This window comes from Schistocerca americana, chromosome 1 (genome assembly GCF_021461395.2).
Source record: "Schistocerca americana isolate TAMUIC-IGC-003095 chromosome 1, iqSchAmer2.1, whole genome shotgun sequence".
In the NCBI taxonomy this organism is placed as follows: domain Eukaryota; kingdom Metazoa; phylum Arthropoda; class Insecta; order Orthoptera; family Acrididae; genus Schistocerca; species Schistocerca americana.
The window spans coordinates 946,561,004-946,682,675 of record NC_060119.1 but is presented as its reverse complement, the minus strand read 5'-3'; the positions used below and the strand labels follow the sequence as shown (position 1 = coordinate 946,682,675).

Sequence of the window (121,672 nt, the reverse complement as noted above, 5' to 3'; positions counted from 1 at the left end):
GAACCTCTCACGACCTATCCATCCATCTTAATTTGCCCTGCACTGAGGTCTACCTGGAGATGCTGGTGGCTGATGAAATCTGCACCCAATATGAGTTCCACTACATCCACTAGCACAAACTTCCATTGGCATTTTTTACTAAACTGGAGATAAACTTCTATCTCACTCTCTCTTTATGATGAATTGTCGATTGCCTTGAGGTGGGCAAGATTAGTTGGCGTTGCTCTCTTTTCCTGAGGGGCTGGCAATGTGCTAACATCAGATCAGGTATCAAGAAGAAAGCAATGGCCCATCATACGATCCCTCACGTACAACCTAGGTGGCTACATTAGCAAATTGGATTGGTTACTCACCTGCCTAGGGCGACAGTGTCCACAAATCTCATTGTCGTGCTTTTGTTTTCTCCTGTGACCCACTGTGCCTATTGCTAGCTGCTGACTTCATTTGTGTAGGTAGATGGGGATTACAGTTTTAGACCACAAAAATTTATTGCTGGCTGGCTGCCACAGAGGCTAAGACTGAGTCATACACATAAGGTGGCCAATGAAGTCGATTGCCCCACAGAATTCGAAGTACGACAATATACACAATCTGTCAACATCATGGAACGCAGTAGTGTCTGGAGAAAGTGTTGTAATTTCCTCGAGAGGCTACAAGACTGCAACTGCTCATGGTCTGGTGGTAAACATCACACAATGTACCCACGAAGTCATAAGATGGAATCTACTCCCCCCCCCCCCCCCCGCGCTTTTTTTTTTTTAATCGGACTTTAGTTGTCTGCAAAAGTAGATAGTCTGATGGAGCTCAAAATGATTCCCTTCGTTTTTTAACCTACATGTAATGTCAGAAATATCAACAACAATTCCACCACACAGGTCGCAGCTGTTATAACATCCACGATATATACATATTTTTTATTATGAGTGGAATATCAACGTGTGGATAATATTCATTCAATTATGTAATTATTGCTTAAAAAGATGATAATTACGTAAAACAGAGACAATATTTGCCTCGCATTCTTTGTTGATCTATGTCATTCTTTCTTTTGTTTTGTACCCTTTTGTCGTCTTCTTCTGATGTACATCGCTGACGCAAGACGCGAATCGATTTGAGGTCTGTTAAATGAAAAACATTTAATGTAAAATTATTGTACTTTTATGTTCATTTGCTGGTAAAAACAAATAGAGCCAAATGCGTTAAAACTATTTATGATTAATTATTGAAAATTCACTTCCTTCTTTAATTATAATTTTGTATTAATTGTTTTATCACAGCTGCAAGAAGCGCAGCCATTGTTAGTTGCGATTATATAGCAACTTCGTCTGTACTTCTAGTTGAAAATAGCATGGGTTTGTGTTAAACTAATTTTCAAAACAATTTAATAATTTTTTTATTGGTGGCATCAATTTAAATGATTTAAATGATTTATTGGGAAAAGGAAAATCTTAATTAAAAAAGAAATCCTCTGTCTTTTGTTGGCCGCCATCTTAACTTTTATTACAGAGGCAAATTTAAATTACTTGAAACTGCAAACTTTCAATATTCCAATGTGTAAGAAATAAATGTGCACCAGTGGTACTGAACTCTGTTTATAAAAGAAAAAATTAATCGAACCAGACTGCATTTTCTAAGAACAGTGCTGATGGTATTTATTGTTGAACAAGATTTCATTGCTGATGTATGTGGCCAAAATTAAACTACGCACGAATCACGGAGAAAAATATTTCTGGTAGCATACGTCAGTGTTGTGTGCGGGTGGTATTCTGTGGTTCCTATTCATGATCAATTTGCTAAGAATAATTAAATCCATCGAAGACAAAAAAATTATAAAGCTCTGTAGTGATATGAACACAGCTTACGGTCAACATTATTACACTACGTCAGGTGGAATTCTTGTACAATTTGAACAAAATAATTATCCGGGAGAAGTTGTAGTTTGAATAATGAATTATACATGCGTATAATATTGTCAGTGTCATTTAAGATCAATGAAAAAAAAAAAAAAAAAAAAGAAAAAAAAAAAAAAAAAAAAAAACCAGAGTGAATTCAAACCGCAGAATACCATAGAGTATCATATCATCCATATTCATTGCACTTGTCAATGTTGATGATACACAAAAACCGCCACACTGGCGCCCGATCAGGGACCACCAATGCACATTTGTTCATTTAAATAAAATAATAACATAAAAATTTTGTAATTTATTACAGGTATAAATTGCCACAACAACTTATTAATTATTTGTATGTATTGTTTTTTCACGAACATTGACACCTGTCCACCGAGTTGCTGTTACTACTAATACTAGAGCTGGTGCGACAGACGAATCAAATAAAGCGCTACTGACCACTTCAGAGGAGTACAAAGGTAGGAACACGGATCCATCTTTGCTATATTAATTTTGTAGTTGCACATAGGCAACATTCGTTGCATTCAACTTAGATTCAACACCAGCAGCCATAAGTAGAACAGATCCAATAAACCGAGTGCGAGAAAGTTACTACTAAATCTTAAAAATTTGAAAATGATTCTCTACACAGATCTAAAGAGTTTTCAGTGTTTATATATATATATATATATTGTTATAATAGAGGGAAACATTCCACGTAGGAAAAATATATCTAAAAACAAAGATGTAGTGACTTACCAAATGAAAGTGCTGGCAGGTCGACAGACACACAAACATACACGCAAAATTCAAGCTTTCGCAACAAACTGTTGCCTCATCAGGAAAGAGGGAAGGAGAGGGAAAGACGAAAGGATGTGGGTTTTAAGGGAGAGGGTAAGGAGTCATTCCAATCCCAGGAGCGGAAAGACTTACCTTAGGGGGGAAAAAGGACGGGTATACACTCGCACACACACACACACATATCCATCCACACATATACAGACACAAGCAGACATATTTAAAGACAAAGAGTTTGGGCAGAGATGTCAGTCGAGGCAGAGGCAAAGATGTTGTTGAATGACAGGTGAGGTATGAGTGGCGGCAACTTGAAATTCCCGCTTTTTATTTTTATATATATATATATATATATATATATATATATATATATATATATATATAAAGCGGAGATTGAGGCCTGGTGGATAACGGGAATTTCAAGTTGCCGCCACTCATACCTCACCTGTCATTCAACAACATCTTTGCCTCTGCCTCGACTGACATCTCTGCCCAAACTCATATATATATATATCCGACAGGTAGTGAGACTGAAGAGCTGCCGAAGCAAACTGGCACTCCACCAGTCAATCAGTTAGAAAATAGAGACACTATTTGTACCGACCCAGGGGCACAAGTGCACAACGCAGAAGCTATGCCGTTACAGGATATGTTAACAGCATTATTCGAAAAATTTACTACCCAGCAGAGGGAATAAAGGGCTAGAGAGAGAGAGACAGGAACAAGAAATTAAAGACCAAGAAGGGGAAAGGAAATTAGTTGAAAATATCAACAACATATATCTTAAAAGAGATGAGGAAATTGTCCGCCAGATTAATCAAACTTTAAACAAACGGGATAGTGAATAGATTCAAAGCTCTAGCCACAGCTGTCAAAACATTGCAGGAAGATATTCCTTCCGAAATTCATAGGCAAGTCAAAACCGAGATAGTCAGAGCGAAGTATCCTGAAAACCATAACCCACAAAATCTGTCAGTATGCAGCAATAACAACACTGACGCTGACAGGCAAACGTACACAGAACATTCTACACCGAATCTTCTTGTACCGCAAAGAAAACCAGACTTTAGTAATCAAATGATTTTGCTGCAGCAATGCGTGACAACAAGAAACAATCATGATAACGAAGCAGAGTGTACTTGTAAAAAGGTAAATGCGACACCTGCAAATGATAGCAGTTCAATGCAACTAACAACTCTGATACATGAAGAGAGTCTCATCAAGAATCGGCAGTTTCAGATCTTCAATGAAGAAAGCAAAAGAAACGTACACCCTGTTGTATTTATCTGTAATTTCAAAAGTGTTCTCCCAAAATCATGGTCAGAAGAACAAAAGATACAATTTGTAGTATCACATATCTCTGGTGATGCGTCATTATGGGCATTAAATGCCACAGAAACTTGTAAAACCTTTCAAGACTTTGAAAAGGCGTTTTTAGATCAATTTTGGTCGGTGTCTATTCAAGAGCGACTTCGTAAAATAGTATACAATGCCGAAGTCTATAATCCAAAATCAGGTTCATTAAGGAAATATTTTGAAAAATATGTTAACATGACCAGATACTGGGATGAGCCTGTTTTTGTTACGAGTAGTAAAAGCCAGACTACCAATCCACATTAGAGAGAAACTGTTCAATGTTACAGACACCGACTTAAAAGAATTTCTGTCTGTAATCGATTCCTTGGATCTTGTACTGGACGACGCCAGAAAAACTTCTGATGTCACCACCAATACAAACAATCCGAACGGAAAGAATTCATGGAATTCAAACAAGGTAAATAGGGGTGAAGCTAGTCCTAAACAAAATAAAAATAAATCTTATGGAAACAGCAATTACAACAATAACAGTAATAGAAACCAATACAACCAAGACTGTGGTTACAATGATAATAATAATAAGGATTACAGGAAATTTGAAAAATACCGACAGCTGAATGGCAATCCAAGGCAGCATCACAATCAGAATTCAAATTTTCATAGTGACATTAATAACCAAAAAAAGATGGAATGACCACAGACCAAACAGTCCGTACAAAGATAAGCCAAAGAATACGCGCAGAGATAACGAATATTGGCGGCAACCAGGACCAAGCCATTGACAACCGTCGCAAGGTTCTTTTAATACAGGCCAGACGGTAAACTATGTCCAAGCTATTCCGATGCCAAACAGCCAATATCCACCGTGGTGGGATACAAGCAGGCCACCTCCAACTACAACAGAAAATTCACAAAATGTGAAAACAACAGAGGTACCTTCTGATACCAAACAAAATTCATAGAAGCCGACAAACTAATTGCGGTCCCTGTAGGCCTTCACCAGGCGACCGAGGGCAACAAGGAAGGCAATAGGTCGAAGAAGCACAATATAAACATGATTCGATATCAGGATGGAAATAAATTAGAAGATGAGCTATATCAAGAACCTGTCATTTCTGATAAGGTAGAAAAGGAAATAATTCAAGGAAGTGTCAACGGGAGTATAAATGGGACACCAACTACAATTCTGCTCGATACAGGTGCAAATGTATCGTTTTGCAACTAGGAAAATTACCGATCTTACCCGTCGCAAATTGCAAGGTTATTGGAGCATTGGGAAATAAGGCACAAACCATAATATTCCAGACACAGGCGGAAGTTACCTTAGGAAATGATCGCTTGACATGCACGTTCCTATTGATAGATAACTTATCTGTACCAGTGGTACTTGGACTTGAGTTCCTTCGGGAAAAGGAAGGTATAATTAATCTTGCCCAAGGGACATGTGATCTTAATCACCAACAGCGACCGATAACTTTGATGTTGAATCGTGAGTTCGGTGCAAACCTTCCATTAATGCAAAAGGTACACCTTTCTGTCAGTAAACAGAAGATGTTAATGTTGAACCAAGAGCACCCGCAGATACGTAGTCAAAACCGAAATAACGATGTACCCAGTGATGCGAATGACATCGTGGCAATAATACAAGAAAAAATAAAGGAGACAACTTGCATTAATACTTCTGAGGCTAAGCAATTGACTGAATTATTGTCTGAATATCACGAAGTATTCGTTGAACTACCTGGTATCATAAAAGATTATCAATATAAAATGAATGTATTCCCGCACAAGACCCATTGTAGAGCAGCTCACTCGGTTCCCTGGACTAGGGGCTATATTGCCATAAAGACATGAAAAAATATTTGCAATAAAATGTTTGTAATTAGAAAGGACTAATAAGAGGTGCTAATGTACCGAACATTAATAAATGTGATGTTTAGTTTTAGTAATGCAATGATATTATATGTTTGTTAGTTTGTAAATTTACACGTCAAGTGTCACAATATAATATTCTTGAATTATTTGTGCAAGGAGTGAAGAATCTCCATGATAAACACATTTTAATAAAAGAATTCAGCATCTTCATAAATGTGCGCTTAAATATTATTGTATTAGATGTAATGAATTTTATTATTTTTTTTGTAGTGTACATATCAATGAAATGCATAAAATAATTTAAATGAGATTGAGTCATATAGTCCCGTACATGCAACGATTGTTGGTCATGTGTGAGCTGTGTGATCATGTCAGCCACCTCTCGAATAGTAACTGACTGTGTACTAATTAGTGTACACATTTCAGTATGAATTTATATAAAATGACTTATCAGGGACATTCTGGCTAAAAGAAGTCAAACATGGATCTCTGTCCCAAGAAACGATAAAATATGTGTATTTCCCATGAACATGGAAATGTACTGTTATCTCGATTGTTCGAGAATGATCTAATGATTAAAAAAGAAATCCTCTATCTTTTGATGGCCGCCATCTTAACTTTTATTACAGCGGCAAATTTAAATTGCTTGGAACTGCAAACTTTTAATATTCCGATGTGTAAGAAATAAATGTGCACCCGTGGTACTGAACTCCATTTATAAAAGAAAAAATTAATCGGATCAGACTGCATTTTCTAAGAACAGTGCTGATGGTATTTATTGTTGAACAAGATTTCATTGCTGATGTATGTGGCCAAAATTAAACTACTCATAAATCACGGAGAAAAATATTTCTGGTAGCATATGTCAGTGTTGTGTGCGGGTGGTATTCTGCGGTTCCTTTTCATGATCAATTTGCTAAGAATAATTAAATCCATCGAAGACAAAAAAAATTATAAATCTCTGATGTAAAATCTGGAATTCTTGTGCAATTTGAACAAAATAATTATCCGGGAGAAGTTGTAGTTTGAATAATGCATTATACATGTGTATAATATTGTCAGTGTCATTTACAAAATCAAATCAATGCAACTGCTTTTTAAAAAAAAAAAAAAGAGTGAATTCAAACCGCAGAATACCATAGAGCATCGTATCATCCATATTCACTGCACTTGTCGATGTTGATGATACACAAAAACCACCACACTGTGTCAAAACCATCAGACATCGTACGACCAGGTGAACTGGACTCTGTGATTGTGTTTATCAACTGTCATTTTCTAATTTGAAGTTCTTTTATCTTGCAGTTACATATTGGATTTTGCAATCTCGAAACTTATGATTGTTGTTCAAGAGTTGTAAAATAGATCACAAGTGGAAAATAGTCAAACATTTGCAACTCTTACTCTGTGAGTGGGCAAAACATGTCACGACTAATTTTCCGCATTCAGGAAGTCTCGATAACTGACATGTGTGATGAACTACAACCATTTAATTGTAGTAGGCCATCTGCATTCAATAGTCAACATTTGTTAGCTGAGTGTAGGAGCACAAAAGGCTCCAATTGAAAACAAGAAAAATCGAAGGGATGACTATTACTGCATTTTAGCTTGAACAGCTATGAAATCTTTATGTTAAGTTCTTAAAAGGAAATTGATAGCTGAGCCATAAGAAAAAGACATCTCCTCAAGCAACTATTCTCACCAGAAGACAGTGCTTTAAGGGTTGCACATTCAAAGATCAATTGAGGACACCTGACATCTTATCATAAGACTGCACCTCCACAGGATTGTAGTCAGTGGCTCCCCACCTTGTTTGTACCATTCTACATTAGAAAATGATTTAAATCAGCTCAGAGTTTTCATGCGACCACTATCACGATCATTAAATCACTATGTGAAAGAAACTAAGTAAGTATTTCTCACTATTATCACCAATATTTAGAGAAAGCGTGAACAGTAAAAGCCAAACTAAAGTAAGCAAAATGTTATGACTTTACATCCAGAGCATTTGAAAATACAATAAGTAAAAAGGGAAAATATCATTATTTTTCATGACAAGTCTGTAGCATTCATTCTCAGTTGGGCAGACCAGTGGCTGCAGTATGGTGCCTGGTGATTTATGTGATGAATCTGTCTGAATGTGATGGCAAGACCTGGTGATGGCTCTGTAGCTGTCTCCAACTAATAGATGCTCCACTGTCATCAATGGAAGATACACAGCTGAACCCACTGTGACCCAGCAGTATGTGGCAGGCAGCAGCTATGGGGCGGTGGTTTGGCTGCTCCAGTGTAACGTAGCCCTCTGCAACCCAGGTAGGTTCAGATATGTAGCTTCTGGAGGATGTTGCCCCTTCAGATTGAAAGGTGTGATGTCTCACTTCTGACATCAGATGTGGACATGCAGAAGGAGCATGGTTAGAATAGCCCAGGTGTAGGTCTCTTGAGAGAATGTTCCAAGAGCAAAGTCAACAGAAAAATAGCATTTTTCACATTAGAAGACATCAAAGAAGATCCAGTCATTGAAGAAAACATAGAAGACATCACTGAAGAAAATGAGAGAGAAGACACTGCATTTACTGCTTATTAATTAAACAAAGAGAAGATTTCAGAAGAAACTAACAACAAAAAAATAAATGATCATGGTTGTTAATAGTGCATGTACAGGACATATGAGGTGCGATCAAGAAGTCACTGGAATCTTTTAGTTTCTCAAGCTTTATACATCCAATTTTCAAAACTTTTCTTTTATCATGTTGGTACACATCTTCCTGATCAGTTGAATATTTAGTTTATTGTTGACAGTCAAGAAGTTTATATTCGCTTTCTAGTTCTGGATGAATTTTTACTACCCAGAATAATGGATCAAACAATCTGCATCAAAATTTGCTTGAAAATGGAATCAAGTGCAGCCCTGCATTCAAAATGTTGACTCAGGCTTTTTTCGAATCTACTATGAGTAAGACAAGACTTTACGAGTGATATATGCAATTCAGAGAGGATCAAGAAGGCAAAGATAATGATCACCATGGATGCCCTACCACATCAGTTACTGACAATAATGTGGGAGAAGTATGGAAAATGGTTCTGAAAAACACCTGAATTACCATCAGAGAGGTTACTGATGACATTGGCATATCCTTTGGCTCATGTCAAGCAATTTTTTTTTATGTTCTGGGTATGAAACATGTAGCAGCAAAGATTGTTCCAAAACTGTTGAATTTTGACAATAATGACATCTCTCAGGAACACTGAATGAAGTCTACAATGATGCAAACTTGTAAAAGAAGGTTATGACAGGTGGCTAAAAATTAGTATATTGGTATATGGGTATGATATCAAAACCAAGGCCCAACTGTCCCAATGGAAACTGCATGAAGCAACAGGTGGTGGGGGGGGGGGGGGATGATAATAATAATTATTATTATTTGACAAGCTCAATCACACATGAAGGTCCTTCTCACTGTTTCCTTCGATTGCAATGGGACAGTGCACCACGAGTTCCTGCCTTATCGTCATATGGCCAATAAGGAACACTACCTGCAAGTTACGCACTATTTGCATGAAGCAGTGTGAAGAAAATGAGCAGGATTATGGCAAAACCACGTGCATCACGATAATGCTCCCACTCACACATGGTTTTCTGGCAAAAAACAAAACCATTATGTTGCCTCAGCCACCGTATTCACTGGACATGGCCCCCTGCATTTCTTTCCGGTCCTGATGTTGAAGAGAACTATGAAAGAATGTTTTGCCACCATTTATGAAATAAATAAGGACATGGAACACCAAAATGAAAAGTGAGTTCCACAAGTGCATCCAAAACTGGCACTGGCACAAGTGTGTTATACCGTGGGTGATTGCTTTGAAGGTCTGATCACACCTCGTACGTGTAATGAGGTGGACAACTTAATAAATATGAAGGACTATAATTCTGTTGTCAAGGTTACCAAACAAGGTGGATCAATGAAAACAGTAGCCACAGGAAACTTTGTAGGTGACAACTATACTCTCAAGGACGTAATGTATGTCACACCTACATCCATACTCTGCAAAAATTCCATTCATTAATGGTATATGGGAAGAATGACTGTTTAAATGTCTCTGCACTTGTCGTGTTATTTAGTCTGATCTTGGGCGCTTGATCTCTTTGAGAGCAATATGAACAGGAGGGGGGATATTCCTTGAGGCATCATTCAAAGCCATTTCCTGAAACTTTTGAAGTAGACTTTCTCAGTATAGTTTACGTCTGTCCTCATGAGTCTGCCAGTTTTAACACTTTCCTGCAGGTCAAAAAAAAACCTGTGACCATTAGTGCTGCCCTTCTCTATTTAAATTCAATATCCCCTGCTGGTCTTATTTGGTATGGGTCCCACACACTTTAGCAATATTCTGGAATGTGTCACATGAGTGATATGTAAGCAATCTCCTTTGTAGATTCATTGCATTCTACCAGTAAGTTGAAGTCTGGTACCTGCTTCACCCACTACTGAACCTATGTGATCGTTCCATTTCATATCCTTACAAAGTGTTACCCCCATGTATTTGTATGAGTTTAATGAATCAAGTTGTGACTCACTAACATAATAATCTTAGGATCTACGTTTTTTTAACAGTTTGTGCACAGTTATACATTTCTGAACATTTGAAGCATGTTGCCAGTCTGCACCACTTTGAAATGTTATGAAGCTCTGACAATATATGTGCAATTTCTTTCAGACTGTACTCGATTACAGATAATTGCACCATCTGCAAAGACGCTGAGGTTACTTTTAATATTATCCACAAGGTTGCAACACGTAGACTGCTGCATGCTTAGTGACAAGTGTTTCACCGCAAGGGAAGGCAAAGCCAGGCCATGTACACACTGTTGGCTGTGAGACTACTGTGGCTGCTGGCAGCCACATGGCATCAGGTGTGTGGTTGTGCTTTGGCTGCAGACAGCTACATGGCAGTCAACCTGTTTATATATAATGTGAATAGCAAGGGACTCATCACACTTCCATGGCGTACACCTGAAGTTACCTCTACATCTGCTGATCACTCTTTATCCAAGATAACTTCTTGTGTCCTACCTACCGATCTTCAATCCAGTCACAAATTTCACTTAATATCCCATATGATCATACAATTGATAGTACGTGTAGGCGTAGTACTGAGTCAAATGCTTTTTGGAAATCTACATTACTGCTTTGATCCAGGACCTTCAGTATGTCATGTGAGAAAAGTGCAAGTTGAGTTTCATATCATCGATGTTTTTGAAATACTTGCTAGTTGGCATTGAGGAGTTCATTCTGTTTGAGATATCTCATTATGTTTGAGCTGAAAATATATTATAAGATTCTATAACAAATCGGTGTCAAAGATATTGGATTTCAGTTTTGTGGATCCCTTCTGCTACCCATCTTGTATATGGTTTTTAGGGCAAGTGTTCTACAATAGACCACAGAATGAGGGGCTAAATCAGATGCACACTGGGTGAAGAATCCACTAGGGGTTCCAATCAATTTTAATGATTTCAGCTGTTTCTCAACAGCACTGACACTAGTATCTATTTCACTCATCTTTTCAGTGATCCAATACTTAAATTGGGGCAGTATTCCTGGGTTTTCTGTAAAAAATAACATTTGAAAATGGGTTTAAGCATTTTTGTTTTTGTTTTGCTACCCACAATTTCAGCTCCTGTCTCATTCACAAGTGACTGGATGCTAAGTTTGGTGCCACTAGTACTCTTTACATACAACCAGAATTTCTTTGGGTTTTGTGAAAGATCATTCAACAACATTCTGCCATGGTTATCATGAGGGCTTCACATATTGCTTTTGACAGACGAAAGCATTGCTCTCAGCAACGCTCTGTCTATAAACTTTGCTATGTTTTATACCTATTACGCAGAAGCCTCAGTGCCTTTATAGTGACTATATACCATGGTGGATCCCTCCCATCATTAACTGTTCTACTGGGTACATATAATGCCCAGTATATAGTCAACTGTTCTTTTAAATTTGAGCCATAGTTTCTTATAAGTGCTCCTGTTCTGAGCTAGAAGTTTCAAGTTTTTCACTGAGTTATGACACTACTCCTTCTTTGTCTTTACTGAACAGGTAGAATTTTCTATTAGTTTTGGTTGCCCTTTGTAATTTGGTATTCATTGTTGCTATATGCCAGTTTCGTTGAAGACATCCTCAAAGAGTTCAGGTCTATTTGCTGCCAACAGATCTAATTTATTTCCAGCATGCGTGGAGTTTTCAGTGAAGGCATTTAGTAGAGTTTCACAAGCTGTCTTGTCATGCTCACCACTACCAAAACTGTAATCATCCCAAGTGATTGTTACATGGCTGAAGTCTCCTCCAATGATGACAGTATGATTGGGAAATCCAACATTTTCTCTGAAGTTTTTGATTACATCAGGAGGTGACTCTGCTGGTCAGTAGAAAGATCAAATTATATATTCATGCCCATGCTTTATACAAAATATTGCCCCAACAATCTTTGTGGATTTGGAATTCTTGTCTACTGCAACAAATTTACCACCTCCATTTCCCATTATCCTATCCTTTCTATACATCCCTAAATTTCCCCCAAAAGTATCACTACTGTCAGCTTATGGTTTTGACCAGCTTTCTGTACCTATTATTATGTGAGCTTCACTGCCTTTTAGGAGCACTTCAAATGCTGGCACCTTGTTGCAAATTCTTCAGCTGTTAACTACTATGATTTTAATGTTCTCACCTCTGTGTGTACAGGTGTGTGTGTGTGTGTGTGTGTGTATTTTGATTGGATTGGGGGGGGGGGGGGGGGGGGTGTCTGGGTGTGTTTATTTTGATCTTGAACTGATACACCTGGGTTTCATATAGCTACTTTTATCTGACAGGGGAGGGGGGGGGGGTTGGAAGGGGGGGGGGGTTGGGCCAGAGATCACCTATTCAAAAGAAAAACCTCATGTGCACCACTCACACAGTCAGCTACCCGGGTACCAGCCTCTGGTGTACAGTGCACACCTGAACCATTTAGGGAGACCCTACAGTTACCGACCCTTTGGCGCAATCCTAAGAAGTCACAGTCTAGCCAGTCACAGAACTCTCTAAGCCTTTGGTTCACGCTTTCCACTCTACTCAGAATCATGGGGCTACAAGTTGTTCTGGGGACAATGCTGCAAATTTTGTACTTCATTCAAAATCTTTGAGCAAGGCTGGTATTCTCAGCCTTCTCTGTCAGTTGCTGGAATAAACCTAGTATGACCTCTGGGCCCACCATTGGTTGCATCCTGTTCCCTCAGTGTGTGCCAGAACGGCCTCTTCGATGTGTGGAATGAGGCCCACTCATACATAGTGAGTGCACCAGGTGTTTCTTCCCATCCCTTGCTGACATTTCTCTAAGGGGACATTATTTGCCACAGTTTGAACTGCCAATTGTAAAGAGACATCATCCTCTAGCATTACATCTCCTCAACAGTTGTAGCCGATACTAATATTGTTTTTCGACTTTTGGACAGATCTAAGCTGCTTTTCTGAAAAATTTCATATAATTTTACACACAGTACAGAGGACGTTGTTATCAGGAGAAAGAAAACTGGCGTTCTATGGATCTGAGCATGGAATGTCAGATTCCTTAATCGGGCAGGTAGGTCAGAAAATTTAAAAAGGGAAATGGATAGGTTAAAGTTAGATATAGTGGGAATTAGTGAAGTTCGGTGGCAGGAGGAACAAGACTTTTGGTCAGGTGAATAAAGGGTTATAAATACAAAATCAAATAGGAGTAATGCAGGAGTAGGTTTAATAATGAATAAAAAAGTAGGAGTGCAGGTAAGCTACTACAAACAGCAAAGTGAACGCATTATTGTGGCCAACATTGACACGAAGCCCACACCTACTACAATAGTACAAGTTTATATGCCAACTAGCTCTGCAGATGATGACGAAATTGATGAAATGTATGATGAGATAAAAGAAATTATACACATAGTGAAGGGAGGCAAAAATGTAATAGTCATGGGTTACTGGAATTCGATAGTAGGAAAAGGAAGAGAAGGAAACATAGTAGGTGAATATGGATTGGGGCTAAGAAATGAAAGAGGAAGCCGCCTGGTAGAATTTTGCACAGAGCATAATTTAATCATAGCTAACACTTGGTTTAAGAATCATGAAAGAAGGTTGTATGCATGGACGAACCCTGGAGATACTAAAAGATATCAGATAGATTATATAATGGTAAGACAGAGATTTAGGAACCAGGTTTTAAATTGTGAGACATTTCCAGGGGCAGATGTGGACTCTGACCACAATCTATTGGTTATGAACTGTAGATTGAAACTGAAGAAACTGCAAAAAGGTGGGAATTTAAGGAGATGGGACCTGGATAAACTGAAAAACCAGAGGTTGTACAGAGTTTCAGGGAGAGCATAAGGGAACAATTGACAGGAATGGGGGAAAGAAATACAGTAGAAGAAGAATGGGTAACTTTGAGGGATGAAATAGTGAAGGCAGCAGAGGATCAAATAGGTAAAAAGACGAGGGCTAGTAGAAACCCTTGGGTAACAGAAGAAATATTGAATTCAATTGATGAAAGGAGAAAATACAAAAACGCAGTAAATGAAGCAGGCAAAAAGGAATACAAATGTCTCAAAAATGAGATCGACAGGAAGTGCAAAATAGCTAAGCAGGAATGGCTAGAGGACAAATGTAAGGATGTAGAGGCTTATCTCACTAGGGGTAAGATAGATACTGCCTACAGGAAAATTAGAGAGACCTTTGGAGAAAAGAGAACCACTTGCATGAATATCAAGAGCTTTGATGGAAACCCAGTTCTGAGCAAAGAACGGAAACCAGAAAGGTGGAAGGAGTATATAGAGGGTTTATACAAGGGCGATGTACTTGAGGACAACATTAAAGAAATGGAAGAGGATGTGGATGAAGATGAAATGGGAGATGCGATACTGCATGAAGAGTTTGACAGAGCACTTAAAGACCTGAGTCGAAACGAGGCCCCTGGAGTAGACAACATTCCATTAGAACTACTGACAGCCTTGGGAGAGCTAGTCCTGACAAAACTCTACCATCTGGTGAGCAAGATGGATGAGACAGGCGAAATACCCTCAGACTTCAAGAAGAATATAATAATTCCAATCCCAAAGAAAGCAGGTGTTGACAGATGTGAAAATTACTGAACTATCAGTTTAATAAGTCACAGCTGCAAAATACTAACGAGAATTCTTTACAGACGAATGGAAAAACTGATCGAAGCTGACCTCGGGGAAGATCAGTTTGGATTCCGTAGAAATATTGGAGCACATGAGGCAATACTGACCCTACGACTTATCTTAGAAGAAAGATTAAGGAAAGGCAAACCTACGTTTCTAGCATTTGTAGACTTGGAGAAAGCTTTTGACAATGTTGATTGGAATACTCTCTTTCAAATTCTGAAAGTGGCAGGGGTAAAATACAGGGAACGAAAGGCTATTTACAATTTGTACAGAAAGCAGATGGCAGTTATACGAGTCGAGGGGTATGAAAGGGAAGCAGTGGTTGGGAAGGGAGTGAGACAGGGTTGTAGCCTCTCCCCGATGTTATTCAATCTGTATATTGAGTAAGCAATAAAGGAAACAAAAGAAAAGTTCGGAGTGGGTATTAAAATCCATGGAGAAGAAATAAAAACTTTAAGGTTCGCCGATGGACTTGGAAGAGCAGTTGAACGGAATGGACAGTGTCTTGAAAGGAGGATATAAGATGAACATCAACAAAAGCAAAATGAAGATAATGGATTGTAGTCAAATTAAGTCGGGTGATGCTGAGGGAATTAGATTAGGAAATGAGACACTTAAAGCAGTAAATGAGTTTTGCTATTTGGGGAGCAAAATAACTGATGATGGTCGAAGTAGAGAGGATATAAAATGTAGACTGGCAAAGGCAAGGAAAGCGTTTCTGAAGAAGAGAAATTTGTTAACATCGAGTATTGATTTAAGTGTCAGGAAGTCGTTTCTGAAAGTATATGTATGGAGTGTAGCCATGTATGGAAGTGAAATGTGGACGATAAATAGTTTAGACAAGAACAGAACAGAAGCTTTTGAAATGTGGTGCTACAGAAAAATGCTGAAGATTAGATGGATAGATCACATAACTAATGAGGAGGTATTGAATAGAATTGGGGAGAAGAGGAGCTTGTGGCACAACTTGACAAGAAGAAGGGGTCAGTTGGTAGGCGATATTCTGAGACATCGAGGGATCACCAATTTAGCGTGGAGAGTAAAAATGATAGAGGGAGACCAAGAGATGAATACACTAAGCAGATTCAGAAGGATGTAGGCTGCAGTAGGTACTGGGAGATGAAGAAGCTTGCACAGGATAGAGTAGCATGGAGAGCTGCATCAAACCTGTCTCAGGACTGACGACCACAACAACAACAACAAGTTATATTTCAAGCTAAAATTTATGAAAAGGAATTACTTTATTTTTGTTATAACAATCAATATGTACTAGCTCTGAATGTACAGTTAAAATGGTTGTTGTTGGGGTGGTTTTTTAACATTTGAAAATACAAATTATTTGGCACACTTAAAATTTATATAATTAATTACGCAATCTAGTACTGTTTATTACGTTTATTTCTGGATTCATTTATGAAATAATAATTGAACTAATAGAAATTCATTTGTTAAAAAAGTTGCAAACCCTTTGGAATATTGTTATTACCACAGAGTGAGGAGTTTTAAGTGCGCCTCTGATGTGATTAAGTGTATTTTTTGTATTGTAAGTGAACAATGTAATCTCGGCTTTGTTAAAATGAAAATTCAAAATAAGTGCGATGTAGTAAAATGTGTGGAAATATATTTATGTAAAAACAAAAATTCTGCCCGACATTCTTCAAAATTATTTAGATCAATTGAACCACGAGAACCTAAAATGTGAGAATTTCAGCAGAGGTTGAAAATACCGCTTCAGTTGTAAATTACTTTATTTTCATACGACCGTTTCGGACTGTTATAAGCCCATCCTCAGGTGTCGTAGCTGTGCTGTGGTTCCTGAGTGTCGCGTGTACCAGGCGCGGTGTGCTGCCTATGAGCGCAGAACAGTGTGTCTGTGCTGCGCTCAAAGGCAGCACAGCATTACTACTTCATATCTAAAGATTCATCTGTTCAGTAGAAGGATTTGTCATTCAGAAATTCTTTGAATTTGTTTTTCAATGCTGGTACGCTATCTGTCGGACTTTTAATGCTATTTGGTAAATGACCGAAGACTTTTGTGGCAGCATAATTCACCCCTTTCTGTGATAAAGTCAGATTTAACCCAGAATAATTACTATCATCCTTCCTTCTAGTGTTGGAGCTGTGCACTTTCCTATTATTTTTGAACTGGGATGGGTTATATAATAAATTTCGTAAGTGAATATATGTATGAATACATTTATCTAGGAATATACAACAATCCCCTATTTATCAGTCACACAGGGATCATGAGGATAAGATTACAATTATTACTGCTTGCACAGAGGCATTCTATCAACCATTCTTCCTGCACTCCACACACAAATGGAGCAGGGAGAAACCCTAATAACTTGTACAATGGGATGTACCCTCAACCATGGACCTCACGGTGGTTTACAGAGTGCAGATGTATTGTGAAGCTACTGTGAATGTCCTTAGTTCCTTAAATAAATGTCTGCCAGTTGATATTGGGTAGGCTCCAGCTATTATTCTGATTACATGCTTATGTGCAAAAGAATACTTTTTCTCTTAATGATAAATTATCCCAAAATATGATGTCCTGCAGACAATCAAATGACGAGATCAGAATAGTCAGACAAAGTAAAGACATAGATACAAAATTCAACTACGTTGCCGACAGTACAGAGAAGGCTTGTTTGGGAAAAAGTATTGCAGTGCAGAAGCATAATTGGTTGAAATACTTACCAAAACTCTACAAAGGTCAAAGTTTGAGAAATTGGCATATGATGTTATGAAACAATTACCATCACTACTACTTAGATACATATTAGGTGATAACTGTTTACTGTGAGATTAACTAAAAATGTAAAACTTATGACATACACTTACAGAAAACAAACATTGTATTTTACAGATGATGTGGAAAAAGCTGAAGAGTTGTTACAAAACAATGTTTGCTCTATGGTTTTTTAAAGTCTGGATCTAGAATAACAAGCAGAATGTGAGTTATCTGAGAGAGTGAAAAAATACGTATGTGGTCTGTATCGCATGAAGTTGGGAATAAAATAATTTATGTAGTTCAATCAGTGTATATCTCATAGTACTTGAAGTGAAGTGAACTCAGAAAAGGATAAACACACAACCACACGCTGTTCATCATCGTAGGCCACACAGAGTACACAGCTGCAGTGCACTGCTGGAGAGTGTAAGGCAACTACAGATTGAACTGAACGAAATTCTAAAGTTAATGACTGATGGGATTTGAGACAACAGCTGATCTACCCGATTTATAAAATTGCTGCCAAGGATCTGTACTTTGGTGTGTTATGATCGCTCATCGACTTTTGTGGACTTTGTACATTCTACACAATATTCTTAATCATCAGATGTACTACTAAAGTATTAAGTTGCCAGTTGTTTGGTATGAATATAAATTACCAGTAAATAAATATAAACCTTACAGTGTCAAACACATTTTCTATGTTGAAGATTCACAAGAAGACACTAGCTTTTTCCTTATTCTTATTAATAAGAGAAGTCACACCCTGCAGGCCACTGATCTGATGAGCTTCAGCTTACTAGTTGGGGGCCACTCACAAGTAGCCCATATGAAAGGGTTTATGTCACTATGTTTCTGTTTTCAAAGAAAATTATGGTTTAATACAATATTACAGTTCCTTTGTTATTCCCAATATGATGCTAAGTTCCTTTTGACTTACATGCATGTCCAAAGGAACTTTGCACCGTATTTGGAATAACACAGTCACTGCAATATCGTATTTATTCACCAACACCGGCCAAGTGACTTTCAAGTAAAACGTCTTGCCTGTACAAGAATATACATAATGGATGTACTAGTACAGGACATCAACACATGGTTGATGACGTATGGACCTTTTGGTCTGGCCATGAAGTGTGTATCAATAGCCAAATGGTAAGGCGACCGCTTGCGATAAGTGGGAAATCTGAGTTCAAGTATTGCTCTGGCACAAATTTTCATTGTTGTCATTCCATTCTGCAGCTGAGTGTTGTCCATATCCACAATTGCAAATACATTTAATGTATTTCATGATGGCTGTAATCGCAACAGTGCATGCATGTGTAAAGGAATTTTGCATCGTATCTGAAATAACACATACACTGCAATATTGTATTTATCTGTCAACACCAGGCAAGCGACTTTCAAGTAAAATGCAAAATACATTTAATGTACGATGGTTTAAGGTCAAAAAGCAAAGTGGACAAGGTATAGTTATTGAAAGACTCAGAAATAAGGAAATTTCATTTATACGTAGCATGCAATTTAAAAGTTTCCAAGAAATTGAAGAATCACTGATTTGGATCCTTTGCTGATATTTTAAATGAGGAAAGTACAATGTGCACAAACAATCAAATACATGACCTCGAAATACGTATGCACATCCACCATCAATTTTTTTTTTTTTTTTATTGTGCGCAATTTTTTTTAACTAACAATATATAACTTCAATTCTTTTATCAAGAAGTAAACAAATTGAATAACAGGCGAATAGAACCTATAAACACAGATCAAAAATCACTATTCTTTGATTTCTTAGTAATTATTAGTTACAGGCCCGAAAGACTAAGAAACTTCCCTTATTTTTAAGTACTGTATAGATTCCAAAGATCCTTCATAACCTTTGACCTCCTCCGCCACAACCAATCTCCTGAAGCCCATTGAAATCAGTGGGTCACAATGTCTAGCCTCTTTGCCCATTGAAATCAGAGTGTCACTATTTTTTCCAAAACCATTCAGCTCCAGATCTGCATTCTTGTCCTGATGAATCATTCAGTGCCAACTAACTCCTTATCCTGTGCCAATGGCATTCTCTCTGTTGTTCTTTTCATTAATTTACAAGTCCAGATGTTTTGATCACTCATTCTTGGCTTCATCCATAGAGGAATGATTATCTGGCAATCTGTTGGTATGATCCTGTTCTACAGATTTTGGGCATAAGAGCAAAAAAACTTTCAAGTTCCTGTACCTTCCACTATTATTTATCAATTATGCATTTAGCAATTTTGTATCATAATAACTCATTACTCTATTTATACTGAATTCACATAATTCAATCTGAATTTTGGATTAAATGTATACAGTAACTTAATTTTGTGTGTGTACTGAAAAAAGTTATATGGGACAATCTATTTTTGGGCATCATCTTTTAAAATTTTTATCAATAGTCCAACTTCAAAATGGGTTATGTTAATACACACTTAACATTACAAATTTGATCATCTGTATTAAAAGAATGCTGAGGTGGTTAGTATTGGTTTTTATTTTGGGAATTGGTTAGTATACCAAATGACATTTTGTCCTACATTCCCCCTGTGATTTACCTAGTGCAGACACTACTGAGACATTTCCATTTCAGGAAATCTATTCTGATGCAAATACAGCCATTACAAGATTATACAGCCATCACTGTACTAACTCCGTTCATCAAGCTCTAGTATTGTAATAATTATATTCACAAGCCTAAAATTATTGAACAAAAAATTAAGTCAAACATGTTATATACTTAGAATGCTTAAAAGCTCATGTAATATTAAAACAGTGTTATGTGTTTATTTCTCATTCATGCACAGTTTATTAAGATACGGCGTACAGTTTTGGGGGAACATCAGTCTAACAAAACACTCATTTAGACTACAAAAGAAGGCAGTCAGAATAATAAAAGGTATAGGATATAGAGACTCTTGTAGGCAAGCTTTCAAAGAATTAAAAATCATGACACTACCATCTTTATACATATATGAAAGCATATGTTTCTTAAAAGAACACGAGGAATTTTCTACATTAAACAGAGAATTTCACAACTACGAAACAAGGAATAGGAATGATTTCCACAGAGAAATTCATAAAACAGCTATGTATCACAAAAGTGTACTATACCAACCCAAAATCCTCTACAGTGCTCTCCCCAAAGAACTAAAAATAATACCAAAACTGTACATATTTAAAAGAGAATTAAAAAACATGTTATTAAGCAATAGTTTTTACAGTATTGAAGAGTTTGTGAATCGTTGACAATAAAAGCGCAGTTAATATTTCCCTGACATACTAAATATGTGTAATTGCTCACATTTAAATACTTGCTGTTTCTATGAAAGTGTGAAACTGTTAATGTAAGAATGTAAATAATCTTTGATGTGAGAATCAGTAACTTTTTTTTTTTTTTTGTACGTTGTTATCCTACTTGTGTATTTTTATGTTAATGTTCTAAAAGTTCTATTAAAATTGTAATGTCTAAGTGACATGTAAATTCAATTACAAATTTTCATGTATATGTATTTTAAATTGTAATGTTATTGACAAGTCCTATATCATTTCGATGATGTACTACAAGGACGCTAATAAATTGAATTGAATTGAATTATCAGCAACAATATGTAATTCCATGGGGGGGGGGGGGGGGGGGGGGAAGTGGATGGCACTCTCTTTCACCCAGTGTGACATACATGGCTCACATGTCAGCTATAATGAGATACCACAGAGCATTTGGCATTTTGGCATTTTCATTGCTTCTGCTAAATGTGAAAAATCTATGATTAATGAAGTAAGAAGAGAGAAACCCCAACTGTATAGATGAGACTCTAAACAGTGGACTGGCCCATAAACAAGCTGGATATTGTAGTTTTGTTTGTTGTTGTTTGTTTTGAGATCCTTTAAGTTGGTTGGTTGACAGAATTTGGGTTATGATGTCCAACATAACAAAGTACACAACTTTCAACTTCGCTTTATTTATAAAACTGGTAAATGCAACTATGCACAATTAATACTGATCTGTACAAGCATATCCTCAGTTGTGAATCAAAGCGCTGATCTAATCTGCTTCTCAATGTCTGCCTGTTATCATAAGGTCCTTATCGATCTGTTTATCTTTACTAGCACCTTAAAGGTACCATTATTTTAGTACATTTGCTGAGAGGGCAGTTCTTTTTTTTGTTTCAGAATATCAATTCCCAATGCTTTTTGATTGTTTAATCTTCACATGTGACTTATAGCATACAAATTTATGAGAAAATTTTCCACAGACATCCTAAGGGTTAAACAATGGAACTCGTAATTTCACTAGAAGGTGTGTGTACAGTTAACATTACACTTAAAAAAAGGCTTTCTACTGGATATCAAATTTTCATTATTTTATGTAAACTTACTTTTGAAGAAATTTTCAGAATATCGGTTTGACATCATTTCCTTATATCCTGACTATTTATTTTGGAAACAACAGTTTGGCATAATGCCTGTAACCAAAGCAAGATTCTATGAGAACAATAGCATTACAAATTGTACTGTTAATTAAAGCAGAAATTAAAACTTTTTTAAGCTGATTGTGTCAAACAATCACTTTCCCAAATTTTGTATAAAAAATGTGTGTTTACAATAATATGACTTATATAAAACATGGCAACACTTTCTTAAGGACCAAACTGAGTAATCAAATTCTTACTGAGTTGTAAATGTTAAATGCAAATACATTTACTAAGTCATGTTAATAATGTTATATGAACTTATTGTCATTTACACATAGCTGGACAAATATACCCACAAGTCTCAGTTTTTGGCTCAGTCTCAATTTTTCTGAGTTCCAGTCAGTATTACACAGCATGTCTCAGTCTTGGCCACATGCAATATGTTTTGTAAAGATTGATGTAATTATGAAAAGTAATAACACAAAGTGAAAAATTGATCAAAAACATGTTTACAGTTTGTTAATTAAAATGGGTATCTGACATCCAACATGTATTAAGAACCACGATTAATTTAAATAGCAACATAGCAAGATTTTTAACAATCAGCCCTACCATGAAAAAGGGGACAAGGCTAAGCATAGTTCCTGCTAGAAATTCTATCAAGATGCTTCATGAACCAGTTAGAAGACAAAGATTTGTTTTTATTGTCAATAGATCATACTATTTTGTATCAAAATGTTACAAAATGGTGTTAGGAGCTAGGATTGACGACAATGCAGTTTCAGTACTAAATATTTTGTTTTGTATCTCAGATTGCAATCATCTGCAAATTTGGGATGTTTTGCAAGGACAAACAAAATCATACTGGCAAGCCAACAGTCATACTGCATGCCGGAAGGATAAGAGGAAAGAAAGGCCAAATGGAACACAGTGAGTGATTTCAGATTGGATTGGAACCTCAACAACTTACAAAGCAAAAACACAAGTACTGTTTTTCATTGTGATTTTTGATCAGTGACTGTAGTACTTTGTCTGTGAAGTCACTTTTTTTTTACAGTTCTAAACTGAAGGAAGCACCTAAAAGCTAATTAAACAGGAGCTGATGTCAGGCAAAGAGATGGGGGAGGCTTCGAGTTATGAACAAAGTTTTCATCCAAAAGGGGGAAATGTTACGCTTGAACAGTTATGGAGTGGGGGGAAATCGAAGTGCAAGTTGACTCTAATGCCAAACACACAATAAATTCAATATTTTTAACAGTGAATCAAAATATGAATTAAGTAACAAAACTAAAGTCTCAATAAGTGAGCGAGGCAGTCAGATAGCTGAAATAAACAGAACTGAAGAGTAAAAAAGCAAGCTAAGTAGCCAAAGTGCAGAAAGCACTCCAAAATTGATGAAAAACTTTCGTAAGTGATGAATGAGTGAGAAACTGAACTTTTCAATTGTAAAAACCAAGGTTGAAACTGTCAAATTGAATTAAACAGTAGATTAGGACAAAAACAATTTAATGCTTTGTGGAATTTCACTTAGAAGATGTACAAAACAATGTAATTAATAACACATATGTTAAAGTTGTTGATGCAGGTAGACAATAAGGCAATTAATTTATGGGTGTCAGTTACAGTGATGCAGCAAACCACAGGAAACCTGTCACACAAAAACAATCTGTATATAAAAATCTGTTTTAATTACATAAAAATGAGTCTGTTGGGAAAGTATAGCCTAATTTTTGTCATGAAATGAAACTTAACATTTAAGAGAATTACTTAAATGAAAAATACCCTCAGACTTCAAGAAGATTATAATAATACCAACTCCAAAGAAAGCAGGTGCTCATAGGTGTGAAGATTACCAAACTATCGGTTTAATAAGTCACGGTTGCAAAATACTAGCACGAATTCTTTATAGACGAATGGAAAACTGGTAGACACTGACCTCAGGGAAGATCTTTTTTGGATCTGGAGAATGTAGGAACACGCAAGGCAGTACCTATCCTATGGCTTCTCATAGAAGATAGGTTTAGGAAAGGCAAAGTTTATAGCATTTGTAGACTAAGAGAAAGCTTTTGACAATGTTGACTGGAATACTCTCTTTCAAATTCTAAAGGTGGCAGGGGGTCAAACACAGTGAGCAAAAGGCTATTTATAATTTGTACAGAAATCAGATGGCAGTTATAAAAGTCGAGGGGGCAAGAAAGGGAAGCAAAGGTTGAGAAGGGAGTGAGACAGGATTGTAGCCTATTTCCAATATTATTCAATCTATATATTGAGCAAGCAGCAAAGGAAAGAAAAGAAAAATTTGGACTAGGAAATTAAATGCATGGGGAAGAAATAAAAACTTTGAGGTTCACCGACGACATCGTAATTCTGTCAGAGATAGCAAAAGACTTGGAAGAGCAGTTGAACGGAATGGACAGTGTCTTGAAAGCAGGATATAAGATGAACATCAGCAATAGTAAAACGATGATAATGGAATGTGGTCAAATTAAATCAAGTGATGCTGAGGGAATTAGATTAGGAAATGAGACACTTAAAGCAGTATATGTGCTTCACTACTTGGAGAGCAAAATAACTGATGATAGTCGAAGTAGAGAGGATATCAAATGCAGACTGGCAACGGCAAGGAAAGCGTTTCTGAAGAAGAGAAATTTGTTAACATACAGTACGGATTTAATTGTCAGGAAGTCGTTACTGAAAGTATTTGTATGGAGTGCAGCCATGTATGGACATGAAACATGGACGATAAACAGTTTGGATGAGAGGAGAATAGAAGCTTTCGAAATGTGGTGCTACAGAAGGATGCTGAAGATTAAATGAGTTGATCACGTAACTAATGAGGAGGTACTAAACAGAATAGGGGAGAAGAGGAATTTGCGGCACAACTCAACTATAAGAAGGGATCTGTTCATAGGAAACATTGAGGCATCAGGGGACCACCAATTTAGTGCTGGAGAGAAGTGTGGGTGGTAAAAATCATTGAGGGAGACCAAAAGATGAATACAGTAAGCAGATTCAGAAGGATGTAGGGCATGGTAGTTACTCGGAGATGAAGAGGCTTGCACGGATAGAGTAGCATAGAGAGCTGCTTGAAACTAGTCTTTGGACCGAAGACCACTACCACCACCACGTAAATGAATTCTGTGGCCAATTAAGAAATAATTGGAAACAACTTTGCAGTACTGTTGAGAATAACATAGTTTTTTGCAAAATATTTGTTTCCAATGGGAAAATACGTGGCATTGACTTGTCAACATCATTCGCTGTCCACCAGCTTTATCCTGAAACACTTTTGTACTAAGACTGTAAATGTTGCAAATTTATCTGTAGTTATCAATATTGGTGAATAGTTTCAGTTTTCACGTGTTGTCACATTAAGAAGACAAGAAACAGCTATTTGTAGAATTAGAGGTTTGTTTATTAGTGTTAGAAGAACTAGCAGTGTCAGTTTGAAAGTGAATTTGAAGAGGAGTAGAAGTGAAATGTTGAAGTAGAATAGTATACAGATATGAAAATACCACACACAAAGTACCACCGATTGTTCTACCAAAGAAAATTAAAAGCCAACTGAAATGAAGTTTTGGTGTTGTGTGTACTTACTGCCTGGCCTCCCAACACTCCAACAAGACTGAACTATCATTGATCCTGTGCTGCGATTTATAGCCAAGTTCGACTCCCGATGCCCACTACTCCCGTTGACGCTCTTTCGTTTTTCAGAGCCTATACTGATATTCCCTGAAATCCATTGCTTTGCAGTTAAAAAATCAAGAACTCCTGAAAAGGAGGTTGAAAATGAGACGGAGGAAGATAAGCAAAGAACCACTTGTTCACCTTATCCAGGTCAAATGCTCAGAAAGATTAGTAGAGTCTTCATATATGTGGCAGCCACTGTATCTTACCCCCATCAACAAAGTTAAAAAATAATCTTTGTAATGCTTGAGGTGATCCAGGTCTCCACATGCTGGGTGTCTACTGCATTCATGTGACTGCAGGTAGTCTTAAGAGGGGGAGAACAATTGAAGATAGAGGCAAGGAACAACAGTGACACATGCCAAACAACCACACAAATCAGCGGTCACCGAGTACCACCTTGAATTAATCATGAAATGAAATATGGCGATTCCAGTATTGTGGTGCAAATAAAAATTTCTAACACAGTAAATTAAAGAGTCTATTGAAATAAATGTGTCAAATGTAGTAAACAAGGACAAAGGTTTCAATTTAAACAAGGTTTGGAGTCAGGTACTCAATTTATTAAAGTCTTACCAACCCATCACATCCACCAGAGCTGGGAAATGCTACAAGACAGTATATCAGAATGTTCATCACAAGCCAAACTAAACTATAAACAGTGGTGCTCTGGTTGGAATGCTAAAAAAAAAATAAATGTCGTGTGACTAGGGCCTCCCGTCGGGTAGGCCGTTCGCCGGGTGCAAGTCTTTCGATTTGACGCCACTTTGGCGACTTGCGCATCAATGGGGATGAAATGATGATCATAAGGACAACACAACACCCAGTCCCCGAGCGGAGGAAATCTTTGACTCAGCCGGGAATCGAACCTGGGCCCTTAGAATTGACATTGTCGCACCGACCACTCAGATACTGGGGGCAGACATGACAGCAAAACTTTCAGCAATTGAAGATGTAGATTCAGTCACCAAATATTGTGGAATAAACGGAAACAACACCTCTGCCATATAAGCAGAAGTGCACCATTAATCAGACATGGCAAGAAAATCAAAGATGATTTTGCGAATAGTTTCCAGGAACAAGTGGAGGGCAAGATCTTCTCTGGAAGAAGTTGTGCACTAGTTATGGCAAGATTCAATGTGCGCTTCGGGCTGGCTGTGGTAAGGTGGCTCGTGAACAAATGCTCCCACTAAAGAAAGTACAGCAAAGGACTTTCTTCATAGTTTTAGCACAATTAAACCTGAATTTGGGGGCTCAATATTAGGCCTTATGAGGGGGTCAGACTTTTATTAAACAGATAGGCAGCAATGCTGATAGCATGAAGACGTGTGTCTGGAAGTAGTGTGTATTTAGGATTTGCCTGAGTGTAGGGGGACTGCTGTAAGATAAAAAGACAGAGTCAAGAAGCTACTGGCATTAGGATGAGGGTTAATGGTGGAAATGGGCTCTTTGGCAGCCAATGGTACAGTGTCTGCAATACAGCTTGGGCTGCAACTGTGAAGGCAGCTAAATGGGGGAGTGGGCAGCCGCAGAGGTGGGCATTCCATTGGAAGCGACTCTTGTGCTGTAGCGGTAAAGCAGATCTCTCTCATTACCCTCTTCCACTAAATTTATGACATTATACACAATATCCTGTGCCTGACCGTGAAGGTGGCTGGTGGATTCTCACAGGTGTCCCCCGTTGCAGTGACTGTAGCTGCTATGGCCTCGCTGGGTTATACCGCGGCATCTGGAACCACACACTGCGGGCCTCTGCTGTGATCGTGGCTGGAGGAGCATGGCAGTGATGGCAATGGGACAGGTCAGTGCCCTGTCTCATCGACCTATGCCAACCTTTTTATTGGCTATCTAGAAGGGACCATCCTGGTCTCCCAAAACGCCAAACTCCTAGTCTGGTTTAGGTTCATTGATGGTATCTTCATGATCTGGACTTGGGCCAAGACACAACCTCAACAGCTTCTCTCGTAACTGCTTCAAGTGGTCCTCCTCAACCCAGCGTGCCACCTTCATGGAAGTTGTGTAGAGGATCGAATGATTCGAGTGATTAAGTTTGTTAAACGTAGGAGTTTTACAGTAATGAAGTTAGTTAAAATGTGAAGGAATGTTGGGAGTCAGAAATTGTGCGTGTTACATACTGTTGTGCAACTCAGTGGTAGGGTAGTGTGATTTAAGTGGGTCGGCGCAGTCCCGAGTAAAGCATCATGTAGGAAAACACTGTGTGACAGTGTTGATAGGGAGTTTTGGGGGATGTGGTATGTTCAAAAGGTCAACTAGGAGGGTCTCTGTGTCCTATGAGGGGTTAAGGAGCAGGAACACTGTGGGTTGGGTAGCAGTTGGATTACAGTGCTTAGAGGCAGCACTAGGATGTCAGCAGATTGAATAGCTTATGAAATTTGTCTGGAATGCTCTCAAAGATGCTGGAGAGCAAGGGATTCAGTATCAGATGTGATGTATGTAGCAGGAATTACGCAGTAGCAGTTTCTTGCAGAGGAAGCAGATGTGGTTCTGGGATGCCTGTGCCATCTAGAGGAGAACTTCCAAGCTCCCACAATGCTTAACCCCAAGTCTGGTTTAGGTTCATTGCTGATATCTTCATGATCTGGACTCGGGAATATGACACCTGGTCCTCAACTCATTGTGCCACCCTCCTGGATGTTTAACTAATACTCTGTGGTGGATCCTTCCACACTGCCGTCCACATTAAACCCGCCAACAATACCTGTATTTTGACAGCTGTCATCCCTTTCACACCAAAATTCCCTCTTATACAGCCTGGTCACCATGGACAGGGTATTTGCAGTGACAGTAACTTCCTTGCCCAGTATTCTGAAGGTCTCAATGGCCTTCATAGACAGGCACTATCCCCCCAGACCTAGTCTGCAAACATATCTCTCATGCCATTTTCCCTCATACACCATATCCTCCCACCATCCCTAAGAACCAGCCGCAAAGGAGTGCCCCATTCGTCACCCAGTACCACCCTTGACTGGTTCAACTGAAGCACATTCTCTATCAGAGCTTTGATTACATATCATCATGCCCTGAAATGAAAGATAGCCTACCCAAGATCCTTTCTACTCTTCCTAAAGTGGTTATTTGTCAACAACCCAACCTCCATAAAATCCTTGTCCATCCCCATACCACTCCCAATCCCAACACCTTGTGACAGGGATCATATCCCTGTGGAAGACCCAGGTGCAAAATGTGCCTGATCCACATACACAGTACTTCCTATTCCATACCAATCACAGGTTTATCCTACCACATCAGGGGCCAGGCCACCTGAGGAAGTATGTCATATACCAGATCCGCTGCAATCACTTCATAGCTTTTTATATATACAACCAGCTGTCCACCAGGATGAACAGCCACTGCCAAACTGTGGCCAAGAGTAAAGTAGATCACCCTGTAGCACAACATACAGCTGAATGTAAGTTGTTTTATTTCAAGGGCTGGTTCACTACCTGGATCCTACCCTCCCTTCCAGCTTTTATGAACTGTGCAAATGGGATTTATACTTATGAAATGTTCTGTGCTTCTGAAATTATCCTAGCCTCAACCAATGGTAACCTACTGTCTCCACACCCTCCACCTAACATCTAACACCCCCTCTGTCTTATCTCCTATTCTTGTCTCCCACCCTCTTTGTGTGCTGTTCTCTGCCAAAGCACCCGCCTGTCTTTCCTCTTCCCCACTCCTCTCCTCCTTCACTCCCCCATCCCCAACCCTTCCTGCCTGACAGCCTCCCAACACTGCACTTGTTGGCAGTCTAGTCCCTGCATGCTCTGAGACAAAGTGATCTTCTCTCCTCTCATGTGTACCCCACTGTTCTTTCCCTGCCCCCTCCAGATTGCTGCATTCTGGTCAGAGCTGCCGGAGTTGGCAGCATGTGTATGCAAGGTGTGCTTCCTTATGTTAAAGAATGTGTGTGTGTGTGTGTGTGTGTGTGTGTGTGTGTGTGTGTGTGTGTGTGTGTGTGTGTCATTTTTTGAAGAAGGCTTTGGGCAAAAGCTAATGCGTAACTGTCTTTTCATTGTACCGCCCTGCAACTTAACGTGTCATCTTTATGATAAATAGCAATCTATCTATTCCTTATATTGTTGCTGTAGCACTGGGAGAGTTCTGACAAGGGCACCATCGCTGTGTGAGTTTCAGGACTTGGGGATGATCCAGGAACGAGGTCCAAGTGAGGCAGAGTCCAGTTGGAGGTAGCATGGCTGTTGAATAGAGATGGCGCCATTGGATGGGATACAGCTAGCAAGATCCAAGAGTGACAATGAGTTGTGCACTGATGGTTCTCAACTGCAGCCAACATCAGGCTCAGCATGGACGACCAGTGAATCAAAGTGTGAAGACTCACATGACAGAGTGAAGGACTGCAGTGGGGCAAATTGAGATCTGACTGAGGGGCCAGTAATTGTGGTTAGTGCTTAGCCAGGAGTGACATCAGGTGTGATATGGCTCTAGTCGGCCAGGTGGTGTCCTTTAGAGCCGCCAAGTGGAAGAATACTGCTGCGGTGACCATCAGGCATGTGATCTACAGAAGATGAACAATGGCAGCATTAAGTCCATCGACTCTTGTGCCTCTACTAGTGAAACTGGTGTCGCCTGATACCAAGGTGTCTACAGCAGATGTGGTTGACAAACACAGTATGCTTATGTCATGGTTGTATTGTTTATTCTGTATATCCTGCAATGTTATCACCAGCAGCCTACAGAGGAGGCAACCCACAGTACACCTCTATGTTGTGCAACAGTTCATCTCAGGCAGATACAATACATGGCTAAGGAAGGAAGAGATGAACTCACCCACAGCTCAGGCTGTAAACACATCAGCTCGAGAAACCCTTCCTCTGCACTAACTGTACTCGCAAGCAGCAGCAGCTTCCTCAGATTCTGTTGAGAACATTGTTCCAGTTGTTTCACTGTACTGGTCTCGACATTAAAGGTAGGTCCTGAATTTTACATATAATGTAACTGAGAAATAAGCCCTCTACTGGAGCTAGTCAAACCCCTATTAAGAGGAACTCATAACATCTTACAATGCGGATGAAAGTACAAAGTACATTTAGTGGGCTGCATCTACAATATTTCTGATATCCAGTTCTTGTCCCAATGTATTAACAATTTCACTGTTTTAGAACCCATTTAGAGCATGCCATAGTATGAAGTCAAAAGAAAACGTAAGTTGTGAACTAATCCTTTAGATGATGTAAACTAATAGAGCACAGAAAAATCTAGCTAATATGATGGGAAAATTATCTATGCTAAATCACCAATAGCAGTCAACATCGACTAACTGCTCCTGTGGTAACAATGGGCTGTAAGATGTGAGGTAATGCCCATTTACCAAGCTGGCAGTGGGCATATTATGTAGACATGACAGGGGCAGAACAAATGCAAAGCAAGTGAGCAACCATGTCTACCTGTCCACTGGATTTCCCCATGTACTGTAGTAGGGATGGGATGGTTGAAGAGGCGCCAAAGATTGAATTCATCAAAGATGGATGTCTTCGCAATGTGTGAAGTTATGATTACTCCAGAATACAACAAAATTACATAATAAAGCATAGAATCATCATATGAAAAATCCACGAAAATTACAACAGTGAGAAACATACATTACCACTTTAATAATAACTATACTTAAAAAATGACAGAAGTTACATTGGCACAATATGTGAACCACATCGCTTAAACTTTTGAGAATTAATATCTCTTAAACACTTTGAGCAACAATTACAGTCAAGATATTGGACCAGTAGATTGCACCCTTTCCTACCTGTTATCTCTCATTTGCAGCTCCATAACATCCCATGCACCACTCTGTCTGTGCATTTATTTAATAACTTATTTTGCTTCTTTTAAGCAATTTTATTTGGCAGTAATCTGCAGTTCACACTTCAGTGAAAGAGTGTTATTAAATGTAGAGTAGTACATAACTATAGTGTTTCAAAGGACTTTGTAGTCAAAAATAGAAACGTCTTTATATGTTACTTGAATACCTAATTATATTGTTTTCAATTGAACAACAATTCTCACATCCAACATTTTTTATGTAATGAAAATCTGAAGAATTCAGACCATCAATGAGATGATAGAGACTGTTTTTCTTTAAGGAGCTCCTGAATGTTAAAGCACGTCTAAGGTCACTCTCCACATTCAGGCGAGCATGGTGTTTTGTTTTCATGATGGCTACTGTGGAGAATCTAGTCTCTTATACGACTGTACATGAGAACTGCATAAGGACTTAAGGCTTCCTTTTCCACTTCTGGATGAACAGGAAGGAAACTGACCCAAAATTTTTCCAGCCCCATTTGTTGCAAACTGTTCTTTAGCACTCTAATCAGTTTAATAGCATCATCCTGTATTTCATCAGCATGTGCATGCACATCAGCTACAAAAGATGATGGGTAATCTTCCTATTATACCCTGCCAGTCTTCTGAAGACAAATGAGGAACTCTTCTTGAGGCTGTTCCAGGTGTTCACTGACGATCACTTTCCAGTCGTTGACATTGCGCTGTTGTCTATATGGAAGTTCACTGTATTGAGAGAATGATGAAAAGTTAGTAATGGGAGCACCCAGTGATGCTTCAGTAAATTTGCCTTTTCCAAGAAGGACCTTATGGCATCACAGGCATCCACAATTGTGGTGTTTCTACTTTGTAGTTTCAGTCAGGTTATTCATTATTTCAAAGAAGCCTGCAAGGTATGCTGTGGAAAATATAAAGCAGAAATTAGTGAATGAATGCTGCTCAGCTTTCCCTCAACCTCTGATTTCAATTCATACAGCCCACTAACCATATTGACCTTTCAAAGCCGCCAGACTTGTATGAAAGATTAATGACTGATGTTCAGCACTGATCAAGAGACAGACTAGGAAAAAATGTGTTTTCAGAATAATCGACTTAATTATATTAAATACACTGATAGCCTCTTTCAGTGCAGTGTTCAGCTTCTCACATAATTTTAGAAGCTAGGGCTTGCCTGTGGATCTTACAGTGAGAACCAATAAGATTATATTTATTTATTTGGCAATACTTAGGAAGCTAGAAAGTGAACCTAACATGGCTTGTGCTCTATCAGTACAAATTCCCATAACTGTCCCAAGACAAACCATTTTGAACCAATGATTCACTAATGGTGGAAAGTAAGTCCCAAACTTTTGATGTTTCCAGGTTTTCAGGTAACAATAGTTCTACCATTACTTTCTTCTTGTCCATAAACCGGCAGTACACTATTAAGTGACGTCGTTGAAGATGTAATCACACTGCAAGGCAAAAAATAGAAATATTTTCAGACTTAACTAGCTGTTCTTTCACATTCAGTGCCATTTCTTCAAGCCTACATTGCACACTGTTGTTTGAAATATGTATGTCATCCATTTTTCACTCTTTTCTCCAAAACCAATTCTTGTTGCTTTAAAAATGGAAGATTTGTATACATCTCACCAATTCTGTGTGGTTTTTTTTTTACATAAGAAGGGAAATATCAAATGATTCTTCAATAGCTTTCTCATTTTCCTGCTGAAAGATCCCAGTCGAGTCTAGTTTCATGCAGTTTAACTGACCATGTTAGGTTCACTTTCTGGTTTCCGAAGTATTTCCAGAAAGAAAAATCCTGATCCTATTAGCCCTCACTAAGATCCACATACTATCTTTAGCTTCATACACTTCACCTGAGGAGCTGGATGCTGCACTGAAAGTGCAAGTCAAGTGCAGTGAAAACTCTTTTTTTGCAAGAAAAAGCTTTTTTTATATTTTTCAATGCCAAATGAGATGTTAGATGATGTTTCAGATGTAGAGCCTGCCACGAGTTGTTACTGAGGACATTATAACATGGAACTTTGCGTTTCAAAGAATGTGAATCCATACTTTGTGTATTCATTATACAGTCTTCTTGTAGTAAACTTTTCACTCAACATACAAAACCAACTGCAGCACTGTACACTTCTACAGAGCACAACAGGCATGAGGGTTAAGAATGCAGAGCACAAACTGAAGAATGTGTTCAGTCAGCAATAATTTGGTGATGCATGAGGATGCTGCTGCAAACTCTACAAACTGTAATAAGACTGTAAAATTTTGATTCATCTGAGCTGTCTGCAACAACGTACAAATCTCTTGCCTCATTATTTTGGTGGGTTCAGCTGCTGGCCTTAGTGTTGTGTGCGACTAAATGCTAGGACATATAACGAGCTAATTTTCGAACTGAGCAATTCATTTGCCCATCCTCCACAAGCAGGTACTTGGTTCCTTTGTCAGGTGATGTGCTCAGGTAAAGGAATACTTAAGTGTGTCTGCGCTAAATGTCTTGACATTAGATGAGTTTACAAATAATAACCTTTCAAGTTTTAAGCAGCTTTGCAAAACACACTGTTTCATAGCTAAGAGAACAGTGTGTGGCTCTCCACCAATTATACCCTGTTGCATGGAACTGCATCATAAAATTAACACAGGCATCTTGTTCCTTTATCAATAATCTGCTTAAAGAAATTGAGATTTTTCCCTTCTAATCATTACTTTGTAGCAAAAATCTATTCATCCAGTGCTCCTGTAAGAGTCACAATATAATAATAATAATAATAATAATAATAATAATAATAATATGAACACATGGGCAGAGTAACGTGCTTCACCAAAAGACGACGAAAGTAAGGAAATATAGGTCTATTTCAGTTTTGTTCTTATTAAATCTGACATGCACAATGTACACATGCTTATAGTTGATATACAGTTTTAATTCATCCAGTCATTTATTGGTAACAAAGTACACGGCCTTCTAAGCTACTGGTAATAGAAATACTAGTTTACAATGTTCTTTTTATTGTTTTTAAAAGCACATATCTTTAGTTATCTCAATACACACAAAAACTTTTCCTTTTATGTAATACTAAAATTCACACACATAAAAAGTAAATTTTTGTAACAGTAAATATAAAATTATCACTTATGCTCGAAAAGTTCGCACAACTCGCACAACAAATTGCCGGCAAATAGGACACTCGCTTAGTTGCTTTCCACATTTCATACAAGCAGCCATATGTCCACATTCCAAAATAACACATTCAATAGGAGCATCCATACATATTTTGCATAATTCTTGAAGGCTCAAATTGTCCAACTCTGTTAAGACAGAATAAATGTATATCAGAACCAAACTACTTTACATGTAAAAGATTTAAAGTACTGCATTTTACATAAGAGAGCCAATTATAAAACTAAATAAAATATTATTTTCCTTTTAGTTTACTACTTAAAATTAATAAAATACTTTACCATGTAACCCAACTGAGATTTATTGTGAATTTGTGACCTACCAGGTTAATGCAACTTCCTGGCAGATTAAAAACGTGTGCCCGACCGAGACTCGAACTTGGGACCTTTGCCTTTCGCGGGCAAGTGCTCTACCAACTGAGCTACCGAAGCACGACTCACGCCCGGTACTCACAGCTTTCCTTCTACCAGTACCTCGTCTCCTACCTTCCAAACTTCACAGAAGCTCTCCTGCTGGAGAGTGGCGGCAACTTGAAATTAGCGGAGATTGAGGCCTGGTGGATAACAGGAAGAGAGGATATATTGAAGAGCAAGTTCCCATCTCCGGAGTTCGGATGGGTTGGTGTTAGTGGGAAGTATCCAGATAACCCGGACGATGTAACACTGTGCCAAGATGTGCTGGCCGTGCACCAAGGCATGTTTAGCCACAGGGTGATCCTCATTACCAACAAACACTGTCTGCCTGTGTCCATTCATGCGAATGGACAGTTTGTTGCTGGTCATTCCCACATAGAATGCGTCACAGTGTAGGCAGGTCAGTTGGCAAATCACGTGGGTGCTTTCACACGTGGCTCTGCCTTTGATCGTGTACACCTTCCGGGTTACAGGACTGGAGTAGGTGGTGGTGGGAGGGTGCATGGGACAGGTTTTACACCGGGGGCGGTTACAAGGGTAGGAGCCAGAGGGTACGGAAGGTGGTTTGGGGATTTCATAGGGATGAACTAAGAGGTTACGAAGGTTAGGTGGACGGCGGAAAGACACTCTTGGTGGAGTGGGGAGGATTTCATGAAGGATGGATCTCATTTCAGGGCAGGATTTGAGGAAGTCGTATCCCTGCTGGAGAGCCACATTCAGAGTCTGATCCAGTCCAGGAAAGTATCCTGTCACAAGTGGGGCACTTTTGTGGTTCTTCTGAGGGAGGTTCTGGGTTTGAGGGGATGAGGAAGTGGCTTAGCCACAAAGGGCAGTGGTCTGCATTTCTGGGAACCAGGCTTCCTGGGAGGCAAAGCAGAAAGCTTAACAGTTGCCATATCTCAGCCAGGTGGTGGAAAAAACCGCCACAATTCCACAGGAGGGTTATGTGATTGTGAGACTGGGAACGCATGAAACACTCAATGAGGTAGTCTACGCCTCAGGGTCATCTGCTGCCACCAGTTGAGTACCTGTGTGATCAACATTCATTGTGTCTGAGGGCCCAGAGAGATCTAGGTCCTTAGCAGACACCAGAATCTCCATCTCATCCTTAGACGCAAAGCTTGTAGGTAGTGGTGGTGTGGGTGCCAGTGCAGTGCCTTGGTTCTTGGGGGGTCTTTTATTTTTAGCTTTCTCTCGCCGCTCCTTAGGTTTGTCTGGGTGGGAGTGCTTCATTGATTGAATCTCAGTGACTGAGGAGGACTGTGAAGCCCTACGACCAGCTACCTTTGGTTGCTGCAGCAACTGGTGGGTGTCAGCTTTGCCACTGGTAGGAACGTGGGAAGGGAGTGACCCACGGGATCCCTTACTGGCAAGAGGAGTGAAAGAATTCTTAATCTTCTCTGGCTGAGCAGTGGGGAGATAGATGACACCAATGGTTGGGCGGGTGGGAAGGGGAGGGGGGGGGGGGGATGTTGCTCCTGAAGTAGGTTTTGCAGGTGCAACAGGGAGGGAAGTGCCCCCCCACCATCAAGGGGCAAGTGGAGTCTAACAGCTCTGAGAGCCAACTGTACACGGTGGAACGGAAGATGGTAGAACTGTTGTCATAGCGGTGGCATAGGTTGATGTCATATACACAGGATGCAGCCTCTCATTTTCTCTTAGCTTCAGTGTAGGTCAGTCAGTCCAGGGTCTTGTTTTCCATTATTGTTCTGTCTTTCTTTGTGGAGAATCCTGCAGTCTGGCGAGCTAGGCGAATGGTGCTCTCCACAGTTGACGCATATGGGAGGTGGAGCATAAGCAGTATTGGGATGTGAAGGACATCCACAATCTACACAGGTGACACTGGAAGCACAGCGGGAAGGATCTCCAGCACTTAAAGCACCACATCTGGAAAGGGATATATGGCTTTACGTCACAGTTGCAGACCATCACCTTGACCTTCTCAGGTAATGTGTCACCCTTGAAGGCCAAGATGAAGGCACCAGTGGCAACATGATTATCCCTTGGATCCCAGTGGACGCGCTGGACAAAATGAACACCTCGCCGCTCTAAATTGGCACGCAGCTCATTGTCAGACTGCAAAAGAAGGTCCCTGTGAAATGAAACCCTGGACCATATTCAGGCTCTTATGGGGCGTGGTGGTAATGGAAACATCCCCCAACTTGTCACAGGCGGGTAGTGCCCAGACTGGGCAGAGGGTACTGTTTTGATCAAGACCGACTGACTGCATTTTGGAGAAGCCCTCCACCTCCCCAAATTTGTCCTCTAAATGCTCCACAAAAAACTGAGGTTTCATTGACAAACAAGATTCCCCATCAACTCTCATAAATACGAGGTACTGGGGTGAATAAGCTTTGTTGCCATCCTTAGCCTGGCGTTCCTCCCATGGTGTGGCCAGGAGAATGGTTTGGGGTCGTATTTCTTAGCATTGAAGTTAGACCTTGACCACTTGGAGACTGCTGGTGTCAAACACCAGCAAGAGAAGACATACTACGCTTCATAGCATGTCATCTACCCTGATACCACCCACTGCGACCAGGGGCCCTCTCCATAGGTGCCACCCAGCCACAGCAAAGGCCACCTCACAGGATGGCCATTGCCGGGAGTGCCGATGCCCCAGGGTGGCGGGCATCTACTCCTTGGCATATGTGGGGAGTTAACGGCGCAGACACCAGCAGAGCAACCCTTGTGTGGTCAGGGGACTGCAACCAACAGAGTACATGGTAGCTCCACCACAACGGACTGTGCAGAAAGCGCTACTGCACAGAGGATGGAGGAAAACCCAGGAGGGTAACCTCCCCCAATGGCTGGAGAATTAGCCGAAGTGCAGATCCACGTCGACGAAGGATGTGAAAAGTCTCAGCGCATGATTGACACTATGCACCATGTAAGGTGCCCTTCCCGAATTGGCTCGCTCTTCAGGAAATTTTGAAAATGGAGGTCAAACCCTACAGGGGACCATCAAATAAAGGCTGAAATGTGTGAGACTCCTTTTAGTCACCTCTTACGACAGGCAGGAATACCTTGGGCCTATTCTAATGCCCGGACCCGCAGGGGGGAGCAAACTTAATAAAAGCAAATCTGAAAGTTTCACCATATGTTTCTGAAATTTGTCTGCCTCACATTCATACAACAATAGTAAGAACAATAGTGATGCGCAATCTGTATTAATTGAACAATATACGACCACTGTAAATGCTGATATAATTTGCTTAGAGAAGATATAATTTATTTAGGAAACAAGAAGCAAAGGAACATTATGAAAGTAATTTGGATAACCTATTTACTTCTCACACTTTCACTATCCTGTCTTCATAATATGGTGCAATGTTCTAAATACACTATGTGATCCAAAGTATTCGGACTCTGGCTGAAAATGACTTGCAAGTTTGTGGCATCCTCCATCGGCAATACTGGAGTTCAATTTGGTGTTGGGGGACCCTTAGCCTTGATGACAGCTTCCACTTTCACAGGCATACGTTCAGTCACATGCTGGAAGGTTTCTTGGGGAATGGCAGCCCATTCTTCAAGGAGTGCTGCACTGAGGAGAGAGATCAATGTCGGTCAGCAGACCTGACACAAAGTCTGTGTTCCAAAACATCCCAAAGGTGTTCTACATTATTCAAGTCAGGACTCTGTGCAGGCCAGTCCATCACAGGGATGTTATTGTCATGTAACTACTCCGCCACAGGACGTGCATTATGAACGGTTGCTCGATCGTGTTGTAAGATGCAATCGCCATCCCTGAATTGCTCTTGAACAGTGGGAAGCAAGGAGGTGCTTAAAACATCAATGTAGACCTGTGCTGTGATGGCGCCACTCAAAACAACAAGGGGGTGCAAGTCCCCTCCATGAAAAACACGACCACACCATAACACCACCGCCTCCAAATTTTACTGTCAGCACTACACACTCTGGCAGATGACATTCACCAGGCATTCGCCGTACCCACACCATGCCATTGGATCGCCACATTGTGTACCATGATTCGTTATGCCACGAAATGTTTTTCCATTGTTCAATCGTCCAATGTTTACACTCCTTACACCAATCGAGACATCATTTGGCATTTGCAGGCGTGATGTATAACTTACAAGCAGCCGCTTCACCATGAAATCCTAGTCTGATTGCCTCCCGCCTAACTGTCTTAGTACTTACAGTGGTTCCTGATGGAAATTTCAATTCCTGTGTGATGGTCCAGATAGATGTCTGCCTACTACACATTACAACTATCTTCAACTGTTGGCAGTCTGTCAGTCAACAGGTGAGGTCGGCCCGTACGCTTTTGTGTTGTACGTGTCCCTTCATGTTTCGAGTTCAGTATCACATCGGAAACAGTGGACCTAGGGATGTTTAGGAGTGTGGAAATCTTGCATACTGACCTATGACCCAAGAAACACCCAATCACCTGACCACATTTGAAGTCCATGAGTTCCGTAGAGTGCCCCATTCTGTTATCTCATGATGTGTAATGATTACTGAGGTCACTGATGTGGAGTACTTGGCAGTAGGTGGCAGCACAATGCACCTAATATGAAAAACATATGGTTTTGGGGTGTCCGGATACTTTTGATCATATAGCGTTTTACACACAATGTCCTTATAACTGAAGGACACTGGGAGTAAAAGGCTTCTCAATAGTTCACAACAGAAAAATAGGAAAATACAAAAATGATGTCAGCCTTCCATCCCTGGGGTATGACGCTGCCGCAAAGGTAATGGGATGCATAATGCCTAAGTATCTGAATTACAGTCCTAAAAAGTCCGCCCCAGTAGCTGAGTGGTCAGCGTGACGGATTGCCGTCCTCTGGGCCCGGGTTCGATTCCCGGCTGGGTCGGAGATTTTCTCCGCTCAGGGACTGGGTGTTGTGTTGTGTTCATCATCATTTCATCCCCATCCGGCGTGCAGGTCGCCCAATGTGGCGCCGAATGTAATAAGACCTGCGATATGGCGGCCGGACCTGCCCCGCGAGGGGCCTCCCGGCCAATGACGCCAAACGCTCATTTCATTTCCACAGTCCTAAAACTAACAGCAACATTGACATTATTGTGCAAGAAACTAATTACCTTAATATCTATGACAAATTGAAAATTAGTTTGATTATGCTAAGAACCTCAAGGTTGAAAGGAAAGAAACATTTATTTTTTTATCACAAAATCAACTTATTATACAGTACCTGTTCTTGATTTGTGATTATCGTGCCAGAGACGAGACAAGCGTTCTATTAATTCTGATTTTTCCACACACCCTTTGAAGTCTACTCTATTCAGTGACAGAATTTCCTTTATTTGCTTCACGGAAAGTTTTTCCATCTCTTCGGCACTTTTTATATCTTCAAGAGATATTCCACTGCAGGCCTAAAAGGAAAAAATGTGAATGTCTAACAAATATGTTTAGATTTAGAGAATGAGTAAACACAAGGTGCATCAGTGCTCTGGATGAGATAGGAGTGCGGATGTCTCTCTGTTGATGCTCCCGTGTAAATGGTTTGTGAAGATGGGGGGGAAATCGAGATTCGAGTGGCCAAGACGTGCTATCACCCCAGAAATTGTTCCAAAAGTGCATAAAATTGTCATGGAGGATCACTGACAAAGTTAGAGCAACCGCTGAAGCTATAGGGATGTTATCTGAACAGGCATATCACATTTTAACAGTGGAATTTTGTACGTGAAATTATCTGCTAGATGGGTGCCGCAATTCAACCAGCAACACATCAGAATGGAAATGTCAAAAAAATATCGGACCCATTTTCGGAACAACCAAAAGGATTTTTTTGCACTGGTTTATGACAACAGATGAAACTTGAGTCCACTACTATACCTCAGTGACGAAACAACAGTCAAAGCAGTGGAAACATATTGATTCACCACCACGAAGAAACTAAATGCTATGCAACTGGCCAGAAAGGTCATGACATCAGTTTTCTGAGATATGTTCTAAATTCTGCTGATGGATTATCTTCTCACTGTTCAAATAATACTACAGTAAAAGATATGTGATACTGGCAAAGCGAGAAAGGAAATAGGGAAGTCACCAGATGGGTATGCCGGGGCTCTGCACGCATCAGTAAATGTTCCACCTACAGCTGTCCCACCCCTGATCCGTAACAGTCAACCGCACCCACTATTCAACAGACTGCAACACCTCCAACAGAAAACTGAGTGCAGCAGAAAGAAGGCAAACTAATCTGCACTATCAAGGAAAGGGAAATGGGGCGAGGAGGGGGAGGGAGGAAGGGGGATTCCACCAAGATACGAGCTACCGTCTGGAAGGCTCATTACATACAGTAAAACTAAGGGTTAACCTGATATGACCAATGTGAAGTCGACAAAGGAGTGTGGAGTCCTGCTGGGAGAAGCAGGAGGAAGAGTACCACACTCAGTAGTCTCCTCACTTTTGCAGAGTTTGTTAGATGGGACAGTAGTCCACCAGACGTCACTCCATTTCCAAGCAAGCAGAATCTCATGTGCACATGCAAATTAGCACCTGGTATTGGCAAGTAAGTGCTCCTCTAGTCAAATGATTGGCCAGTTCGTTTCCTGGGATACCAACAGGACTTAGGACTCTGAGAAAGACAACTGGCCAGACAACACGACTGAGATCAGTGAGAAGGTCATAAATAATGGAGACCGAAGGGTGGCAACAATAGCATTGGTCAATAATGCGGGAGACTGCACATTGAGTCAAAACATATTAAAAGATGGTAAATTGAGGTCCGTTTAATAAAATGGAGGGCTCTAATAATAGCTCTCAGCTCTGCTGTAAACACACTGTGTGTGTCTGAAAAGTACCTGTGACCAAGATCATCATCCAATGGTGGACTGGATCAAACAGTTTCAAAGTTGAAGGAGACACCGAGCCACAAACCTGGCAATCCTAGACCAGATGGGACGAAACCAGGGCCCAGTAAACACGGATAAGGTTAGCATGAACCACACCCCAAGATGTGTGGGCAAGAAAGCAGAGAGCTTTAAGCTTCCACATGCAGCTATCTTCAGGTGAAGAATCTGGGCAGCCAATCAACTTCTGGTAAAGTTCCAGGTCACGATGGACCAGGATATGATGGCAGAAGTTATTGACTTTCATTTTTGTAGGAGACAACTGGAAAGCATAGGAAAGAGCTCATGCCGAGGCCTACTGGATGGCACCTCGGAGCTAGCATGCAGTAGAGGCTACCAACTGGGAGCTGTACCAAATGCAAAAACCATCAATATACAGCACATTGATGACCAGTGGCCCAACACGTCACTAGCCCACTGATAGTAAAAGGAAGAGTGTGACACTCAACACAGACCTTTGTGAGATGCCATTATCTTGGACCCGTGAGGAGTTGAGTGAACTGCCAACTCTAACCTGGATCAACCGATGGACGAAAGTTTATGAATAAAAATTGTTAGTTGGCCTCGAAAGCTCCAGTCACGGACGAAAGTTAAATGTGATGATGCCAAGCAGTGTCGTGCAGGTCAAAAAAGACATTGATAAGGTATTGGTGTTTAGAAAAACCCTGTTAGACTACAGCTCCCAACCTTAGCAGTTTCCTCACAGAAACTCCCACAAAGACAGAGGGACAAAAGGCTCCACATCTCGAGAACTCAGCATAATCTGTGGGCAACCATCCTCTCAAGTAGCTTACTGAGTATGTCAGTCAGTCTAATCAGCCAGTAACCGTCAAGAGGTGCTATGTTCTTGCCTGGCTTAAGGACTGAGACAACTCTGTCATCTTATCATCATGAGAGGAAGGCTCCTTGGAGCTAAATACAGTTAAAGACCATGAGTAGATGTTGCATTTGGGGAACATTCACGTGTTGGACCATCTGACTGAATTGAATCAGGGCTTGGGGCTGTGTCTTGGAACAAGCCAAGAGTATGACATAGTTCCCAGTTCATTACAGGATTCAGATTGGTGGAGAATGAAACATAATAGGATGTCTTCAACTTGTCACTTCTGCAGTAGGTACCTAGATAGGGAGATGAAGCCAAAGCTACCGCAAAGTGGATTGCAAGGTGTTCTGCAAGAATGGATCAATCAGTACACAGACCACCCTGTAGGACAAGACCTGGCATAGCTGTTGATCATTGATGGCCCATAAAACCAAGGAGCTGAGGAGTTAGAAGAGGTATTAGCAACGAGCTAACATCTTAGATAAAGAGGCACATGTTCCCAGGGAGAAGAAAGAGCAGCTTCAGCAATCCTCCTTACTGCATCTGATTAGATAGCGAGCCTCAGTATGAAGTAACTTGAAAGTTATAAAGCTGATCTGCGATGGACGTCTTTTCAATCATTGTAGGGCTCAGCGGTGATCCCGAATAGCTATTGCAATGTCTTTGGTCTATCATGGCACCAGCCGATGGATGGGGGTGAGGGGAGGAGAGGAGAGGGGGGGGGGGCTGGGTTGAGAACTGTAGAAAGGGGAATAGAAGTTCCGGCAGTGTGGATGATCGGAACGGAGATGCTTTGCACAACACAGGCATCGAATGTAACAGCAGAGGCATACGAAGGCCAGATGCCTCTGAAGTGCCGAACATGGCAGTCAGTCAGTCTGGTGATGGCAAGGAAACTACAGTATCACCAAGAAGTGGTCACTGTCACAAATGTCATCATGTAGTGAGCAATGTACAAAAGCCGCAAGATTGGGTGAAGAGACCATGAGATAAATAGCTGAAAAGGTGCCATGGGTGGCACTGAAATGCGTAGGAGAACCATCATTGAGGAGAAACAGACCACGGTCTGTGAAGTGCTAATCCCCCCACAGGGGGTGGTGTGTGCTGAAGACCCCAAGTATGAGAAAACGGTGGGCAAGGAGCGGGGGTAATAGTTTGATTAATGTGGTCAGTTCAACATAAGGAACTGGCCTGCCTGGAAGTAGGGAAAGACTGCAAATGGTAATAGCTTAAGTCGTTTGCACCTGCACTGCTATTGCCTCCAATTAGTTGCAAAGGAGGGTCTATTCACTGACACATCTGTACAAACTCCAGGTACAGACATCTTCAGATGCTCTTTCAGGACCAGCATGGTTCCAACAGAATGTGCAATGACAGAGCATTGGAGAACAGTCATCAATGAAGCGCATTTCTTGGAGAGCAATGCAAACTACAGAAGAAAAGCAAATACGATGATGTAGCTCTGGCAGGTTACAGTAGTATGCATTACAATTCCACTGAATGGTTGTATGAATGGTGGCCAGGTCAGGTGTGAAAGGGACAGGAGGACTGGACACGCTGCAGTTCACTGTGTGTCACCAATGGGGATGCAACCACATCCACAAACATCAGCTCAGATTCCAAATGTGTGGGGTGATCAGCACCTCCAGGGGCACCAAAGGAGCCTTGCCCCAATTCTCCTCCTCTTCCTCCTCCGTAACCTTTGGTGAGCAAAGTTTTGTATGTCCATCCTTGTGACTGGAGGCCTGGGTGAGTATGGCCATTTCTTATTTTAAGAAAATGAAACCACCTACAGCCGTCCTTATGATGTCATTTATTGTATGGCTTCAAGTTTCAGCACTTCAGTGCACCATCTTCAGGCCTTAGCTGATGCTGAAGGGGTTAACACCATCCATATACACGATGTCTCAGTGGCTAACATAACTGGTTTACACAGACTAACCTGTAACTGTAATTATGTCTCTCCAACTATCAACTGTCAACTGCAGCTCAGTCATGCGAACTCAGCCACCAACAGTGTGATCTCTGCATGGTCAGGGGACTACCACTGTGCTGGTAATTGGCTGTACAGTTATTCATCACTTGACGCTACTTCGTCAAGACATAAAGTAAGGTTTTTCAAAATTGGTCTATTCTCGACGACAAATTGATCAAAACTGGTTTCAAGATTCTGCAACAACATGGCTTGGCAACACGCACAGTCCCTGACCCGTCTCTGCCATAACACCTAAGCAAACATCATCCCCTCCACAATGCCCTAAATGCCTCCCCTGTCCCCTATCCCCAGGTGTAGAGCCACCTCCTGATGTGATGCACATTATAATCAGTCCAAACTTTGAAGATCAACTGCACACACTAGTACATACGAAGTAATCAAGGGGAGCAAGTTACCCTGATATAACAGGCATTTATATTGACATTAAGTTCCTAGGTCTTGACAAAGCTACTACTGTTTCATGCATTTGTGTCATCAGACACAATAAATCTTATGCATACACCAAGAGAATTACATCAACCAGTGCGTGTCAGATTGCAACCCTATACTGACTTCACTCAACAATAACCAAGTGCTTACATATGAGTTCCAAAAGAAAAGCAAATGAACACTTTAAGAGAATTCATTATCATGGAGCAGCAGTTGGTCTGATTTATTTATTTAGCATCCAATAGATCACACATGTGATAAAGGATTTGTCATTTGATTACAAGTAACACATAATAACACATACACACAATAAATGGACAGCAAAACAAATTACATACACATAGTACATAAGTAGTGTACAAGAACTTATTACAGGAAAACAGAAGTATGTGCTCATGATAAACAATTATAGATCATCAACTACGCCTTATACACAAAATGTATTACGGATATTTAACAAATTTTTCATAAGTACCATAATTACGAAGTTTTGAACATAACCAAATTAGTTTAAATTTAAAAAAAATTAGTACAGGTTTCAGTCCACAGTCTGAGACAGGTATTCATTTACACTGTAGTAGCATTTTTCCATCAAGTATTTTTTTACTTCATGCTTGAAATTATTTTTGCCTTTCAATTCTTTAATTTGAGATGGAAGTGCATTTAAAAGCTTTATTCCTAAGTGGCTAACATGTTTCTGGCTTCTAGTTTTTGCTACATAGGGAATGTGGAAGTCTTTACAATACCTTGTATTGTGATCATGGTAGCTTGAGTTGGTTTGAGATTGCAATTATTTTTACTGATCATTTCCAGGTATTTAAAAATATATATCGATGGTATTGTCAGTATCTTTAGTTGTCTGAATAAGGGTCTACAGCAAGTTTGTGGTGGTCTGTGTGTCATGATATGAATAGCTCTTTTTTGCATAGTAAAAATGTCAGTCTTGACCTGGTTTTACCCTAAAAACTTATGCCATAGCTTGCAACTGATTGGAAATAACTAAAGTACACCACTCTAATACATTCCTTGCTACATACCTTTGATATTATTCTTAAGGCAAAACATGCTGAGCTAAGTTTCTGAGTAAGATATACACTGTGTTCATTCCAGTTTAAATCTTGGTCAATTCACATACCCAGAAACTTTGTGGTGCACACTTTTCCTATTTGTTTGCTATCCAGCATAAGGCACATATTTTCCCCCTAACACTTGCTTTCATACTGTATAAAGTTTGTTTTCTTTGTATTTAATGTCGGCTTATTTGAACAAAACCATGACTGTATGTATGAGAGCATTTTTTCTGCTGTAGTACACAATGATTCTTTTATATCACTAATTATGATACTCGTGTCATCTGCAAATAGTAGAATTTTGGCTGAGCTGTCTGGAGCCTGTATATCATTGATATAAATTAGAAATAACAATGGTCCCAGAATGCTGCCCTGTGGAACACCTATTTCGATTTGTTTTGGTTCATATATGAGTTTAAAATTGTGAAGATTGTTGGATGACCTCAGCTCAACAACTTGTTACCTGTTTTGCAGATAAGATTCAAACCATTTTTTAACAGTACCCCTGATGCCTATTGCTTCACGTTTCCCTAGTAATATTACATGGTTCACAGTATCTAAGGCTTTGGATAAATCTAGATTAATTCCAACAATCTGTTTATTTGACTCCAAATTTCTTACTATTTCCGTTGTGTAGTCCAAAATGGCTGTTTCTGTATTGTGCCCTGCTCGAAAACCATGTTTACTTATTTATTAGTTTATGTTTTTCTAGATATTTTGTAACCCTGGTTTTCATTAATTCCTCAAGTATTTTGGAGAAGGCTGGGAGGAGAGATATAGGTCGGTAATTTTCTATTTTATGTCTTTCACCATTTTCATATAGAGGTATCACTTTAGAGATTTTAAGTTTATCCGGAAATATCGCTTCACTAAGGGACAAGTCTGCTATGTGCACTATAGGTTTGACAACACATGGAGCAATTTTCTTAATTATTGATACAGGTACATCATCCATCCCAGAGGACATTTTGGATTTCAAGCATTCAATGACTTTTAGAACTTCATGCTCATCTGTTGGGATTGCCATCATGTTGGTATTTACCATTGGAGTCGTCGCTGTTGGTTGTTGCTTAAATTTACTACTTAAAGTAAGGGGAATATTTACAAAATAATTGTTTACATAGTTTGCCATTGCATCTTTTTCTATGGGGATATTTTCATTATTTTTAAGATTGATTTCCTGTTCTTTAGTTTGACCTCCAGTTTCTTTTTTTACCATTTTACACATCATTCTGGACTTGTTACTAGCCTGCCTTATCAATCTATCATTACTTAATAATTTTGCTTTTGCTATTACTTTGCGCCCAGCTGTAATCCAGGTCCCTTTGGATCCAGATGATCTATAACTCAAAAGCTTTTTTGGGAAACATTTCAAAGTATGTCATAAAAGTGGAAGCAAATGTACTGTAAGCATAATTTGTGTTTGTTTGTGCCAAGACCTCTGACCAAACTGAATTTTTTAAATTATTTTTGAACTGATTACAATCTTCAGTAGAGAAAAATTGTTTGTACTCATTTTTATTTTTCTCCTCCTTGGGAGTTGCAGTGAGATTAAAGGTTAGTGCATTATAATCTGATAATCCTATATCCACATTTGTAACTGCAACTTCAAGTGTGACCACATTTGAGAAGGTGTTATCTATTAGGCTTTCACTGGAATCTGTTGTTCTAGTGGGAGCTGGTATGTGGGTGAACATGTTGAAGCTCTTTAGTATGTCTAAAAACTTTTCTTTTACTGAACTCTGGACCAATGGATTAATATTAAAGTCACCACAAAGAATTATGGTAGAGTTCTCACTTGAGAAAATGTTGAGCATTTCTTCCAAATTCTTAAGAAAGACTTCAGTATCTCCAGATGGTGATCTGTAAATTGCTGCAACAATTATTTTCTTCTTTAAACTATATAACTGAATGGCTACTGCTTCAAAATCCTTTTCTATGATTAATGGTTTAGCCAAATTATGAAGCTTTCAAAGAGAGAGAGAGAGAGAGAGAGAGAGAGAGAGAGAGGTGTGTGTGTGTGTGTGTGTGTGTGTGTGTGTGTGTGTGTGTGTGAAGGACTGCCAGTGTTATTCCAGGCACACATCTAGTTATAAGTGAGTGTTTGGCCACCAGACATCAATGGAATGCAGAAGCAACACAGATTTGAGTTTACTGCTTTGCTGACTATTATGTTATTAGAGATGTAGTACTGTCTCAGATAGGCACTTAAGATGAGGGTCATTCCAAAGTATTGCCTCCTATTTTTTGTGGTGACTTTGGATGTTCATGCCAGATGTCATTGGTGTAGTGACAATGACTGAACTTCCTCTTTCACTTGCAGGTGTCCCAATATTCTGCACTAGTTGGCACCAGCTGAGGAGTCTCCTAAAATCGAGTCTGATATGGATGCGGGTATACAGCAGCAATGGGTGCTTTAATTCCTTGCTGCTGAAGAAACTGCACCAACTGAAATTCACTGATGCTTGCTAAAGGTGTAGGAAACGAAACAATAGATGTGAGCAATGTGAGGCAATGGGACGGCATTTTCAAGGTGGTGAAAAGGGTGTGCATAACAAGCCACAGCCTGGTTGACCCTGCACAGCTGTCATCCCTCGCAATTAAGTCCATCTTGACCAACTCATCCGTGCTGAACAGCAGATAATGACCAGAGAATTGTGTGCAAAGCTGAATGTCAGCTGTGATGCCTTGGAAACAATGTTAGGACATCTTGGTTATCAGATGGATGCTTACAAAAGAAAAAAACTCACTAAATGGAAATTTGCCAGGATCTGCTGGACGAATAGGAAGCTAACGATTTTCTGAATAGCATTGTCACTGGAGATAAGATGTGGTGTCTCCACTAAGAGACGGAATCCAAAAGACAGTCTATGGAATGGCGACACGCAAATTCTCTGTCAAAGAAGGAATTCAAGACACAGCCGTCTGCAGGTAAAGTGAGGTGCACAGTCTTTTGGGATATCCAATGTGTGGTTTCTTTTGGATGTCCTGGAGCCTGGAAAAACTGTAAATTCAGCACACTACAATACAACAGTGACCAAACTGAAAGCCCAAATTTCAAGGGTAAGGCTGAAAGAAGAACAACTTTCACCTGCAACATGATAATGCCAGGCCCCACACAAGTTTTGCAATCATGTAATTCAATGTAAAATTTGGCTGGACTGTCTTACCACATCCACTGTACAGTCTCAATTTAGTGTCTTCATACTTCCATCTGTCAAAGATGAGCTACAAGATGAACATTTTCAATATGTGGATGCTGTTGTCAAAGCTTTAAGAAAATGGTTAGTCTCAACCGATTCCAATTTTTACAAGTGTGTCATGAAAGTTCTTGTTCATTGTTGGCAAAACTGCGTAACAAATGGTAACTATGTGGAAAAATGAGTCTGCAGCTGAAATATTGCTCTATTTAGCTGTGCTGTTGCAATTTATGTACCTCCAGCTGTTACCATGAATAAAAATAGGAGACATTACTTTCAGAAAGACCCTCATACATCTATCATGACTTTGTCCAACAGCAACACTCTCTGAACGCTTAAATATAAAAATTTATATGGCAGAAATGAAGACAAAGCCATGAAAATAACAACATTTACTTTACCATTAAAGTTCTGTAATCCTGATTTACTTCCTGGTGGAATATTTCAAATTAAACCATAGCAGAAAAGTTAATCACTAATTGAAGGTCCCCAGAAGAGATGCACGATTTTCTGTTAGTTGATACTTATTGTCATTATTAAAAAGGCAGTAAATAGTAACACACAGTACAACAACTCTATGGGTGCATGAAAGTTAGCAATACCAGGACTCTTAGATTTTATCTATGTAGTTTGATGTACTAGATGCACAGAGAAATCCCCCACTGTATAACATGTTATTAAATGTGACCACCAACAAGTTATGGGGAAATCAGGGGGTTCCCAAGGTGGCAAATCTGTTGCCATTACAGAGCAGTTTTGACCTCTTGTGTGTTTTGTTGAAAAGGCGGGGGGGGGGGGGGGGGGGGGGGGGGGGGAGAGATAGGAGAGGGACGGTAAGACCAGTTAGTAATTGCCCCAGAGTACATGACAAGTGCTTGATACAATCAATAAGGTCTTGTTAGCCATAGAATTAAGATATTTTGTTCCTTCCAGAACTGGCCAATTACATTCAGCCAGAACAAGTTCTTACGGTGTGTTAACCATTAATAATGATGGTATTTTTACTAGGGTTGTTACAAAGTATAATAATTATCAAACTCCAAGTACCACCATGTCACTTCGGTAACATCTATTTTATTCTCAACTGGTGTACACTTTCAAATGGAAAGCCTCTAATGGGATTTATGCTCACAAAATAAAAATGTGAGAGAACTGTTGCCCTTTAAAATAGAAAAGCTGAACAATATTTTTACAGAGATACACACAAACACTTATTTCCCATTACAAAACATACATAACATATGTGCATATTTACCTTAAACTTGGTATCTTTCTGTATGGTATCTTCCTGCTGGACCACTCCATCAATGGACCCATGATTAGTATTACTCCACTGATTTTCAGAGTTGATATCTATGCTACTGCTTCTGTGTAAATTGCTATCATTTGAAATTCTGCCATTATCACTGCCCAAGTCTGAACAAGAATTTGTAGCTGTACTACTTTGGAATGTGTTCACTGGTTGATCAGCCATGACATTACTGGCAGAAGCAGGAGAATCAGTGTATGATGCAAAATCTTCTGCAGAATTGCTACGCTGTTGTTGCTCTTGCCTCTCCTCTCTCCAAGATAAATCTGTTTGACTATGAAATCCAGTTGTTGCATACCTTGGCACATTATTAGCACCATTGACATGTTGAAGTAGCAAATTTATCAAGTCATCTTTCTCTGCAAAATTGAAAAAAAAATCATAAATGTCACTTAAGGTTACACATAGAGAGAAATAAATATGCAGTGTAGCGGAGGAAAAAAAAAATGTTACAAACTGCATACAAAGTAAATGTAACAAGGATAATATCAAAGTGATATGCACCAATAAAAATAGCTTCACACCCCATCCCCACAGAAGAATGGAAAACTGCTGTGAGAAAATAAGGATGTAGCATGGAAAGAAGGAAGAATTAATGATCCAAGCCCAGCAACAATTATGAATGAAAATAAATGAAAGGTGGGGGAAAAATTGTTTCATTCCTCTTCAGCTGTGCCGCAGGCAAGTACGGTGGGTCCCTTTCTCTTCATGTTTCGTATTAACTCTGACTGCTGTGGACTCGTTACGCTTTGCTGCTCTCCATGTGCTGAGGACTTGTTTTAAAGAAGGCCCCTTAGTTTTCCTTAAGCACTATGTGTGTGTTTACACGATCCATTCTGCTGACCTTTCACTGCTGTTGATGAGAAATTTCAATATCTTGTATACATTTCATATTTAGCTATGCATGAGCCGTAATCAACTGCGTGCAAAATTTATGCAAATACTTTACAATTTCGTGAAATGCTTTTTCTCAATCTGAAGCATCGCAGTTAACTATGATGAATAACTAGAACAAAATCAGTCCTTTACTGAGCAAAGATGTCAGACTGCAAGATAAGAAAAAAATCAATTTTTTTCCATCTTCTAGTTCTCTTACAATAAGGTGATAGGTATTTCACAGCAGCCAGAATGCCACCTCTCAGCATGGATAGTAGAATTACGCAAGAAGTATAGCAATGGCAAAGCTGCACTCGGCACACAATGCTGTGAGCTCATCTGTAGCAGTCAAATAGTTAACTGTTATCTGACTTTTGCAGATTCAGTTACATGTAATGAAGTAACTTGACACCTGAAGCTATTCTCACATATTTTAAATCAAATCTTTACAGGATTTCAAAGTCATGAAAATTTCCAAGCGGTACAAAGATTGAGAACCTACTTTAATATATAAAAAATGTAGGTCTGTATAGTATGATCAAAAATGTAAAATTAAGCTTGTCACAAAACACAATAATGTAGCAGGATTATCTTACGATTACAATACTGTAGTGTCACTACTTGGTTTAATTAGAACTTTGAATAATTTGTAAGGAGACACAGTGTAACGTTCTGTCAAGCTACCACTGAGCAGAAAGCGTAGTGTGTCATGATGTGGATTATTACAGCATGTACGCAAATGGATTGGGAGACAGGCTAGCCGCACTCAGCAGAGAACTGCACCACGCAGTGGTTTCAACCAGAGCAGGCAGGACAGTGACATCACACTAAGACAAGAGGCTTGTTATGAGCTACACGACTGTGCACGGTTTTAGTGCAAAGTAGCAGATTTTGCGGCAGAGGCATTCGGAGTCCAGGAGCACAACCATGACAGCAGGGCCACATCAGATGGCATGATGGCTGGGTATCACCAACTGCTGCCGTGGGTTTGAGACTGGGTCAAGCCAGCTTTCGCCAGCATTGAGTCTCCTTGTAGGACTTCGTACAACAGTGCTGCTGACCTGCTGCCTGCACCTATCACCGTCCGAGTCTTGCCAGAGAGCAGAAGGTTCTCTCTCGTGCACAGCAGTCTTCCTTTGCCTTCACTGTGGATGTCAACAGGCCTGAGCTACCGAAATGTAAGTGTCCGCCACAGCATAACACCATCACAAGATAAAATGGAGTGCTGCTGACATCATCAAGGACGTGGCCCACTGCCAGGCCATCGGCCATCGCTCTGCTTCGTGTTAACATCCAGTGTGCTGACACTGTTCCTTCTTGCCAAGATTGAAGTGGCTGCCTGTGATCCTTTGACAGACTATCACCAAAGTGCAACGTGTCTGCCTCACACTGCTAATCATCTGATCTGTATCTGAAGCTAATAAAGTTTTGTTTCCCTGTCATCAGTGTATCTGCTGGGCCCTACCAGCCTGCAGCTGTGCTATTCACACCAGCAAACGTCACTGCCACTCTTCAGAAATGTCAGGAAAGCTGATGTTGCCACAGTGAACAGTGTGCATAATAACCTGCATGGAGAATTGGCTATGAAGAAGCTGTGTATGAGGTGAGAGCCACGATTGTTCACACTCAACTGAAAGCACATCCGGTACAACATTTCAACATAATGTCTAGCGATATTTAAGTGCAAGACTTTTTGGATTGATTTGTGACTTTTTTTTAATTTTTAATTTTTTTTTTTAATTTAAGGCGCAAAACTGCTACGGTCATTAGCGCCCGGTCTGTGACTTAGGAAAAGGTAAAAAACGAAAATGGAAACCAGCAGCAATGGTAACGAAACTCAAAAAATTGGAGAAACTAAAAGCAGATGGAAAGCTTAAAAAACCACTACAGAAAGGGGTTGGTTGTCCCCAAAAAGAGCTTCAAATGACTGACGTCATCTCACTGGCACTAATAAACTCGAGAACGCGATCGCCTGAGCACGTGTCATCTGCTAAAATGGATGATATATCAGGCGACAGCTGTAGACTGGCGCGTAACGGAGTAAAATAGGGGCACTCAAGTAAAAGGTGTCTTACCGTCCACAGCTGAGAGCAGTGGGGACAGAGTGGGGGAGGACCGCCGCTTAAAAGATGTCTATGGCTAAAAAGACAGTGCCCTATCCGGAGTCTAGTTAAAATTACCTCCTCCCGATGACGCGTTCGGGAGGAAGAGGTCCAAGCACAGGGAAAAGCTTTCACGTCCCGCAATTTATTATGGGGAAGTGTTGACCAATGTGCATGCCATAAAAGAACAACACGACGACATAAAACACTCCGTAGATTGGCGAAGGGAATCGTGCAAATAGCTGGCCGAAGAAGAGAGACCACAGCCTTGGCCGCTATATCAGCCACCTCATTTCCACAGATACCAACGTGTCCTGGGATCCAGAGGAACGCCAACGAGATGCCCCCCAAGTGGAGCATGCGTAGGCAGTCCTGAATCTGGTGGACCAGAGGGTGGACAGGTAGAGACCTTTGAGACTGCAGAGAGAGCTGAGAGAATCTGAACAGATAACATACTGTATCCGCTGATGGCGACGGATGTATTGGACAGCCTGGAGAACAGCGTAAAGCTCCGCAGTCTAAACCCAACACTGGTCGGGAAGCTGAAATCAATTTGGGGTGTCGCCAACAATATAGGCACTCCCTACACCAAACGATGTTTTTGAGCCATCAGTGTAAATAAATGTGGCTTCCTTCATTTGCGCACATAGAGCAGAAAATGCCCGACGATAAACAAGTGAAGGGGTACCATCCTTGGGAAACTGACAAAGTTCACGGAGCAGGCAGGTCCGGGGATGGAGCCAAGGCGGTGCTGTACCCGGAGTTGTTAAGAAAGTTTTAGGAAAGTGGAAGGGAAGAGAATGGAGCAGTTGACGGAAGCGGACTCCCGGTGGTAGTAGGGAGGCGTCGAAAAAAAAAAAAAAAAAATCTCATGGGCCAGATTAGCAGGCATGGAAGACAAATAGCTAGCATAACGACTTAGAAGGACAGCTCGCAGACTGGACAGCGGAGGTTCAGCAGTCTCAGCATAAAGGCTTTCCACAAGGCTGGTGTAAAAAACTCCAGATACTAAACGTAATCCACGGTGGTGGATAGAGTCGAGACGCTGAAGAATAGACAGCCGAGCAGAGGAGTAAACTATGCTTCCATAGTCCAATTTCGAGCACACTAAAGCACGATAGAGGCGGAGAAGGACCACTCCGTCCGCTCCCCAGGAGGTACTATTCAGGACACGGAGGGTGTTGAGGGATCGCAGACAGCGAGCCGAAAGATAGGAAACGTGGGAGGACCAGCACAGTTTTCTGTCAAACATAAGACCCAAGAATTTAGCGACGTCCGAAAACGGAAGGTTGACAGGTCCTAGATGTAAAGAAGGTGGAAGAAACTCCGTACAACGCCAAAAATTAACACAAACGGTCTTACTGGGAGAAAAGCGGAAGCCTGTTTCAATGCTCCAAGAGTGGAGGCGATCGAGACAGCCTTGAAGACGTCGTTCAAGAAGGCTGGTCCATTGAGAGCTGTAGTGGATCGCAAAATCGTCCACAAAGAGGGAGCCCGAGACATCAGGAAGGAGACAATCCATAATTGGATTTATGGCAATGGCAAACAGTACAACACTTAGCACGGAGCCCTGGGGTACCCCGTTTTCTTGGGAGAAGGTACAGGAGAGAGTAGTGTTCACCTGCACTTCAAATGTGTGCTCCGCCATAAATTCGCGAAGAAAAAGGGGCAACCGACCGAGAAAGCCCCAAGAGAATAGTGTGCGGAGGATGCCTGTCCTCCAACAGGTATCGTATGCTCTCTCCAGATCAAAATATATTGCCACTGTTTGGCGTTTCCGGAGAAAATTGTTCATGATATAAGTGGAGAGAGCAACAAGATGGTCAACTGCAGAACGATGCTTTCGGAAACCGCATTGGGCAGGTGTTAGACTGCGGGACTCCAGCCACCAAGCTAAACGGCAATTCACCATACGCTCCAAAACCTTACATACACTACTCCTGAGAGAAATGGGGCGATAGCTAGAGGGGAGATGTTTGTCCTTTCCAGGTTTCGGAACAGGAACGACGATAGCTTCCCGCCATCATCTGGGAAAAGTACTGTCGGTCCAAATTCCATTATAAAGGCGAAGGAGGTAATGCAGACTATGGTATGATAAATGCAGCAACATTTGGATGTGGATACCATCCGGTCCTGGGGCGGAGGAGCGAGAAGAACAGAGTGCATGTTGGAGTTCCTGCATGGAGAAAACAGTATTGTAACTTTCGCTATTTTGAGAGGAGAAAGCAAGAGGTCGCAATTCCGCTGCACGTTTCTTCAGGAGAAACACTGGCGGGTAATTTGAAGAGCTCAAAATCTCAGCAAAGTGTTGACCCAATGAGATAGAAATTGCGACGGGGTCCACTAATGTATCATGCGCTACAGTGAGCCCAGAGACCGGGGAGAAACTAGGCGCGCCTGATAACCGTTGAATCCGACTCCAAACTTCCGAAGAGGGAGTGAAGGTGTTAAATGAGCTAGTAAAGAAGTCCTAGCTTGCCTTCTTGCTATCGCAGATGACGCGACGGCACCGCACACGGAACTGCTTATAGCGGATACAGTTGGCTAATGTAGGATGGTGTCTGAAAACGCGAAGAGCACGTCGCTGCTCACGTATTGCGTCACGGCATGCCTCGTTCCACCAATGAACTGGGGGGTGCCAGGGCAATTCCGGGGTGCGAGGTATTGAACGTTCCGCAGCTGTAAGAATAACGTCTGTTATACGAGTGACCTCATCGTCGACGCTAGGAAAGTGACGGTCATCGAATGTCACTAGAGACGAAAAAAGTGTCCAATCGGCTTGGGCAAACTTCCAGCGTCTCGGGCGCATATATGGCAGTTGTGGCTGCAATATAAGGACACATGCAAAGTGGTCACTCGAGTGTGTATCAGCAAGGGCGAACCATTCGAAGCGCCGAGCTAGCAGAACAGTACCGACCGAAAGGTCCAAATGAGAGAAATTTGTCGTGGAGGCAGACAAAAATGTAGGGTCCCCAGTGTTGAGGCAAACAAGATCCGCTTGGTGGAAGACATCTATCAATAGTGAGCCACGCGGACAAGGATGTGGAGATCCCCAAAGCGGGTGGTGGGCACTGAAGTCCCCAACCAGCAAATAGGGGGGGTGGAAGCTGACCAAGAAGATGAAGGATATCAGCTCGTGCCATTCGTGGGGACGATGGAATGTATACAGTACAAAGAGAGAAGGTGTATCCAGAAAGGGAAAGACGGACAGTGACTGCTTGTAAGGAAGTGTTTAAGGGGATTGGGTGGTAATGGAGAGTATCATGGAGAAGAATCATGAGTCCTCCATGTGCTGGAGTGCCTTCAACAGAGGGGAGATCAAATCGGACTGACTGAAAATGGGGGAAAACAAAGCGGTCGTGGGGACGCAGCTTTGTTTCCTGAAGACAGAAGACGACCGGCGAGTAGGATCGTAAGAGGATCGTCAATTCATCCCGATTGGCTCGAATGCCGTGGATATTCCAATGGATAATGGACATAGGGTGGACAGAAAATGGAAGAATGTGACCAAGGTTGCCGTCAACTCAACGACTGCTCGGAGCTTGCGACCGACAGCATGGAACGGCACTCAGGTGAAGGCAGAAGATCCTGATCCATAGGTTGTTCAGGAGCAGCTCCTGCCACCAGCGATCGGCCGGTTGATCGGCCACCAGTAGTGCGCCTTGGCGACACAGAAGACTGCCGAGGGCGGTTACCGCCAAGTGGTGCTGTACACGAGATACGCCATGGCGGAGAAGGAGAGGAACTGGGTTTCTTATTAGCCTTCTAGGAACCATGATGTTTAGATGAAGGAGGAACCGATGGTTGTGAAGTTGGGGAACGTAAAAGATCTTCACGAGTATGCTCTTTTTTGGAAGTCCAGGTGTCTGACTTCTGGGATCGAGATTTAGCAGAACCTGATGAAGGATGAGCCATAGAGTGAGCAGGCGAAAGTGGGGAGGTTGAACAGGCGATCTTTGCACTGGCCGATCTGACGACCGTGTCACTAAAGGTGGCATCACAAGTCTGCATGGCCGCCTCCTTTGTTGGCCGAGGAGACGCAAGGACAGTGCTGTATTTTCCTGTCTGAGGCACAGTGGGCTTTCGACTGGCGAATAATTTTCGAGTCTTTAAAAATGGGGCAATCTCGAGAGGAAGCAGGGTGGTCACCCATACAGTTGATGCAACAAGGGGATGGAGGTGGACAAGCACCCTCATGGGCATCCTTGCCACACAACACATTTGGCCGGGTTGGAACAGGACTGTCTGGTATGATTGAACCGCTGACACCGATAGCAACACGTAGGGTTTGAGACGTAGGGGCGAACGGAAATTATCTCATACCCCGCTTTTATGTTCGATGGGAGCTGAACTCTGTCAAACGTCAAGAAGACAGTACAGGTTGGAACGATGTTCGTGTCAACCCTTTTCATAACTCTATGAACAGCCGTTACGCCCTGGTCAGATAGATAGTGTTGAATTTCCTCGTCGGACAATCTGTCGAGGGAGCAGGTATAAACGACTCCACATGAGGAATTTAAAGTGCGGTGCGGTGCGCTTCCACCCGGACAGGGAAGGTGTGGAGCAGTGAAGTACGCAGAAATTTTTGTGCCTGGAGGGCACTGACTGTTTCTAACAACAAGGTGCCATTCCATAATCTGGAACAAGACTTTACAGGACCTGCAGTTGCGTCAACACCTTTCTGAATAATGAAAGGGTCGACCGTGGAGAAGTCGTGACCTTCGTCAGACCGAGAAACAACAAGGAACTGTGGCAACGATGGAAGAACTGTCTGTGGCTGAGACTCAGTGAACTTACGCTTGTGAGCAGACACAGTGGAAGATCAGGAAACCATTGCGGAAGAATCCCCCATGATTACCGGCGTCTCCGATGGCGCGCTCCTCCCTTGTGGGGGCCCTCTCTGAGGGCACTCCCGCCTTAGGTGATTGTTCACACCTCAGGCCACACCTCCCAAGAAATGGACGGAGGGACCCCTCCCTGGGCCTGGCCGTTACCAGGGGGTACGTACGTGTCCTACCTGTCTACCCGGGGCGGGGAATTACGCGTTACCCCGTCACCGGCTACACACGAAAATGCGTGGGTCGGCCTTCAGACACGCACAGGGAGGAAAAAATTGAAAGGGAAAAACAAAGAAAGGGAAAGGAAGGAGAGAGGTCTCAAACGCTGCAGTGGAGAAAAGGGTAAAGAGAAGAGGTAAGGAAAAGAGAAGGACAAAGGAAGGATGAAGACGTGCAAGCAGAGAAAGCGAAGAATGTGTTACATTTTCGAGTGTCCGTCTCTGGACGTAGGCACAAAACATACTCCCAGAGGGGGAGAAAGGGAAGGAAAGAGCCGGAGGTGAGGGGTGGGGGGGGGGGGGGGGGGGCAAAGATGGGGGATAGGGAAGGATGCGGAAATGGAAGGTATGCAGCCTGGAAAGGAAGGCGGGCCACATTAGCTCAGGGTCCTGTGCTCGCTACGCACGTATCCACAAAAGAGTTGTGGACCCCCTGGGGGGTGACTGTTGTTGAAACCTGGGGCCATCAAGTCAGAACAGCAGTCAAAACAATGGGCAAAGGTTGGTGAAAGTGCACCAAAGAAGATAAAGACCATTTTGGCAGCTGGTAAGGTGATGGCCACTATTTTTTTCCCCCCAAGGAATTCTCCTCATACCTTACTTGGGAAAAAGCAGAACACAACAAGACCCCATCATGCTTCATTGTCGGATTGCTTGAAACTTGCAATGGCTGCAGAAGACTGAGGTTGGCATATAAAAAAAGTGCTCTTTCATCATGGTAATACAACATCCCACAGATTAGTGGTAAAAGTGGTGAAACTGCAAGAATTGGGCTTTGAATTGGTTCCTCATCCACCATATTCACCTGACTTAGCCCAAAATGACTTGTTCCTGTTCCCTCACTTGAAACTTTGGCTTGCTTGTAAGACATTTTCATCAAATTAGGAAGTGATATTTGTAGTCAATGAGTATTCTGCAGAGTTTGGCAACCTATTTTTCTGATGGGATGAAAACCTGGAAGGTCACTGGACCACTTGTATATTCCTCAAACGAGACAATGTCAAGAAGGTGAGTTTTTATGAAACAAACTTTTTTCTTGCTTTTTTACCAAAATTTATCAAACCATGCTCGTAGCTGACAAGTGTGCTGTTCATATTATTTTTGGGTTTTTATTTCTGAGATGTAAATACGAGTAAGAGGGAGGCAATGGCAAAATCAGAGAGACAAGGTGTCACTGGAGAGGAGGTTATGCCATTGTTAATCAATTAGTGCAACTGGAGGCAGACAATACATTTGTGTATAATAAATTAGCAGAGAAGGAGGATGAATTAGGATTGTTGAAATCACAAGAGTCTGGGGGGTAGATCCAGCTGTTGTGAACCTCGTTGCTCTCTTTTCCGGCAGGTCTTCTAAATTATCATTTGTAGAGGATCTCATGTCATCAGCTGACAGAGGGTTAGTCAGACAAACCGTTGTTACAAATAGCAAGGCTGCACTTTTCAGGGGGAGAAAGTCATTTGTATGTTGCACAGAGGCACTGGACAAAAACTTTTGAGCAACTCCAGCAGGGACTGGTACAGTATTACAGGAAGCAAAATAGTGTGTGGTTTTTCTGTGAACAATTGAATGGTTTTTCTAAGAGTCCTAACAAATCCATCAAAGATTTTGTTGACATAATTAGAAAGCTTAATGTATACACATATGAGTTAACACCTAGTCAGGTTGTAATTAAGGTGTTAATACAGGAAACTAAGTAAAGGGCACTATGCTTTTCTGAGGGTGCAGATTGTTGCACTTAGAGGTCTCCATGCAGAAATGCTATCCTCAGGGTGCACACTGCTGCTCTTAGAGGTCTCCCCCATGCAGTAATTAGGTTGGAATTTGAATTTGAGAAGACTGATGTTGCAACCAAGGTAAGAGATTGTCAAAGAGCATTCGGCAAATATATGATGATTTTATTTCAGACATATGGGGCACATACAGAGGCAGTCCTGCCAGCTATTTAATAATAGGGGAGGTACGAATTATCAGTGGTCTCGTGGGAACAGCTGGCACAGTATAGACCAGCAACATTATTAAAATAATAAAGATAGGGGTGGTCTGGGTGGTAATAAGCACTGATTTAAATTAAGAGGGAACCCCAGATCCACCAAAAAGCATTCACAGTAAAAGTAAACGCGTAGGCAGAATGCGCCATAGTGGGTGTAATAGGTGGTAAGAGTGTAAGTTTTCATCAGACACAGGGAGGCATGTGTCTATAGTCCCTGGAGAGTTGGCGGGTAGGAGGCAGTGCAACCCAACACATTATAAACTGTGTGCGATAGAACATAGTGATTTACAGCCATTAGGGTCGATAATGATGGAAAAAGTGTATGGAAGTGGTGTCTTATGTAAGTGAGGGCTACAGCATGTTCCTTGGGCTATACTGTGTCAGCATCATACCATAAACAACCTTTAATTATGTGTGGTTGAGCTCAGTGGGAAAACATTTCCCCTACGGGAAGCTGTTTATCTCTAGTGAGGCATCTGCTGTACAAGGTAATACAGTTACACCACATACAATGACATTAAGGCTTAATTCGCATGATTGTGGGACTGCGTGTCGAGTGGTGCTGGGAAGTCACAAGGGCGAATATGGAGCCTGACTGATCGCTAGTGGAACTACTGAGTGGAACTACTGGAAAATAGTGATTATTAAATGCAGCATGTTTTACAGTAAAGTATCATCCACACACATCAGAGGTCTGTAGGTAAGGTAGTGCCCGACCATGTGAATGATTTTGGTACTGACAAGTTGTTAAAGGTAATATTGGTGCCAATGTTAGAAATCCTGGAGATGGAAGATTGCTGCACGGAAAGTGTAGGCTAGAAGATGGCACAAGATGCTGCTAACACAAGATGCTGCTAAGACAGCATTTCATGATACAGTGAAGCATTTTAAGGGAACAGAGGACACAGATGGAAGAGATGTTAGAGTTACAGGACTTTTTTACCGTGAGGCCCCTGGGATGAGAATTTTAATTGTACGAAAGATGTCGCAGATATATAGAGGAAATATTGATTCTGTTGCGATTACTGCCATTTGAATAGTAAGACTACAACAGGTACCTACCCAATTCCAAATATGGGGCACATACAGAGGCAGTCCTGCCAGCTATTTAATAATAGGGGAGGTACGAATTATCAGTGGTCTCGTGGGAACAGCTGGCACAGTATAGACCAGCAACATTATTAAAATAATAAAGATAGGGGTGGTCTGGGTGGTAATAAGCACTGATTTAACTTAAGAGGGAACCCCACACGCACACGCACACACACACTGATAGTCTTTGTCAGTGCCGTACTTCTCAACAATGTACTTGAAGAGTGGGTACAAGTTGAAAGTGGCTCCAGAGGATAGAGTGGCTAGTGTGTTTTCAGCATCTGGGGGCATTTTACTACTGAAGAATACCATTTGGCACCAGCAGCCTTCCAGCTTTTGTTGGGCCAGGTGCTGAAAGGATTGAAGCTTCATCAATGTCTAGTGTACCTAGATTGCATAATTAAACAATGGAAACGCCAGGTTGGAAAATCGGCAATATTACAAAAAGGATAGATTGCTACTCACCGCAAACATGATCCACTGAGTTGCAGAAAGGCATAACGAAAAGACAGTTTTTGGCCAAAAAACCTATCCACATAAGCAAGCACACCTCATGCACACGACTGCTAACATAGGTAGGTCTAACCGGAATACAACTGTCACATAAATAACAATCTGGAATGGGGTAAAGGGGAGCAGGGTACAGGTAGGGGAAGAGAAGAGCGATGTTTAGTGTGGGACATGCAGAGACTAGATGGTGATATGGCGAGAATGCCAGGTGGAGCGTTGGGAGGTGGGTTGGGGGGGGGGGGGGGGGGGGGGGGAGAACCAGTCACTTGTGCACGTGGTGTGCTTGCTTGTGTGAATTTGTGTGTGTGGTTAACAGTCTTTTCATTGCGCCTCTTTGCAGTTCAATGGGTCATCTTTACAGTGAATAGCAATCTACCCTTTTCCTGATATTTTAAACTACATGTTTTTTCACTTGTATGCAAGAATATTCACCAAGGACTGAGGAGGGTGTTCAAGAGGTTATGTAAGAACTAAATGTTGCAAGTTGTGTTGGCAACACCAATCATAGATTACATCGGAATTTTCTCTCTCTCTCTCTCTCTCTCTCTCTCTCTCTCTCTCTCTCTCTCTCTCTCTCGTAGAATTGTGAAAAATGTAAAATCGAAGTTCCATTGTAATGTTGTCAAGTCCATACACTCAAAAAAAAAAAAGGACAAAGAACTTTGTGACAGTACCGTGGCCCTTACCAAGCAACAAATCATGTGAACATGGAACTTCAGTTTTCAAAAATATTACGTACTTGATGTCTACAACAGTTTTTTTTTGTGGGGTTTAAGGGCGCTCAACTACTGAGGTCATTAGCACCCAGCCACCGTTGTTAGAGCACATGGAATCTAGTAAAACTCAAGGGGAGGGGGGGGGGGGGGGGGGGGACACCAGAAAGACCTGACAAAGATGCAGATAAAATAAGTAAAAAGGTTAGATGTCTTTGGACAAGCCAGTCAAAGTTATAAAACGCAGAACACGAGCAGCTGCTCGAGCGTCATCAGCTAAAATATCCGGTAAAGTAGATGGCAGCGACAGGACAACACGAGATTGACTAAAGCGGGGACACGATAATAAAACATGTCTGACCACAAGGGCACTGCGGGGCTGGGTCACCGGAGAGCAGGTAGCGGTGGCTAAACCGGCAATGCCCAATCCGCAACCTGGTCAGAAGGACCTCCTCTTGCCGAGATGGTCGGGAGGATGTTCTCCAAGCAGTTGGGGGCGGTTTTACTGCCCGGAGCTTGTTTCCTTGGAGGGATGACTAAGCATCCCACCACAACGACACAAGCCTCTTACAAACATCCCCGCGAACGTCAGATGACGGGACACAATGGGAGGCTGGCCGAGGCAGGAGGACTGCAGCCTTGGCTGCAGCATCCGCAGCCTCATTCCCAGTCACTCCTACATGTCCAGGAACCCACAGAAAGCTGAAAGGAGAACCATTATCAGCGAAAGAATGGAGGGACTGCTGTATCCGATGAATCAAGGGATGGACCGGATAAGGAGCTCCAAGGCTCTGAAGAGCACTGAGTGAGTCAGAGCAGAGTACATACGATGAATGGCAGTGGCGGCGGGCATACTGAATGGCCTGATGGAGAGCAAAAAGCTCGGCCGTAAAGCTCGAACATTGGTCGAGGAGCCGGTATTTAAAGGTGACGGCCCCGACGACAAAGGCACAGCCGACACCATCGTCAGTTTTGGAGCCATCAGTGTAAATAAAGGTGTGACTGGCAAGTCGAGCACGAAGTTCGACAAACCGTGAGCAATACACTGCAGCCGGAGTACCCTCCTTCGGGAGTGAGCTGAGGTCGAGATAAATATGAACCGGAGCCTGGAGCCAAGGTAATGTCAGGCTCTCACCCTCTCTGAAGGTGGTAGGGAGGGCAAAATCCAATTGTCAAAGCAGGCGACGGAAGCGGACTCCGGGGGGCAGCAGGGCAGACACACAACCCGTACTGACGGTCGAGAGAATCGGCGAAGAGGGACTGGTAAGAGGGGTGGTCGGGCATAGACAACAGCCGGCAGGCATACCGACACAGCAGTACGTCGTGCTGGTAGGTCAATGGTAATTCAGCAGCTTCAGCATAAAGACTCTCGACAGGACTAGTGTAGAAGGCTACGGTCGCAAGACGTAACCCCCGATGGTGGATGGAGTTGAGACGGCGTAAGAGGGATGGCCGAGCAGACGAGTAGACGAAGCTCCCATAATCCAGCTTCGATCGGATTATGGACCGATACAAGCGAAGCAGGACAGTGCGATCCGCTCCCCAAGATGAACCACTAAGAACTCTGAGGACATTAAGGGAACGTGTACAACGCGCCGCCAAATAAGAGACATGCGGAGACCAACACAGTTTCCTGTCCAACGTGAGCCCTAGAAACTTAGTTGTTTCCACGAATAGGAGAACAACGGGACCGAGATGTAAGGATGGCAGAAGGAACGCTTTATATCGCCAAAAGTTGATACAAACCGTCTTCTCTTCAGAGAACCGGAAGCCATTTGCCACGCTTCATGAGTATAAGCTGTCTAGACAACGCTGAAGGCAGCGCTCCAGGAGGCATGTTCTCTGGGCACTGCAGTAGATCACGAAGTCATCAACAAAGAGAGAGCGTGAGACATTAGGTGGAATGCAATCCATAATTGGATTAATCGCAATGGCAAAAAGGGCTACGCTCAAGACGGAGCCCTAAGGCACTCCGTTCTCTTGGAGGAAGACGTCGGACAATACGGAACCCACACGTACCCTAAACTTTCGATCCGTTAAAAAGGAATCAATAAAAAGGGGCAGGCGACCGCGTAGGCCCCACCTGTGCATAGTGCGGAGGATACCTCCTCTCCAACAGGTATCATAAGCCTTCTCCACATCGAAGAACACGGCTACCGTTTGGCGCCTTCGCAAAAAGTTGTTCATGATGAACGTCAACAAGGTCACAAGGTGGTCAACAGCGGAGCGGCATCGACGAAAGCCGCATTGAACATTGGTAAGTAGCCGTCGAGATTCAAGAATCCAAACTAACCGAGCATGAACCATGCGCTCCATCACCTTACAGACGCAGCTTGTAAGAGAAATGGGGCGGTAACTACAAGGAAGGTGTCTATCCTTCCCGGGTTTGGGTATAGGAACAACGACGGCGTCACGCAAACGCATGGGGACCTGACCTTCGGTCCAGACGCGATTCTAGGTACGAAGAAGGAAGCTTTTGCCCGCCGGAGAAAGGTGTGCCAGCATCTGAATGTGAATGGCATCTGGCCCTGGAGCAGAGGACCGGGACAGTACAAGTGCACGTTCGAGTTCCCGCATAGTAAAGGGGGCATTATAAGTTTCCAGATTCAGCGAGTAGAAGGAAGGTCGCCGAGCCTCTTCTGCCTCTTTCCTGGGAAGGAAGGCAGGGTGGTAATGGGCGGAGCTTGCATCTCCGCGAAAAACCGGCCAAAGGCGTTGGAGACAGCCACAGGATCAATGAGGACCTCATTGCCTGAGGTCAGGCCAGGTACCGAGGAGTGGGCCTTAATGCCCGACAGCCGGCGCAGGCCACTCCATACGACAGAAGAGGGAGTAAGACTGTTAAAGGGGAAGTGGTCGCTCGAATAGGTGTCAGAAAGGACATACCACTCGAACCGACAGGGGGGGGGGGGGGGGGGGGTCGGGGGACCTGGGGCAGAGGGGGCGGGGGGCACGGGGGGAGGAGGATTTGGAAGGGAGGGATTTGGGAGGCGGAGGCGGAGGCAGAGACCCCGGATGGGGGGAGGAGGCGGAGGGGGGACAGGATAGGGGTGAGGATACCGTGGAAGGAGTGGACACAACTGAGGCAAACGAAGTGGGCAACGGCACGGGATGGAGGCGGTCATACTTCTTCCTGGCCTCAGAATAAGAGAGACGATTCAAAGTTTTGAGTTCTTGTATCTTCTTCTCCTTCTGATATGCGGGGCAGTCTGAGGATCTAGGCGAGTGGATGCCAGGACAATTAACGCACCGAGGTGGTGGGGTGCATGTATGTTCCTCACGAAGAGGACGTCCACAGTCGCCACAAAGGGGCTCAGCCTCACACCGTGACGACATGTGCCCAAAGCGCAAACACCGAAAACAGCAAAACAGCGCATAGGAGGCGGGACGTAAGGTCGCACGTCGCACCGGTAGCACATCACCTTTACCTTCTCCGGGAGAACGTCCCCCTCGAAGGCGCGGATAAAGGCCCCGGTGTCGATGCGACGGTCTTTGGGGGCGCGCTGGACTCGCCGGACGAAATGCACGCCTCGGCGCTCCAGGTTGGCCCTGAGCTCCTCATCAGATTGCAGCAGGAGGTCCCGATGAAAAATAACCCCCTGCGTCCTATTTAGTGCCAGATGCAGGACAATGGACACTGGGATGTCCCCTAGGCGGTCGCACGCCTGGAGCGCCGCCGACTGTGTGGCGGAGGCGGTCTTTATAAGAACGGACCCCGAACGCATCTTACTGAGAGCCTCGATTTCCCCGAAGATGTCCTCAATGTGCTGAACAAAGAACATGGGCTTGGAGGTGGTGAACGTCCCCCCATCGGTTCGAGAACAGACCAAATAGCGGGGGAAGTACTTCACCCCAAGCCGGCGGGCCTGTCCCTCCTCCCAGGGAGTGGCCAAGGGGGAAAGGGCAGGAGAACCAGAACTAGAGATAGTACCTTTCCTTTTGAAAGACTCGGCCGCAGAGCGACCTGATACGTGTTGACATTTCATCTGCGAAACGTCCGCCCCAATACCACCCACTCCGACCAGGGGCTCTCCCCACGGGCGCCACCCAGCCTCAGCAAGGGCCACCTGGCAGGATGATCGTTGCCGGGAGTCCTGATGCCCCAAGGAGACGGGCATCTACTCCTTGGCCGACATGGGGAGGGTGCAGCTCAGGTATCGGCAGTACGATCCCTGTGTTGTCAGGGGGCTACAACCTAGAGGGTACATGACGACCCCACCACAACGGGCTGGCTACCGTGCTGGATTTCTGGTGCCATGGAAAGTCCATCATGATCGTAGGTGCAGATGGGGACGCACTATGGGCGTAACTTGTACATCCCATCAGGCGTTTATGCCCAATTTGAGGAATAGTGGGTATGGTTACAACGCCGGTACAATGCTGAGTGCCAAGATCTTAGTGAACTGAGGACCAGTGGTACACCACGTAAGGCGTCCTTCCCCAAAAGGCTCGTACTTCTGTAGAATTTTGAAAAATGGAGGTCAAACCCCAAGGGGGACCATCACATGGAAGGCTGAAACGGTTGAAACTCCTTTTAGTTGCCTCTTATGACAGGCAGGAATACCTCGGGCCTATTCTTACCCCGGACCCGCAGGGGGGTCTACAACAGCTGTCAGAGGTGAGTCAGAATCAATCCCAGAGGGAATATAAGTGCAAACAAGGAAGGAAGCAAGAGAGATGGAATAGGAAAGTAAGCGACAGGAGGAAAATGTCCATATACCTCGTATGCTGTAAGTGTTACGGTCAATGAAGTAGTTAATGTGTTGTTTTGTTATGATTTTTGCAATTTTGCTTATTTTGTTTGTTTGTGTTACAGATTGTTAGGATAATTACGGGTAAGTCTTCAGTTGAAACTTCCAGGCTGAGAGGCCGTGGTCGATATACAACTCTGCAAAATGGAAGCTTATCCACCCAGACTATATGGACTCCCAAAGGTACATAAACCACAGGTCCCGATGAGACCAATTGTGAGTGCTATAGGATCTCCAACACAAGAAGTGGCCAGATATCTCGCCTGCTTGCTGCAACCATACATTGGCAGAACGGTCAGTTACATTAAAAACCTGGCGCATTTTATTGAAAAACTGAGGGAGATTAACGTCAGCCCAAGTGATTCTTGTGAGCTTCGATGTACTGTCATTGTTTACCATGGTGCCTGTAGACAAAGTTATTATAGCAGATATTTTTCTGAATGACATAGTGGGTTTATTTAAACACTGCCTGACAACAACTTATTTCCAGTACAACAACAAGTTTTACGAACAGATTGACAGGGTGGCGATGGGAAACCCTCTCAGCCCAGCTGTTGCCAATTTACTTATGGAGATCTTCGAACAGCGAGCACTGCAGACTGCCAGTAAAAAGCCAACTAAATGGTACTGCTATGTTGACACATTTGTAGCGTGGCCTCATGGTGAAGAAGGGCTGGATGTCTTCTTTTGTTGCATCTGAACAGTATTAACCCGAAGATACAGTTTATGATGGAGAAAGAGAGCAACAGTCAACTCAATTTCCTGGATGTGTCAGTAATTAAACGGGTGGATGGGACGCTGGGCCACAATGTATATAGAAAGAACACTCACAAGGATCGATACCTCCACAAGGAATCAAACCATCATCTCAGGCAAAAAAGAGGTGTCATGAAAACCTCGATGGACAGAGCCAACAAAATCTGCGAGCCGGCTTACTTGCAAGATGAATTAAATCACTAACGGTCAGCCTTCATGAAAAACGGATATACCAGTAAGGAAATTGATCGAGCCCTCCATCAAAGAAGAAAAGAAGCCAGAAGTCAAGAGCAACAACGGTCACCTACTGGAAAAGTTTTCCTACCATTCATTAATACAGTCACAGAATGTATTGGGAAAGTTCTGGGCAAGTATGGGATCGAAACAATCTTCAGACCCACCAAGAAGATTAAGGAATATTTAAGAACTGCAAAAGACGCCCGACACCACCTAGCAACACCTGGGGTATACAAAATTCCATGCAGTTGTGGACAAGTAGATATTGGAACAATGAAAAGAAATGTAAACATCCGTTTAGCGAAACATAAAAAACTGCCACTTAGGACACATCAAAAAATCGGCTGAGCATGTTTTTCAAGATGAGAACCACAAAATTAAATTTAATGAGACAAGCGTTCTAGCATGAACATCTCATTATCATGCACACGTGTATAGAGAAGGAAGAGAGATTCACAAACACCATAGTAATTTTAATAGAAAAGAGGAAGTTTTAAAGTTGGACAAAATACGGATGTCGACGTAGTGCCAGCAGAATGACAATCTATTACTCTTAATCGAGAATGACGACGACTTCCAAAGAGAGGCATACTGTCTGCATCACGTGACGAATGGTGGTGCCCTCCATGCGCTCTATAAATGCGAGAGTACCTGGAGCCTCAGTGGCAGTGGCCGGATGACATCATCAGAAGATGTCTCCCGTAGATGGAGACGAAAAGTTAGGTGGAAATTTTATACATCGACCATGGCCTCTCAGTCGGAAGTTTCAACTGAAGACAACACTGGCCGTGAAAGCCTACACTGTATGATTAATTACGGGTAAGGTTATGTGTATTTAAACTAAGCAAAAGATCCAACAATTGTAGCTTAAGCATCCAGGTGTTCTATAACGTCATCAGAATTCTGGATATGGCGATCACATTTTCGTGTCAGTGGTCCCAACAGCGAATTAACATATTTAACGGGGAAATACGTGGGGGCTGCAATATTTCTCACTATTGGGGGAAAAGGGGACCCATCCTTATTTATCTTTGGTAGGCCTGTACCAACAGGCTGCACTTCTCCCCCCCAAGACTGTACAGCCGACCAAAGATACGTAAGGATGTGAACCCTATTCTTCCAATAGTGAACAATATTGGGAAGACTACTTATTTCCTCTGTAAATTTTTTTATTTTACTGTTTGGACATCTCTTAGGCAAATGTGACCATCATATCTGGAATTCAGAGGACTTCATAGAATGCCTGAAGACTCTTAAGCTACAAACATTGAATCTTTTGGTTAGCCTTGATGTTTTATCTTTATTCATGAATGTACCTCTGCCGGACTCATTAGAGTTTATCAGCATTAAGTTTCAGGTAAGACATTGTGACATTGTTCAAACGTGAACTTACCTCAACTTATTTCTTATTCAATAACCAGTATTTGGAACAAGCTGATGGTGTCGCCATGGGAAGTTCTCTGTCTCTCATGGTAGCTGACTATTTTATGGAAGACTGAGCAAAAAGTGCTGCAGTTCACAAGTCCCCAACCTTCCTGCTTCTGGTGACGTGTAGACAATATATTTGTGATGTGGGTCCATGGAATAAACACATTACCCATGTTTCTCTAGCATTTGAACTTTCTCCATCCAAATGTACAGTTCCCCTTGGAACGGAAAAATATGGCATTTTACCATTCCTGGATGCCATGGTTGGAAGAAAAGTTGATGGTACACTGGGACAGAGTCTAACGTAAACCAAATCGCAGAGTGTTTTATTTACAGGCCACAAAATTTCATCATCCTGCATGATGCAGTGGTGCCTTAAGCTCCTTCGTGCATAGAGCGCATGCGGCCACAGATACGTAAAATCCACCTGTTGAGCTACAACACCTAAGAACAGTGTTCAAACAGAGTGGCTTTTCTGATAGGTAAGTCACACATTCTGTTCTAAGCAGGGACACAAATGACTATGCGGCGGCACCCACAACAACAGCATTCTTCCTGTATTTTGGTGACATGTCTTCAGGAATAGAAAGAATCTCACAACATCAAGTGTGGCCACAAGGAAAATTGAGGAATTTGTTGCGCTCGGTCAAAGACGATCTTGTTCTTAAGAAACATAGCTTGCATAAGATCCCATACCAATGTGGGAAATCTTATATTGGGGCAGACATGCTAAACCATGCAATAACATTGTGTTAACACTACTGTCATATACACCTGGGCCAACCTGATAAATCAGTGGTAGAAGAGCATAGCCTGTACATGGGACATTGCACGCTTTATGAGAAGACCGAAGTTTTACCCTCAGCATTATCTTTCTGGGACTCTGTCCACTGTACACACAAATGTGGCCTCCTTAAAGACAATCTTAACAAGGATGGACATTTTCAATTAAAAGCGGCCTTGAATACACCACTAGCTGCCATTAAATCAAAACAGAATAAACAAGAATTTTTATTCATAACGCAACGCAGCGCACTGCTGACATTTAATTCACCACAGGAGCATCTGGCAGCACAGTCACTGCCCACAGTGCAAGTGCAAAAGGTCTCTACAGTTCCTGGCAGGGGGCACTAAGAGCACCACTTTCCTCCAACTCCAAGCACCTTCCTACAAGTGCATATTGCCTGCTCCTGGCCTGACTAATTTCGAAGATGGCATGCACCTATATCGATCAGTCATGCTTTTTAGCAGTGACAACAGCAGCTAGCACCATCTGAAGATGTTGAACAGTTCTATTGACAAAAATATTGTGAGATTTTCACAATATGATCCAACAACAAACCCGAGAAGAGTATTTGCACCCCACAATTACATTTTGCTACCGAGTTTAGTGTGTATAGTCTAGTGCTGTTCAACAACAAAGAAAATTATGTGAAATGGAGACAGACACAAATGAATTTTAAATCATATCATCATATGTCACATGCAACATATGAAAGTTCATTGAAGATGGGAATCAAAGTCACTCATGATTTCCAAACTCTGTGATTGGAAAAAAGCATAATCACGTGACGTCTATTTTGATTAATAGATGCTTATAATGGGCAACATTTTATCACTAGAAATACCCCAACAAGATCTATTTTAAGAGAAGTTTATTTTTACAGCCTTAGTTGCACAACAACAAAAATTATCAATGAATAGTTTAGATCATACATAACAGTCATCTTCAGATCCAGCTAATAAAATAAAATAAGAAACAGCTTACAGAATTTTGGCATTCTAAAAATACTGGAGTTCCCCCAGATGATAGGTCAAAATCCTTTGGTAAGAGTAAGAGTACTGCTTATTTTAAAAATTTTCCACGGTGTGCCTACACATCCTATCTACCGGCATCTTTCAAGTTTGCGACAACCCCACATTGTGGTGCCATCCAAATATCGCAGTGCTATAACAAAGTCGGCACCTCATATTGATACCACAGAAGAAAATAATGTGGAACATTAGTCACTGCCTCTGCATTGCTTTTCTGAGTGGCCACCTCCATCCGGACAGTGGCAATACATTCATATTGATTTTGCGGGGCCATTATAGAAAAAAACAATGTTTGTTAGTGGTTGACACTCATAGTAAGTTTCCTTTTGTTGTTCCTGTGAGATCCACCTGTCTTTAAGGTCTTCCAGAGGTCACTGTCTCGGAAAATGGCCCACAATTCACAACAGCCAATTTCCACCAGCTTTGTGCCACCAATGGCATACATCATGTGACAACTGCACCTTTTCACCTTCAGTCTAACACTAAAGCAGAACCCTGTGGCATCTCCTGCAACCACCATAGAAACAATTCATTCCACCAGATCAGACAAAGTTGCAGCCACAAGATGTTGTCTTCCACATAGTTTTCGGGACGAAACAGCATTGGGAATGCGGAGTCATTACCAAAGCAATTGGACTTTGTTCATACATCAACCAAGGTTCTGCAGAACTGTAGCGGTGCCACCAAAACCAGCTATGGCACGCGTCTGAGGTGTCCAAGATTCTGCCGCAGAGCGTTTAGCCACACTTGGCACGGCACAGAAATCGTGTGTCTCCGCACTCACTGACTGGCCAATCCACTGTGGTGCCCATGGACCTTAATGCTCTGCCACTGCCACTGCCACTAGCACTGCCATCGCTGCCAACATCGCCACCTATCCCACAGCCTGAACTGATGTCTATGGACATGCCACCCACCATGTCATCACACCACTTCAATAAATCCCTTTGCCATTCACCTGACCACAGCATCTGCATCTCTGGTTGCAGATGTGCACTCGGACTGGTTTTTTTTTGCCAGTGTTACCAGTAACTCTAATGAAGGATATCAGGGTGTGGGCAGGGATATGCCATTGGCCATTACACCTCCATGCCTCCTGATCTGCATCCACATTCAGTGCCCTCCCCCCTATCCTCCTCCACCTCTGCCACTGTCATGTACATTCGCCCTACATGACAGAGTAGATGTTTGTGAAGTGGGGGAGGGGGAGGAGGAATGAGGTGTTATTCAAAGATCACGGTGCCTTAAAAAGCTCAGAACATCGCATCAATACCACAGAAGGTAACCATGTCTGACTACATGCTGTGACAGCGAATGGGAGGCAATGGCAAAACCGCACCATCACTCAGCTTCACGGTGCCACCACACTGAGATGCCGATATGCAGCCAAGCAGAGGAAGGCTCATCCCAGTTTGTGATCAATTAAGATGACAGCATCATCTCAGATACAGCACCATTGTATTTCCTGTCTTATGCTCAACTCCAAGTGAGAGGGGGTCATGGGACTAAATGGTCAGGTTTCAGCCCCACGATTCCAAAGTTACTCATGAAAGAGAGCGTGTCTGCTACAAGTGGATGGACCCAATCAGAGGAGTCACATTATCAAACGAGAAAGTTAAAATACACAGTAGAAGGAATAAAACAGTAGACCAAATCCAAAAACTGGAAAAAATGAGCGGTCTTTCCATGGCTGACTGGCCATGGGGTCTCAGACCGAGAAAACATGAAGAGAGGCCCCCAATCACCTAGCCTCTGCTCTAGGAGTAAAGCAAAACCTTATATCTGAAAATAAATACCACTTTCACAGAGGAAACTGAGGACCATCCATGAATCATCTGCTAACATTAAAATTAAGGCACCTGGAAGACTATACTTAGCACAAAAGGCCAAAGAAGAGGACATTCCACCAATATATGGGATACCGTCAGTCTGGCTCCACAACTACATTGAGGAGGTGGTTTGTTACACAAGAGGAAACAATGGGTGAGCCTGGTATGACCAATGCGTATAAGGCATAAGATAGTGGACTCTTTCCGAGAGGAGTGGAAGGAAGGGCATCAAACCACAGTAGTCTCCTTGATTGTGTGAAGTTTATTCCTGAGAGCAGTAGTGCACCAGATGTCATTCCACTTTTGGGCAAAGAGAGATTTGACATAGATCCACATATCCACAGCTGGAATTATAAAAAGGAATGGGGGTTAAGCATCTGCTTCGCTACCCAAATGGTCAGCCAGTTCATTCCCTGGGATACCCACATGACTAGGGACCGAGAGAAAGATAACTGAGCAGGCAGCATAGCCAAGGGCAGAGAGAAGGTAATGAATAGCAGAGACTAAAAGTTTACAAGAGTCATCGGTTGATTCCTGCAGGATGTTCATCAAGTTGGTGCACATTAAAACACTATGGACAGACGCCCGAGCGGCAAAATGGAGGGCCCTGTTAATGATTAGCAGCTCTGCTGTGAACACAGTACATGATCCCAACAATAAATTGTGTTCTAAGCCAGGAGGAGAGGTGAAAGCATATCCTGCTGTATCTCTCATCTTAGAAATGTCAGTGTAGAAGATGGCAGCACCCTGCAACTCTGCAAGGATGGAACATACAAGACGCCAAACGACCATCGGGGTAATAGCAACCTTAGGACCCTGAAATTGGTTGGTCCTAATCTGTGGTCTAGGCACCATCTGAGGAGGGGGGGGGGGGATGAGAGGAAATACAGGGGGGTGCATTCCAGTGAGTGGACATGGATATCTTGACAGAGAGAAGTGAGATGCATTCCAACCGGCAATCCCACCCGCACACCCCTGGGCGATTGTTGGGAAGGAAACATCCCTCATTTGTTGACAAAACAGGGTACATGGGACAGTCAGGGAATTTGCAAATGGTGATTACATAGGAAACCAAAAGTTGGCTTCTTCATATTTGCAGAGGAGGAATCCCTGAAGACTGTCTGTCAATAGGACTAGTGCGAAAGGCACCAATATCCAAATTCACACTACAATGTTGAACAGGTTCAAGTATTTTCAGAGTGGCAGGAGCTGCTGAGCCATAAACCTGACCACCATAGTGTAGTCTGGGCAAGACCAGAGCACAGTAGGAATGGAGAAGAGCAGCACAGTCTGCACCCCAAAATGTGTGGGTCAGGAGGCGGAGAGCATGTAGGCTTCAGGTGGCGAATATGGGGCAGCCATGTTAGCTTTTAATCAGAAATAATGTTCAAGAAATGGGACTCTTGCTGCAACATCTAGGAGCTGGTTGCCTAAATAAAGTTCTGGATCGAGGTGTACTGTGGGTCAACGACAAAAATGCATAACCCGTGTTTTGGAGGGATAAAACTGGAAGCCACGGGAGACAGGCCATGCAGAGGTCCATCATATGGCACCTTTGAGCCAGAGCACAGCAGATGATACCAAGTGGGAGCTGCACCAAACACAAAAATCGTCGATGTACAAGGCCGGGATAACCAGAGGCACAACAGAGGTTACAAGCTCATTGATGGTTGTGAGGAAGAGTGTAACAATACAGTACCCTTTGGGATACCGTTCTCCTGAATCCGAGGAGTGCTGAGTGAAGTGCCAACTCTAACCCGGAAGAGCCAGTGGGATAAAAACTCGTGGATAAAAATTGGAAGAGGGCCACAAAAACCCCCGTCATGGAGGGTAACTAAAATGGCGTGTGTAGTGCAAACAGTAAAATTCAGAGGCAGTAGTGTTATGGTGTGGTCGTGTTTTTCATGGAGGGGGCTTGCACACTTCATTGTTTTGCATGGCACTATCACAGCACAGGCATACATTTAAGCACATTCTTGTTTTTCACTGTTGAAGAGCAAGTCGGGGATGGCGATTGCGTCTTTCAACACGATCGAGCACCCGTTCATAATGCACGGTCTGTGGTGGAGTGATTATACGATAATAACATCCCTGTAATGGACTGGCCTGCACAGAGTCCTGACTTGAATCCTATAGAACACTTTTGGGATGTTTGTGAACGTAGACTTCATGGTGGGACTCACCGACCAACACTAATACCTCTCCTCAGTGCAGCACTCCGTGAAGAATGGGCTGCCATTCCCCAAGACAACTTCCAGCACCTGACTGAACGTATGCCTGCGAGAGTGGAAGCTGTCATCAAGGCTAGAGGGGGGGGAGGGGGGGGGGGGGGGGGGAGGAGATCACATAGTGTATATCCAAAACAGGAGACAGGTAGTGTAATTACCCCTTCATGAACCATGGACCTTGCAGTGGTGGGGGTGGCCTGCGTGCTTCGACAATATAGACAGCCGTACCATAGGTGCAACCACAATGGAGGGGTATCAGTTGAAGGCCAGACAAATGTGTGGTTCCTAAAGAGGGGCAGCAATCTGGTTGGTTGATCTGGCCTTATAACATCAACCAGCATGGCCTTGCTGTGCTGGTACTGGAAATGGCTGACAGCAAAGGGCATGCAGCACTACTGTATGGTGACATGATGAGGGCCTCATCATGGGTAAAATATTTCCTAAGTAAAACAGACCCCCATTTGGACCTCCAGACGGGGATTACTCAGGAGGATGTCGGTTGGTTGGTTTGTGGGATTAAAGGGACCAGACTGCAAAGGACATCGGTCCTTTGTTCCAAAACTTAAAAACTACCACACAGAGTAAAAAAAAACGGATAAGAGAGACAACAGACAACACAGGACAAGAAAAACTCTGACAAAGAACAGACATAACAAATTAAAATCACACTGAGTGTGGCGGTGGTTGGCCGACCATAGAATAAAAAAGGAAAAGCCAACCACCGAGAACACATTAAAAACTCAGTTTAAAACCGTAGGCCAAAGACCAGAATCAACACAAAACAATAAAATAAAACAAACACTCAAATTAAATGATAAAAACCCCCTGCCCGAATAAAACGTAAAACTAAGCCAGCCATAGCAGTGTCATCAGTTAAAAGGGCAGGGAGCATATCAGGCAGCGCATATGTCTGCCTGACCAGAGCTAAAAGGGGGCAGGCCAACAAAATGTGGGCCACTGTCAAAGCCGCCCCGCAGCGACACAGAGGAGGGTCCTCCCGATGCAGTAAGTAACTGTGTGTCAGCCAAGAGCGGCCAATGCGGAGCCGACAAAGGACGACTGAGTCCCTGCGGTTGGCTCGCATGGATGACCGCCACACAGTCGTCGTCTCCTTAATGGCACGGAGTTTATTGGGCGTGATCCGATCGCGCCATTCAGTGTCCCAAAGCGCAAAAACTTTTCGGCGGAGGACTGCTCGCAAATCAGTCTCTGGGAGGCCAATGTTCATAGATGGTTTACTGATGGCCTCTTTCGCCAGGCGGTCAACATATTCATTGCCCGGGATACCGACATGACCGGGGGCCACACAAAGACCACAGAGCGGCCGCAACGGGCAAGAGTATGCAGGGACTCCTGGATAGCCATCACCAGACAAGAACGAGCGAAACACTGGTCGAGAGCTCGTAAACTGCTCAGGGAATCGCTACAGATCACGAAGGACTCACCTGAGCAGGAGCGGATATACTCTAGGGCACGAAAGATGGCAACCAGCTCAGCAGTGTAAACGCTGCAGCCAGCCAGCAATGAATGTTGTTCGGAATGGTCCCCTAGAGTAAGCGCATAACCGGCACGACAAGCAACCATCGAGCCGTCAGTGTACGCAATGCCAGAGCCCTGACACATTGCAAGGAGGGAAAGAAAACGGTGGCGGAAGGCCTCCAGAGGGACTGAGTCCTTCGGGCCCTGTGCCAATTCCAGCTGAAGGCGAGGGCGAGGCACACACCACGGGGGTGTACACAGAGGTGCCCTGAAAGGAGGCGGAAGAATTAAGGCCCCAAGCCCGGAGAGAAGCTCTCTGACACTGACCGCGATCGCCATGAAAAATGAAACTGACAATCTACAGATTGGACAATCAAATGTTAGATCCCTTAAATGGGCAGGTAGGTTAGAAAATTTAAAAAGAGACATTAGATATAGTGGGAATTAGTGAAGTTCAGTGGCAGGAGGAACAGGTCATCTGGGCACATCAATACAGGGTTATAAATCCAAAATCAAGTAGGGGTAAAGGAGAAGTAGGTTTAATAATAAATAAGAAAATAGGAATGAGGGTAGCTACTATGAACAGCATAGTGAATGCATTATTGTAGCCAAGAAATACAAGAAGGCAACACCCACCAAAGTAGTATAAATTTGTATGCTAATCAGCTATACAGATAAAGAGACTGGAAAAATGTATGATAAGATTAAAGAAATTCTTCAAATAGCTTAAGGAGAGGAAAATTTAATTGTGACGGGCACTGCAATTCTATGAAAGGAAACTGAAGAGGAGGAAAGTAGTAGATGAATGTGGACTGGGTGAAAGGAATGAAGTAGACACTATGGGTAGAATTCTGCCCAGAGCAAAATTTAATCATAGCTAACATTTGGTTTAAGAATCATGACAGAAGGTTGTATTTGTGAAAGAGACCTGAAAGCTTTCAGATTAGTTATTTTAAAGGTAAGATAGAGATTTCGTGGCCAGATTTTAAACTGCAAGATGTTTCCAGGGGCAGATGTAAACATGGACATAAATTCATTAATTACGAACTCTAATTAAAAATGAAGAAATTGAAAATAGATAGCAAAACAAGGAGATGGGTCCTGAATAAGTTGAAAGAACAAGAGATCGTTGAGAGTTTCAGAGGAAGAATTGGGCAACAACTGACAGAGAAAAGGTACGCAGTAGAAGACAAACAGGAGATGAAGTAATGAAGGCAGCACAGGACCAAATAGGTAAAAAGACAAGGCCCAGTAGAAATTCTAGGGTATCCCAGAGCATATCAAATTTAACTGATGAAAGGAGAAAATATAAAAATGCAGCAAGTGAAGCAAGCAAACGGGAATATAAACTTCTAAAAAATGAGATTGACAAAACGTGCAAAGTGGCTAAGCAGGATTAACTAGAGCCCAACTGTAATGACATACAAGCATATACAAGGTGTCCCCCCCCCCCCCCCCCCAAGAGTCATCAGTGTTATTTTCACTGATGTTTTGGCAGACATCTGCAATTTCGTTTTTGCCATGTGTAGCTGGAGTCCGTCCAAATAAATACTGCTCATCATATCTTCCACTCAACACCTAGTGTTGACGGAGAGTGTCTGTTTCCATTACAAGAAAATGCTGAATTTTATATGCCCATTCAATAGAGTAATCCTAAATTTGTCATTCTATCAATAAGCATTAAGAGGGACAGTAAAACATGAAGCATAAACATAACTCCAGCAGTGACTGACCAATGTTGCTGTAGTGCTGTAGAAGTCACCATGGACCACGGCAGTGCTACTGCTGTTGGAATACTGGTTATTCTTCATATTTTGCTTTCCCTGTTAGTGCATACCAATAAAACACTCATTGGAGTGGACTTATATGGGACTTATATGGGACCACTCTATAGAATGAGCATGTGAAGGTCAGCTATAAAACTCAGTTTGTTTGAAACGGAAAACTAACGGATGCCTTCCTTAGACACTGAGTGTTTCGCGAAAGATGTTATGAGCAGTATTTGTTACGACTGACCCCACCTAGACCAAGAGCTCAGATAATAAACTAGTGCTATGCAAAGAAGGGAAAGCTGAGAGGTGGAAGAGGTATATAGAGAGGCTGTATAAGGGACGTTAACTTGAAGCCAATATTACAGAAAGGGAAGAGGATCTAGATGAAGGTGAGATTAGAGATTTGGTACTGCAAGAACGATCTGACTAAACACTGAATCTCAGACTTCAAGAAGAAAAAGTTCCAACTCCAAAGAAAGCAGATGCCGACAGATCTGAAAATTATCAAACTATCCATTTAATAGGTCATGGTTACAAAATACTAACACAAATTATTTACAGAAGAATGAAAAACTAACAGAATTTGACCTAGGTGAAGATCAGTTTGGATTCTGGAGAAATGTAGGAACATGCAAGGCAGCGATGACCCTACGACTTCTCTTAGAAAATAGGTTTAGGAAAGGCAAACTTACGTTTTTAGCATTCGTGAACTTAGAGAAAGCTTTCGACAAAATGCTCTCTGAAGGTAGAGGGCATAAAATGCCAGGAGCTAAGGGCTATTTATAACATGTACAGAAACCAGATGCAGTTATAGGAGTCGACAGACATGAAAGAGAAAAAGTCGTTGAGAACAGAGTGAGAAAGGGTTCTAACGATCCCTGATGACATTAAATCGATGGAAACCAAAGAAAAATTTTGAGTATGAATTACAATCCAGGGAAAAGAAATAAAAACTTTGAGGTTTGCCGATGACAATGTAATACTGTCAGAGACAGCAAAGAACCCTGAAGAGCAGTTGATTGGAATGGACTGTGTCTAGAGAGGATGACATAAGAGGGACATCAAAAGCAAACCAAGGGTAATGAAATGTAGTTTAATTAAATTAGGTGATGCTGAGGTAATAAATTAGGCAATGAGTCACTAAAAGTAGTAAAAGAGTTTTGCTATTTGGGCAGTAAAGTAGCAGATTATTACCAAAGTAGAGACGATATAAAATACAGACTGGCATGGCTAGAAAAATTTTTCTGAAGAAGAGAAATTTGCTAAAATCTAATACAGAGTTAAGTGTTATGAAGTATTTTCTGGAGGTATTGTCTCGATTGCAGCATAGTATGGAACTGAAATGTGGATGAGAATTATTTCACGCAAGAAGATAATTGCTTTTGAAATGTGGAGCTACTGAAGAATGCTGAAGATCAGATGGGCGATCATGTAACCAATGAGAAGTTACTGAATAGAACTGAGGAGAAAAGAAATTTGTGGCATGACCTGACTAAAAGGACACATGAACACTGGACACATTCTGAGACATCAAGGGATCACCAATTTAGAATAGAAGGGAAGGGAAGGGAGGGTGGTTATGCAAGTGCAGGGCGGGGTGGTAAGAATTGTTGAGTGAGACAGAGATGAATGCAGTAAGTAAGTACAAAAGGACGCGAGTTGCAGTAGTTATTAGGAGATGAAGAGGATTGCACCGGATACAGTAGTGTGGAGTGCTGCATTAAACCAGTCTTCGGACTGAAGGCAGTGACAGAAACAATAGAAATTACTTGTTTACAGATCTGATTTTCAGACTGTACCAATAGGGGTACCACAGGACAGTGTTCTAGGATGTCTTATTTCTTATTTACGTAAATTATAGAGATTCCTATCAATGGGACTCTCATAAAAGTGTTTACTGATGACACAGATGATGGAACTGATATAAAACAGGTATTGCCAACATCTGCAACCAGAGTTTAGGAATACATGCAAAACTGGTTTGAAATGTACTAGTTAATCTTTAATCTATCAGAAACCAATTATATTCATTACAGAAAAAAGTTAAATCATGATCTGGACCTCAGAATTCAAAATAAATGAACTGAGAGCGTAGCTGTTACCAAATTTTTAGGTGTGCACATTTAAGAAAATTTTGAATGGAAGATCACATCCTCTATCTCACTAAGATAAGCTCAGCTTGCTTTGTGCCCTATGCATAATTAGTAATACATGTAGTAGACAATGTAGCTTACTTCCATTCTGCTATTACCAATAGCTTCACCTCTTGGGGTGGTTGTAAGGCAAACCTGCAAACTACCATCATTATACAAAAGTAAGCTGATTGAATGACTACCAATAGTTCAAGGCTAACACCCTCCAAACAATTATGTCAACAACTAAATACTCCACCCTTAGTAAGACTCTATATACAAAACAAGTGTAATTAACACAAATAGACTGACAGTTTCGGAACTGACTTTTAATGACATCCATATAGAAAAGGTAAGCATGGCTTCAGTACAAAGACATACATACATCCAGGGTACTAGACTTTACAAAAACTTTCAGCACAGATAAAAGAAATAAACAAGATTTCTTCATTTAAGAGAGCATTATTCAAATCTTTATGTTTTTATTACAATGTAAATGTGTACCTGCAATAAACTTGTGATAAATAACTATATTAATTTATTGCAAGTCATCAAGTGCTTGCTCTAATGTCTTAATATTTTGAGCAAAATGTAACAACACATTATTTGTAATAAATATCAACTACATATTAAAAAAATAAATTTTTGTAATTCATCAGTATTGTATATTGATGGGGGACAAAAAAAGAAAAGAAATTGGAGCACCAAAAAATAATGAAAGTGAAGCAATGAAATTTTGGGAACACATTTGGCTAGGTTACATATTTTTAAGAGATTAACATAGCAAGATCACAGGTTAATGCAATTGCGAGATAAAACATTGCAAATGTGAAACCTGGTACATTAACAACCAGTGATATACCAGAATGTTGAATGCAAGCACACAAATGTGCATGGATTCTGTTGTACAGATGCCAGATGTCAGTTGCTGGATGGAGTTCCATGCCTGTTGCACTTTGTCGCGGATGATGTTGGGTTACAACAGCGGTATGTGGGCGAGCATTATCTGTAGCGGTATGTGGGCGAGCATTATCTGTTTGAAAACACCCCCTGGAAAGCTGTTCACAAATGGCAGCACAAAAGGTCAAATCACCAAACAGACATACACATTTTCAGTCATAGTGCTTGTGATAAAAACAAGATTGCTCCTGCTGTCATACAAAATCGCATCCTAGACCATAACTTCATGTGGAAATCCAGTGTGTGTAGCCCGCAGACAGGTTGCCTGCAGGCCCTCAACTTGCCTTCTCCTAACCAACACATGGCCATCATGGGCACCAAGGCAGAACCAGTTTTTATCAGAAAAAACAACAGACCTCCAACCTGCCCTCCTATGAGCTCTCGTTTGACGCCACCGAAGGCACAAATGGTGGTTTTTTGGTGTCAATGTAATGCATGCTCCAGGGTGTCTGGTTCAGAGCTGTTGAAGTAATCGATTTGTAACAGCTGCAATTTGCATGAAAATGCTGCGAGACAACACAACCATCTGGTTACAATTTTAATGACTTATGTCTTGACCAGGCTTATTTCTCATCAACCTTACACTTTTCCACTTTCTATCATTTTGAAAGACAGTGCTATGTAAGTCATACGAAAACATTAGATACACTGCTTCACATCAACATTCTCGAACACAAGGCAAGTGCAAACTGTCTCATGCTTGAGAATGTTGACGTTATACAGTGCATCTAATGTTTTTATACAACTGACATACGACTTTGAAAAAACTGGAAAAGTTTAAGATTGACGAAAAATAAAAGCCTGGTCAAGACATAAGTAAAGTTATTAAAAGCGATTTGTAACCATTTGTCGTCCCAACTGCTGCTCAAATTGTTTCTGCAGATGCAGTATGATACACCACAGCCGTACACCAAACATGGTCTTCCCTCTCAGTAGTGCCACAGGGCATTCTGGAATGCAGTCATCTTGCATCTGTACATTCTTATGATCACTGCCAAATCATATGGCGTGTCTACATTCATGCCAAGTCTTTCTACAATATTGCACAAGGAGCACACTGCTTCTCGTAGCCCTATTACACAACCTCATTCAAACTACGTGAGCTGTTGATGATGGCATCTGTCATATTAAAGGCTTTCTTGACTAACATAAATTCACTATGTCCAATCTCTAAGGTAAGTAACGCTCATGACCATTACAACACATATTTAAAGCAAACCAGATTTACGTACTCCGAGTGGCGCTACTGGCGCCACTCTTATGTGACTGGTGCTAAATGGGAATACATCATCTTTCAGATGTAGAAACATGCCTACCAACTTTCATTTATGTTGCAGACCTACTCTTTCATGTAGTGATTCTTTTTTTCCAATATTGTATATGTAGTTTTGAATATTGTGCAGGGTACTATACACATTTTATTTTTTTATGAAATCCAATCAATCTATACTCTCTCTGAATGACTAAACTACTGCTACTACCACTAACGACCTTTGCATATAACGCAAGCGACGCATATACAATGCCCATTTACTTATTAGTTCTATGTGAGACTTTTGTTTTCTTGTGAACACATGTTTTCAAAGCACTGTAGTTTAATTTTATGCACAAAGAAATTAAATGAAGCACTTAGTTCTCAGAGCAATTTCAACAAAAAGAAAAGGCCAAAAAATTATACATACCAACACATCCTCTTGTAGAAATTTTCTGGGAAGAGAGATACAGCTGCAAATCTCTCACTCTTAGTTGAAGGAGAAGAGAACGATTTAGTGGACGAGCACTCAAAATTCGGCATTTTCTACACATGTACTTCTTGTCTGACAATCGTATACATGGTGACTTGATTGTACAGTCATCTCTTCTTGGAAGTAAACAGTGTTTGCAGTAGTAACGAAGGCAAATGCCACACTGTTTCTAAAGAAAATATAATGAGTTCAGAGTCCCAGAGAGGAGTACTTTAAGTTTGTAGTTTATTAATCATTTAAGATCTATCACACTATGCTACTTTTAATGCAAAAAGCATTTCAGTTTTGACTTTTACCATACAAATGTATTCACTCCATGGCTGCTTTTATTTCTTGCAGATGCAAGAGTGAAGTATATACTTTTATGTGCCCAAAAATACAATGAACTGAATGGAGAAACTATACACATTATCAAATCTCCAACAAATACACTTTATTATTATTATTATTATTATTTCCTTCACTTTCTCAGACGTTAAGCCCGGTTAAAAATGGAGTGACGCGGACCTTGATCAAGCGTCACTTCCTTTTAACTGTACGGTATATGCTACATTGCATTTAGGAACCTTCGGGTAATTGAACATGTAACAATAATTACGGATTTCTGTAGTTGTATATATATATGTTTGGATGTAGCTGTATTGCATTGATGTACTATATTGTGTGGTATGACTCCTGTAGTTGATAGTATAATTGGTATAATGTCAACTTTATCCTGATGCCACATGTCTTTGACTTCCTCAGCCAGTTGGATGTATTTTTCAATTTTTTCTCCTGTTTTCTTTTGTATATTTGTTGTATTGGGTATGGATATTTCGATTAGTTGTGTTAATTTCTTCTTTTTATTGGTGAGTATGATGTCAGGTTTGTTATGTGGCGTTGTTTTATCTGTTATAATGGTTCTGTTCCAGTATAATTTGTATTCATCATCATCATCATCATCATCATCATCATCATCATTATTCATTCTTTCTTTACTTTCTCAGACGTTAAGTCTGGTTAAAAATGGAAAGTGACGCGGACCTTGATCAAGCGTGACTTCCTTTTAACTGTATGGTATATGTTACATTGCATTTAGGAACCTTCGGGTAATTGAACATGTATCAATAATTACGGATTTCTGTAGTTGTATATATAAGTTTGGATGTAGCTGTATTGCATTGATGTACTGGTGGATATTGTGTGGTATGACTCCTGTAGTTGATAGTATAATTGGTATAATGTCAACTTTATCCTGATGCCACATGTCCTTGACTTCCTCAGCCAGTTGGATGTATTTTTCAATTTTTTCTCCTGTTTTCTTTTGTATATTTGTTGTATTGGGTATGGATATTTCGATTAGTTGTGTTAATTTCTTCTTTTATTGGTGAGTATGATGTCAGGTTTGTTATGTGGTGGTGTTTTATCCGTTATAATGGTTCTGTTCCAGTATAATTTGTATTCATCATTCTCCAGTACATTTTGTGGTGCATACTTGTATGTGGGAACGTGTTGTTTTGTAAGTTTATGTTGTAAGGCAAGCTGTTGATGTATTATTTTTGCTACATTGTCATGTCTTCTGGGGTATTCTGTATTTGCTAGTATTGTACATCCACTTGTGATGTGATCTACTGTTTCTATTTCTTGTCTGCAAAGTCTGCATTTATCTGCTGTGGTATTGGGATCTTTAATAATATGCTTGCTGTAATATCTGGTGTTTATTGTTTGATCCTGTATTGCAATCATGAATCCTTCCGTCTCACTGTATATATTGCCTTTTCTTAGCAATGTGTTGGATGCGTCTTGATCGATGTGTGGCTGTGTTGATGTTATGTGATCTAAAGGATTGTAGAAGTGGTTATGAAATTGCAGTGGTGTAGCCGATGTATTTATATGAGTGATTGCTTTGTGTATTTTGCTAGTTTCTGCTCGTTCTAGAAAGAATTTTCTTAAATTGTCTACCTGTCCATAATGTAGGTTTTTTATGTCGATAAATCCCCTTCCACCTTCCTTTCTGCTTAATGTGAATCTTTCTGTTGCTGAATGTATGTGATGTATTCTATATTTGTGGCATTGCGATCATGTAAGTGTATTGAGTGCTTCTAGGTCTGTGTTGCTCCATTTCACTACTCCAAATGGGTAGGTCAATACTGGTATAGCACAAGTATTTATAGCTTTTGTCTTGTTTCTTGCTGTCAATTCTGTTTTCAGTATTTTTGTTAGTCTTTGTCTATATTTTTCTTTTAGTTCTCCTTTAATATTTGTATTATCTATTCCTATTTTTTGTCTGTATCCTAGATATTTATAGGCATCTGTTTTTTCCATCGCTTCTACGCAGTCGCTGTGGTTATCCAATATGTAATCTTCTTGTTTAGTGTGTTTTCCCTTGACTATGCTATTTTCCTTACATTTGTCTGTTCCAAAAGCCATATTTATATCATTGCTAAATACTTCTGTTATCTTTAGTAATTGGTTGAGTTGTTGATTTGTTGCTGCCAGTAGTTTTAGATCATCCATGTATAGCAAATGTGTGATTTTGCATTGGTATGTTCCAGTAATATTATATCCATTATTTGTATTACTTACCATGTTGGATAGTGGGTACAGAGCAAGACAGAACCAGAAAGGACTTAATGAGTCTCCTTGGTATATTCCACGCTTAATCTGTATTGGCTGTGATGTGATATTATCTGAATTTGTTTGGATATTAAGTGTGGTTTTCCAGTTTTTCATTATTATGTTTAGGAACTGTATCAATTTAGGATCTATTTTGTATATTTCCAATATCTGTAGTAACCATGAGTGGGGTACACTATCAAAAGCTTTTTGGTAATCAATGTATGCGTAGTGTAGCGACCTTTGTTTAGTTTTAGCTTGATATGTCACCTCTGCATCTATTATCAGTTGCTCTTTACATCCTCGTGCTCCTTTGCAGCAGCCTTTTTGTTCTTCATTTATAATTTTGTTCTGTGTTGTATGTGTCATTAATTTCTGTGTAATGGCTGAAGTTAATATTTTGTAGATCGTTGGTAGGCATGTTATGGGGTGATATTTAGCTGGGTTTGCTGTGTCTGCTTGATCTTTAGGTTTCAGATAAGTTATTCCTTGTGTAAGTGTATCAGGGAATGTGTATGGGTCTGCAATGTAACTGTTAAATAATTTATATATAAAATCAAAGATGAGGTGACTTACCGAACGAAAGCGCTGGCAGGTCGATAGACACACAAACAAACACAAACATACACACAAACATACACACAAAATTCAAGCTTTCACAACAAACTGTTGCCTCATCAGGAAAGAGGGAAGGAGAGGGGAAGACGAAAGGAAGTGGGTTTTAAGGGAGAGGGTAAGGAGTCATTCCAATCCCGGGAGCGGAAAGACTTACCTTAGGGGGAAAAAAGGACAGGTATACACTCGCACACACGCACATATCCATCCACACATACAGACACAAGCAGACATATGGATATGTGCGTGTGTGCGAGTGTATACCTGTCCTTTTTTCCCCCTAAGGTAAGTCTTTCCGCTCCCGGGATTGGAATGACTCCTTACCCTCTCCCTTAAAACCCACTTCCTTTCGTCTTCCCCTCTCCTTCCCTCTTTCCTGATGAGGCAACAGTTTGTTGCGAAAGCTTGAATTTTGTGTGTATGTTTGTGTGTCTATCGACCTGCCAGCGCTTTCGTTCGGTAAGTCACCTCATCTTTGATTTTATATATAATTTTTCCCACGTGGAATGTTTCCTTCTATTATATTGTTAAATAATTTAGTTAGATGTGAATGTGTTGAGGTGAACTTCTTTAGCCAGAAATTTGCTATTTTATCATTTCCAGGGGCTTTCCAATTGTGCGTAGAATTAATTGCTCGGGTGACTTCATGTTGCAAAATTATCACTTCAGGCATTTGTGGTATCATCTTGTATGTATCTGTTTCTGCTTGTATCCACTGTGCATGCCAGTTATGTTGTGCCGGGTTTGACCATATGTTGCTCCAGAAGTGTTCCATGTCTGTTATGTTTGGTGGATTGTCTATTTTAATGTTTGTGTTATCTATTGTCTGGTAAAATTTCTTTGTTTGTGTTGCATGTTTGGTTTTGTTTCCTTCTATTATTATTACTACTACTACTACAACTATAGTTACGTAATTGACATTTCCATATCATGACCAATTACAATCACTGAATTTTCAACAAAAGAGAAAACTGGTTCTTCATTTAGATAAAATGATAAGTTGCAACTAGGATTATTTTAAAAAATGAATTTCCCAGGTAAATTCTAAATTAAAAATTATCTAAATTCAAAAACTGTTAATATGGTTTTACTTTAACTTATCTTTGCTATGCAGAGTATTTGGATAGTTTGTTGTTGGCATTACTTACATTTACACGCACTAACATATATTTTCAATATTAATGTAGCAACTACTTACTTTTCTTTTGAAGACAGAAAACCGAATAGAGCATTCCTCACAAGCCATCTTCTTTTATTTGATAATGAATGATAAAAGTGAAGGATAATTCAATTATCATCCATTTTGCCTGTAAAATACCAGTATATGTAACAGTTACGACTCAGTCATTAATTTCTTCCTACGAAATTAACATACATGTTCTGCCCCATTACTAATGAAATGCCATGCTCTATTAGAAATGAAACAAATAACAAAGAAAAAGCAAAATACCATAGGATGGATGGACTGCATGGACAGGGAAGAGTCAATTGACATCACATTTCACCACTTCACTTCTCAGCACCGATGAGCTACATAGCCATATAGTGGAAAAATTCAAACGGGTGAGGAGGAGGGGAGGGGGGGGGGGTGTCAAATGATTGCTGTTCTTAAAACGTGATTCACCCTTGTTTCCTGAAGACAGTATATCCAACTAGCAATGAAAGTTTGGTTTTGATATTTGTTAAATATGGGTAGCAAAAGACGGTAAAGGAAAACAACGAAGGATGGACAGTAAATAAGATTTTAGTAGCAAAACATAACACAGAAACATGTTAATTCTTTTCTTGTGAGCATGAAGAACTACAGCCTTACAGAAAACTTCTCTTTCGAATATTCTTTCAGCATTTGCAGTGGTTTGAAGAGTTTTAATGATTCATTTCCTGAAAACCCTTGCAAGCTTGGCTAAGGGCATCCCTATACAGGGAACAAAACCAAGTACCTCAGCCCCACCTGCTCTATACATAGTAGCTGTTTTATGAGGAACAGGTGGTGTACCCAGGAGAACCCAACTGGCCCCCCAAGATTGCTGTTTTCTACATAGAACACTTTGAGGAGGCAACTTTTCAAACTGCCTCACTCAAAACCAGACCTCTCTTACGTTAATGACATTTCTAACATACAGGGTGTACATAAAGTCCGGGAACACTTTCAATTATTTATTGCACAAGAACCAAACATTGTACAGATGTCACACACGTTATTTTGAAGAGAAACCCTGAAAGTTTTTTCCCATGTATACCGCCACAGCACAGTTTCAACAGGTCTCTGGTACCCATAGAGACATCTGATCTTTGTCCAAACCTGTGAAGGAAAGGTATGTAGCGCAATGGTTGAAACTTATAGTTCCCAGCATTCTCACTTCTATCTTTTTATTAGTGTTGGTCCTGGGCACAGAGTCACTTGAAGGCAATGAGGTGCTCCATCGATGGGTGCCACTTACGGCATTTGACAGCCTACCTACGACCTCTAATGGCTTTTGCGATTTCTGATGATCACCAAGAGACTGTCTTAGACTGGGGTCGGTCCGTAGAACTGGGAACCACTAAATCAGCTGCCAAAAAGAATTGCTATAGTTGTATTCTGGACTGCCTCATGAAATCTCCATGCGGCGGAGGGAGTGAAAGGGTGACAGCTGAGGCTAAAATACCCCACCCCAGTCAGCACTGTTGAGAGCCCATCTGGGCAGGCATGCAGGGGAGTGATGCTGAGGGAGGGAAGGGAAGTGGTCACTACCATAAAGGTTATCTTGGACTCTCAAGTGGATGGATGGGAGGAGACAAGAGCTGCAAATGGAAAGATCATGGCCAAATAAGATCCGTATGCCACAATCAAGCGTGTAGGGCCACCAGTATTCAAGAGGCAAACATCAAGTTGTGCCAGTAAATTTTCGAGGTCTTTACTGCAGCCAGTGATCATTGTACCACCCAACAAAATGTTATGGGTGTTGACATCATCCAAGATTAGGAAAGGTGGGGAGAGCTGAGAATCCAATGAAAACAGTATGTCCTCAGACATTTCATCATTGGGAGGGAGACGAACATTGCAGATGGCAATATCCGAAATGCACTTATACATAGCGTGTCCAGAACATACAAGCTAACACAACCCAACACACTGTCATATATAGCAACAATTCTTATAATATCCCTAATATCTATAAAGGTCCAGGGTACAAGTTGCTGGAAACCAAGTCTCCTGAAGGGCAATACAGAAGGCAGGGAAAGTGCTTAAAAGATGTCTTAGCTCAGCCAGGTGGTGGACCACAATTCCACTGTAGAATAATGTTGTCGATGTTCTGTGAGGCCATTGAAGGGACCAAGGAGGCACGTCATGACCTCGGGTCACCTGCTGCTTCTGCTGCTGCTGCTGGTTAAGGCATAAACACATAGGTTCTGGGTTCTGTTTTATGGCGTGACCCGGTGCCTCACAGGCCACCTGCTTCTTCTCCACCTTAGCCACAGGAGTGGAACAGGCGGGGTACGGTAGCATGAGGACCACTGGAATTTCCTCCCTCTTGGAGTACTACTTCTTATCTTTCCTCTTCTTTGAGGACTTGTTTCAGGCAATGATGATCGCAAAGCCCTGCAACCAGTAGTCTGTGCTCCTTCAGCCAGTAGCTGGTGTTTGGTTGTAAACCGGCAGTAGCCTTGGAAGGAAGGGTCCCAAGTGACCCCTTTCTAGCAAGAGAAGCTGTCAGACGAAGGTGATCTGTCTTTCGCTGGGAGGTGGGGACCAATGGCCCCAGAGGGTGGGAAGCCAATGATCCCAATGTAGGTGTGAAAGAAACAGCAAGAGGAGAGCTCCAACCATCAAGGGGGCAGGCTTGGTCGATTGGCCCTGACGGCACACGTAGGTGGTGTAAGGGGCAGGAGTACCATCGCCAAAGGGGTAAATGTCATCGTAGCTGCAGCATATGACACCATCCTACATGGTGGGTGCAGCCACTCATACTACTACTAAGATTCTTGATAAGTTTGTCCAGAGTCGTATATTCTTTTATTTTATTTTCTTTCTGCAATCCAGAAAGTAGGGAGAATGGTGCTTTCCACAGGTAACACAGATGGGTGGGAGGTGCACAAGGAGCATTCACACACAGTGGTCTTCTGCAATCTCTACAGATGGGTGTGCTTGCAATGCGAAGACATGTACTCAAATTTCAAACACTTGAAGCATTGCATGGGAAGAGAGAGGGACGCGGGGAGGGGGGGGGGGGGGGGGGGGGGGAGACTCGGTTTCACATTGTACTGGTATACCATCACCTTGATGTTTCCTGATAATGAATCACCCTCAAAGGCCAAGATGAAGGCACTGTTAACAATCCTGAAGTCCTTTGGCCCCCTATGGACCAGGCAATGAATTACCCTCAGATACCAAGATGAAGGCACTGGTAACAATCCTAAAATCCTTTGGCCCCATATGGACATGACAAAGTGTGCACTCTCATACAATCCAAGTTGACGCATAGCTCATCATCCAACTGCAAGAGCAGGTTTTGGTGAAAAATGAATCCCTGAACCATATTTAGACTATTTTGAGTAGTGACAGTCACCAGTATGCCACTCAACTTGTTACAAGTAAGCAACACCGGTGACTGGACAGGGGATGCTGTTTGGATCAAAACTGATCCGCTTTTAATTTTACAGCTGCCTGCCGCTCCCCCAAACTTGTCTTCTGTGTTTTCCAAGCAGAATAAGAGCTTTTTGGCCCAGAAGGAATCCCCAACCGTCCTTGCGCAAACCAAGTATTTCAGGGAGTATTTCTCTGCTTGCTGCTTAGCCCTACACTCCTCCCACAGTGTAGCCAGGGAAGGGACCATTTTAGGGTCATATCTTCTGCATTAAACGAGGACATTCCTTCCATACAGACTGCTGGGGCTGTACGACCACTAGATGGAGATAACTTCATCCACTTCACTTGCAGCTCATCTGCCATGGTGCTGCCCACTTTAAATGGGAGCTCTCCCCATGGGTGCCACCCTGCCTCACCAATGGCTACCTGGCCAGTAAATCCTTTGCTCGGAGTCCCTGTACCCAGTCACAATGGGCACATACTCTTGGTGGGCATGGGGAGTTTTCAGCTCATGTACAAACAATGTGATTCTTGCACAGTCAGGGGCTACTACCATACAGGTCATGACGACTCTCTCCCCCTCCACCTCCACCTCCACCTCCACCTCCACCTCAATGGCATGGCTATCATGCGGGGTTTTGTGTGTATTGCCTTAATAAAGGGAAGAGTTCAACGATGGAAAGGCACAAAGGGTCAGCAGCATACACCACATTGGGCAACCTTCCCTGAATGATCTGCACTTTTGGAGACTTTTGAAAACTGGTGGTCAGTGAAACCCAACAACAATGTGTTTATTTAACGAAAAGTTACAGAGATCACTGGAAGGAGAAACAGAGTCCCAAATCATAATCATAACCACGTTCAAACTGGGCCTGTGCCAAGAAAACCATCCGAGTGGATGAAGGGGGGAAAAGGATATTGGAAGTACAAGTGTGCAGCATGAAAAGGAAGTAATGCTGCATCGGCTGGAGGCCTGTGATACCCAAGCACCTACTCACAAAGGAATTCTGAACCCTGTGGGGGGTCCAATTTTTCTGAAATTGTAATCATTTGTTTTTCTGTTGAAGTATGTCACACCATCTGATTTCTGTGTCATTCAGATAATTTCTTCATGATGTGTCTTTGCTTTAGAGGGTACATAAATGGTCTGATGGACAGTTTGAGCACCAATTTGTGCCTCTTTGCTTACGATACAAGACAATTTAGACAAAATTTCTAGTTGGTGTGATGACTGGCTGCTTGTTGCAAACGTAGTAAAATTAACATTAATTCAGGTGAGTAGTAAAAACAATTCGATAATTTTTGAATATGGCATTAGTAGTGTGTTGCTGGACACAGTCGTGACAATTAAATCTAAGGGCATAATGTTGCAAAGCGATATAAAATGGAATGACCATTTAAGGATTGTAGTAGGGAAGATAAATGGTTGGCTTCAGTTTATTAGGAGAATTCTGCGAAAGTGTGGTTCATCTTTAAAGGAGATTGCACAGAGAACACCAGTATGACCCATTCTTGATTATAGCTCGAGTATTTGGTATCTGTAGGATGTCATATTAAAGGAAAACATTGAAGCAATTCAAATGCATGCTGCTAGATTTGTTACCTGTGGATTTGATCGACATGCATGTATTATAGAGATGCTTAGTGAACTCAAATGGGAGTCCCTGGAGGAAAGACTATATTCTTTCTCTAGAACACTGTTGAGAAAATTAAGAGAACCAGCATTTCAAGCTGACTGCAGAACAGTTGTTCTGCTGTCAACTTACATTTTACATAAGTACCATGAAGATAAGAGAAATCTGGGCACAAATGGCGCTTATAAACCATTGGTTCTCCCTAGTTCTGCACGTGGAACAGAAAGACTAATGGTGGTACAACGTACCCTTCCCCACACACCATACGGGGGCTTGCAGATTATGCACATAGATGAAGATGCCAAGGAACCCATCACAGAAAGTAGTTAACAACCCAGCAAGTACAGTTCAGATTTGGCCATTACTGAATAGTGTGGAGTATTTAACTACAAGTCTCAGATTATGTTCTTTCTGAGGCTGCAAAGTGAGCAGTTACACAAATTTTGGGACATTTCTCAGGTACAGTGAATGGATTTACTTCTATTCCTTTTTTCAGTGGTAATGTATAAGTATAGAGTGTCCCACATAAAACCAGTATATTTCATGTACCGTTTAATTACCTCTAGTTGAAATGCTTATGAAGTGGCAACACTGTCTCTAAAGTTGGCTATACTGCATTTTACTGGAAAGTTGAGAGCTACTGTGTGTTCATACATCAGTTGTTGTTAGAAGCTCGTATTGTTGAGTTGTCACAGAAATGGAGCACTTTGCACTAGACAAATTGATATTGTGGAGTGTTAGATAAAGACAGGCTCCATCAAGGAATGTAAAGAAATATTTCAATTGAAGTGTCCTGGTAGGAAACTCCCCTCGACCAGCACTTTGGATCTGTACAAGAAATGGGGGGGGGGGGGGGGGGCTATAAGATCCGTTCAGCAAGTTCAGAGGAATCAAGACCCCAGACTCTACAGACAGAATGCACTTGCATTATGAGAAGTCCCCACAAGTCATTAAGGAGATTACTGCAACAGGTTGGTGTATCTTTCACAGCATGTCATCGTGTACGAAAAGACATGAACTCACAAGTCTATCGTGTGGGTGTAGAGCAGGAGCTGTAGTTGGAGGATCAGGGAAAAAAAAAAATTCATAATTTTAACTGGCTGTGAACGTCAACTGCTGATGGTTACTTAGATCCCTCGCTTCGTGTCAGACAACACCTGTTTCATTTGTCAGGTTATGAAAACTTCTGTAATGCAGATATTGGTCGGAGCACAACTCTCATATTCTGCACAAAGAAAGGTTGGCTCGTTGGTTTAAAAGAGGGAGGGGGGGGGGGGGGGCAAACTACAAGGTCATCGGTCCCTTGTTCCTAATAAAACAATGCCACAATGTGAGAATAAACAAGACGAGACATATAACACAAAATGGAAAGAAAGGAAAAACCACAAGAACGAAGGAAAGGCAACAAACACTAAAAGGAACAAAAAAAAGACAAGAAAACAACAGAGACGCCAGAAATAGTATAGAGTAAAACAAGAAAGCAGATTACAGTGGCTGGCTGACCACGAGAATAAAAAGGAGAAGCCAGCCAATCTGCAGCACATTCAAACCTTCACCCCAAAAGCACTAGGGTGGAGGAACAAAGAGACAAAGGACATGCTCTAAAACTTGATCAAATGATAAAACCCACCCTCATGAATAAAACGTAAAACTAAATCAGCCAATGAGGCTTTGTCACATAAAATTAGCGGCAATGAGTCTGGTAACCCAAGATTCCGTCACTGGGCAGTCAAAGTGGGACAGTGCACCAGAAGATGGGCCACTGTCAATTGGGCGCTGCACTGACACTGAGGCTGGTCTTCATGGCGCAACAGATAACTGAGTCGCACAAGCGTGGCCAATGCGGAGCCGGCAGAGGACATCTGATTCCCTGCGAGAGGCCTGCATGGAAGACTTCCACACATTCATAGTCTCCTTAGTGACACACAGTTTGTTGTGCGTATGTTATGCCATTCTGTCTCCCAAAGCTGAAAAACCCTGCGGCACAAGTCAGAATGCAGGTCAGGTTCAGAGATGCCTATCTCCAGAAGCGGTTTCCACATAGCCTGTTAGGCCAGCCTGTGGCACGGGACCGGTCCACGTCATAGATGGACTCCTTGATGGACACCACAAAGGATGGCGAGGGTAGCACTGGTCGATAGCCTGTAGGCTGCTCAAGGAGTCAGTACACAGAAGAAACTGATTCCTCGAGGCATGAACGGATACAATGAAGTGCACAAGACATGGCCACCAGTTCTGCACTGAAAACACTGCAGCCATCGGGCAAGGAATGCTGTTCAATATGGCCTGTGTGGACAAAGGCGAAGCCAACATTACATCAGCCATCGAACCGTCGGTGTAAACCACTTCAGAGCCCCGGAACACTTCAAGAACCTAGAGGAAGTGACAGCAGAGAGCCGCAGGTTTAACAGAGTCCTTAGGGCCACGCGTAAGGTCCAGGCAAAGCTTCAACCTACATGGATGTGTACATGAATGGACCTCGAGGAGAGGTGTTAAAGGGAAGGTCTCCAGATCAGATAGAAGTGATCGCACGCAAACTGCAATCATTAGCCCTGACCTGGGCAGCTTACGCGGGAGTTGAACTGCCATGGTTGGGAAAAGAAGACTGTAATTAGGATGTTCAGGAGAGCTATAAATGTGTGCAACGTTAAACTGGCAATCAGTTGTGCACATCTGATCATCGGAGGGACTCCAGTCTCCACCAGTATGCTTGTCACCGGACTCATCCTAAAAGCCCCTGTCGCTAGTCTAACTCTGCAATGGTGCAATGGGTCAAGCAAATGTAATACTGAGCGCTCTGCTGAACCATAAATCACACTCCCACAGTCAAGGCAGTATTGAACAAGGGCTCTGTAGAGCTGCAGCAGCATGGAGCGATCTGCACCCCAGTTGGTGTTGCTCAGGCAGTGTAAGGCATTGAGGTGCTGCCAACACTTCTGTTTAAGCTGACGAAGATGAGGAAGCCAAGTCAAACAAGCATCAAAAATCAGACCTAAGAATCGATATGTCTCCACTACAGAGAGTGGATCCTCATTAAGGTGAAGTGCTGGTTCCAGATGAACGGTACAACACCGACAAATGCATGACACCCGTCTTCATGATGGGAAACTGGAAGCCATGGGCTAGAGCCCATGACTGTGCCTTGTGGATGGCTTCCTGTAGGCGACTCTCAGCAACACCAGTACTGGAGCAGCAGTATAAAATGCAGAAGTCATCTGCATACAGATAAAGCGAGATGGATGGCCTGACAGCTGCTGCTAGACTGTTAATGGCCACTAAAAATAGAGGGACACCCAAAACAGAGCCCTGCGGGACTCCATTCTCCTGGATATGGATGGAACTATGGGAGGCACCAACTTGGACACAGAAAGTACAGAGCGACAGGAAGTTTTGAAAAAAAAAAAAATGGAGATCCCACTCATACAAGTAGCAAGGGTATGATGTCACCAAGTTGTGTCTTATGCTTTACGTAAGAAAAAAAGATAGCAAATAGGTGTGAGCATCTGGAATAGGCTGTTCAGATGGCAAACTCAAGGGACACAAAATTATCAGTGTTAGAGCAACCCTGGTGGAAGCCGCCCTCGCATGGAGCCAGTAGGCCAAGTGAATCCAGGACCCAAACCAACCGCCGACACACCATACATTCCAGCAGCCTACACAAACAACGTTGGTGAGGCTGATGGGTCAATAGCTATCCACATCAAGTGAGTTTTTACTGGGTTTGAGCACCGGAATGATGGTGCTATGCCACCATTGCGATGGAAGGATGCCATCGCACCAGATACAGTTGAAGATAACAAGGATATGTCGCTTTTAGTCAGATGAGAGATGTTTACTCAGCTGACTGTGGATCCGATCAGGCCCAGGAGCTGTGTCAGGGCAATGTGCAAGGGCACTGAGGAGCTCCCACTCTGTAAATGGGGCATTATAGGATTCACTGTGGCATGTGTAGTGAACAAAATCACATACCCTTCCAGCCACCGTTTGAGAGTGTGAAAGGCTGGGGGTAATTCTCCAATGCAGAGGCTCGAGCAAAGTGCTCAGCAATCGCATTTGCGTTGATAGATAACACGGCATTTATGGTAACACCGGGAACACTTGCTGGGGTCTGGTACCCAACACATTAATCTTTGCCCAGACTTGGGAAGGTGATATATGGCACCCAATTGTCGAGACATATCTCGACCAGCACTTCTGCTTCCGTCGTTTGGGAAGTTGGCAAACGTGGGCACAGAGCCGTTTAAAGGCTATGAGGTGCTCCAGGGAAGGGTGCCACTTATGCAGCTGTAGAGCTCGCCGACACTCCTTAATTGCTTCAGCGACTTCTGGTGACCATGACCACCAAGGAACTGCCTTACGCCAGGGGCACCCTGAAGAGCGAGGGATCGCGGTTTCTGCCGCAGACAATTGTTGTAGTCACCTGCTCAACCATCGCATTGATGTTCCCGTGTGGGGGACATTCAACAGTGACAGCAGAGGTGAAAGTTTCTAAGTCCACCATACTTAAAGCCCATTTGGGCAGGCGCCCGTGGGCCTGATGCTGGGGCAGTGACAGGAAGATACCTTAGACAAGATATGCAAAGTCCACACCCACCACAGATGAAGAGACTGAAAAAGTGTCCGACTAGACAAAAGAAATTATTTAGATAGTAACAGCAGACAAAAATTTAATTTTGATGGGGGACTCCAATTTAATAGTAGGAACTGATAGAGATGGAAAAATTGGTGAACATCGGCTGGGGAAAGGAATGAAAATGGCTAAGCAATGTTGACTGGAATACTCTCTCTCAAATTCTGAAGGTGGCAAGGGTAAAATACAGGGAGCGAAAGGCTATTTACAATTTGTACAGAAACGAGATGGCAGTTATAAGAGTCGAGGGGCATGAAAGGGAAGCAGTGGTTGGGAAGGGAGTGAGACAGGGTTGTAGCCTCTCCCCGATGTTGTTCAATCTGTATATTGAGCAAGCAGTAAAGGAAACAAAAGAAAAATTTGGAGTAGGTATTAAAATCCATGGAGAAGAAATAAAAACTTTGAGGTTCGCCGATGACATTGTAATTCTGTCAGAGACAGCAAAGGACTTGGAAGAGCAGTTGAACGGAATGGACAGTGTCTTGAAAGGAGGATATATGATGAACATCAACAAAAGCGAAACGAGGATAATGGAATGTAGTCGAATGAAGTCGGGTGATGCTGAGGGAATTAGATTAGGAAATGAGACACTGAAAGTAGTAAAGGAGTTTTGCTATTTGAGGATCAAAATAACTGATGATGGTCGAAGTAGAGAGGATATAAAATGTAGACTGGCAATGGCAAGGAAAGCGTTTCTGAAGAAGAGAAATTTGTTAACATAGAGTATAGATTTAAGTGTCAGGAAGTCGTTTCTGAAAGTATTTGTATGGAGTGTAGCCATGTATGGAAGTGAAACATGGACAATAAATAGTTTGGACAAGAAGAGAATGGAAGCTTTCGAAATGTGGTGCTACAGAAGAATGTTGAAGATTAGATGGGTAGATCACATAACTAATGAGGAGGTACTGAATAGGATTGGGGAGAAGTTTGTGTCACAAGTTGACTAGAAGAAGGGATCGGTTGGTAGGACATGTCCTGAGGCATCAAGGGATCACAAATTTAGCATTGGAGGGCAACGTGGAGGGTAAAAATCATAGAGGGAGACAAAGAGATGAATACACTAAGCAGATTCAGAAGGATGTAAGTTGCAGTAGGTACTGGAAGATGAAGGAGCTTGCACAGGATAGATTAGCATGGAGAGCTGCATCAAACCAGTCTCAGGACTGAAGACCACCACAACAACAACAACAACAACAAGCAGGAATGGTTAGAGGACAAATGTAAGGATCTAGAAGCATATATCACTACGGAAAACAGACTTGCAGGAAAATTAAAGAGCCCTTCGGAGAAAAGAAAAGCAGCTGTGTGAATATCAAGAGATCAGATGGAAAACTAATCCTAAGCAAAGTAGGGAAGCCGATAGATGGAAGGAGTATATAGAGTATCTACATAAGAAAGATGAACTAGCAGGAAATATTATAGAAATGGAAGAGGATGTACATGAAGATGAAATGGAATACATGATACTGCAAGAAGAATTTGATTGGTTGGTTGGATTAAAAGAGGGAGGAAGGGACCAAACTATGAGCTCATCAGTCCCTTGTTCTGAATAAAACAATGCCACAAGTGTGAGAATGAAACAAACTAGACTGACAACACGAAACAGAATGAAAGGAAAAAAAATCACAAGAATGATGAAGGGCAACAAACGTGTAAATGGGCAAAAGAGGAACAAAAAAACCACAGGAACGAGATGAAGAGAGTAAAAACAACAAAGCAGAAGACCATGGCTGGCTGGCCATGAAAATAAAAAGGAGAAGCCAGCCACTCTGCAACACATTCAAACCTCCACCCTAAAAGCACAAGGTTGGAGAACACAGAGACAACGGACATGTGCTAAAACTTAAATCAAATGATAAAACCCACCCTCACGAATAAAACGTCAGATAAAATTAGCGGCAACGAGTCTGGTAACCCAAGATTTCATCGCAGGGCAGTCAAAGTGGGACAGTGCACCAGAAGATGGGCCACTGTCAACTGGGCACCGCACCGACACTGAGGCGAGTCTTCATGGCATAAGAGGTAACTGTGGGTCGCACAAGCGTGGCCAATACAGAGTCGGCAGAGGACATCTGACTCCCTGCAAAAGGCCCGCATGGAAGGCTTCCACACATTTGTAGTCTCCTTAGTGACACACAGTTTGTTGTGCGTACTGTTATGCCATTCCGTCTCCCAAAGCCGAAAAACCCTGCGGCATAAGTCAGAATGCAGGTCAGGTTCAGAGGTGCCTATCTCCAGAACCGGTTTCCGCATAGCCTGTTAGACCAGCCTGTCGGTAAGTTTGTTGCCTGGGATTCTGACGTGACCTGAGGTCCAGACAAACACCATCAAACGACTGAACTGTTCCAGGGCATACATGGACTCTTGGATGGTCGCTACCAAAGGATGACAAGGGTAGCACTGGTCGATAGCTTGCAGGCTGCTCAAGGAGTCAGTAGTCAGTACACAGGAGAAATTACTCGCCTGGGAATGAGCAGACGTGCTCAAGAGAACGAAATATGGCTGCCAGCTCTGCAGTGAAAACACTGCAGCCACTGGCCAAGGAGTGCTGTTCTATATGTCCTCCATGAACATATGCAAAGCCAACATGACCATCAGCCATTGAGCTATCGGTGCAAACCACTTCATGGCCCCGGTACATTAAGTCCTTAGGGCCATGTGGAAGGTTCAGGCAAAGCGGTAGCCTAGGTGTACATCATCGAGCTGTATGTGAATGGACCTCAAGCAGAGGTGGTAGAGGGAAGGACTCCAGTTCAGACAGAAGGGAACGCACGCGAACCACAATCATTAGCCCTCACCTGGGTCGCCGATGTGGGTGACGATAATTTGGATGCGCAGAACTATGAACATGTGCAATGTAACTAGCGAGCAGTTGTGCACCTTCAATGGAGGGACTCCGGCCTCCACCAGGACACTAGCCACCAGACTCGTTCTAAAAGAACCAGTCGCTAGGTGAACGCCACAGTGGTGAACTGGTTCGAGTAAACGCAACGCCGACAGCGCTGCCAAACCATAAACCACACTCCCATAGTCAAGATGGAATTGAACAAGGGCTCTGTAGAGCTGCAGCAGCTTAGAGCGATCTGCACCCCAGTTGGTGTTGCTCAGGCAGCGGAGGGCATTGAGGTGCTGTCAGCATTTCTGCTTAAGCTGACAGAGATGAGGCAGCCAAGTCAATCTGGCATCAAAAACCTGTCCTAAGAATCGATATGCCTCCACTACAGTGAGTTGATCGTCAGTAAGATAAAGTTCTGGTTCCGGATGAATGGTACAACATCTACAGAAGTGCACGACAAACGACTTCGCGCCTGAGAACTGGAAGCCATGGGCTAGAGCACATGATACCGCCCTGTGAATGGCTCCCAGTAGGGGCCGCGCAGCAACACCAGTACTGGAGGTGCAGTAAGAAATGCAGAAGTCATCCGCATATAGAGAAGGCGAGACTTATGGCCCTACAGCTGCCTCTAGACTGTTAATGGCCACTAAAAATAGACGCATTCAATACGGAGCCCTGTGGGACTGCAATCTCCTGGATATGGATGGAACTGTGAAAGGCACCAACTTGGACACAGAAAGTACAGAGCAACAGGACGTTTTGGATAAAAAACGGGAGTGGGTCTCTGAGAACCCACCCATATAATGTGGCAAGGATACAATGTCGCCAGGTCATGTCATACGCTTTTTGTAAATCAAAAAAGACAGCAGCCAAGTGTTGGCATCTGGAAAAGGCTGTGCAGATGACAGACTCTAAGGACTCAAGATTATCAGTGGTAGAGTGATGCTGGCGGAAGCCTCCCTGACATGGAGCCAGTAGGCCACGTGACTCCAGGACCCAAACCAACTGCCAACACACCATACGTTCCAGCAGCCTACAAACAACGTTGGTGAGGCTGATGGGCCGATAGCTATCCACATCAAGCGGTTTTTTAGCGGGACTGAGCACCGGAATGATGGCGCTATCCCACCATTGCGATGGAAGGATGTCATCGCACTAGATACAGTTGAAGATCACAAGCATATGTTGCTTGTAGTCAGATGAGAGACGTTTAATCAGCTGACTGTGGATCTGGTCAGGCCCAGGAGCTGTGTCAGGGCAATGTGCAAGGGCATTGATGAGCTCCCACTCTGTAAATGGGGCATTATAGGATTCACTGTCATGTGTAGTGAACAAAATCACTTTCTCTTCCAGCCGCCATTTGAGAGTGCGAAAGGCTGGGGGTAATTCTCCGATGCAGAGGCTCAAGCAAAGTGCTCAGCAATCGCATTTGCGTTGATAGAAAACACGCCATTTATGGTAACACCGGGAACACCTGTTGGGGTCTGGTACCCGAAAACACGTTTGATCTCTGCCCAGACTTGAGAAGGTGATTTATGACACACAATAGTCGAGACATGTCTCGACCAGCACTTCTGCTTCCGTCGTTTGGGAAGTTGGCGAACGTGGGCACGGAGCCGTTTAAAGGCTATGAGGTGCTCCAGGGAAGGGTGCCGCTTACGCCACTAAAGAGCTCGCCGACGCTTCTTAATTGCTTCATCGACTTCTGGTGACCACCAAGGGACTGCCTTTCGCCGTGGGCACCCTGAAGAGTGAGGGATCGCGTTTTCTGCTGCAGAAATGATAGTTGTACTCACCTACTCAACCATCACATCAATATTACCATGTGAGGGAGATTCAACAGTGACAGCAGAGGTGAAAATTTCCCAGTCCGCATAACTTAAAGCCCATCTGGGCAGGCCTCCGTGCGCCTGATGCTGGGGGAGTGACAGGAAGGTAAGGAAGTGGTCACTAACACACATGTCATAATGTGCTCTCCAGTGGATACATGGAAGAAGGCCAGGTCTGCAAACTGAAGAGATCAATAGCCAAATATGTGCCATGTGCCAGACTGAAATGTGTGGGGGCACCTGTATTTAAGAGGCAGAGGTTGAGTTGTGACAGTACATTTTTGATCTCTCTGCCTCGGCCAATGAGCACGGTGCCATTACAGGCATTAAAATCCCCCAGAAGTAGGAAAGGTTTAGGGAGTTGATCAATCAGTGCAGCCAATGCGTTCAGGGGTACTGCACCATCTGGAGGAAGATATATGTTGCAGGCAGTTATTTTCTGCGTCATCCTTATCCTGACGGCCACAGCTTCAAGAGAGGTTTGAAGGGGCAAGGTTCACTACATACCGAGTTGAGAACATTGACACAATCTCCACCTCACACTCGATTGTTGTCACTATTGTTCCTGTAATATCCGTTATAGCTGCAGAGGGCAGGGTTCTGCATTGCTGGGAACCAGGTTTCCTGGAGGGCAATGCAGAAAGAGGGTGTCAAGCTAAACAGTTGCAGTAGCTGAGCCAGGCAGTGGAAAAAACCACCCCAACTCCACTAGAGCATGACGTGATCAAGAGGCTGAGAAGGCATGGAACATTCGATGAGGCAATTTACGCCTCAGGGTCACCTGCAGCCACCAATTTATTTCCTGAGCAGTCTGTATCCATGGTATCTGTGGGTCAGGCGAGATCTGGGTCCTCAACAGACTCCAGAATCTCCATCTCATCCTTAGGAGCAAAGCTTGTTGGTAGTGGTGGTGTGGGTGCAACCGCAAATCCCTTGGCCTTAGGGGGTCTTCTTTTTGGATTTCTCTCACTACTCCTTGGGTTTCTCTGGCTGGGAGGATTTCACTGGTTCAGTCTACGGGACTGAGGATGATCGCGAAGCCCTATGACTAGCTACTTTTGGGCACTTCAGCCACTGGTGGGAGTAATCTTTCCCACTAGCAGAAACTTGAGAAGGGAGTGACCCAAGGGACCCCTTCCTAGTGAGAGGTGAAGAAGAAGAAGAAGATTCAAACTTCTCCGGCTGGGAAGTGGGGACAGGTGTCCCTGATGGTTGAGGGGGTGAAGGGGGGGGGGGGGGCAGTGCTCCCAAGGTAGGTGGTGTGGGAGCAACAGGAAGGGAAATGCCCCCACCATCAAGGGGGCAGGTGTAGTCTTCCGGCTCTGAGAGCCAACCGGAATTCGCAGAACGGATGCGGCTACAACTATTCTCATAGCAGGGGCTTAAGAGGTGGTCATAGCCACAGGATGTAGATGCTCAAATTTCCTCTTAGCCTCAGTGTAGGTGTCAGTCGGTCTAGGGTCTTTTATTCCACGATTTCCCTTTGGCGCTGTAAAATCCTGCAGTCTGGTGACCAAGAGGATAGATGCTCTCCGCAGTTGACACAGATAGGAGGCGGGGCACATGGATTATTGGGATGTGATGGACACCCACAATCTCGACATGTGACGCTGGAAGTCCAGCGGGAAGACAAATGGTCGAACTTCCAGCACTTAAAGCACCACATAGGGGGAGGGATACATGGCTTTACATCACGCAATAGACCACCACCTTGACATTCTTGGGCAATGGGTCCTCCTAGAAGGCCAAAAGGAAGGCACTGGTGGCAACCTGATTACCCCTCGGACCCCGATGGACGCACCGGACAAAATGAATGCCCCATCACTAAGTTTGCATGCAGCTCATTGTCAGACTGCAAAAGAAGGTCCCTGTGAAATATAATACCCTGGACCATATTTAAGCTCTTATGGGGTGTGACGGTAATGGAACATCCCCCAGCTTGTCACAAGTGAGTAATCCTCTTGACTGGGCAAAGGATGCTGTTTTTATCAAGACTGACCCCGACCGCACTTGTCTTCTAAATGGTCTACAAAAAACTGTGGCTTCATCAAAACAAAGGAGTCCCCGTCAGTTCTTGTACATACGAGGTACCAGAGTGAATAAGGTTCGCTGCCATCCTTAGCATGGTGTTCCTCCTATGGTGTGGCCAGGGAAGCCAATGATTTAGGGTCGTACTTCCTTACATTGTACTGAGACTTAGAACGCTTAGAGACTGCTGGTGTTTGATCACCAGTGTGAGCATGTGGTACAGTTCATCGTGCATCATCCGCCCTAATGCCACCCACTCAGACCAGGGGGCCTCCCCACGGGTGCCAGCCAGCCGCAGCAAAGGCCACCTGGCAGTATGGTCACTGCTGGGAGTCCCGATGTCCCAGGGTGACAGGCATCTACTCCTTGGCATACGTGGGGAGTTAACAGTGCAGCCATCAGCAGAGGAATCCCTATGTTGTCAGGGGGCTACAACCAACAGGGTACATGGCGGCCCCACCACAACGGTCTGGCTACTGTGCTGGAACAAGTCCATGGTCATCGTTGGCACAAAGTGACACTGCATGGTGCATGGTGGTAAACACACCTAAGAAGGTGTCCTTGCCCAAGAGATGGAGAATGAGCAGGACTGGAATGCGCCGACAAGAAAGCGGGCTACAGATCTCAAGGCACGATGGACACGATGCATTGTGTAAGGTGCCCTTCCCGAATTAGCTCACTTTTCGGAAAAATTTTGAAGAATTGAGGTCAGACCCTACAGGGGACCATCACATTAAGGCTGAAAGGTGTAAGACTCCTTTTAGTCGCCTCTTACGACAGGCAGGAATACCTACGGCCTATTCTTACCCCTGGATCTGCAGGGGGAGAATAATTTGACAGAGCTCTTAAAGACTTACGTCTAAACAAGGCCCTAGGCATTGACCACGTTCTGTCAGAACTAGTGACAGCCTTGCAAGTGCCAGCCATGACAAAATTCTTCTACCCAGTACGCAAAATACCCTCAGATTTCAAGAAGAACGTAATATTTTCAATTGGAGAGAAAGCAGGTCGAGACAGATGTGAAAATTACTGATATAACAGTTTAGCATGTCATGGCTGCAAAATACTAATATGAATTCTTTACAGAAGAATGAAGAACTTGTAGAAACCAAACTCAGTAAAGGTCAGTTTGGATTCTGGAGAAATGTAGGAATACATGAGGAAATACTAACCCTACAACTTCTCTTAGAAGATGTGTTTATAGCATTTGTAGACTTGGAGAAAGCTTTTGACAATGTTGTCTGGAATACTCGCTTCAAAATTCTGAAGGTAGCAGGGGTCAAATACAGGGAGCAACTGGTTATATACAACTTTTACAAAAACCAGACTGTAGTTATAAGAGTCGAGAGATGTTAAAGGGAAGCAGTCCAAATTGTACACTGACCAAGCAGTAAAGGAAACCAAAGAAACATTTGGAGAAGGAATTGAAGTTCAGGTTGTTGTTGTTGTTGTCTTCAGTCCTGCAACTGGTTTGATGCAGCTCTCCTTGCTGAAGTTCAGGGAGAAGAAATAAATCCTTTGAGGTTCCCCGATGACATCGTAATTCTGTCAGAGACAGCAAAGGACTCTGAAGAAAAGCTGAAATGAATGGACAATGTCTTGAGTAAGCAATGAGTCTTCATCTGATTGGGAATTAACTACATGTGATGTTCCTCAATGTTCCATCTTGGATCCACTGCTTTTTCTTGTGTACATTAATGATGTCTCGCATGTAACACTGCCAGGTAAGTTTGTTTTGTTTGCAGATGATGCGAACATTGCAATATGCGAACATTGCAATAAATACCAAGTCGAGTACAGATTTAGAAATGACTGCTAATCAAATTTTCACTTACATTAATAAATGGTTTAAAGCTAATTCACTGTTGCTGATCTTTGAAAAAATGCACTATTTGCAATTCAGAACCTGTGTGAGATTTCCTTGCAGCATGTGTATAACATATGAAGACTTGCAGTTGGAAGAGGTTGACATTGTTAAATTTCTGGGATTACAACTCTAAAATAAAGTCGGAAGGGAAGCAAATACCACTGAATTACTGACATGCCTAAATAACTCTATATTTGGCACACAAGTGATGTCAGATGTAGGAGATATATATACTTTGCTTACTTTCATTCTATTATGTCATATGGGATCATATTTGGGGTAACTCATCAAACAAGCAAAAGTTTTTAAAGTGCGGAAGCATGTAATAAACTCATTTCAAGCTCATCATTTACAAATCAATGCCAGGAACAGACTGTTCTAACCACTGCTTCTCAGTATATTTATTCCTTATTGAAATTTGTTGCAAATCAATACTAGGAATAAGAACAATCTACATAAAGATATAAAATCTCTTACTTTGGTCCAAAACAGGGTCCAATATTCAGGAACATACATTTTCAATGAACTACCAGCAACCATTAAAAACTTGGTTTCAGATAAAGCACAGATTAAACAGAGTTTGAAAGACTGTGTTCCATTCTGACATTTGATTAATTCTGTAAATATTAGCAGTTCCAGTTTAGTGTAACGTATTCACATATTTTGACCATCTCTTGATAAATGATCAGAGAAGTGAGTATTATAGTCAAATGTTCTATGTTTTCTGTGTTATAATTTGACGTCTTCCACAACCACAAGAATCATTTTCTTTCTTGGTCTATAGAACGAACTCTGTATCTAATCTAATCTAATCTTGAAATGGGGATATGATATGATCAACAACAAATGCAAAACAAGGATAACTGAAGGCAGTCTAATTATATCATGTGACGTTGAGAAAATTTGGTAAGGAAATGAGACACAAAGTAGTAGATGAGTTTTGCAATTTGTTATCAAATATAGATTTGACTATTAGGAAGGAAATTAATTAGCAAGTCACTTTCATTTTGCACAATAGGATGTACTGATGAGGAATGAGTCATTTTACATTTACATCACAAATTAATTTGTACACAAGTTTACATTCTGAGAGTTTCTAATTCTTTTTCCAAAAAGAACAAAAAGATATCATATGATGCCAGTCAGTAATTCCTACCCACCACCTTTTACACATTACAGTAACAGAAATGCTTCTACAGAATAGATGGATCTGTCACGGAGAAACTTTCACAGCTTGTTTCCAAATTTACCCTGCTGTCTGTCAGACATTTTATATCACTTGGAAAGAGATCAAAAATTTTTGTTGCATCATTGTGCACCCCTTATTGTGCTAAAGACAATCTTAAAGTGGAGTAATGAATGCTGTTTTTCCTTCAGGTATTGTAATTATGTACATCATTACTCTTTTTGAACTGTAGTGAATTATTTAAGACAAACTTCGAGGGAATACAAATATACTATGAAGCAGTAGTCAGAATGTCCAACTCCTTAAACAGATGTCTACAAGATGATCGTGGGTGAGCATCACACATTCTTTCTGCATCTTTTTGTGCAACGAAGATTTTCTTTCTTATCCGAATTTCCCCGGAACATTATTCACTACGACATTATTGAATGGAAATACACAAAACACGTCATCTTAATGATTTGTCTCTCCCCACGATTTGCAATGACTAAGTGCAAATGTGGCTGAACTCAGTTGTTTTAGGAGATCCAAAACGCATTTTTTCCTATTTAAATTCTCATCAGTATTGACACCCAATAATGCTGAAGTTTACACCCTATTTTTAATTTCCTCACCATGTCTTGCACTTATCTCTGGTGTAGCACCTCTAGATGTGCAGAACTGAGTATGCTGTGTCTTTTTAAAACTGAGGACGAGGCCATTCGCAGAAACAAGTCAATGGCACTATTAAGAATTTTGCTAATCATTTATTCTGTTTCTGTATCTATGCTTGGATTCATTACAATACTAATGTTGTCTCCAAAAAGAACTTATTCTGCTTTCATCGGTTACATGGAAGATTATTTACATATACCTCATCAGTGCCAACCAGCAAGGTTTCAGAAAGCATTGACAATGTGAAACCCAACTCGCACTTGTGTCACATGATACACTGATAGCTCTGGATCAAGCCAGTCAGGAAGATGCAGTATGTGTCTATTTCCGAAAAACATTTGACTCACTGGTACATCTATGCTTATTGTTGAAGTACCATCATATGTGGTTTCAAACGAATTTTATAATTGGACTGAGGACCTTTTGACAGGGAGGACGCAGCATGTTATCTTGGATGGACAGTCTTCGTCATATGTAGAATTAACTTCAGATGTGCCCCAGGGAAGTGTGTTGACATTCTTGCTGTTCATGTTATATATTAAGGACCTTGCGGACAACATTAGTAGTAACCTCTGACTTTTTGCAGATGATGCAGTTATCTATAATGAAGTACTGTCAGAAAGAAAGTACACAAATATTCAGTCAGATCTTTGAAAGATTTCAAAGTGGTGCAGAGGCTGACAACTTGTTTTCAATGTTCAGACTTGTAAAATTGTGCACTTCACAAAACAAAAAACCTAGTATTCGATGACAATAGTCATTGTTGGAATCAGCCAACTCATACAACTACATGGATGTAACACTTGGGATATGAAACAGAATGATCACACAGCTTCAGTCATGGAAAAAACAAGCAGTAAACTTCAGTTTATTGGTGGAATACTGGGGAAACGCAATCAGTCTACAAAACATATTACTTACAAATAACTCTTGCGATTGGTTCTAGAATATTGTTGAAGTGTGCGGGACCCATACAACATAAGACGAACAGGGGATATTTAACACATACAAGGAAGGGCCTTATGAATGGTCACATATATGTTTCATCTGTGGCGGAATGTCACAGATTCTGAAGGAATTAAACTGCAGGGCTCAAAAACCCCAAGAAAATCTATTCACAAAGTTTCAACAACCCGCTTTAAATGACAACTCTACTAATACATTACAGTACCCTACATTTCTCTCACACAGGCATCATAAGAATAAGATAAGGATACCTACAGCAGGCACGAAGCCATTAAAACAATCATTCTTCTTGCACTCCATACTTGAATGGAATGGGAAGCAGCCCTAATAACTCGTACAATGGGATATACGCTATGCCAAGCACCTCATTGTGGTTTGTGGAGTATAGATGTAGGTGTAGATACGAAGACCAATAGCTCACCTAAGACTGAGCATCAGGGAACCGCAGCGATATTTCTTCTCCCCAGTCAGCATTATGACCCCAGACTTGGTTGAATTACTAAGTACAACTTCCTGCATTTTTTTTTTTTTTTTGTTCGATGATATTATCCATTGGTTGGCTATGTATCATCAATCCCATGAAACTTCAATTTATCTGCGAGAATACTGTAATTCACACAAGATAGGCCACGGGGCATTACAAAAGTGTCCAATTCTATTCATCTGCTTTGACAGATGATGTCACCAATATGGCAGAAATGGCTAGTTGCAGGATATACAAAACTGATGATGGCATCACTACATTCACACACTAACAAAAATAAAAATAAAACAATAATGTCTCACACCAAAAGTAAAATGAAGCTAATGGGACAACCATGGAAATTTGGGAGTTGGGGAGGGGGGGGACATGGTAAAGATGTAATAATAAAAAAGACCACCACACCATCCTAAAACAAATGATATAAAAAAATTAAATTACAACATTCCGCAACACCAAGAAAACCACAGGAATCTGACATTTCCCTTTACCTATATAATTCAACCCCAACACCTACATCGCTGAAAGGTGGAATCTGAAATTCTCCTTACCTTTATAGCTTAACCACAGCTATCGATACCAAAAAACTAACACCGACAACTCCAGAAAGTGGAAACAAAAACTCCAACAATTTAGAGATACCCAAATACTCCATATTCACTTCATGAATTAAAACACAACTAACCTACTATAAATATACAACAGACATAGAATAACCAAAACAAATAACAAAACGTTACCGCATCAACTACCTAAACTCGAAACCACTTTAGCACAACGACAACCAAAATTCAAATCAAATGAACCGAACACCACACGTTAAACTATGCACGTCCACATCCAACACCAGAGGCGCATCATAAAATTCAACAACGCCTACAAACAGAACCAACTCAAAAACACCGTGCCGTAGTGATACCACACACACCACTACCATTACATCACAGGTTGAAGCTACTGTGTGGAATCTGTTGCTTCCATTGACCCAGCGGTAGAAAATACCAACCAGTGCTGTTGTATTATTTAATGCAATCATAAAATCCGGTGAGTGTACACAGATCTCTCTTTCTCAGTACAACTATCCTTCCAAAACCCAGACCGCAATTTGCTGAAGATATTAATTGTTGGAAGGTGAGATACTATCCTAGAATACATCACCTTCTCAAAAATTTAGAAAATGATGTCAGTAGTGAAACAGGTCAGTGGTTACTGACATCTCTCTTTTTGTCACCTTTCTTTGTTTGGAGCGTAGCCATGTATGAAAATGAAACATGGACAATAAACAGTTTAGGCAAGGAGAGAATCAACACTTTCTAAATCTGGTGCTACAGAAACAGGTCACAATTAGATAAGTAGATGGACAGATAGACCCTGTAACTAATTAGGAGGCACTAAAAAGAACTGGGGAGGAAAGGAATTTGTAACAACTTTATGAGGAGGGATTGGTTGATAGGACACATTCTGAGACATCAAGGGATCACATTTCAGAGAAATGGGAAAAGGGTGGAGGATGGAGAAGGGCAAAAACTGTAGAAGGTAGAGGGAGACCAAGAGAGAAATACAGCAAGCAGATTCAGTAGGATTCCTTACTCAGAGATAAAGAGCCTTGCACAGGATATAGCAGCCTAAAAGGATGCATCAAACCTGTCTTTAGACACAAGATGACGATGATAATATTTTCTAAAGCTTCTATAGTTTGACTATTAGTACCGCAGTGCAGTCTTCTCATTTTATTTTGTACATTAAAATGTAAGTAAAATAATTCTTATACATTTTCATTAAAATACTACTATTAAATTGTCAAAACCATGCCTTGAAAACAAAGAAAATGATGGAATAATCACAAGAAGTAGCACTATCTTCTTGGAGTTATAACCTTATACAAAATCCATTCTCACCAAAAATTTCATTGTTGGCAAGAAGAATGTAGTGTAGACAACAGTGCAAGAATAAATTAACAATAATTTTACCACTTTACAACTTCCAGTAAAATGTCCCTCCGACCATGAATGACCCTTAGTCAAATGTGTAACATGAAACGACTGCATGCAGCTTGGACTGGGCAAAAACATCTGATAGCAGTTCACCGGAAGAATTCTGAAGGAACATCACATACCTTCAAGACATTATTTTCAAAACCAGAATGACCTTTACACTGATGCTTCTGACTGTTTGGGAAACTTAAATACTGGAATGACTGAAAAGACCAAACATCCTCTTAAGTGATTGTGTTAGTTCCAAATTAGCTTCCTGTTACGAAAGTCCTCCACAAGTAGCTTACAGTATAACAGTGAATTTCACGAATCCATTGAAATTCAGACGATTCAAAGTAAAATAGTTCGTAACTCCAGTTACAATTTGTGCAAGTAGGGCCTACTTTCAAGTATAAATAAATGGTCCAATAGCAGTTTAACAGTATATTAATATATGTTCTTTGGCTGAATATGTTACTGTTATCCATACAGTTTCAGACCAATATACAATACAAAGGATGAAATTATAAGAAAAACTGCGCCTAATTGTTAACCACTTATGGAGAGGCATTTTTAACAGGATTGATACATTTGTGTGTTAAAGCTGTTGTTGTTGTTGTTCCTATTTCAATTACTAGTAAAATACGATCCATTTCCCATTTTAATTAAATAAAGATAACATGGTAGCAGGTAAAACAACTGTTGATTAGTGATAAAGTTGCCTTCCTTTATATTGATACAACACGTTATTTTTCAGACATTCCAAGTACAAAGTAAGATTAATGCAGACCAACAACAATTATACCAATTAACAAAGCATCTAATAGCTACATATTTTACGTTTTTTAACTAACCTATTCATTAACTTGTTTGAGAACACTGCAGTTTCTCCTACATTATGTGATATACAGAGGTAAAACTTAGCAAGGTGAAGTGCGCAGAAAAATATTTTGAATGTTGTATTTGCGAACTTACAGACTGTCAAACTATCATTGCTTGCATCTATAGGTTCCCATTAGATTACTTTACCCAATTCTTATTATATAAATGTTCTTTTAAATGAATTGAGAGGCAGGTCAAAATGCACAATAGTTCTTGGTGACTTTAACATTAATTATAACAAAAGTAATACGAACAAGATACAATTATTGAATCTGTTTAACACGTACAACATGCAACCTACAGTGCAGGAAATTACAAGATATGGGGATGGGTCTGAAACAACACTATCAGATATTTACCAACAAACAAAGCTGTGAGTACAATGTTGAAGTAACAGATACGGGCTTTTCTGACCATATGGCTTTAAATGAGAACAATAAGAAACACACAGTCACTGAAAAATACGTACAAAGAAGACTTGTTAATGCAAATGACGTAAGGGTATTTAATTGTATGCTAAAAAGGGTGCAGTGGGGCATAGAACAAACTGATATTGCAGACAGAAAGTATGACAGTTTTCTCACTGATTATAAATACTGCTACAATGGAGCATTCCTGTCACAAAGAATTAAAGTCAGTGAGAAGACAAACACATGGGGTAACACAAGGGATTTAAAAAAAAAAAATCAGCAACCACCCTTAGAAACCTAAGCAAACATGCTAAAATAAATACAACAATAAAACCATACTACAGTAAATATAGAAGGGTCTATAGGAAAGTTTTAAAGGCAGAAAAATGGCTAAGCAATGATACATACATTAATAAGGGAAGCAATAAATCAAAATCGAATTGGAATGTTATAAACAATGGGAAAGCGTAAAACCAAGACTCATAATTTCAAAATTAAAAGTGAGGGTAAAGTGATAGAAGATGATCAACAGGTAGCCAATATATTCAATGAACATTATGTGAACATAGCACCGAACCTAATTAAAAGTCTGTGCAATTCAAACAACAAAAACATAAAAGTACCAACTTGTGAAAAGACTACCCAGTAACAGAATGTGAAGTTACAAATGCTACTAATAAACTAAAAAATAAAATGTCTTGTGGTATTAATGGAATTCCAGACAAGGTAATCAAACATAGTTCTACCAGTGTAGATACTCACCTAGTGGACATTACTAATACTTCTTTCAGGACAAGGGTGTTCTCATCAAAACTAAAACTCTCCATGATAAAGCCACTTCACAAAAAGGATAGTGAAAGAGTAATGTATGAAAGGATAGCTCACTTCCTGAATAAAAATAAAACACTGACTAACGCTCAAAACGGGTTTAGAAAAAACAGATCCACAGAAACGGCAGTCTTCCAATTTAAGAAAATGGTTCTAAATGCCTTGTACAAGAACAAATTAAGATGTGAAATAGTCTTAGATTTATCTAAAGCGTTTGATTCAATCAGAGATGACTATTATGAAACTAGAATGTTATGGGGTCTGGGGACTTGCCTTTAAATGTTTCAAGTCTTACCTCTCTGATAGGCAGCAGAAAGTACAAATATGTCATGAAGGCAAAGAGTGTCTTTCAGATTTCAAAAAACTAGATATGGAGTGCCCCAGGGTTCTGTGTTAGGCCCTCTTGTTCTTGATGTACATAAACGATTTGCCAAACCATCTGACAGTTGCAGAAACTGTGATGTTCGCTGATGACACTAGCATTTTCATAAAAGGATACACTGAGGATAATCTACAGCAGTGTCTCTGGGACAATAAATGAGACAGGAAAATGGTTTAGTGATAATGCTTAGATCATAAATAAGGATAAAACAGTATTGATGAATTTCAGTAATATTAAACGTAAAGCTAGAAGAAGAGAAAGCTGAGTTAGGGAACTATGTTATTGCACAAGCTCCATTCACAATATTCCTCATTATATGGGTGGATGAGCACTTGAAAAGCATCTAGATGTTTTGAGTAAAAAATTAAGTAAATGCTGCTATGTGCTAAGAATGCTTCGGGAAGGTTGCAACACTGAATCATAGCTGTGTGCCTATTATGCTTACATAAAATACCAGTTCAAAATACTTTTTAGTGCATTACCTTCTACAATAAAGAAAATTAAAGGATTTCTTAAATTCAAGGTAGATCTTCAACAATTTTTAGTAACACATAGTTTTTATAGCATTGAAGAATATCTGAATATGGAAAAATAATATTTATATATACTGGTATAAAATGTATTTATTATCCAAGTTTTTGAAACAAATTAAAGATAAGAAACTATATTGTAATTGACTACATCCATACAATGTATATTGTTAACGGATGAATACAGAGATCGATTGATGGAGTACAAAACACTGAGTGAAAGACGCAGTAATGAACTCTTCTCAATGAATTCCTTAATGTACAATGAAGACGTTGAATTTATACACAGCTGGAAAAAAAGGCACTCTTTCTGGACTCAGAGAAACAATTTATAAAAAAAAAACTGGGTAATACCGCAAGCAGACACTATATTTCGGTAAGTTTAAACAATAACCCTCCATATTTCATGAAATTCCAACTGAAAAAGTTTTGGGGAGGGCGTATTTAACAGAATGTATGCAAAAATCATAATTTTTTAAGTCAATTGGTCCACATCGTAACACCGATATGAAAGAGAAAATTTCGCTAACACAGTAAAACGTGTTTACATCTTGTAATTACTGTTTTCGTAGTTGGTCGAAAGTTCTTAAAATTGGTTTCAGGAACTTAACACGGTCAAAGCAACTTACAATAAATTTCGCATGATGGAAAGGCGCAATATTTAACAGATAACGATTAAAACTGTACGGGGCATGTGAAAGGTTTTTGTGAGACATGAATCTTGGGCTGCTAGTACCACTTAAGATCCGTTTTGTTTCCGAAACCGTTACTTCAAGCTTTTTTGAGTCGGTTACACTGTTCATGACCACAGAAATATAGCACAAAACCATATCTAATACTCCACAGTCCATAAAAAAATGGTTAACTCAGTGAGAGGATATTAGCGCTATACTAAGGCAGAAACCCGCCCATTCTCACTCCCTTCAAACGTACCGCTTCTCTTTTACTTAACGACGGCCCAAACCCTCCACCCACCATCTCTCTATAAAACCACTCTGCCTTGCAGAATAATGTAAATGTACGGTACACATGACAATCATACAACACAACTCACTGGTCAAATGTTTATGTTCTGATGTGACATTTTGCATCTCTGGCAACATACCCCAATCAGCCATCAGACCAAGCACTACTTTGTTTCAAGATTAAGGCTATCGTCACAATAAAGAAGGAAAATGAATATTTCCTGATAAATCGTACGTGACTTGTCAGCATGCCTGATACTGCGCTCATAGCTTGCCAGTGACGAAGCAACGACATAATATAAAAGGTCAGCAGCACTACTTTCGCTGTTTCACAGTACTAGAGAAATTAGTTACTGACACCTGTCACATTATTTCTAATTAGGCACATATTGTATGCTAAATATCTATCTAGGTTACAGCAATAAGAGTAACAACTGAGAGAACTCTTTAATTTAATATTTATTAATTTAACTTTTATTGTTATGCTGTTCAGAAGATGGAATCGTCTCTACATATGTAACTAAAAGGTGCAAAAATCTCACTATATTTCGATATTTTAATATTATATAATATTGTATAATTACATAGCGATATTTTAAAATTCCTGAAGGAATCAGAGCAAAAAGCTTATCTTTTTAAGCCTCCTTTTAACATTCATTTAAGACATTTATTTTAACGTTTATTTTAAAAGCCTCCTGTAAAATGGGGTAAAATAGGACAGTGGGGTAACATGAACCACTTTGACATTAACTGAGTTAAGTGCACGTTGTGGCAACATTGGTGGTTTGGTGATACTGTTGGGATGTGGTCTTTATTTCATTTTATTTATCCACCCATATGCAATAGATGTTATATGGTAGTTGTACACGTAATTTAGTGTACAGTTAGGTTAACTGGACCATTTTTATATTTTTTTGTATTTATATCTCTCACAGCAAGTGAATATTTAGTCCATAATTATTTTGGTTCCATGTAGTCAATGCTTGAAAAAAAAATAATAAGAACCAGACCTAATTGTTAACAAAAGGAGAGACCAAAACGTAACATAGTTGCAAGTGGTCCATTTTAGGGAGGGCCACAGTCACACAAGTGATGATCCCTGTGGGTAGTGGGGACCAGGCAGACAGATTTTTTAGGTTAAAGTGAAACTCCAGACAGACAACAATCAAGAAAAATAGTATAAAAGAAGCTTCATGTACTGTAATTAGAGATAAAGTTAAGGGTAGTATCAATTTACTTCATCTAAAACATGGGGGGAATAAAAAATAAAGTAGTGGTAACTGTGGGGATAGAAATTGTCAGTATAAATAGGTATAATTTAGCAACTTACAGCTGCAGATCTAATGTGGATAGAGGAGGAGTTGCCATTAACACAAAACAAGGATTTAAATAAGAAATTGTAAAAGTAAGCAAATTCTGTTTCAATCAGCAGTTTAAAGTTCGTGCATGTGAACTACAGTTAGATAATGTAGTGTTGATATTAGCAATAGTGTACATGTCCCCATTAGGAGATTCAGACCTATTCATAAAAAAAGTCTTACTACACATCATGCTCTCTGTCAGACAGAAAGAAGAAGTTATTAATCTGTGGTGAACCAGAAGTGTTATTAATGACATAACTTAGAATTAGTAATCGTTTTCCCTACACGTACATCTGAAGATAGTAGCACTCTAATAGATGTATTTGCACAGCAATAGGATGTAAAACTGACCCACACTTTCCCTGTGATAAATGGATTGTCAGATCATGATGCACAACTGATAAACTTATAAAATCTAGCAGAGTGTACAGTCCAGAAACCGCTAAGTAAAAGTGTAAAGTTGCTCAATCTGATATCTATAGAGCACTTCAGCGAACGTTTAAGAAATGTTAATTGGGAAGATGTATGTAATGAGTCAAACGCTAATGATAAATGCCACAAATTTCTTGATGAATTTATATCCCTTTCTGAACATTGTTGCCCAAAAAAATTACTAACTGCAACAACAAATAGTTTTCAAAGATACCTTGGATTACCAAAGGTATTACAGTGTCTTCAGAAAGAAAAAGAAAACTGCATGAGACAGCAAGAATTAATTAAACACCAGAAGTAATTTTACATTATAAAAATTATTCTAACATACTAAGAAAACGTGTCATGAAATCACGAAATATTGAATTTTGTTAGAAGGGAGACAGGGAAAGTGACTACTGGGGTAGATAGTATTACTATTAAAGAGAATGAGACTATCTTAACCAACAGTACACAAGTAGATAATGTATTTAACAACCATTTTTAAATGTAGGTAAAAAATTGGTGAGAATAGTTCTAAAGAAAAAGGCCAAGCAGCACATGGAACAGTCAGTTTTGAGAAATCTTAATCAGATTAATTTTCGCCTAACAACCTCTTGTGAAAAAAGAAGAAATCATAAAATCTTTGAAAAATAAATGCTCTTTTGAGGAGATGACATATCTAACAAGATATTAGAAGAATGTGGAGCAGTTACAGCTGATGTTCTGAGTCAGCTATGTAATGCATCACTTAACTCAAGGTATTTAACCCAGACAGGTTAAAATATGTCATTGTCAAGCCTCTCTACAAAAAATGGTACACCACAAATGTCAATAATTACTGCCCAGAGAAAATAATGTATCCAAGAGTGGTTAGCCTTCTCAACAGTAATGAGATACTTAGTAAATCACAGTCTGGATTTCAAAAATGCTGCTGCACTGAGACAATATACAATTTCAATGCCCACTTAATAGAGTCTCATAAATAGTAAAATGTCACCAATAGGAATTTATGTAACTTATCCAGAGGATTTGATTGTGCAAACCATGACATTATGTTACAGAAATTGCAATTCTATGGTACAAATGGTACAGCATGTGAGTCGTTTATGTCATATCTACAGAACAGGAAGGCAAAAAGTTTGTTTGTGTGATTTAGTTGATTTAAGGAAGTTTGCCACTTCATCTAACTGGGGTGAAATTCCATTAGGTGTTCCACAGGGTTCGATTATGTGTCTCCTTGTGATATTGATATACATGAATGACATCCCATCTTATCGAAACAAGAAGCTAAACTGACATAGGTTGCGATGATACAAGCATCATTATTAATCCAGTGAAAGAAACTCCAATAGAAAATTATACAAATAATGTCATTGGAAAAAGTTATTAATTGGGTTCTGCGAATGGGCTTACTCTGAACTTTGAAGAAACACACTACATCAAATTTTCTGCTGCAAAGAGTACAATTCCTTCAATAAATATAACATATCAACAGAAGTCAATAGTCAGGATAGAGCATACTAAGTTTTTGGATGTACATATAGATGAAAATGTTAATTGGAAAATTAATATTTGGATCTTCTAAGGCGATTAGGATCAGCAACTTTTGCAATCAGAATAACTGCCTATATATATAGAAGTTAGTAAGCTAACATACTTTGCATACATTCACTCTCTGATGTCATACAGAATAATATTTTGGGGAACTCAACTCTTAGGTAAAAAGCATTCACTGCTAAAAAAAAGTGGTTAGAATAATGTGTGAGGCTCATAGTCGCAAATCTAGTACGTATCTGTTTAAAGGCTAGGAATTCTTACAACAGTTTCAAAGCGCATTTAGTCACTAATGAAATTTGTTCTCAACAACATGGACCAGTTAAAAATAACAGTGACATTCATGATTATAATTCCATAAGGAAGAAAGACTTACACTATCCTCTACTTAACTTCTCTTTGGCATAGATAGGGGTAAAATACGCTGCTGCAAAACATTTCAATAAATTACCTGTTGAAGTAAAATGCCTGACAGACAGCAATAATAGTTTCAAAAATAAATTGAAATCATATGTCCTTGAAAACTCCTTCTATACCACAGATGAATTCTTGAATGGGAATAAATAAATCTATAGGTATAATACATCAATTTATTGCCATTTAAGGAAATGGGACAGGCAATAGAAATATTAAGCTTTAAAAACAAAAACACATAACAAAACCTTGATTCATGTGTGCATTTCTTATGCGCTTAACACATTACACATTATAACAGTTACTGTGAGACTGACCAGTGGAACACATAACTAAATAAAAAACTAAACTAAATTAACCCACTGCAGCAAGTTAATTGAGCTATGTGGTGGGGTTAACTGAGCCACTTTCATTAACAGGTATACATTCAGAAACGAAATACAATACACATGACAATCAGACAACATAACTTACTGATCAAATGTTTATGTTCTTATATGACATTTTGCGCCTCTGGCAACATACCCCAATCAGCTGTCAGACCAAGCACTATTTATTTTCAAGATAAAGACTATCATTTCCTGATAAATCACTCCTGACGTGTCGGCATGCCTAATAATGCATTCATAGCTTGCCAGTGTAGAAGCAACAACATAATATAAAAGGACAGCTGCACTACTTTTGCTGTTTCACAGTACTTGAGAAATTAGTTACTGACACCTGTCATGTTCTTTCTAATTTGGTACATATTGTGTGATAAATATCTATCTGGGTTACAGCAATAAGACTAACAACTCAGAGTACACTTTAATTTAATATTTATTAATTCAACTTTTATTAATATGCTATTCAGAAGATGGATTCGTCTTTTCATATGTAACAAAAAGGTGCAAAAATCTCATTGTATTTTGATATTTTAATATTAATTTCCTAAAAGAACCAAAGCGAAATGCTAATCTTTTTGAACCTCCTTTTAACATCTGATTTAAAATAGGACAGTGGGATAATATGAACCACTTTGACATTAACTAAATTAAGTGCATGTTTGGCTACATCGGTGATTTGGTGATATTGTTTCGTTATTGGGATGTGATCTTTATTTTATTTTATTAATCCATCAATAGACAATAAATATTGTATGGAAATTGTCCAAATGTAGGTTACAGTTAGGTTAACTGGACCATTTTTACATTTTGTTTTTTTGTATTTATATCTTTCACAACATCTTCTGACCTTCTGATGCTGACTGGCAGTCTGTTACAAAGTTTTGTGCCAATATGACTATATGCCATTTTAACTGTTTTTTGTTCTTTTTGAGTATGGAGTGCTGTGCTAATTTGGGTATATATATATATATATATATATATATATATATATATATATATATATATATGTGTGTGTGTGTGTGTGTGTGTGTGTGTGTGGGTGGGTGGGTGGGTGGGCGGGTGGGTGGGTGAGTGGAATCACCAAAATATTATCCCCTAAGTTGCAAGAGACTGACAGTAGTCAAAATATTCCAGCCTGGCGACCTCTGAGATAAATTAAGTTTCTGTGAAAGTTTCACTGCATCGTTGTTAT

General features: G+C 41.5%; 1 protein-coding gene across 5 annotated transcripts; it reads right to left on the bottom strand.

Moving 5' to 3' along the window:
- Positions 1–34,596: 34,596 nt before the first annotated feature.
- Positions 34,597–116,634, bottom strand: LOC124615642 (E3 ubiquitin-protein ligase RNF34). 5 transcript variants are annotated; one of them, XM_047143657.1, is made up of 6 exons: positions 116,441–116,634; positions 88,899–89,007; positions 84,428–84,659; positions 50,966–51,378; positions 40,530–40,710; positions 34,597–35,067 (listed from the first exon to the last, which is right to left on the bottom strand). In XM_047143657.1, exons 2-6 carry the CDS (start codon positions 88,944–88,946, stop codon positions 34,892–34,894), a joined length of 1,050 nt encoding a protein of 349 aa, XP_046999613.1. In that variant the 5' UTR covers positions 88,947–89,007; positions 116,441–116,634; the 3' UTR covers positions 34,597–34,891. The 5 variants fall into 5 exon arrangements, with proteins under 5 accessions (XP_046999613.1, XP_046999629.1, XP_046999639.1 ...); XM_047143673.1 differs by having other exon boundaries at positions 116,492–116,622; XM_047143683.1 differs by having other exon boundaries at positions 116,587–116,609.
- Between the last annotated feature and the right edge of the window lie 5,038 nt (positions 116,635–121,672).

Bases quoted from the DNA above. Each gene is read 5' to 3' on its own strand.
- LOC124615642 (XM_047143657.1), bottom strand. From the start codon at position 88,946: ATGGCTTGTGAGGAATGCTCTATTCGGTTTTCTGTCTTCAAAAGAAAA. The intron at 51,379-84,427 runs GTATGTATAATT...TCAATTTTGCAG, and splicing joins TTCTACAAGAGGATGTGTTG to AGAAAGATGACTTGATAAAT. The intron at 35,068-40,529 runs GTACTGTATAAT...CTGTCTTAACAG, and splicing joins TAATCACAAATCAAGAACAG to AGTTGGACAATTTGAGCCTT.